Source organism: Crinia signifera, chromosome 9 (assembly GCF_055691185.1).
Source record: "Crinia signifera chromosome 9, ASM5569118v1, whole genome shotgun sequence".
Classification (NCBI taxonomy): Eukaryota; Metazoa; Chordata; class Amphibia; order Anura; family Myobatrachidae; genus Crinia; species Crinia signifera.
The window spans coordinates 13,645,998-13,770,114 of record NC_139225.1 but is presented as its reverse complement, the minus strand read 5'-3'; the positions used below and the strand labels follow the sequence as shown (position 1 = coordinate 13,770,114).

The window sequence follows — 124,117 nt, the reverse complement described above, 5'->3', positions numbered from 1 at the left end:
CCTGGACATTGCCTTGAGGACTACAGGTTTAATTGATAAAAGGTTCATCCTATAGCAGGATAATGACCGTAAACATACCTCTAGGCTTTGTCAGAACTTCCTCCAAGGAAAATAATACAGTAGGCTTCAAATCATGGAATGGGGGCTAGCACAGTCTGTGGAGCGGCATCACCTCCATCTAATTGTGAATAAACTGGACAGAAGGGTGAAAGATGAGCAACATACACATCATCCACAGTGTATGTGTATATAAACGTGCCGGCACTCAAAAAGAGTATAAACAACTAGCCTCCCACATATCATAACTAGGGCTCCCACATATCATAACTAGGGCTCCCACATATCATAACTATGGTCTTCAGGTCTTGCGGGATCCTCCACATCCTGCGCATGTGCAATAAGCGCAAAGGGATGCTGATATCACGGAAATCACCTGGAATTAATTATAGACCTACACCTATAAATAGGTGTATGGATGCATGGCCACCCAAATATTAATACCTGAAGAAGGAATCAGCAGTAGAAAGAAAGAAGTAATAATGCCACTGTATAGGTCATTGGTACGACCTCACCTAGAGTATTGTGTTCAGTTCTGGAGGCCATATCTCCAGAAGGATATAAATACATTAGAGACTGTACAAAGAAGGGCAACTAAAATGGTGCATGGCCTACATCACAAAACGTACCAGGAAAGACTAAAAGATCTTAATATGTATAGTTTAGAGCAGAGAAGGGAAAGGGGGGACATGATAGAAAGTTTCACATATAGCAAGGGTTTTAACAAGGTACAGGTGGGAGACATTCTTCACAGGAAGAGGAGCAACAGAACACGAGGACATGCACTAAAACTAGAGGGAGGAAGATTCAGGGGAAATGTGAGGAAGAATTACTTCACAGAAAGAGTAGTAGATAAGTGGAATAGCCTACCATCAGAGGTGGTAGACGCAAATACAGTAGAGAAATTTAAACACGCTTGGGATAGGCATATTAATATCCTTACAAAGAAATAAGGATCAAATATAGTTTGAAGTAACATGTTTAAAAAAGGGGCAGACTAGATGGGCCAAGTGGTTCTTATCTGCCGTCACATTCTATGTTTCTATGTATTAGTCCCAGAGACCACAATGAAACGCATTGGGCACCTAAAGATCCCCCTCTACAAACTGATGAGTCAGATAAGCTTTAATTGTCTTTTTTATTGTAAGAGTCCATTTTCTCTATTTTTATACTTTTTATGTGGTTTATTAAAACTATTTACAAAACAATATAACACTATCAGGTCTTCCCTATATATATATTTTTTTTTTGGGGGGGGGGGGCTGGTACTTTATCACCGGTCAATCAGCTCATAACTGTTAAGTTACAGGCTGGGTTTAAAAGTGTCAGTTAGGGGCTGATTGGCTGGTAATAGAGTACCAGGCACTTTATCACTTCTCCTCCCTTATCGCTGCTTCATACATCTAGGTGGTGGAGTGGACATCTGCTTTAAAAACGCTTTTAAACTTATTGTTGGAATGGAAACAACTTACTCATTTGAGTGCATTGCTGCCTAGAGTTCTACAGAATTAGGTTTCAGAGTGCTTCTCATATACCGCCCCCCCATGGAGATGGAAAGTTATTTCTACAAGAATTTGCAGATCTTGTTGCTGGACTAGTTCTGGAGCACCAAAGATGGCTGATCCTTAGTGATTTCAACGCATGGGTCGACAATGAGCTCTCATGTCTTGGTCAAGAACTCCTGTGTACAGTGAATCCTCTGGGCCTTACACAGGTCATTACTTTTGCTACTCATGAAAGTGGCCACACTCTTAATCTTCTCTTCCAAATTGGATTAGAAGTCTCTGACCTAAAAATAAACCCAGTCACATGGTCTGAATACCACTCAATTTGGTTCTCAGTTGCAACCCCTCAAAATAAAACCTTACCCATGGAGTTGACCGGATATTGCTGAAGGAGGAGTATGACTCCCCAGGCTCTTGCAGCAAACCTGAATCTCTGCAGAAATAGGGGCCTGTGAAGATCCTTGTTCCCTAGTCTGTTACTATAACAGGGATCTAACCGCTGCAATGGATATTATAGCCCCGTATACGACCCCGTACACCACACCCTTTGTTTGACAAACAGTGTTAGTGAACTCAAGAAAAGGGGTCGTAGACTTGAAAGACGGTGGAGGAAGTCGAACATGGTAGAGGACAAGTTAAAACTAATGCAACATACTGGAGACTATCAATCAACAATCATAAGAAAACCGAGTTCCTGTCAAATGAGCCCAGAGCAGCAAACAATAGGGCCAGTTTAGCTTTTCCGTACAGTGGAGATTTGCAAACTAGCATGCCTGCAGCCTGATGAAGTCCTCTCCCACTTAAGTTGCAAATTCGTTGCAGATAAAGTATCTTCCATCTGGGCTGGAATCCCACAGTGTCTTCAAACTACCAAGCCTGCGAATGTAATCCCACCTGACTTCTTGGAACAGCTTTGACCCAATGGATGTAAAAGACATTGCAAAAATTACCCGAAGGCTGCGTCCCAACACCTGTGACCTGGACCCTGCCTCAGCCAAGCTGCTAATAGGGTGTATGGACATAATTGGCCCTGTATTTGCAAAAATAGTTCAAAGCTATCTGCAAACAGGCATTTTTCCTGAGCCACTAAAGGTAATTGTTAGACCAGGAAAGGTTATTGAGAAAGTGGTAGCAACTGAGCTAGAAACCCGCCTGTCAGCCCATGATATTTATGATCCATTCCAGTCAGGATTCAGGAGAAGTCACAGCACTGAAAAAGCCCTGGTATTTTGCTTAATGATCTTTTGATGGCAAGAGACAGTGGTGACTGCTCAATCTTAATCCTTCTGGATCTCTCAGCAGCTTTTGATACCGTGGACCATGATATTCTAATTCAGTGCCTGAAAGACTTCTGTGGGTTGGATGGCGCAGTTCTTAGCTGGTTTAAATAATTTCCTACTGGTCGGTCGCAGAGAGTTTCATCTGGAGTGTATTCATCATCACCAGTGCCACTTCCATGTGGTGTCCCGTAGGGTTCCATATAATCTCCCATCCTTTTTGCCGTTTACATGCTACCACTGGGTGCAATAATCAGATCTCATGGCCCAGTCTACCACTGCTATGCAGATGATACACAACTATACCTGTCCTTTGCTCCAGGCACTGATAACACAATAATAACCCTAAATGGCAACTAGCTGAGCTCTAGGAGTGGATGAGTGCCAGTTGGCTGCGACTGAACCCTGATAAAACAGAGGTGCTTATGGTAGGTCACAGGGCAAGACTGCAGAAGAGCCAACCAACAGAATTTACGCTTGGGGGTGCAGAACTTCAAAATACAGAACATGTGCAGAATCTTGGTGTTGTCCTGGATAGTGGCCTGACACTTAATCATCAGGTATCAGCCACAATTAAATCCTCATTCTATCATCTAAGGAATATAGCCAGAATCAAGCACTTAATTCCCTCAGAAGACCTGCCTAAAGTCATACATGCATTTGTATCATTGCGCCTTGACTACTGCAATGCTCTCTATCTTGGGCTCCCAGCAAAATAATTGCACCACTTGCAGATGGTACAAAATACAGCTGCCAGGCTATTAACCAACCAGACCCATTCCAGCCACATAACACCCATTCTGTACTCCCTTCACTGGCTGCCTATAATTTTCAAGATTGGCTTACTGACTTTCAAAGCTCTACATGACCAGGGCCCAAGGTACCTGAAGCAGCGCCTGATCCCTTATTGACCCACTCGATTAGTGCGATCGGTTGATGGACTACAAACAGTACCCAGAATTTCCCTGAAATTCATCTGGGGGTTGAGCTTTTAGAGCTGTGGCTCCAACTTTACCGCTCAGCTTGAGAAGCTTCCACTCTGGAAACATTCAAAAATAGACTCAAGACTTTCCTGTTCACCCAAGCATTTCACTAATATCTCTTGTTAACTTTGTTTTGTATTTTGTGCAGTAAAAGGCTAATGCAAGGATTCTGAGTCAAATTAGGCGAAAAGTGCTATATAAATAACGTTACTATTATAATCTACCCATCTGTGTTTTAACTCACTCAGCATTTCTAGATAATTTAACCACATGGTGGCAGCAGTGCACCCTTTTGTACACCACAAGGCACTACAAGCACTTTAATTATATATATATATATATATATATATATATATATATATATATATATATATATATATATATATATATATATATATATATATATATGAAGAATGCTGGCACTCGATCGCTCTGTAATCCAGTAAGTGCACCTGGTGCCTTCCCAATCTGACACCTATTCAGGGGCAGCAATGTACAAGTGAGTGGAAGGGAAGCACTCAGACGTCTGGAAATAATTGTAGACCACAACGGTGTCACATCAACTTTTCGAGATTTATTCTCATCATCATCCTGATGAGGAGTATAAATCTCGAAACATTGATGTGACACCGTTGTGGTCTACAATTTTTTCCAGACGTCTGAACGCCGCTCTTCCACTCACTTATATGTGTATATGTTTTGTACTTAAACCCTTTTCTCCGAGTTCACAGTGGGGAATAGAAAGCGACCACAACGAGCATGGGCACTTTAAAAAATTAACAGTGTGGCTAGCTCTTCTCAACCCTCCACCCTAGGGAGCTGGAAGAAAACATACTTCCTAGAGGAGGTTAACATCACACAACAACAACAGAAAAGTAGTGAAAATAGTGGGAACAAATAAGTAATGAAACCACACAAACAAGGGAGTTCCAAACACACAGTAGGAATCATCCCTGGCAGGAAACTTCCAATAACTGAAGGTTACCAAGGACAATTTGAAGAACAGATACGGGAGCATGTCCAGTGCCACCTGTGGATTTGGAGAAAAAGATTTAACGTAAGTACAAAATCTTGTTTTCTCCACTAGGTGGCACTGGAGTGCTGGGATCCCCGTAATACCGAGCGACCAAACTGGGAAGTAGAGGCTGCAAAGGTGTCAAAGTGAACAAAAATCTTCTGACTTGACCAAGTAGCACAGCAAAGCTGCTGAATGGACACCCCACGAGCAGCCGCCTAAAAAGGGTCCCAGAGAGCAAATGAAATGTGTGGAAATGGAGAAGATGAGGCAGGGAGGCCACCACATAAGCCTGGTGTATGGTCTGGCGAATCCACAGAGCCAAAGTCTGCTTGGAAGCCAGCCAAACAGACTTAGCAGCATCATAAAGGATAAACAAAACATCTGACTTGCAGACAGCCGCCATTCTGCCCACATAAATGCGGAGTGCCCACACCACATCCAGCAGCTTGGAGTAAGGGTCTTCCTCGTGAAAAGCCAAAACCACAATCGGTTGATTTGATATGTAAAGCTGTCACAACATTAGGGAGGAAAGACAGACTGGTCCGAAGCTCTGCTCAGTCCTCATGAAATACCAACTAAGAAAGACTACAAGATAAGGCACTGAGGTCCGACACTCGTTAGGCGGACGCGAATGCGACCGGTAACACTTCCATGTGAGATATTTTATGTCCACAGATTCTAGAGGTTCAAACAGACCAGATTGGAGGAAATTGAGAACAAGATCCAAATCCCACTGAGCCGTAAGAGCATGGAAGGGTGATTGAATCCTCAACACCTCCTGGAAGAAGGTTTGTACCTGGAATAACAATGCCAGTCTCTGTTGGAAGAAACCTAAATGGGCAGATTCCTGCACTTTCAGAGACCCAAGGTGTAAACCCGTGGAGAGACCCTTCTGCAAGAAAAGGAGATGAGCTACCTTAAGTAGATGGAGAGACCTGATGACTCACACCAGGAAACATACACCCTCCATATACGATGGTAATGGGCGGAAGTAACTGGTTTCCTGGTGCTCATCATGGTAGGTATCACCACAGAAAGCTGGAATCCCAGCTTTCCTTAAGATGGACCTCTCAACAACTACGCCATCAAATGAAGATGCCCTACGTCCGTATAAACAAAGGGGCATTGAGACAGCGGGTTGTCCTGCATCGGTAGAGGTCATGGCTTGTCTATCAGAAGAGACATAAGGTTGGTGTATGGCCAATCTGGCGCTATGAGCAGAACTGTCACCCTCTCCTTGCGTATGCGCTGGAGAATCCAAGGCAACAGCTCGAATGGAGGGAAGAGATAGATGAATTGGTAACACCAAGGGGCTAATAGGGTGCTGAGCTGAAAGGTCAATTCCATACCCACCAACATTGCTCTGCTCCTGGTCTTCCCTCTTACAGACCCTCCATCATGACCCCTTCCATCAATGCTCCACTCCTGGTCTCCCCACCTACATACCCTCCATCATAACCCCTTCCATCAATGCTCCACTTTATCTGTTGTGCGAGCACAGTAAAGAGGTAGTTGATGATTGTGTCAAGATGCCATCATGTTGATCTGAGGACACCCCCAACGCCTCACCAGCCTCTGAAACGGCTAAAGATGAAGACCCTACTCTTCCTGGTGGACGTCCTGCCGACTGAGGTAGTCGGCCTCCCAGTTCTCTACGCCTGGTATGAAGACCTCTGAAAACACCTCGGCGTGGGTTTGTACCCAGATTAGAATCCGACTTGCCTCTTTCATGGGCGCGTGTGCCTCCTTGCTTGGCCACTGCTGTGGCATTGTCGGACTGCACTCTGATAGCTTATACCAGTGCATAGAACACCGCTCTAAGCTTGAGTACATTGATGGAGAGAAGAGCCTCTTGAGTTGTCCACCAACCTTGAAAATGACAGTCCAACGTAACCATTGCCCAACCACGGAGACCGGGGTAAGAAGGGTCAAGTCCCAGATGCCGAAGCGCTTCCCCTGGAGGAAATTCGCTGATGTGAGCCACCAAATCAGAGATAGTTGAGCCTTTGGAGACAGACCCAGTTGGAAAGGGCGGGAGCGAAACCGAATTGCCTTTAACGCAGCCACCATCTTGCCTAGAAGGCGGGTGCAAAGATGGACTGAAACCCATTTGTGCTGTAGAAAGTTAAAAGTAATTTATAAAATTCTTGATTAGAAATTGGGTACTTATGTATTATCTGGGCTCCCATGTTAAATGCACCCCGTTTTTTCATACCCCTACTATCCAACTACGCATGGAGTTGATTTTATATAGTGTGGCGAACGCAGCGAGCCACCGTGCCCGAAGCGTGGCGAGGGCAGCGGTCTCATAAGAAACACGGGAGCCCAGATATTACACAAGTACCAGAAATTGTTGTTAATGTATAATGTTATATGTGACCCATGATTACATCCTTATCACCAACTCATATTGAATGATACAATAAATACCGATCGGGATTAAGGAAATATGATGGTCATTTTTATTACCACAACCTGATAGGCATACATTTTCTAACCATACATTTGCAGGCTATTTAAGGCATACATATATATTTTTCTTTAGGAGTATCTTACTTGCACATGATAATAACTTTTTAATAAAATATTTGAACTATATTTTCCCCTCACTACCTAGTGCGAATCCCCACTGCATACCTTCCAACTTTGGCCAGGCCTGAAGCGGCATGCCTGAAATTGTGGGGGCGTGGCCTATTCCTGCAAGGCCACGTCCCGTTTTTTTGCCACTGTGGGGGAATGGTTATCGCCTATCTGAGCTGCTGGCTATGCCCCCAGCCCCTCAGGCTGCACAATAGATGCTGTGCGCATCAGCGGCGTAACTATAGCACCGCAGCCCCCGCCACCACGGGGGGGCGCAGTGCATGTGGGGGCGCCGGGGGCTGTGGTGCTATAGTTAAACCCCCCCTCAATCCCCCGCAGACTTACCTATCGCGCTGGTCCCGGCGGCTCCGTTCTTCTGCTGAGGACCACCACAAAATGGCCGCCCCCATATAGCACACTGTTCTCTGAAACTGTCTGCTGTATGGGGGCGGCCATTTTCTGGTGGTCCTCAGCAGAAGAACGGAGCCGCCGGGACCAGCGCGATAGGTAAGGCTGTGGGGGATTGAGGGGGGGTTTGCATGCGGCGGCAGGGTAGGGGTGCTTGGCGGGGCGGCGACGGGGGGGCGCTCCCCCCCCTAACGGCGGGGGGGCACCCAAAACGTAGCTACGCCACTGGTGCGCATATGCACAGCGTCTTTTCACGGATGACAGGGGACTCCCAACTGCCCCCCCCCTACCACGGGACAACGCCGGCCCCGGGCAGGATGCGGGATCATCCCCAAAAAACGGGACAGGTGGGAGGTATAGCGCTGTAATTGAGGGGATTATTCAGACCTGATCGCTGCTATGCAATTTTGCAGCGATCAGAGCGCTGTGATCAGAGAGCCAGAGTGAAAACCCACCCTGGGCAATGGCTTGTGAAATACGTGATGGATTCTGCTGTGCTTTTATTGGTTATCGCTGTCTCGCAGAGCCAATCAGAGCAAGCAACCTGGAAGAGAGAAGGCACCAGAGAAGTTACATCTATGAGGCTCCCCTGATGCAGAGAACAGCAGCCAACAAGAAGCCAGGGGTGGCGCAGCTCCCTGTCTATAAAAGTAAGGAAACCAACGCAACGCCATTGATTTATTACCATTTGATAGCAGCAAACATAAGAATGCTGCCATCGAATGATAAAAACAACATTGAAAGAAAACATTGATTGTTGAATACCATCAAAATTCAGTGTGCATGCCCCAATAGATGACTGAAAGGTGATGACCGGCGTAATGCCTAAAATATATGCGTCGCTAAAGATCATCTCCAAGTGCTACCTGAATTCTGACAGCCCCGGATCACTGGAAGATCCAGGTCTGGTTTACAGCGTAATAACCTGGGTCATCACCCATGTATACCGCCCAACTGTCACCATGTTCGTGGGACAGTAACCAATTTTTTGTGAATGTCCAACCGGCGGGCCACCTGCTGTCTGACCTGCGGGCAGATTTGTCTCGCAATGGTGCGGGGGGGCACTTGTCACTTTTTGTTCCGCTTAGCATGCGCACAGAATCTATTCGCGGAGAGACAGGGAGCATGGCCAGCAGCTGAGCGCTGGTCATGCCCCCATAATGATGTCAGTGGGAGGCGTGGCTCATGGGAGGGTCATCAACGCAAAGCGAGGTATTGTGCTTGAAGCAATGACGAGCTCAGCGGTGCACTTTAACCTGTCCATGTCGACATTTGGGTAAAAAAAAAACAGTGAAAAACCTTTTGACTGTCGACCTTGCCCATGTCGACCTAATGCTTGTGTTGACCTAATGACATGTTGACCTAGACGCATGTCGACCTTGACCCATGTCGACATAGTTGCTGTAGACAATATGATCCACACCCCTTCTGGCTATGTCATGCCCCCTTTCCAGGAGTGCGCCACTACCCATCTCAATAAAGTTGGGAGATATGCCCATGTGTGAAAGGGGTAGCTGCAGCTTCAACCAGTGCTTCTGTGTCCCAGGTCCTACCCATGTTGAACCCATGCTTTTAGGTCTGAAATGGTATAAATCAGTAGCGCAATTTAAACTTGCTTGGGATGTGAATATATTGAATATACTTATGAAGAACTAAGGGTTAAATAGGGTTCGAGGTTCACCGTTACCCAGAGGTTAAAAAAGGACAGTCTAGATGGGCCAAGTGGGTAACTGCCCTTAAACGAAATGTTTCTATGTTATTATACGCACAAAAAGTGTATAATATATGAAACCCATCACCGTAGAAGCCCTGCGTTTGCCCCTGATACTCCCGAATTGCCAACACCATATGCGTAAATGCCAGCAGTCATCATGGCCGACACTGCATCACAGGGTAAGTATACAACTTCCGCATCTATTTATACAGGAAAAGGGGCATGCACAGATGAGCTTTCCATTGGCTGACCGCAAACGGGGCGGGGCGAAGGAGATTCTCTATTCTAACGTTAGGCCTGTGCTCCCTTGTTCCAGTCAGTGACGCATCTTTTCACGCAGGAGGGAAGATGCCGAACATTAAGATTTTCAGCGGGAGCTCACACCAGGACCTATCCCAAAAAATCGCGGACCGGTTGGGGCTCGAACTGGGTCGCGTTGTCACCAAGAAGTTTAGCAACCAAGAGACATGGTGAGAGAATGTAGATGCTGTATTGTGAGGTACCGCCGTGTACTGATCCACTATGTAACGCCTCACGTCATGATAAACACACCGAGAGCTGTACTACGCAGCTTCAACGTGTTCATCCGCAAGAGAAAGCCGGGCGCATGAGCTGCCGGGAACTGTAGTCACACAGCTCTTCCAAGCAGACGTAATGAATGACAAAGAGACTACAAGTCCCGGCATGCCTTAGTAGTTCCGAGGCGAGGTACTAGTTGAAGCACGTGGGTAAAGTAAAGCCCTCCTAATATGTTAATAAAAGTGAATCCTATGCACCTAAACAGTCGTGAGTCGTCTGCTGCAATGAATTTGTGGAAATATATTAAGTTAGGCAAAATCTTGATTCAGACATACTTATGAAGGGAACTTTTTTATTTATTTTTTTATCTCTTGATTTAGGAAGTTTGTGTAACTAGTATGGTGTGTGCATTGTGTTTGTTTTCAGTAGCCCATAGGCTACAATGGGCAATCACCTCAGAATGTCGATGCGCTGCTGCGCGACGTTGATACATCGGGGATGTGGTCGCAGGGGGATCGGAGATTCCTGCTGTGGTCCCATTTGGTGCATTAAGGTGATACTTAGGCAGGTATTCAATGCCGGTGCGAGGGGGTTAAACTGCGAGGATCACAGAAAACCAGTGATCCTCGCAGTCACAGAACGGCGAGGATTCCCCTAAACTGCGAGAGCCGCGGCTAGTGCAGCAAACTCGCTGTAATTAGCCTCGATTCTCGCAGTTTTTGGAGGCACATTCGCAAATTCCCCCTCGCTCAAAAAACGGAGCGAGGGGGAATTTGCGTATGAGGGGGGTCAGTTGAATACTGACAGGGTGAGCGGTGACTGCGAGCAAAAAGTCCTGCTCGCAGTCACCGCTCGCCCACGGCATTGAATATATGCCTTAATATTTGCGGCTAACCCCCGAAAAAAAATTGAGCCGCAAATATTGTTTGATAAATGGAGCCCCCGGCTTTTCTGCGTTCGATCGTTTACCCCAAAGTGCCGTCTGCATTAAAACAATGGGGCCTATATTATGCATCACTAGTGTTACAGAAAGCAATGCGGAATCTCCTGCGCTCGGCATTTCTTATGTAGGCAGGTTACTTAAATCAGTTGGCAACTGACCTTATTTTTGCTTGGGATTTCCAAAGTTGGCCCCTTAGGGTGCTCATGCACTAATGCCAGAAGTCTCATGCAATCCCCTTAAACCGCCCACAGCTTCCCAGGTAGCAGGATCACACATACCTCCCAAATTCTGTCCGTATGAAATAGCGCCCGAAAAGGGGGCGGGGCGTATGCAAATGAGGGTGCGGCTTATGCTAATTAGCCGCGACCTCATTTTCATACGAGAATAGACGCTGTGCGCATGCGCACAGCGTCTATTCTACTAGATTGGGGGTCTCCCAACTGCCACCCACCGCAGCGGGACAATGCCTGCCGCGGGTGGGACAGCGGGACAGGACTCGAAAATCGGGACTGTCCCTCTAAAATCGTAACAGTTGGGAGGTATGATCACATGCAGTGTTTTTGCATACAATATGTCACATGCGATCCCAGCAAGGGCTGCAATACCGATAAATCTGTAGTCTGTCTCCGATCAGATGCACACGGACAGTGGATCGGTATCGGAGCTGAAATACATGCACTGGACACTTCATCTGTTTTCTCGGCCCAATATATCAGATTAATATACAAAGCGCCCAAATCGCACTAGTGTATGGGCACCTTAAGTCGGGTTACACTTAGAATTCTTCAATTTGAGTGAATTAAACAGGGAGTCTGGAAAATATTTTTTTTTAGTGGATGCTAACAGATTAAAATTCTGCATTGCTGTTTCATGTGCGTTACAGCATGCAGCAGATTTTAAACAGGAATCCCCACCGAAATTACACCCCGTCATTGGACAATGTGGTGCGATTGGGACATGCCCCAAAAGTGGATGGCATAGAAGCGGTGGTTTTGTAATCACGTCATTGTGGCCCCACCCCTATGCTGTGTATACCGGCATTGTATCGCAGGGACAAAGCCACAATGCGTTACCTCAGCATGAATAGAGTCTTGGGCTACCTACTTCTCGTAAGAAGTAGGTAGTTTCCAATAGACTTGACTATTCCGGGAGTGCCGCCTGCACATTTTGCAACAGTATGTAAGAATGTCTTTATATGGTACCACAAGTGGTTCACAGTGTCTTTATATATAGTACAGAGAGAAGCAGCGTTAGAAGCTTGAAGTACAAAGCATTGCAGAACATGAGACCGCAAAAGCAGCACTGGCAGGTGACAGGGAGAAGATGTTATAAGTGATGGCGGAAGAATGCAGCACTTGTGCTATCACTTAGACAAACAAACACTTTGATGGGAAGAAAACACCAGTACTGTAATAGGTACTTGTGTATTATCTGGGCGCCCGATGTTGAAATTGTATGTCACTACCGCTGCGCTCGCCACACTATATATAATCAACTCCACGCCGACGTGGATAGTAAGGGAATGAAAAGGTCGGAGGACGCGTACCACCGCCCCTCGCGGGCTGGCTGCGCTCGCCACGCTTCAGGTTGGCATTGATAGTGGGGTGGCGTTAACAATGGGGGGCATTTAGCCATCAGGGTGGGTTTACAATTAAAAATGGGGTCTGGGTGCCTGTACATATAAAAATCGCGTCAAATCGCATCGCATGCAATATGATTGTATGCGATGCAACGCGAATTTAAGGTGCGATGAAAAAAATCGGGTGCCCAGATAATACACAAGTACCCTGTAATATATAGGAGCAAATTCTGATCAATTATTTTCTCAAACACATAAAAACTGTTTTTAAATTCATTTCATTTAAATAAAATAAAGTTGTATCCGTTGTTCGTGTTCCAGCATTTGTGAACAAATCTTTTATTGCCATTTGCTTCCATATTTTTCCCACCAGACTGATTGGACAAAAATATTTATGTTCTACCCAGCTTAAAACACGTGTGTTACTTGAATACATTGTATGTGTAATCTTTAGAAGTAAAATTTCCGCAATGCGCTATGATACGATGAGTGTAGCGATTTAATTACAGTTTATTTAATTGGAAAACAAATTAAAAAGAATAAAATAAAAGTAAATACAATCAATATACTATAGAGGGCGTTCAATTAATTGTGGTGTTGTGTAACGCCAGAATGAGTGCCCAGGTTTATTCAGCTGTGCAAGCAGAAATCCTCTAGTTGTTGTGGGTTTACTGTGTTGCCAATACAGTGGCAGGTGGCTGGGGCGGTGCACCTGTCAAACCATAACGCAGATGTCCTAAGGAGGACTGGAACCTCCTGTGGAACAGAAGGGCATATAGTGGAGTACTACAATTGATGCCAGTGAGACAGCCATGGGTAGTAGCCTTAAATACCACAAACCAAATGGACTATATAAATAATATATAAATAGGCTGCAGATCTCATGACTATTTGAATTCCGGATACCTGTGGTAATTTTTAAAACAAAAATGAATAAAAAAAGTGGTTGCAGGGAAGAAAAAAATTGTCTATGGGTGAGATATAATAGGGTGCAATTATTATTATTTTTTTTAATTTACTGATTTATTTTGAAAGCTAAAAAAATCGCACACTATGGAGGATTTTCTGGTTGATATGCTCGCATGCAAATTCCCACGCAAAGCGGAATTTAGCTAATTAGCCATGCGCCACTGCCGCAGTGCGCATGTGAAGGTTTGATAGTCCGTGCACGCTCACACCCTTGCGCAAAGAAATACACTTGCAAACGAGCCCCACGAATAAAGGCGCAGTGTGGGTGTTCCTCTGGGCGTGGCCTCGCAAGAAAAAAGTGACTCAGGTCTCGCAGGGCTGCAGCTTAGCGGACCAACGTTCGCAGCACCAATCAGCACGCACTATAGCTAAAATCCATGCACCTGCACACAATACTCGCCCGTGCACCTGCACACAATACTCGCCCGTGCACCTGCACACAATACTCGCCCGTGCACCTGCACACAATACTCACCCGTGAACCTGCACACAATACTCACTCATGCACCATACAAGTTTTTCTTATTAAACAATGAACTAAACACATCTACCCAACACATGGCCACGGTAAGCACAGATTTGGAGCTTAAACATATATCCCTTTCATACTTCATATCGAGTTTATGAGTTTTTCACATTTGTGGGAGACATATATTTAAATGTAGTTGCGGAAGTAATACATAAAAAACACATTAATCATCCATGTAATAAATCTTCCTTGTTAATTATTAATGGCCTGTAAATTACTTGCAATAAACACAATGAAATGAGCCAAATCTTGTAATTTACTACAGTGCTCAGAATGGGCTGCGCGCCATACGTTAGAGTTGCGAATTAAATCAAAGACCGGATGTTCGCACGCACAGTGAATGATCTTGCACAGCTATTTGCATACGGTATGGGCATTGCTTGGCAAGTGTGCGTGTGACTACCGTTTGCACAAGTGCATGTGAACGAATCTACATGAGTCACGTGTAATAAGAGTGCAAATTTGAGACCAAGCCAGAAATCACTTGCCGTTTTTGGCAATGTTTTAAAAAAAAAATTATTATTGGGAATGTTGCGAAACTTGTATTTATTTCTGTTTTAGTAAAGATGTGAGATAGATATATATGCAATGTCAGCGGCACTCGCATCAAAAAATCATGACAGGGTCGCCATTTAATAGTCAGCGTTTCAAAGCTCGTTTATTATCAATGCTTCTTCATCAGGACAAACGGTTCTTATTCATCTGATTACAGTGCTGAGATTGGAGAGAGCGTTTTTATTCTCATTATATATAGATATGGGACCTTATTCTGGTCCATTTGCTCCCCTAAACCGTTATGCGCATGTAAAGCCGCGGGGGGCGCGCGTGGGATGGCGGTGAGCGGTTGCGCCCATGGGAATGCCCAGTGTTTCATGTGTGTTCCATGAAAACGCTAAGTGTTCCCATGGTGATTCCGAGATGGGGCGGGCAGCTGGCAGCTGACGTCAGTGGATGTCAGCTGCCCGCCCTCCTTCCCGACCATCGAATGATATCCATTCGCAGGTTGCGTGTGGGGAGGAAGTTTCCCGGAAAACATCCATTTGCATGCCTGCGGGGGGGGATCCGGTGTGTGTGGCGGACTCCCAAGGCTAACTCAATCTCGAGTTCCCGACGTATTCTTTACTCAGCTACATTATGACATCACAAACGCAGCACAGAACGGGGAGCTGGGTTTGAGTTAATTTATCCAGATAACATCTCCGTCAAGCATTTGTGCCACAGGCATCCAGACATCCCCCCCCATACACACACACATTCTTGGTCACTTCTCTGCCACAGTTTACAAAAAACATTTAGGGCTGTTTCACATGCTCTGGCTGACGCCGGGCGGCGAAACCCGTATGGCCAAGAAGCCGTGCTGTACACAGAAGTTTACAATGGTGGGGATGGGCACAGCCCGGCAGCCGTCCTTTCCAGTGGGGACATCCGGCTGCATCCCAGCGGCCAGGCCGCAACCGTCCCATGTGAATGGACACAATCCTGTCCATTGTTAACTACTGTGTATGGCGCGGCTTCTTGGCCATGTAGAGTTTAGTCAGCCGGAGCGTGTGAAAAGCCCAAAAGGTTCATTTCATTTAGATTCCATGGCATTGAGTTGCGACTGTAACAGCCTGGAAACGGTACTTATGGTAACACCTTTCCAGAGTCCCGTGTTGGACTCTACATCAGTGGCAAAAATTGCCAAAATGGCTGCCGTGCATGTGAACTAGTGAACTTAATCACAGAACATGATGGGCACTAGTGATGCCAATCCCGGGGTAATTTTTTCAATCCCGGGAATCGGGATTGAAAAATGCTCAATTCCGGGATTGGCATCTGTAAAAGAAAGACTCCACCACATTAACTTACTTGGGGGATCAGGGCAGCTGTGCGGCAGTAGTCGGATGTGGTGCTGGGCAGGTGAGCTGCTGAACTGGCGGCGGGAGCAGGCAGCGAGATTTCCGGGAGTGGGTAGCGCTGTGTGACCTATGACTTAGTCACGCTGCGCAAGGCCGCACGCCGGGGTTGGGAACAGCCAGGCACCAGCTGAGCATGTGCTCAAATGCTCCCCGGCATTAGACTGCGCATCTAATCCCAAAATCCTGGGATTAAAGACTCCAAACCCGGGATAGAAATCCCAGACATTTTGGGGCCAAATTCCAGGATCCCGGGATTGGCCACCCTATTGGGCACCATGTTTCTGGAGACTGTGCATGCGTAGTAGACTCTGGCACAATGCCCGAATCTACAGAATTGTGAAGAGGAGGATGCCACCTGGTGCTGCACACGGGCCACCTGATCTTTTAAAATGCCTTTTGTATCTGTGTGTTGGGAGGGCACTGCAAGTACAGCACTTAGTGGTCAATTAAATGAATTGCGAGTCTCCTGGTGTGACTTACACCCCTTTCACACCAGCCTAAATTCCCGTGTTGGGTCCGGGAACAACCCGGTACTACTGCTGGTGTGAAAGGTACCCGGGACAAATTACCGGGCTAATTTACCAGCAATTTAACCCTGCTAGGTACCAGGGTTGTTCCCGGGTTCAACCTGGGGACCTGGCTGGTGTGAATGGGGTAGGGTATACTTACCCGGGTTCCCGGTCCTCGGTGTCCTGTCCGGCTGGGAATCCACGAAGGCAGCGGGCGCAAATGACGGGACAGGCGGTGGATGATGATGATGACTCAGCTCTCCGGCGGCAGTGAGGGCATCGGAGAGCTGCATCATCTTCATCCGCCGCCTGTCCCGTCATTTGCGCCGCCGCCTGTGTGGATCCCCGGCCTGCGCGGAGGACCAGCAACCGGGGTGAGTATTCATCCCGCTGACTGCCCGACGCCATCCTGCCGACTGCCCACCTCCTGATGGCCTCCTTCACGCCGCCTCCACACACCAGAAAATCCAGGGACTTTTCTGGTGTGAAAGGGTCCCAACCCGGGAATGTCCCTGCTTGTCCTGGGAATGTAATTCCTGGGTTTGTCCCTGCATTTCTGGTGTGAAAGGGGTATAAGAAACTACACAGGTGCACAATATAACTTGTAAATATAAAAAATGTGAATATGCAGCAAAATATTACTGGTACTATAACACATGTATAATGCTTCTGTCAAATTCCATTGGTGGCCAAAGAGCAAAGATAATTACAGGAATCTGTTTGCCCCCAAAAATCTAATATGACTTTTATTTTCTAAACATAGCGTGTTCTTATTGGTCTGATTACAGCGTGGAGATCGGAGAGAGCGTTCGGGGAGAGGATGTGTACATTGTCCAGAGTGGCTGTGGGGAGATAAATGACAACTTAATGGAACTTCTTATCATGATAAACGCATGCAAGATTGCGTCTGCGTGTCGCGTCACGGCGGTTATACCCTGCTTTCCGTATGCACGCCAGGACAAGAAGGACAAAGTAAGGATTCCCAACTTCAGTTCTGTTAAAGATTGTTTCTTATGTTTCAATGGAAGTATAATCTTTATAGGGATTGTTGTTCTGTAATAATCCGCTGTGTTTTTTTTCCAGTCTCGAGCTCCAATTTCCGCTAAACTAGTCGCCAACATGTTATCTGTAGCTGGTGCTGATCATATAATCACTATGGACCTTCACGCCTCACAGATACAGGTAATTTACTTCCGTTGTAGACATTTATCCTTTTAGTTGTGAAGTTTGTAATGCTAGGGGCAGCGGGCCAACTTAATTATAGGCAAAAGTGCAGGCTCACATACATCATAGATAACAGCAAACAGCTTGCCACAGTGATATCCAACCCGGTGCACCAACGACTTGAATAGCCACGCCTAAACTGACAATGCTGTGCTTTTGGAGTTCCTGACCACAGAGGCCCTGGCGGCGGCGAAAAGGCTGGTCCCGGCTATTCAAGTCGTTGGTGCACCGTGTTGGATATCACTGTGGCAAGCTGTTTGCTGTTATCTATGATGTATGTGAGCCTGCACTTTTGCCTATAATTAAGTTGGTGCATATATATATAATGTTTCTTATATTCCGCAGCGCTGTGCAGAGGATATTTGAACATTCACATCCATCCCTGTCCCAGTGGAGCTTACAATCTATATTCCCTACCACATGTACACGCACACACAGATATTCTAGGGTTAATTTTTGTTGGGAGCCAATTAGCCAACCTGTATATTTTTGGATTGTGGGAGGAAACCGGAGTACCCGGAGGAAACCCATGCAAGCACGGGGAGAATATACAAACTCCGCACAGTTAGAGCCATGGTGGGGAATAGAACCCATGACCTCAGCGCTGTGATGCAGTAATGCTAACCATTACACCATCCGTACTGCCCCGTATATATAACACATGGTGGGGATACAACCCATGACCTCAGCGCTGTGAGGCAGTAATGCTATAACCATTACACCCTCCGTACTGCCCCGTATATATAACACATGGTGGGGATAGAACCCATGACCTCAGTGCTGTGAGGCAGTAATGCTATAACCATTACACCATCCGTACTGCCCTGTATATATAACACATGGTGGGGATAGAACCCATGACCTCAGCGCTGTGAGGCAGTAATGTAACCATTACACCATCCGTACTGCCCTGTATATATAACACATGGTGGGGATAGAACCCATGACCTCAGCGCTGTGAGGCAGTAATGCTAACCATTACACCACGCGTTCTGGGAGAAGGGTTAACAAAACTGAGAGTATCAAACTTGGAAGATAGAGCAAGGAGAAATAATTTGAGAATCTGGGGGGTCCCCAAGTTCGTAAAAGCTTCCTAGTTATATCAATATGGAAAATGGCTATTTCAAAAGCTATTGCCAGATCATACCCCAGAACAGCTGATAATTGATAGGCAAAATCCGGCTGGATAAGGGATTCTCAACCTGTACCAGCATCTAGAGTCCAACGTTCTATGTATAGAAAACTTGCAAGTTAGTTCTACCTCATACACTATTACATCAGGTATTTTTGTTCTGCACAGGTTACATCTGCCCCACCTGCAGTTCAAATGGTTTTGTCCATTTTGAGAGTAAATTTGCCCTGCGATCAAGTCTGAAGTAGGCCCAATGTTGTCAATGTGTTTTGCCATGCAACGGTTGTACCAAGAATTATTCATTTTAAAAGATGTTATATAGCGCAGCAAATTCCATTGGACACACAGATAAAACAAAACTGGGTGATAACATACATAGGTGAATATTCAACCCCAGGTCATGACTGTCGGGCCCTGTCCCATTCTCAGCCGGCTCGCCGAAGAATCGGCAGGAGGGATTCTATGTCCTGCCTGCCGAATGCTGAAAAGGGGGCGTGGTCACGAGATACGGCCGGGAGCTCAACAATTCACAGCTGATCTCAGCAGAACGAGCCCAACTGCTTCTAAAGTTGGGTCCGTTCTGCCGAGATCCCTGTTAAATACAGTCGGGAATAGCGGCGGGGGATTGAATACCCCCCATAGAGTTAGGAAGGCCCTGCTTACAATCATCTATAGGGAAATAGGCATTGATACATAAGGATGGGCACTATCTATTGCATAGTTGTCCACCGGAATGAAAAGGTTCAAGGTGGGCTGCTTGATATCACGTCACAGCAATGATGAAGCAAGGTCAGAAGGAAGAAAAGGTACAGCAAGACCAGATATGTGAAGTGATATGTGGTTCGTACAGTGGGAGATATACAGCAATTGGATAGGAAAGCTCATGATGGTTTAGTGAGAGGTTCTGGAATGTTATTGGCTAGCCTAAAGAGAAGCGCTTAGCTGAAGTCTCTTACAATACAGCTCTTGTCCCTTGAACACTTGTCCTTTTGAAGTTTGGCCTGTTCTGGGCAGAAGGTTCCTTGTACCAGTTTTAGGATTGGTACTTCTCAATGGGTTTGGCAAGTGTCTTGTCCTCACCACCCTGGAACTGTGTTTATTAAACGGTAAAATGTAAATACTTGCAAGGAGTAGTTGGTTTCCTGTTTTAGCTTGGCTGACTGTTTAACATGGGTGTTTACAGTTGCCAATAGAATATTACAAATATTAAAATGAATAATTTCATGATTTACCTTTGCAGGGTTTCTTCGATATTCCGGTGGATAATCTGTTTGCTGAACCGGCTGTCTTGAAGTGGATTCGCGAGAACATTACAGAATGGAAAACTTGTACCATAGTGTCGCCAGATGCAGGCGGAGCCAAAAGGTGAGATGTGTTGTAGAAACTTCCTGCCTGCAGGAATACTCCGCTTCCGTGACTTCCTGTCATTGTTTTATGATGTGTCCCGGTGTGCATAAGTACAGCACTCACACATTTGATATTTCCATTGGGGGGTATGGGTGCAGCCCTCAAACATTTGATAGTTCCATTGGGGGTATGGTTGCAGTGCTACAGCTGAGGTGGTTTTGAGTAAATAGATGAGGTCTGTGTATTCTATTTAGCCAAACTGTATATAATCCTGTATTGCTTTCTTCATTACCATGTCTTTACCGTTATTTTTTTTTTTTTGTACAGAGTAACATCAATTGCTGACAGACTGAATGTCGACTTTGCTTTAATCCACAAGGAAAGGAAAAAAGCGAATGAAGTTGACCGGATGGTTCTAGTGGGGGATGTAAAGGAAAAAGTGGCTATTCTAGTTGACGATATGGCAGATACTTGTGGAACCATCTGTCACGCTGCAGATAAGTGCGTATCAAATTTTGGATTTCCTTCTGGCGCACTAATGCAAAACCCCCCAATTTTATGCTTTTAACCCCTTCCTGACAGAGCCAGTTTTTGCGTTCCTGACAGAGCCCTTTTTTTCAAATCTGACATGTCTCACTTAAGTGGGGATAACTTTTTTTTGCTTTTACTTATCCCAGTGATTTTGAGATTGTTTTTTCGTGACACATTGTACTTCAAATTAGTGGTAAATTTGGGTCGATACAGTCTGTGTTTTTTTGTGAAAAATACCAAAATGTCGTAAAAAAATGGAAAATTTAGCAATTTGCAAAATGTTACATTTTCTGCTTGTGAGACAAATAATCATACCACTCAAAATAGTTAATAACTAACATAGACCATATGTCTACTTTATGTTGACATCATTATTTCAACTTCCTTTTAATTTTTTTGGACACTAGGAGGCTTACAATATGAATAGCAAATTCTCAAATTTTCAAGAAAATTTCAAACACTGATTTTTTTAGGGACCAGTTCAGTTCTGATGTGACTTTGAGGGACTTGTATGTGAGACACCCCCATAAATGATACCATTTCAAAAACTGCACCCCTCACAGTATTCAAAACAGCATTTTGGAAGTTTGTTAACCCTTTAGGTGTTTCACAGGAATTAAAACAAAGTGTAGGTGAAATTTCAAAATTTCATTTTTTTTGCAGATTTGCAATTTTAATACATTTTTCTAAGGAACACAGTACATTTTACTAGAGAAATGTGACTAAAAATTGATTCCCCCAATTCTTTTGTTTTCATAAATATCCTATATGTTGCCCTAGTGTGCACGTTGACCAAACCACAGGCTTCATAATAGAAGGAGCACCTACTTGATTTTGGAGCCTCCTTTTTATGAGATTATTTTTTAGGCACCATGTAGGTTTCTAGGCACCATAAGATGCTAAAAGTTAGGAACCCCCCCACAAGTGACCCCATTTTGCAAACTACACCCCTCAGGGAATTCATCTAGGGGTATAGTGTACATTTCAAACCCCCAGGGGTTTCACCAATTTTGATACAAGTGGGCAGTGAAAATGAAAAATTACATTTTTTTACACAAAAATGCAGTTCTGGCTCAAAATTTTTCATTTTCAGAAGGTATGAAGGAGAAAAAGCACCCCAAAATCTGTGCCCCAATTTCTCCCGAGTACGGCAATGCCTCACATGTGACCAAAAAATACCAGTTGGGTGCATGGCAGGACTCAGAAGGGAAGGAGTGATTTTTGGATTTTGCAGCACAGATTTTGGTGGAATGAATGGTGGGTGCTATGTTGCACCAATACAGTGGAACCCCCCCACAAGTCACCCCATTTTGCAAAGTACACCCCTCAGGGAATTCATCTAGGGGTATAGTGTACATTTCAAACCCCCAGGGGTTTCACCAATTTTGATACAAGTGGGCAGTGAAAATGAAAAATTACATTTTTTACACAAAAATGCAGTTCTGGCTCAAAATTTTTCATTTTCAGAAGGAATGAAGGAGACAAAGCACCCCAAAATATGTGCCCCAATTTCTCCCGAGTACGGCAATGCCTCATGTGTGACCAAAAAGTGGCAGGACTCAGAAGGGAAGGAGTGATATTTGGATTTTGCAGCACAAATTCTGGTGGAATGATGGTGGGTGCTATGTCGCATTAGCAAGACCCCCAAAGCACCAATACAGTGGAACCCCCCCACAAGTGACCCCATTTTGCAAACTACACCCCTCAGGGAATTCATCTAGGGGTATAGTGTACATTTCAAACCCCCAGGGGTTTCACCAATTTTGATACAAGTGGGCAGTGAAAATGAAAAATTACATTTTTTTACACAAAAATGCAGTTCTGGCTCAAAATTTTTCATTTTCAGAAGGTATGAAGGAGAAAAAGCACCCCAAAATCTGTGCCCCAATTTCTCCCGAGTACGGCAATGCCTCACATGTGACCAAAAAATACCAGTTGGGTGCATGGCAGGACTCAGAAGGGAAGGAGTGATTTTTGGATTTTGCGGCTCAGATTCTGGTGGAATGAATGGTGGGTGCTATGTGGCATTAGCAAGACCCCCGAAGCACGGTGAAATTATGAACCTAATAATCCATAGATGTGTGGTATATTTTAAAACACTCCTTTATACATAGGCCGGGTTTGTCGGGGCAAGTGTCACACTGGAAAATAGTTTGCTTTCTTATTCCCTTTTTTATAGCAAACTTTGCACCTTTTTTGTGTCCTGCCCTTTTTTCCAGTGGAGGGGATTTCATCAGGAAAATGCTGCCCTGGTACAATACGGGGGCCAGTACTAGAAGTACTGGGGCCCTCTGCCTGCTGGTTCCCAAATATTAGGCCCTTTATGACTTCCTCTTGAAAGTGCATAAATGTCCCCCTCTGGCCGGTAGAACGGAATAGCACGTAAGCGTTATACAGTGCCATCTGGATGATATACACGGCCAGCTTCTTGTACCAGATTTTTGTTTTCCGCAGGGCACTGTACGGCTTCAGTACCTGATCTGAAAGATCCACTCCGCCCATGTACCTATTGTAATCCAGGATACAATTAGGTTTTGAGGTGTGGGTACTGGTACCTCGTACAGGGACGGAGGTGGTACTGTCTCCATGAATTGTTGTCAGTATAAGGACATCCCTCTTGTCCTTATATTTGACCAACAACATATTTTCGGTGCATATTCCCCTGCTTTCACCCCTTCTCATTACTTGGGCAATGTGCGTTTTTGGGAGGCCTCTTTGGTTCTTGCGCACAGTACCGCAAGCTGCTGTACCTCTTGAACCAAGGGCCTTAAACAGGGGGATGCTGGTGTAAAAGTTATCCACATAGAGGTGATAACCTTTATCCAGGAAGGGGTGCACTAAATCCCAGACAATTTTTCCACTAACACCTACGAGGGAGGGGGGGCATTCTGGCGGTTCAATTCTTGAATCCTTCCCTTCATATACCCTAAACCTGTGAGTGTACCCTGAGGTGCTTTCACACAGCTTATACATTTTTATGCCATACCTTGCCCTCTTACTGGGAAGGTACTGGCGGAATTTAACCCTTCCTTTAAAATGTATAAGGGACTCGTCTATGCAAATGAATTTATCTGGGATGTACATGTCTTCAAATTTGGCACTGAAATGATCAATGACCGGCCTGACTTTGAATAGCCGGTCAAAGGTGGGATCATCTCTGGGTGGGCACTGTGCATTATCGTTGTAATGCAAAAATTTAAGGATCGTCTCAAATCGAGCCCGGGGCATGGCCATACGGTAAAATGGGGTGCTGTACAGAACATCTGTACTCCAATATTGCCTAATTTCTGGCTTTTTTACTATGCCCATATGAAACACCAGACCCCAAAATGTCATCATCTCTACTGCATCTACAGGGGTCCACCTAGCAAATGATGACGTGGGGTTTTGAGCAATAAACTGCTGGGCATATAAATTAGTTTGGTCCACCATTAAATTTATAAAATCATCAGAGAAAAATAATTTGAAAAAGTCAATTTCTCTGAGACCTGTGGAATCAAATTGGATTCCTGGCATGGCCAAAAACTCAGGAACCTGGGGCTCAAAATTGTCTGGTGGTGGGGTCCATACGAGATCAATTATTGGGGGGGGGGGTCTCAGCTGCTCTACGGGGGCGTCTTTGAGGGGGTCCCTCATCACCAGAGGAGGAAGAGGAGCTTAAGGCGAATCCTTCAAATTCCCCGCTTGCATCACTGGCTGTGTCAGAGTCAGAAGCAAGCATGGCATATGCCTCCTCCACTGAATACATTCTTCTGGATGACTGGGATGACATTTGGGATGCCATTTTTTTTTTTGTGTTACTGGTAGTGAAATGTTTCAACACGTGTATAGTGTAGGGGGGGGTACAAACTTTATTTCAACCAGTATACTTTATACAAAAAAAAAAATTGAAGGGGTTAAAAAAAAAAAACAAAAAAGGTCCTGCGCCAAAAATTGAGCACAGATGTTGGTCAGTAACGTCCGTCACTGAACAGCGCTCAAAGGCAACAGGAATTTGATCAAAAAAAAAAATAGATCAACCCTGTGCCGAAAAAGATGATCAGTGATGTACGTCACTGATCAGCGCACAGCGGCCACAGGACACCCACAAAATCAGTTTGTGTAAAAAAAAAAATTAAAAAAAGACCCCACAGCACACACAAAAAAAAAAAAGGTGATCAGTGATGCGACACTGATTACCAGTGAGGGGCAGCAGGTGCACAACCTTTGGTGCAACTGACAGTGCAACTGGCAGGTATATATATAAAAAAAAAAAACCTCTGCACCACCAAAAAGTTGCTGATCACCTCAGATATAGTGATCAGCACAAAAGGCGGGGGCAGCAGACACAAAATTTAGCACTCTCTATCACTCTCTGTCACTATCTCTCTCTATCTCTCTATCTCTCACTATCTAACACTCTATGACACTGCAGCAGCAGCAGTGACAGGTATATATATATATATATATATATATAAAAAAAACCTGCGCCCCCAAAAAGTTGCTGATCAGTTAATTTATACTGATCAGCACAAAAGGGGGGGCAGCAGTCAGTTATATAAAAAATATATAGCACAATCTGTCACTATCTCTATCTCTCTCTCTCTATCTCTCTCTATCTCTCTATCTATAACTATCACACTGCAGCAGCACAAAATATAGCACTCTCTGTCACTAGGCCTCTCTATCTCTCTCTATCTCTCTATCTCTCTCTATCTCTCTCTATAACTATATCACACTGCAGCAGCACAAAATATAGCACTCTCTGACACTATCTCTCTCTATCTCTCTCTATCTAACTAACGCTATTACACTGCAGCAGCACAAGTTCACAACACAGGAAGTCACAAGTAACAGGATCCAGGAAGCATCCAGCACACTACAAGCAGTGATGAAGCAGGCAAGATATTTGCAAGGATCAGGTAAGTATTTTGCAAGGTTCTGGTCAGTATATCGCGGCAGCTAGGCACGGTGACCGCACTGCACGCAATTCCAGACCGGAATGGCGTCTGCAGTGCAGTCACCGTTAGTTTAAACCCCCCTCCATGGCTGTGATTGGTCCGTCCGACGGACCAATCACGGCCTTTGGGGGCGGGCGGGGTGAGGTGGGGTGACACCAGTGTCACCCTTACACCCCGCGGTGATTGGTGCTGTACTTTACAGCACCAATCACCTCCGATCGCGTGTCACCGGCGAACGTTATTCGCCGGTGACACAGAAAACGCTGTAATTGGCTGTTCACACTGAACAGCCAATCACAGCGATCGCCGACGGGGGGGCGGCATCGCAGCCCCCCCTGGGCATGCACGGACATGTCTGCTGTCAGGGACAGCAGACATGTTGAAACTGTCACCGCGTCTATAGACGCGGTGACAGTTAAATGCCATGACGTACATTTACGCCATGTGTCGGGAAGTACTTCCCGACCATGACGTAAATGTATGTCAATTGTCGGGAAGGGGTTAAATTTTTGTTTTAGTTATTATGAAAATATAATTCACCTAATCCGTATGACAATGTACAAATATATTTGCTGCTTGTGTAATGTTGAACAGGAAATATTAATAATTTGTCTCTTACTCTTTGTAGGCTGCTGTCTGCTGGAGCCACGAAAGTATATGCAATCTTGACACACGGTATATTTTCCGGCCCAGCCATTTCCCGGATAAACAATGCGTGCTTTGAAGCTGTAGTGGTGACGAATACTATACCCCAAGAGGAAAAGATCAAACATTGCTCTAAAATTCAGGTTTGTACATGAAGTATAGCATTATTTTAGGACACTTTTACCCTCCCTGATCATTTTGAGCTGCAACTTAATTCTAGGATCTCCTTGAAATCACACTATTTATTTTACTTTTATTTTTAAAAACTATTCGGTCAATAGGCCTTAAAATAAATCCATTTTAAACTAAATCAATTGTCCGGCAAGCCATCAGACCATTACATCTATTAAGTACCTACCCAATGTGCAGTAGCATTTGGGCCCTTATTCGGCAAAGGCAAGTTCCTTCTCAAATGGACAAAACCATGTGCACTGCAGGTGGGGCAGATGTAACATGGGTGGGGTTTTACTTCAAAGTGAGATCTATATTGCAGTGTAAAAATAAAGCAGCCAGTATTTTCCCTGCACAGAAACAAAAGAACTCGCCCAAATCTAATTCTCTCTGCACATGTTACATCTGCCCCACCTGCAGTGCACATGGTTTTGTCCATTTAAGAAGAAAAGCAAGAATAGTGATTAAAAGGATGACCGATAACGGTGAGAATAAGTATATTGTCTTATCCTCGCCCTTATCTGCAATCCTTTTAATTACTATTCTTGTTTTTATCATGTATATTTTTAATATCTTTTTGATAAAATAAATGGATTGATTTAATGTATTTTTATATACATATATCTTTTAAACACGTGGAGTCGCTGAACCCTTTTCCATTTAAAAAAATGATATGTCTGAAGTAACAATACCACTGCTTTAGGGATATAGAGGTATTATCTAATGTCTATATCCACAGATGTAGTTTGACTCTCTGCCAACAGATGGCAGTGTTTCGGAGAGACACAAACAAACACTAGACATAAGGGGTGTACACACGGAGCAATTTTTGCTAGGGAGTGACTTTAACTAAGCGATTTGACTAGATACAACAGCGATTTTTGACGCCGCGATTTTGTCTATGGATGATTTTGACTATACTAGAATTAACATACTTGGTTGGTATTCATTGCAGATCGCCTAGTGAATATCTCCCTCAGCAGTGAATAGCGGCGATTTTGACTAGACAGCCAGCGATCTAGTCAAAATATTCTTGCCGGACAACTCTTTTTTTTTTTTTTTTTACTAAGCGATATTATAGGGCAATGTGTCACCTTGACAGAGATCTTTACTAACCTTCTAATACCCCTTTCACACCAGCCTAAATTCCCGGGTTGAGTTTGGGAAAAGCTGGTGTGAAAGGTACCCGGGACAAATTACCGGGCTAATTTGCCAGCAATCCAACCCTGCTAGGTAACTAGGGTTGTTCCCGGGTTCAACCCGGGGACCTGGCTGGTGTGAATGGGGTAGGGTATACTTACCCGGGTTGCCAGTCCTCTGTGTGCTGCCCGGCCGGGAATCCACGCTGGCGGCGGGCGCAAATGACGGGACAGGCGGTGGATGATGATGACGCAGCTCTCCGGCGCCGGAGAGCTGCGTCATCTTAATCCGCCACCTGTGTGGATCCCTGGCCTGCGCGGAGGACCAGCAACTGGGGTGAGTATTCTTACCACTTCCGCCTCCTTCCCGCCCCCTTCACACACCAGAAAATGCAGGGACTTTTCTGGTGTGAAAGGGTCCCAACCCGGGAATGTCCCTGCTTGTTCCCGGGTTTGTCCCTGCATTTCTGGTGTGAAAAGGGTATAAGCAATTTTGTCTATGCTTGCTCTAAGCCACAGGTCTTCAACCTGTGGCCCTCCAGATGTTGCGGAACTACATATACCAGCATGCCCTGCTCTTATTGGAAAAAATGTGGCAATGCATGTTGGAACATGTAGTTTCACAACATCTGGAGGGCCACAGGTTGAAGACCCATGGCCCTTGATGGCTAACCTTGACACTCCAGCTGTTGAACTACACATCCCAGCATGCTCTGCTTCAGTTTTGCTATTTGGCCATGCTAAATCTGATGCAGAGCATGCTGGGATGTGTAGTTCAACAACAGCTGGAGTGTCAAGGTTTTGCTATAAAGTTTTTTTTTTTCACTACTTATAATTTGTGGAGTGCCACCGTTTGTTCTATGCCGATACCGAATATACCTACAGTATATAAAATTAGTAATGGACATTACGGGCCAGATTCTCTAAGCTTCAAAACTGATAAAATGGAGAGTGACAGCCAGCCAATCAGCTCCTACCTGCCATGTCACAGACTGTTTGAAAAATGTCAGGCAGGAGCTGATTGGCTGGCTGTTTATCACTCTCCCTTTTATCACTTTTGAAGCTTCGAGAATCTGGCCCACTATCTGTGTTCAAATCTAAACCTTTTGTTTGTATCGCTTTCTCACCAGGTCATCGATATCTCCATGATCTTAGCTGAAGCCATCCGCAGAACACACAATGGGGAGTCTGTTTCCTATCTGTTCAGCCATGTTCCCTTATAGCACCGTATAACTGTAACCTGTTGCTGCGTATTGGGACATATACTGTCATATATTTGTAATGGGTGCAGTGTAGTCTGCTTTGATCCTTTCATCAGTTCTCTCTCCTCGGCTCAGATTTCCCACCTTTCATAAGAGAAAAAGAGTTGTACTCAGATGGCTGAAGGGGCCCCGTCTATTAACTGTGGTGCGTTCAGGAACTATGAATCCACTATTATCCTTAATTTTATTTTTTATTCATTTGATGGTTTCTGCTGTATTGTAAGTTGGATTTATGAAACAGTCGTTTGATATCTGTTTGAATTAAAAAAAAAAAATTTCCTTAAAATAAATCAGGCCACTTCTTAACGATGGATGACCTTACAATGTATCGCACTGCTTTTAGGTTTAAATGTAGTCCTATTGTAAAGCAAACGCTGTAATGGGGCCTACACATGGGGCAATTCGAGAGCATTTTTGAAGCAATCTCACAGGCACTAACCTTCAAAAAGTGATCAAATGGAGCGTGATAAACAACCAGCCAATCGGCTCCTACCTGACCATTTCCAAACACAGCCTGTGACATGGCAGGCAGGAGCTGATTGGCTGGTTGTTAATCACTCCCCGTTTTTATCAGAGGGCCAGTGTTCTCAGCGCTGACCCGTCTCTTTGTGCTGAGCGATCTCGCATCTCCCCGTATGTAGGCCTCAGAATTGAAGATGTAAAACCAAGGCTTTCTTAGAGCAAGATGTTGACCAATTGACTTCTTGGCTTCTCTCCCTTCGCCTTCCCCATACAGTATATTATATTCAAGGAGTATTCCTTGTATTTGTACGGACCATAAGACTATATTAAAGCTTTTAACTTCCATCGTAAAGTACTTGATTCATTCTCTTTTCACAATCATGGTATGGATTTTCTTTCCCATAAACTTTCATTATTGAATACGATGGATGTATTTTCATGAAAAAGGTTTTCCGCAAACGATCTTATCCAGAAATAGTTTTGCAGGTTCTTAACCCTTTGCGTGCTAAGTGATTTTACCAAAATAGGTGAGATAATTGCTAAGCAAACGTGGCTAAGGGCCTTATTCAAACCCGTTCGCTAGGTTATGTACACTCTGATCCTGGTGAACAGGTCAGCTCCCCCGTCACCCACATCCCCTCTGTAGTTTGGGAAGGGATGCGTATGAGAACACATAGCCTCGCATTTGGCCAGAGGGGAGAGAAGTCAATTCGATGGTCGCCGACTATTGATCGATTTCTCTCCCCTTCGTAAATAAGTCAGTGTAAACCGACTTTTATTTCCACCACTGATTGTTGAAGATGGAGCGGACGCTGACATCATTCATGGGGACGTACATAAAACGCTGGGTGTTCCCCCTAAGGCCGCCCCCTACCTGTGCTAACTCTTTGGTAAGTGTGATCTTCGCAGAAGGTGTGCGCACAGGTGGCCCGCACATATCCGGCCGTAAGTATCTCACAGCAGTTGGTGGTGTTCCCAGAATGATTAACTATTGCAATTTACAAGGCAAGAGACTAAAGGCTTTTTGGGGTGAAAACTTGACAAAATAATTACAATAATATATTAAAACATAACTTTTACATTAGAAAAAAGAGAAAAACATGATGTGAAGAAATTGTTTACAAAATATAGTAAACCATATTAAAAAAAAATATAAAGCCGCATTTCTTTGTAAATCTGCACAGACTGTTTTACGGGGGGATGAAAATTTTGCATCACCAAGGAAACAGGGATTTTGTACTTACCGTAAATCCTTTTCTCCGAGTCCACAGGTGTCACTGGAGTTACACTGGGGGAATAGAAGGCGACCACAGGGAGCATGGGCACTTTAAAAAAAATAATCAGTGTGACCAACTCCTCCCCTTCTACTTCCCCTCCCAGGCAGTCATAAAGATCGTGCCCGAAAGGGAGCAGAAAGATATAACACACATCCGAGAGGAGGTTCATCACAACATAACATCATTCAACACTTATAGTAGAAAAAGATATAAATGAAAAACAACCGCACACACAGAGTCAAACCAGACGAGACAGGTGTGTAATAACCATTTTTATATAACCCTGACAAGGGAAAACTCCAGAGGTTACCCAATAGGAACCTAACACTGAACGTAACAGGTGGAGAACAGCGCTGAGGTGGGCGTCCAGTGACACCTGTGGACTCGGAGAAAAGGATTTACGGTAAGTACAAAATCCCTGTTTCTCCTTCATCCACTAGGTGTCACTGGAGTTACACTGGGGACGTCCCAGAGCTTTCAACCCGGGTGGGTGAGCGCTGAGATCCCCTTAAAACAGATCCCCTTAAAACAGAGCGGCCAAACTGAGAAGCTGGTGCCGCAAAGGTATCAAACCTATAAAATCGCACAAAGGTGTGCCGACCTGACCATGTCGCAGCTCGACAGAGCTGTTGCAGGGATACCCCACGGGCAGCCGCCCATGAAGGACCCACCGATCTGGTGGAGTGCGCCCCTATGTTAGCAGGAGGCGTCTGAGCCTCAGCAAGGTATGCCTGACGAATTGTCAGACGGATCCATCTGGCCAGCGTTTGCTTCGAAGCTGGCCATCCACGACGCACCGGGTCGTAGGTAACAAACAAGACATCCATCTTGCGAAAAGAAGCCGTGCGAGAGACATAAATACGCAGGGCCCTCACCACATCCAAAGACCTATCCTCAGGTGAAGCCTCTGTGAATGCTGGAACCACGATGGGTTGGTTCACGTGGAACGCTGAGACCACCTTTGGAAGAAAAGAAAGACTGGTACGGAGCTCCGCTCTGTCCGGATGAAACTGGAGGAACGGTGAGCGACAAGAAAGCGCACCCAATTCCGAAACACGTCTGGCCGAGGCCAGAGCCAAGAGAAGAACTACCTTCCAAGTGAGATATCGAAGATCCACCTCTTCTAACGGCTCAAATATCGATGATCTTAAATATCTGAGAACCAACTCCAGGTCCCAGGGAGCCGTAGGTGGACGAATGGGGGGCTGAAGCCTCAGCACCCCCTGGAAAAAAGTGAACTTCAGGAATGAGGGCTAGACGTTGCTGGAAAAAAACTGAAAGGGCTGACACCTGCACCTTCAGGGTATTCAGCCTAAGTCCAGAGTTCAAACCCTCCTGTAAAAACAGGAGAAGTCGAGCCTTCTTGAACAGAGTAGAGGACACTCTGCGTCCCCTAGTCGCACCAAGCCACATAGGATCTCCAAATCCGATGATAGTGTCTGGAGGTGACTTCCTTCCTGGCCCTCATCATTGTAGGTATTACCGCCCTAGGGATACCTGCATGTCTCAAGATGGACCTCTCAGCAGCCACACCGTCAAATGCAGACGTCCTAAATCTGGGTAGATGAAAGGACCCTGACTGAGGAGGTCCTCTTGAGGCGGTAGCAGCTATGGCTCGTCGATCAGGTTGGTGTACCACGCTCGCCGGGGCCAATCCGGCGCTATCAGAAGCGCTGTTACCCCCTCCCTGCGAATGCGTTGCAATACCCGAGGTATCAGCGGAAAGGGAGGGAAGAGGTAAACAAACTGAAACGGCCAAGGAGCGACCAGAGCGTCCACCCCTGCGGCCTGAGGATCTCGAGTCCGCGCGAAGTATATTGGGAGCTGGAAGTTGTGGCGGGACGCCATCAGGTCCGCCTGAGGACAACTCCAATGATGTATTAAGGTCTGAAATACCTGTGGGTTGAGGCACCACTCCCTCTGGTGGGCATGCTGCCGACTTAGAAAGTCGGCCTCCCAATTGTCTACTCCGGGAATGAACACTGCTGACAAAGCCTGAGCATGGTCCTGAGCCCAGATGATGATCCTGCTTACTTCCTTCATCACCGCCTTGATCCGAGTGCCGCCCTGTTTGTTTATGTAGGCGACGGCTGTGGCGTTGTCGGACTGGACTCTGATTGCTCTGCCCCGCAGCAGGTGTCCCGCCTGTAGAAAAGCATAGTAGACTGTTCTGAGTTCCAGCACATTGATGGAGAGTAAGCTCTCCTGCCTCGTCCATAAACCCTGGAACTGGTGTTCCAGCGTTCCCGCTCCCCAGCCTCGAAGGCTGGCGTCTGTGGTGAGGAGAATCCACTCCCATATGCCGAACCTCCTGCCCCTTTGCAGGTTTGCTGAGTTGAGCCACCACAGCAGGGACAGACGGGCTCGAGGAGACAGGGTCACCCGCTGCTGAAGATGCAGGTGAGACCCTGACCACTGGTGAAGGAGAGACAACTGGAATTGGCGCGAGTGGAAGCGGCCGTACTGTACCGCCTCGAAGGAGGACACCATCTTCCCCAAGCATAGGCGAATCTAGAATTATGGTAATGGGTGGTCCCAGATCCAGACACAATAGAAGGCGGACCTTTGCGCGGCGTAGCCGCGCGGCAAAAAGGGGGCGTGGCCTCATGGGAAGGCGGCGTGGTATCACAAAAAGGGGTGTGGTATTACACGTTAGACCATACACAGTAATGCCCATTACACATTTTTACAAACTCCGTAATACCCATTACACATAAAGCCACACGCCGTAATGCCAATTACACATTGTGCCACACATCATGATGCCCATTACATACTATATAACAAACCGTAATGCCCATTACGTATTTGCCACATAAGTGCTGCTTATCTACATGCTCATTGCTAGGGGGTGCTTGCTTGATGGCACCATAGTACCCATTACATATGATGCCGCACACCATAGTACCCATTACACAATGCCACACACCATAGTACCCATTACACATGATGCCGCGCACACCATAGTACCCATTACACATGATGCTGCACACATAATGTCCCTTACACATGATGCTGCACACATAATGCTGCTTACACATGATGCTGCACACCGTAATGCCCCTTACACATTAAGCCACACATTATGCATAATGCCCCCACATACCGCCACTTGTAGTGTCCCTTAAGCAATGCCCCCAAATGTGCCACTTACTGTAAATTTTTATATGAGCATTCGCTGCTGCTGCAGGGAGAGATGGAGAGCGGTGCGTGCTGTTGTTGTGCATGACGTCGGGGGAGCACGCCGGGCGCCGGCACCACATGATTAAGGGGGGGGGGGGGCGGGCTGAGGTGAAAGCGGGGAGAAGAATTGGAGCGGAAGCTGCAGGGGTGACAGTCATTGACAGCTGGGCAGAGAGCAGGGGGCTGCCAGGCTGTATTCAGAGCACTGCAGGTCACGGCTGTTTGAAATAATACCCCTTTCACAGAAAATGCAGGGATTTTCCATCGGGAATATGGTCCCAGGATCATGCAGGGACATTCCCAGGCTGACCCTGTATACACCAGCCTAGTCCCTGCATTTTCTGGTGTGAGGAGGAGAGACAACCACTCCCCTCTCCCTACCCCCCTTTAACCAACCAGCTATATCTTCGGAACCAACTGACACATTTACACGAGACCAGTATCATATTGAAGAACTTTTGAGTTGGCTTCGAATGCTTTTGGTCCCGTGAAACTGGCCTGTTTGGTTCCAGAGAAATCTGCCCTCAAAGAACATAAACAGTCATGAAATTACATTTAAGAAATGAAAAAAAAAAACGTTTTAACCTCAATATCCCTGAAACCAATTAACCTATATGGATCCAGCCTGGTATCAGATTGAAGGTCCAGCGATTTGGGTTCGACTGAGATCAACCTCCAGCTTCAGTGATGCCGAAGGGGGAAATGGCAGCCGTTGAACTGGGTGGGGGTCGGAATTAGCGGGTCCCATGTTATCCTATAGGGAAAAACGTTCCAGCTTTGCCTGGCCGTATCTCCGGTTTCCAGGGGGCTAGAGACATGGGGCTGGGCTTGTTGGAAAGCCCTGGTCCTCAGCTACAAAATGGGCTAATGGGTGGTCCTGTGCACCCCCGGACCACCCCCTAGATTCGCCTATGTCCCCAAGAGTCTGGTGCAGAGATACCTGTGGATGTCGCAAGACCGACCGGACCAGGACCTGCAGGGACTGAATTTTGTCGGGCGGCAGGAAAACCTTCATCTGCTGGGTGTCCAGAATCATCCCCAAAAAGAGAAGACGTTGAGACGGCTGTAGCTGAGACTTTGCAATGTTCAGAATCCACCCATGACTGATGAGAGTCTCCTGGGTGAGCCGTATGTTGGACAACAGAGCCTCCCTTGAACGATTCTTCAGAAGAAGATCGTCCAAGTAGGGGATGATGGTAACCCCCTGAGCCCTGAGGACCTCCATCATCACCGCCATCACCTTGGTGAAGACCCTGGGGGCCGATGAGAGACCCGAACGGCAGGGCCTGGAACTGCCAGTGTTGGTCCTGTATAGAGAACCGGAGGAAGGCCTGGTGAGGAGGCCAGATAGGGATGTGCAGGTACGCGTCCCTGATATCCAAGGATACCAGGAACTCTCCCTGTATCACCGACTGCAGGGACTCGATTTTGAATTTGACCGCTTGTAGGAACGGATTCAAATCCTTGAGATTTAGAATGGGCCTCACCGAGCCGTCCGGCTTCGGTACAAGGAACAGACTGGAGTAGTATCCCTGAGTACGCTGATCTTCGGGAACTGGTATCACAACTCCTGTTGTCCGCAGCTTGTTGATTGCTGACAACAAAAGTTGCGCCTTGTCTCTTGAGACTGGGAGACCGGTCTTGAAAAACCTGTTTGGAGGGGGCAACCGGAAATGGATCTTGTAACCCTGGGTTACCAGATCCCTTACCCATGAGTCCTGACAAGACTGCAGCCAGATGTGACAGAAGGACAGCAGTCGGGCCCCGACCCTGGGATCCCCCAGATGAGACCGTGGACAGTCATGCGGCTGGCTTGGTGGACTTGGGCTCCTGGACAGCTGCAGAGGCACCTCTGCCTCGTCCTCTGGAACCTCTAGATGGAGCTCCGCCTCTGGAACGACCTCTGAATCTGTCCGTAGGCAGAAAGGAGGGCCTTTGAGGGGTCCTGCGTGAAGTCGGTGGAGCTGCTGAGGGAAGGAAGTGGGACTTACCTCCCGTTGCTTGGGAGATCCACTTGTCGAGCTCCGGCCCGAAAAGAACCTCCCCATTGAACGCCAGGGCCTCCACCGCATGCTTGGACTCTGCGTCAGCCTGCCATTGGCGTAACCAGAGAGCTCTGCGAGCTGAGATGGATAATGCCGAAACCTTGGCTGCAACCATGCAGACGTCAGAAGAGGCTTCTATTAAATACATGGATGCCTCTTGGATCTGTTCAGCAAGCTGAACAATGGAGGCAGGGTCAGAGCCCTCACGAACCTCTGTTAGGATCTGAGAGGCCCATACCCCCATGGCCTTATTTACCCAGCATCCGACCTGGGCCGGACGCTGAATAATTCCAGCTGCAGAAAAAATGTCCAACTTACGGTCCGAAGTATCCTTAAGGGCTATTTCACACTGTCCGGCTCCTGCCGGACGGCGAAATCCCGCTCGGCTTAAAAGCCGTGCCGTCCCTGCAGTGTGTAATGGATAGCTATGTGTCCATTCACACAGGACGGCCACGGCACGGCCGCCGGGTAGCAGCCGGATCTTTCCACTGCAGTGTCCGGCTGCCGTGCCGTGGCCGTCCCGTCCTCACAGGTCAGTGTGTGCTGAGGGCGATGGGGGCCTTTCACACACACCGGTCATTTGGTGTCCGGTTTTAGCTCTCCACCGCCCCCAAACTGACGTCACTTCAGTTTTTACCCTCAAATTTACATAGCACTGGCTCACGGAGCCGGTGCATGTGAAAGAGACAACTGTCAGGCAAAAAGCCGGACAAAGTGTGTCTTGCTTTTTGCCGTCCGGTCAAAACCGGAGTGTGTGAAACTAGCCTAAGAGTGGTTGCACCCGGCACCGGGAGAACAGTCTTTTTAGACAGTCGTGAGACTGATGAGTCCACTACTGGTGGTATCTCAATCCTCTTTCTACCCTCTGGTGGCAGAGGATAGGCAGCCAGAAACCGCTGAGGTACCTGGAATTTTTTGTCAGGGTGATTCCAAGCCCGCAAAATATGTTCATCCAACCTCCTCCGCTGGAGGAAAGGTGGGTGCCTGCCTCTGTCTCTTCCCAAAGAAAGAGGGACGGGCAGGAATGTCTGCGTCATCTGACACCTTGCAGGCAATCTTAACCATGTGTATAAGGTCCTCCAAGCCCTGAGTGGCTGGGGCCGGTTCTTGCATACACAACGCCTGAGCCTCAGGTTCCACGTCGTCGTCATCATCATCATAATTATCTGGAAGGGCAAATTCGCCCTCCTCCAGATCAGGCATATCCTCATACTCCCCAGAATCCCCAGAGGGCTGTATTACCCTTTTTCTGAGTAAGGGAGGGGGATTTTGCCTAGAAGATGAAGCAATGGCGCCCTCTGCTGGGGTCAAGGCTTTAGTTAAACTCTGCACAGCAGGAGCCAAGGAAGCCTGTTTAGTTCTGGAAGTCTCTCTGTCCTTTTGAGCTGCCGAGAGCTTGCAAGCTAAATGAGACATTACATCAGCTAACTGTGATGCCCAAACAGGGGTATGCACGGGGGACTCTGGAGCTGGGGGTAAAGCAGCGCATTTATCACATACAGAGTCTCCCTCCTTAGAAGGTGTAAATTTTACAGCACACTTCTTGCAAGTAACCCTCTTGGAGCTACCCCCTGCCATGGTAAACAGAACACCCAGTAATCACCACACACTACCACACTGAACACAGAGAGTAGGTATAGGATAGGCCACAATATATACTGGAAGGGAGAGACAGTAAAAGTAAAAGAGCTGTCACAGAGCTTTGTACAGCGCTATGGCATATACCTAGGAGCGCTATAGCTCTATTTGAGACACAGCCCAAACTGTCTCCACCTAGCTCTAATCCCCACTGTAACTCACAGACCGGATAGAGCGTTCAGCAGGACGGTCACCAGGGGACAGGGATCACCCAACTGCAGTCTCAGGATAGATCTGCAGCGCAACAGTGGAGCCTCCAGCAGCGTGTTCAGCCGTGCCAAATGTCCAAGATGGCCGCCGTGACTTGCAGGACCGCTGGGGTATGCCAAGGCCTGCTGGGAAGTACCGCGCGGTGACTCCGCCCCCCGCCCGGCAGCTCCGTCACCCATAATGGCGCCTGGTTTTAAAAAAACCTCTGCTGCACTGCCGTTTGTGTCCCTGACCTTCCTCTAACAGGAAGGCAGGGTAATACTCACAGTGCTGCGGCCATGCCGTCGGCGGTGGGGCTGGGGGAGGATCGGGTGCACGCTTCGTGTGAGCGGCGCCCGTTACAGCTCCAGAGACTGTGGTCTCTGTCAGCCAGGGAGCCGGGCGCAAACCCTATAAGCAGCAGCCTCCGGCAGGCTCCCACGTCGCAGGCAGATAGTAGCAGCAACTATCTGCCTGTCCTCAAAGGCAAAACTTGCTGCTTTATACCCTAATTACAAAAAGCCCAGGAGATGAGCCAAATGTGACCTGCTCCCTTTTGGGCACGATCTAATACTGCCTGGGAGGGGAAGTAGAAGGGGAGGAGTTGGTCACACTGATTAATTTTTTAAAGTGCCCATGCTCCCTGTGGTCGCCTTCTATTCCCCCAGTGTAACTCCAGTGACACCTAGTGGATGAAGGAGAAATAACAATATCGTAATCGTGGATTATCTACAAATACAAGGTTTGGGTCAGCAACTTTATTTTTTTTTTTTAAGTAATTTTTTTTGTTTTGCCTCAAAATAATCTTGTACATTATACAACTGTGTACAAATTAAGTACGTTCATAATATCCTATACAAACCATTTCACGCATCAAACGTTCAATTGATACAAAAGAAAATGAGGAACTTACTTCACCTATGTCAACAATGTTAATGCCAATAAAAGTACAACTATCCATAAGAACAAGTCGACATGCGTCAACACTCCCTCCTCAAACAAATCTGTGCTCTCATGGCTGTTATGGGAAGAATAAAACATTTCAATATTTTTTTTATTTCATAACAAAAAGAGTCAAATTCTTTCCATTCTTTTTTGCTCAACCTAAAGATGAGGAAGAGAAGTTGCATACGCTGGACTGGTAGTATCGTTTTCCGAAACGGTACTCTATATAGACAAATGATCGGTTGCCTGCAGGTGCAAGGAAAGGTCGTATGCCCACAAAACTATAGCAAAGGGGGATCAAGGAATGGGATTGCTTATGTGCATGAGAAGGATAGATTGAAACATACTCAACCAGGACATTTTTGACTTCCTAGGCTAAGGGGGTTATTCCATGTGGGGGTCATGGCGGTCGAGCAAGCTTGACTGCCGTGACCCCCACATGGAATACCCCCCTTCCCGTTCTCGGTCAGCTGGACCGAGAACATGCAGGCAGGGTTCAATCTCCCGCCTGCCGGGGAGTGGCCGCGAGTTGCGGCCGGGAAGTGATGAGTTGCTGTCTGGGAAGACAGCATTGAATAGGGCCCGACGGGAGATACTCGCCGGTGATTGAATATCCCAAGACTCAAGCATCAGTAAACATTATTTGTTAAGGGGCTACATAGTCGATATGTTCTTGACTCCTTATTCTTTAGATATTTCAAATGCCCACTTTGGAAGATCTATTCTGAGCGGGGCAATGTCTGAAGCTATGTACCTTAAGTGGGCACACCCCAGGGGAAGGAAACAAAAACTGCCTGTCTACTCTGGGGATTAGATCCCATTGATTCCCCTAGTTATAATAGCTGAGAGCACTTAAAAGAAAAAATGATCGTTAAGCACAATTTCTTTGTACATAAAGGAGACTGCAATGTTGGGAAACCTTGCTACATCAATATTGTGTCAAACATAATACATTTAATTGTGAATTTCTAATTAAAATTGTTAGATTGAGATAGGGGGTTGGTTGGCACAGGCTTAAAGACAATTATTTATTTGTAAATTCAATGGTACTGGTTAATTAATATAGACCAACATAAGTGAAGGCTGTTCAGGGAAACCCCTGATTAGCGATTGCTGGTTGGTGGTGCTCCCAAAGAAAGTTCAGCATATATACTGAAAGGGGTAGTCTGTAAGAAAAGACTGAAGGGGAACCAATAGGTTTTTGGGGCACACTTTATGTAATAATATTGTTAATTAGTAAATGTACAGATGATGTTAAATAAAACGTAACTTTTAATATTGTGCTTTAATCTAAAATAAATTGCTTCAATATGCTTATGTCTGCACCCCTTATGTATAACTTATGGAGTCTAAAAATAATAATGGAAGACTCCTGCCGAGAATTCGGTCCAATTCACTAAAGTGATACAAGATGCGAAAATGTTTTAAAATATAGTTTGCCAAATAACAATTTTATATATAATACAGTAATGGCAAACAAATGTGACACTGGACACGGCCCACCACCACTGGATTTTCCACTGCAGTGTCGGCACCGTTGGATAACCACTGCTAAATGCAGAGAGGGGAGAGGGAGGAAAGTTGTTGTGGCTACACCTCAACGGTACGGACGGACGTACTGTTCCAGTAGTTAAATACAGCACTGGATATTCCCTGTCAGTCTCCCATACAGGTACTAATCCAGCCTATCACTGGGACACTTGCCCCAATGGGCCTCAATGAGGACATTAACTTCAGCGCCTTCCTATGAGGACTTTACATCACCTTCCACAATATTCTATTTGACCATAGGAATTTGATAACCCAAACTCCCCTCCACACCAACCAAGTGGATACTTTCCCTTGTAATATTGATGCCGTACTTAAAAGCATATATATATATCGCTTATCTACGTAGACAATCATCAGTTTATGTATCCTCCTGACATGTACCAATCTGCAGTTATCACAAGGTGTATTACAATCGTACATAAATGTTCATACCGGTTTTGAACATGTACCTTAAAACCCTCCCCGCCTGCAATTATATAGGTATTAGACCCTATCCTAACGCTCATTTTCGCGTGTCATATCTTACATGTATACCATCAACTATATCACCAGCCTGTACTGTCACCATTGCGTTACTATACCCACATTTTGACAACCTCTTTCATCAACATTATACCCCCAACTACAGGATCCCCCAAATATAATAATAACATTTTTTGTTACTATCAATCTATACTGGGGACACTGTTACTATTATACCCCATCCCATATATACCATCGATCAACCTGTACATTAATACACATACCATTGTGCTTTATCCTATGCTATATTATTAATTAGCACCATTACTAACCTACATGTAACCTTTTACCTTTATATACCTTCCATGGTACTCTCTCCATATGCCATACTAGTCTCACGTTATAGAGATAAATATATACACTCTCTGTTCTTTCTATTTCATGTCTCATTGTCCCTTACTTCTCATCATCAACCCCGCAGCCATCGTTTAAAGCTTTATTTTGTCCCGCGGCCACGATCACCAGATACGTAATTATATGACAACAGCTAGAAGCCGCCCGCCTCTGCTATCCGACCTTCCCATTGGCTCACTCCCACTATATGTAATTCCCCGTTGCCCAAGCCACCCACATACCCCTGTGACCAAGCTCATACGCCCCCACCAGTGTCGGCGGAGAGGAGAGATTCGGACGGAGTCACTCTCTATCCGTCCTCACAACCCGGCGCTGCAGCACCAACGAACAATCACCAGCGGGGACTCCCGCTTCTCATCCCCCGGAACGGATACCTGTGACACCATCGCCGGCCGCAACCGGCTTAGGTAACGGGGTAATTCCCCATACCCTGGTCTCCTACGTGACCGGTATATTACACACTGTGCCTAATCTCTCTGATACCTAACGGGGCTCAGAGAGCGTTTGCTGCCAGCCTTAACAATAGATTGTATGTGCTCTGGGCATCCCCTGTTTAATATTACCTGCTTATATACTCTCCTACTAAACCGCAGATCACCAATCGGCTTCTTTTGTCTGCACACCTAGCGGGTGTTTGAGTCAATTACCACTACTTGACCTAGTTAACCCCCAGTTAACTCCATAACAGGTGTTCAACTATCTATCTTTGCAAGGCATTATCACTATACAATTGTGTCATATCTCTCTGCCTAAACCATACCTGCATAGAAGTGCTTTCACCTTGAACTCACCATACCTGAACGGACATATGTACGCTCGTTATATATTCAGAATATCTAAATGCTTAAACCTGTACTCCCGGTTTGAAGCATATGTGTCATCAAAGGTTAACAACCAACTTATTGGTCCTGTGTGTATGCAAACTCTCTGCGCGTTAAAATACCAAATTTTTTTCAACATTTTTTACTATCTGAATATCCAGTGACCTTCATTTAGAACTGTATTAGTTAAGACATTCCAACATCAGTTAATACTATTTTGTGCTAATACCTATGTAGGGCTTCATTGTCCTAGCACACAAGGGTCCATATTCTGTGGTCATCTGGGAGATTTTTTTGTGAGCACTGTATACTATTATAACAGGGACTGTACCATTAGCAATCATCAGGTACCACAAAAATTATCATCCAGCACCCAGACTACTCAGTGAGGTTAGTTGGGTGACTTACATGAGTGCCACCAGTCTGTGCTCTGTTTAATATATGCCATACATAACGCTATAAAGGACCGTACCACTAATGTTCAGAGTCCTACTATCTCACTCAGCATTTTGACTCCCCGGTGTGCTTTTGGTGTTCAGAGTAATCATACACGGACACCAGGAACATTAACCCCTTTTTTTCCCCAATTTCTGGGACCGTGGGTACATTTATTCACTTTTTCTATTAATTAATTTTAGAAAAAGATTTTTTTCCATTCTTTCAATATCTCCTATATATTTGGCTACATCTGTCACTCAAAGTGGGTGTCTGTGTCTATAACGCTCTGTTCCTGGACTTTCCTCTTAATGTGTGATTGCCTTCATCTGTGCTGAACACCTTTCTGAGAAATTAACCTGTTTAAAACAGGTGATGGCAATCATACATTAAGGGGAAGTCTAGAAACAGAGCATTGTGTCCCTCCTGGAGAGGGTCATGTTGGGAGGTATGTGACAGAGAACCAGCCCAGTGAGCCCACAGACAGTGCCAGACACCCACTGCCTTCCCATGTTGCCCAGCACTGCTACTCCACAGCCACCAGGTGAGCGCCCCCCTCCCGCGATTTGCGGCAAAACCTCCCCCCCCCGCGCCCCCCCCTCCCACTATTCGCGGCAGAAACACCCGCTCCCCCGCGACCCCCCCTACCGCGATTCACAGCAAAAACACCCCCGCGACCCCCCTCCCGCGATTCGCTACAAAAAGAACCCCCCCACGACCCCTCCCGCAATTCGCGGCATAACCACCACCCCGCGACCCCCCCCTCCCGCGAATCGCGGCAAACCCTCCCCCGTGACACCCCCCCCCCCCGATTCGCGGGAAAAAAAAAACCCTCCCCGCGACCTCCCTCCCGCGATTCGCGGCAAAAAGAACCCCCCTGCGACCCCCCCTTGCACGATTGGCGGCACCCCCCCTGCGACCCCCCTCCCGCGATTCGCGGCTCCCCCCTCCCCCCCCGCAATTCGCAGCAGCCCCAGGATTAAATGGCACATGCAAAACACTGACATGGCTATGGTCGACAATGAAAAAGGTTGACATGAGTTTTTGAAGATTTATTTTTAATTTTTTTAATTTTTTCATATTCATTGTCATGTGTTGACATGGACACCAATGAAGTGGCACACTTATGTCAACATTTACATGTATTGACCTTTCTGTGTTGATTTTTTCTTGTGGCGATTCGCGTCACACACCCCCGCAACCCCCCCTCCCACGATTCGCGGCACCCCCCGTGACCCCCCACCTCCCGCAATTCGCGGCAACCCCCCACCGGAACCCCTGTGAACCCCGCCCTCCCGCGATTCGTGGCACCCACCCCCGCGACCCCCCCTCCCGCAATTCGCGGCACCGCCCCGTGATTCGCGGCAGCTCCAGAATTAAATTGCACATGGAAAACACTGACATGGCTATGGTCGACAATGAAAAAGGTTGACATGAGTTTTTGAAGTTTTTTTGTCATTTTTTGAATATTTTCATATTCATTCTCATGTGTCGACATGGACACCAATGAAGTGCCACACTTATGTCAACATTTACATGTGTTGACCTTTCTGTGTTGATTTTTTTCTTGTGGCGATTCGCGTCACACCCCCCGCAACCCCCCCTCCGGCGATTCGCGGCACCCCCCCCGCGACCCCCCCCCTCCCGCAATTCGCGGCAACCCCCCACCGGAACCCCCATGAACCCCGCTCTCCCGCGATTCGCGGCACCCACCCCCCGCAACCCCCCCCCCCTCCCGCAAATCGCGGCACCCCCCGCGATTCGCGGCAGCCCCAGGATTAAATGGCACATGCAAAACACTGGCACGGCTATGGTCGACAATGAAAAAGGTTGACATGAGTTTTTGAAGTTTTTTTTTTCATTTTTTGAATGTTTTCATATTCATTCTCATGTGTCGACATGGACACCAATGAAGTGCCACACTTATGTCAACATTTACATGTGTTGACCTTTCTGTGTTGATTTTTTCTTTTGGCGATTCGCGTCACACCCCCCCCCACCCCCCCGCAACCCCCACTCCCGCGATTCACGGCACACACACACACACACCCGCGATTCTCTGCACCCCACCCCGTGACCCCCCCTCCCGTGATTCACGGCACACCCCCCGCGACCCCCCCTACCATGATTCGCCGCAACCCCCGCCCCCGTAATCCCCCTCCCGCGATTTGCGGCAACCCACCCCGCGACCCCCCTCCCGCGATTCTCTGCAATCCCTCCCCTCCCGCGATTCGCAGCATCCACCCCCCCACAACCCCCCCTCCTGCAATTCGCGGCATCCCCGCGACCCCCCCTCCTGCAATTCGCGGCACCCTCCGCGACCCCCCCTCCCGCGATTCGCGGACACCTAAGTTGCAATACAGGCATCTTTCATACAATTCTAACCATATTTCTCATATACAAACGTTCACAAATTAAGGGGGCGCAGCCCCTTACGACGGTGTGAAGAGCGCCCGTAGGGCGCGATGAATCTCCTAGTATATATATATTTCTATATCCCCTCTATCTCTGTGTCCTTTTCACCTTAGAGGAGCTATCGCATGACCCTCTGACTCTCATCAAGCCATCCAATGCGAGCATGATGGTTGACAGCAGAGATGGGGATGATGTTTGTTAGCACCTCCTTCAACTACGAATACTATTTACCTCGTGGCTCTCTCATTCATCCAGTCTGTGCGACCATCCCTGCAATGCTCAATGGTAACAGGGTTGCTCTGCTCTGATCTGTCTGAACAGCAGAAGCTCACCTTGACTCATCCACCTTATTGACATCGGAAATAACCAGGCAGGGTATACAGCCATACCTCACTGGATCGCCTGTAACCCATCCGAACACAGCAGCTAAGCAGTGATAGGCTGGATTAGTACCTGTATGGGAGACCGACAGGGAATATCCAGTGCTGTATTTAACTACTGGTACAGTACGTCCATCCGTACCGTTGAGGTGTAGCCACAACAACTTTGATCCCTTTCCTCCCTCTCCCCTCTCTGCATTTAGCAGTGGTTATCCAACGGTGCCGACACTGCAGTGGAAAATCCAGTGGTGGTGGGCCGTGTCCAGTGTCACATTTGTTTGCCATTACTGTATTATATATAATATTGTTATTTGTATTTTAAAACATTTTCGCATCTTGTATCACTTTAGTGAATTGGACCGAATTCTCGGCAGGAGTCTTCCATTACTATTTTTAGACTCCATAAGTTATACATAAGGGGTGCAGACATAAGCATATTGAAGCAATTTATTTTAGACTAAAGCACAATATTAAAAGTTACGTTTTATTTACCATCATCTGTACATTTACTAATTAACAATATTATTACATAAAGTGTGCCCCAAAAACCTATTGGTTCTCCTTCAGTCTTTTCTTACAGACTACACCTTTCAGTTTAATTAAAATTGTTCCCATTATTTGGTTCTATTAAAGAAAAAAAATACTCAACAAAAACACAAAACTATTGGTTTGATGAACCAATTGAAAAGCATTTATTATTTATAAGAAAAAAAAAAAAAAAAAAATTTTACTTATATTTCTAAATATCAGATGTAATCAGTCAGGAGAAATAGCGCCTTCCGCAGTTTCCAACAGCATTGATGGCGGATTTCGACAAAACAGAACGGACTTTAAAACAAGTTAGATCTGTTTTGTCGGAATCGGCTGTGGATCGTCTAATTCAGTTGTATAATGTACATACACATTTATGATGCCTACAGTGTTTCCTCGGCGAAGGCTTGCAATCTTCTGCATATTGCTTCTGCCAAAAATTAACTCTGCAGTATGATACAGGCTTGCAATAATTTAGGAGGATCTCCAATATTGTCTAGATTTTGAGCTAGCCTATTCAAAGCGGCTGCTTTTTATTGCACCAATGCAAGTTCAACTTTGTTAAAAGTACAATCTGCATCAGGAGACAACAGTCAAAATCAGATGCATTTTCAACCAAAACATGTGGGGCCAAATGTAATAGGGTGAGAGTTGCAGAAAGTGAGTGATTTTGGGAGAGTTTTCCTTTTTTTTTTTTAAAGCAGCAATCAATTATATGGCAAAATCAACCTGGTTTTGCAATATAATTGATTGCTGCTTTAAAAAAAAAAAAAAAAAGGGAAAACGCACCCAAAATCTCTCACCCTATTACATTTGGCCCAGTTTGTGTGTGTGTGATATATGTTTTCCAACCATGACGATGTTTCCGACAGTCGAATGTAAAGTGCAGATTTCCCGACTGTCGGAAAAAATCATCACGGATCGAATACTCCATTAAAATATATAATAAAAAATAAAAAAAATCTTAAAAGTAACAAAGTTTACAGAATATGTACAATTTGTTTGTAGACTGAAATTCAGTATATGCATCACAAGTCAGTGTGTAGTCCGGACCGGTAGTTTTCTGCAGACTCATTGTAAGTGTGAAGACTGTGACACCGGCTCATCGTCCAGACTCTTCTTGGAGCTCACTCGATTCACACTACTTTCTATGAAAAGTTTAAGATCACAAATTCCATTTCTGTGGAGAAAATCTATGTATTCGTCCCAGTACTGACCCTGTAATAAGAAATGGATTAGTGCACTATGCAAAATGTTTCTTCAGTGCTCTCCACGTGTTTTATTTTTTGTGCGATCTACCTAAAATGACTTCCACTGCTGCTCTGCACATTTATCCGGCCAAAAGCACCGCTGCATTCGGCCTCTGCTGCTACTAATACCCCTTTAACACTGCCGCAAACACCCGGGTCAGCAGCTGTGTAAATGGGTCAAGCCGTAGCGGAGGAGGAGGTTGTTATTGGATGCATGACGATATTTCTTTAATTAGTGTTGTCATTTATTTATTATGTGGCATCTCAAACGTTAGTTTTAGACGGGTGCCGGACGGGACCCCGACAGTCATTTACCTGACGTCGGGATCCCGACTGTCAAAACACAGACAGCCAGGTGCCCGACGGCCACCGGCTATTCTCCCTCATGGGGGTCCACGACCCCCATAGAGGGAGAATAGAATAGGCGGAGAGCGTAGAGAGCCTGCAAGGGGCTTATTTGCGCTGGCCACGCTGTCTGAGTCCGGCCAGTCGGGATCCCGACGTCAGGCTAATGACTGCCCGACTATCGGACCCCTATACCACACCCGTTTTAGAGTACTTCAGAAGGTGACATATCTTATAATTAACTGGTTGAATTTATGGTGGAGATTGATTCATTGTTCGTCTCAGGAGGGGATTTAGGGCAGGTGGTGGTATATTCCCATATACACAGAGACTTCTGTTCTCTTTTCTCTGTAAACTGGTTTTTACTTATACTAGAAAGACCCTAAATTGCTGATTCTCAAACAATTTTCAATCACTGCTCCTTCGATTATTACAATTTATTTCAACAGACCCCTAGGCTAAAGGTTTCTTGTTTACAAATTCAGAAAAAAACCATTGCATTAAGTATAATAGCAGAAGATGTATTCAGCTTGGTGAAGAGATAAAGTGTAAGGTACCAACCAGCCAATTAGCTATGTTTAAAAAGAGGCAGTTAGGAGTTGGTTGGCTGGTGAATTATCTCCTCCCACTTTATCACTTCACCAAGCTAAACACATCTGCCCCATTGGGGTGTATTCAATGCTTTTTGCTCACTGTCACAGCTCGCACGATCAGTATTTTCACGTTGCTGGGTTTTCGTGGCGATAGGGAAATGGCGTGTGCGGCCACTAAAACAGCGAGGCTCGCGGCTAAATGCAGCGGGCTCCCTCCACTAGCCGCGAGACTTGGTGTTTGGGGGAATCCTTGCCGTCATCTGACAGCGAGGATTCCCCTGGAGCGTTGAATGTGGTGAGCGTCCAGAATGATATATGCCAGTATAATACATCTCACTGCCAGTTTGGGGCAAACTGCCTTAAATGATTAGTGCTTGCTCACATGGATCAGTTTTACACAGGTGGCTGGACATTTGAACTGCATTTCCAACATTAGACAGTAACACATTACAATTAGGAAACTGGGGCACATAATGCTGTTGGAATAGTGAGGGGTTACCTGGATTATATTAAGCTGAAATAGGTTTTCTTTTGGAAACCTCTGCAATGAAAAGGGGAAACAAAAGAAAAGTTAGCTTCTGAAAAGAGCACAGAAATGTTATGTGTCTATATACATGTCTGTGTCACCGAAACACTGCCATCTGTTGGCAGCAAGTGAGACCAGGAAACCGCTTTCCTGCTGCTCACTACCCTCCTGATCTAGTTCCCCCTCACAGGAGCCCGATCCCTGCCACCGTTGTTACTCGTCTTTCCTTTCTTCTGTCCTCTCCTTTTATATAAATTGGTTTGTTCTTGATCATGTGAATTATCCACGCCTTTGTCCATCCGCCAACATTCTTCTCTACTGAGACTGTGAAACCGCAGACGAGAGACTGGCTTCACTGGCTACTGATGGCAACGGTCCGGGAAAGGTGGCTCAGGAGAGATCACAGCAGCTGCGGCTTCCTCTACCCCATATATTGAAGCAGCTGGAGCAGACTGTTGATAAAGGGTGACCCCTTCTGACACATGAGGGCAATTGAGACATCTAAGCCCCTGTTAAAGCATACAAGCGCGGTATATTAACACAGCGGTAATTACTCCCCCTCCGCCTAGGAGAGGGATGGGGAACCTTCGGCCCTCCAGCTGTTGTTGAATGACACATCCCAGCATGCCTTGCAACAGTTTTAGCATGGCCAAATAGCAAAACTGCCGCAGGGCGTATGGGATGTGTAGTTAAACAACAGCTGGGGGCGGCAAAGGTTCCCCATTCCCTGATCTAGGAGATCCAATAGAGTAATATAGTTTCAATAACAGTCAAGATTAGTATTATTGAGTTCCAAAAAGGATAAAAGTCTTATTTGGGTGTAAGGGAGTGAACTTCTTCCCAGAGTCTCCTACTATGGAAACATTCGCTCAGTGTGTATGAACCGAGCGATTCTCCGGCCGGCGATGTGCACCTCACCGCTGGCCGTGCACGTTGAGCAAAAACGTGTCTATGGAACTTGAGTAACAAACCGGTCTATTACATTCGCTTACCTCCTGTACGAAAGCGGCAGCGAAACTCATTAATGCCGGGTGGAACACGATATTGAAACGCTTCTTATTGAGAGGGACACCGGCTTTTTCAAACACTTCTGGCGCAATCTTGATTCCTTCAGGATGAGTGTCATATTGCAAAGCTTGTGACGTCCACAGGCAACCCACCATGGTACTCAGGTACTGGTTATACTCCACAAATGTCTGGCTGCTGACAGCAAACGGGACGCCGCCCTAAGTACAGACAGGAAGAAATAGGTCAATGGGATGGCAGCTTAACGTAAGAGACGCCCAACCCTTACATTTACCCCATTATCTTGTCCCTTACAACATTCTGTCTCTCATTTCTTTTTGCCGTCAAGAGGTTCTCCCTGTACCTGTAATATATTGAAAAGAAAAAGGCTCACATCAGTTATACCTCACGTTAAATGGCCGGATTCAATGCTGCCGGCAAGGGGGTTAAATGGCGGGGATCCTCGAAAACAAGCGATGCTCGCTGTTTAACCCCCACGCCGGCAGCTCAAACTATTCAATGTTCCGGGGGAACCCTCGCTGTCAAAACAGCGAGGCTCACGGCTAATACAGGAACTGTTAAATAAATAAATAATGTAGGGAGCCCGCTACATTTAGCCAGTTTTAGAGGCCGCACACGCCGTTTCTCCATCTCTACAAAAACCTAACGAGGGGGAAACATTGCGTGCAGGGGGCCAGTTGAATACTGACCCTGCGAGCTGTGACAGAGAGCAAGCAGTTAGCATTGCTCGCTGTCACAGCTCGCAAAAACCATTGAATACACCGCACAGTGTGAGATCTAATTCCGACCACCATACCTGTACATAATGTAACAGAGCTGGTTGAGGTTCACAGCATCTGTACAGAGGAGAGCAGCGTAGAACAATCGCGCAGGAGGAAGGACAATCATGGCCAGAGAAAAACGCACATACATATCACAGACCTGTAGAGAATGGAAAGGGGTTGTGTCACTCAGAGAGAAGATGAAGTATTTATAAAGGAGTCACACAGCCTAGTATTTATTACTATAATGCGATCCTAGTCACAAATGGAGCGCTGCAAGATATCAGCAGATATGAGCAATCGTTAGAACACTTGCATGGGGGTTGGAAGCAGACAGATTAAACACTGCTGTCCGGTCCGGTACATTTCCAATTATTTTTCAAAGACAAGAATTTCGCTATAAATATAATTTATAACATAGGACAGGGTACTGTGATTGTGTCAGCAATACATGTATCCTAAACCCAAATCATAATTACGATCTTTATTTTCCATAAAACAACCCAGAACATTACTATAAATGACTATTTAGGAAAGCACCAAAAGGACTTAAAGAACTTTATAAAATCTAATTTGCTGGGTACACAGGATTCCCGTGTGTACCCAGGGGATAATGGCTGTGGTCCGTTCTCACGCGCCACCGCTGGTACAGTTAACATCATTAACGATATTGAACTTACACACCGGACGATATGCAAACAATATAGTTCACGACATTGGCCATATCGTTAGAGATTTATCGCCCAGTATGTCCCCAGCTTAAGACCGCTCATTGATGCTGAAATGGCTGCTTATCAGATCAAACAAGAGCCCTGCGTTCCCTACCAAGGGTTTTGACAGTTTTGGAACAATGATATCAGACTTCATTCTTCAGACAAATTCCTCCTGTATCCAGGATCTTGAGGATTTAAATATACCGACACTCCCGTGCTGTGGTCCAGCGTACCGAATGAAGGGGGTTACTATACATACTGTTATACTATAGCATGCAGTAAAAATGTATTATTGATAAATTTGGAAAAAAACAATCTTAAATGAAGTGAATTGTGCCTATTGGTCATCCTTCGGGTCAATTAAGTGGTGGTTACAGAGGTACTTTGGATCGGCCACATTTTAGGATTGGCAGCCACTAGCACTGGTTTTGCCTATGACTGACCATAATTTGATCTGGTCTTGGACCACCAACCTGAGGCACCCCAGGGCTGTAATGTGTTCATAGCCCTGCTCCAGTGTGGACATTACTAATGTGTGCAGCATGGGCTCAAACAATTATAGGGTTACTGTATACAGTGTCAGCAGCGTTGATGTAAAAGCACGCTAATATAGAATTACTATAGCTTAACCCTATGGATAAATTCAAATGAGCTTAAAGCTGAATTTCTCCGGTTTCAGTGGTCCAATCGGCTCAGAACTGGGGGGCAGATTTATTAAGCTTGGAGAAGAGATAAACTGGAGATAAGGCAAAAGGAGATAAAGCACCAGCCAATGAACTGTGTTTGAAAATGACAGTTGGGAGTTGATTGGCTGGTGCGTTATCTCCTTTTAACTTATCTCCAGTTTATCTCTTCTCCAAGCTTAATAAATCTGCCCCTGGGTTCCTATGGAAGGGGAGACATTTATCTACCAGAGAATATGAACCCAAAGGTTTTAAGACCCCAAAAGGATAACTGCAAGTGTCAGGGTCTGAATGAACAGATCCTAGTCTATGGGGAAAAATGTGTCCACTTTGCACCTTGGCCGACCAATAATTTGTATGACATCAGGAAGGGAAGCGGCAAGCAACAATTGTCCTCCTAACCTGCAGGGGTTTCTGGCTTCCTCTGCAGCCAGCGAGCCATCGCTGCAATGCTGGCCAGTGGATAACTGCGCCGCTCTACTCGCTGGAAACCCGAGTTCGATTATGGACATTTTTTTTTTCTTTAAAAATTGAAACATTTATGAAAGTTATATTTAATAAAACTAGGCACACACAGAAAAATGTTTCCACAAGAGCCTTTTCCTGCGACTCCGTACGCAAGAAGCACAGCTTTCTTTCAGGAAGCGGATACTGTATATAATGTTCTTCTAGAGCAGGGTTCCCCAACACCAGTCTCAGTGAACTCTAAAACTTTTGGTTGAACGACGTGCTGCATGGGTCAACGATGCTGATGGACGGAATGAGACGTATTTCCATCATTCATAACATCAGACAGTGTGCGCCAGCAATCTGGCATGGTCTGGGACAATGTGAAATCACCCTGACCATCGGCACATGATTGCCAGCATTTAGAGATGTTCCTCAAGTCATGGGACAGTTGTCAACAGCCCACTGTGCCACTGGCTCACCCTACAAAGCGGAGGGGATTAATCAGTGCCCTAGGCATGACAGACTGCTCTGTGTCCTATTAACAACAATTATGTATCGCTGTCATGTAAGGGAGCTTAGAAGTTTTAATGAATGCAAAGTTATCAGCCTTTAAAATCTGATCAGGAAAAGCCAAACATTTGTTTATTTAGTTTTTACTCACCACAACATCAAAGTAGCATACGATTCAGAATGAGCAAGGAAGTGGTATAGTAATAACTAGTCTTACCAGTGCATAGAAGTCCAGGATGAAGTGGAGGATTAGGGGACTGTCATGCAACTCGAGGCCCAGAATACCCAGCCGGCCTGTGAACTGGATGATCTTGTCCACAGCGGCCATCAAGGTTGAGGTGTCACTGCTGAATAACAAAGATACATTCACACTAGATTGCTTGACCAAGAAGCTGGTTACCGATAGATAGACACATATTTAAACTATAACAAAATAGCAAAGACTAAAGGCAAATGTTTATACAGTTCCACCCTTTATTTTCAAACTCCCTCGCTCTGAACCAGAGAAACATAACATTAAATAAGCAGCCTGGAAGCCATTTGTGCTAAGTGCAATATCCATCCCCAAACCTTAAAAAGGAATCGGGAAACCACTTTGATTAGCATATTATGGCCTGTATTCAATGCGTCCGAGAGGGGGTTAAACGGTGGGGATCGACGAAAACAAACGACCCTCGCTGTTTAACCCCTGCGCCGGCCTCTCACCCGATTTCAAGGTTCCAGGTGAACCCTGCATCGGCCGCGAGCCACCCTGTTTTAGCCGCCGCACATGCCGTTTCCCCACCACTACAAAAGTGTGAATTTGTATCTGCACATGCGAAAACTCGCCTCTTGCGTAGGGGAACAGAGACCCATGTGGGGGGGGGGGGGGGGGGGGGGGGGGGGTGGTGGTTGGAGGAGCCTGACTGGGAGCATTGCAGATGTGTGTCTGGCAGGAGGCTGGAGCAAATCTCTGTGTTTTGGGGGCCAAATCCCGGGATCGGGGGGATCCCGGGATTTCAATCTCAGGATTGTAGTCTCCAATCCTGGTTTTTCGGGATTAGACTGCCGGGCAGCGTCTGAACACTCGCTCAGATGCTGCCCGGCACCCTACATCATTGTGCTTTATTTGTGACTTTATGCAAATTCATTGTCAACAAAAATAAATAATACTAAGTACCGAGTGCACTGAATGCACCGGGAGAAAATGCAATACAGGTGAATTAAGGCAGGAATCTCTCACCATGTAGGTGTATGAGGACACATCTGTATGTAACTTAGTTTACATAAGGAAAGATAAGACAGGACAGAAGAGTACGTCTTACTTGTTGGCACTGCCAAATTCCACGCTGACCGAATGTCTGATCAACCAGTTTCGCAGAAGTTTTTTCAACATCTTCAACGCATCGAGCTGCAAAGACGATAACATTTAGCTTTCATATAAAGTAATTAGCGGCATACTGTATACATCCAACGTGTGTAAATACTTCTTCCCCGTCATCACCAAACTTAACAGATATGGCGGATTAGTAACAGATGGAGATGAGAACGTCAAAACGGTCATAATGTCACCCTTATCATAGTTATTGATATCTTGTCGTGACCTCTCCGGGACGCCCACTCTGTATATGCAGTGTTGTCTATATAATTGTTGTTAACAATAAATCGGTATCGTTAACAATATTGCCCAATGTGTACCCATCATATGTCTTTATGTAGGCGGTAGCGCAGTTCTATGAGAAATGACAGTATGATTAAGAAATACAAAAACTCACTTTGAAATATAGCGATGAGGAGACAAAGAGCTGCGCCAGGGTTTCCATAAATACATTTTCAAATTCTGAAATGGGGAAAAAAAACAACAACTTAGAATGACATTTTGCACAAGAATAAGCGATTACAGATTAAACACCATTGATCTCAGACATATAATCAGAAAAAACTAAATAAATAAATAGGAAGGGGATACAGTGCCAAACTCAAACTATTATATACCACATGATACAGCCTGCCCTATAAAAATATACAAGGTAAATAAAACTATCTACTTTGAGTATTCTATTGAATTGGACATTAATATCAGTATAACAATAGATTAAATCCTCTTTTGCCCACCTGCAGAAGAGAAAGGCGAAATCCAGCTGAGGAGGCCCAATATTTGGGAGCGGTGATTCCCGTTCCAGTGCGGAAGACACTTATAAAGGAATTCCTCACTGCCTGAAAGGCCTTCCTGGGTAGAGACAACAATTATAGCAAGAGTCACATACAAATTAAAACCCCTTTTACATTGCAATCCCAGGTCACTGAACACTGGATTTAAGCAGTGTCCCCTCTGTCAGTGCTTAATTAATTAAACCTAAGGATGACATTTAAAACACAATTTACTGAACTTAATATTTTTTTAATGAGAAACTTTTAGCCTAGGTCAGGCATGTCCAATCTACGGACCTCCAGCTGTTGTAAAACTACCAGTCCCATCATGCCTTGCCACAGTTTTGCTATTGGGGGATGCTAAAACTATGGCAAGGCATGCTGGGATGTGTAGTTTCACAACAGCTGGGGGCCACAGTTTGAACATGCCTGGCCTAGGGGGTGCCATGAAAAGATTTTATACATTTTTTTACTGCCTTACTCTATCTTGCATTACTTTCTGCAAGGATGAAAAAACAAGTCCGGGTATAATTCCATCTGGTGGTTTTATTATACAACTTGCACCAACACTATCACCAAGTCCTCCCTAGCCTCCGTTCAGACTGGATAAAAACTACTGCACACTTTTCATACATATTACATATATGCAACTAGGTGTAGATGCTCATATGAAGATGCCAGTAGCATTTCCCTGTGGGATCATAAAAGCAGAAATATAGTTATAATCTGCAAACACACCTACATGTAATATACATCTGTTTAAACGGTTACCTGTTCCATAAAGCCCTTGTTTGTAATAAGAGAAGTTATGGCAAAGCTACCTTTGGTTAACTCGCTTTCTTCCAGGTTCCTGGGACCACAGGGTTGACATTGAGGGTTGTAGGCAGATCCAGAGGACCGGGCACCAATCCCTAAAGCTTTAAGACTTCCCATCATCCCTGGCTCCTCTCCCCTATAACCCCGCCTCCTTGTACAGGACCTACCATAGTGGGAGACCTGAGATGTTGAGGCCGACCATACCACTTTTGCAGTTCACCTTTGCAGGGGGCGCAAAATGGAATTGAGCCCACGCGACCATGTTGAATGTCAAGAGCATGAGGCCCAGAATCCGCATGGCATGATGAAACATGACTCTGGGTGGTTCAAGGAACCGGCGAATTTTGCCCTGTAGCAGGCGACACTTGTCCAGTGGCAGAAAAAAAAAAAGACATTGGACCCTGGAGTCCAGCAGGGCTCCCAAGTGTAACATCCGTGTGGACGGAATCAGAGCGGACTTCTTCCAGGTTATCAACAACCAGTGTCTCTGCAAGAAGACCACGATGGCTTGGATATGTTGGAGATGAACGAGAAGACCCTCCTGAGAACTGGCTAGTAGCAGGAGATTATCCATGTAGATGATCACTCGTATGCCCTGACAGTGCAAGGAAGATGGAAGCACCTCCAGGGCGCGTTTGGATTCAACTTCCACTTTCTATGAATGTAGCCAAAGCATGTAGCTGCTAGAATAGAAACTACAGAGGCTTGGGCAGGCAGCAGCCTCGCATCCATTACAGCCTCACTTATGTAGGCCACAGCCTGCTTAATGTAGTGTTCACGCTAGGTGGGACAATTTTTAAAGGGCAAATCGTGCCCTGCCCTTTAGCAGTGCCCTGCTAAAACAACCGGTCCGGCACGTACGTCCCCTCTGCTACGAGCAAGGGGGAGCTTGGGGAAGGAAGCCCAGTACCTCTGTAGGTGCTGGCCATGCCCCTAACAATGACGGCAGAGGCCAGGCCTGCCCCGGACATCAGCGAGCCCGCTCACATTAATAATGTGCGCTTCCCAGCCACCTCCTATATAGGGACGGTGGTGGCCTGGGGTCCACCCTCCGTCTGAGTGGGAGGAACCATTGACCGTGTGCAGAGGGAATACAGTAGCTACAGTGGAACACCTGTGGGAGCCGGGGTAGTGGGGGTGTTCCGGGAGACGGTCTGTTACCAACATGTGCGCATGGACTCCTGCTGCTGAGCTGGAGGCTGCCTCTCCTTATCCCACCGGGGCCGCTAAGGTAAAAAAACAAACATGACTTACTTGTAGGAAATCCTGTGTGCTGACAACAGAGCTCAGCAGAGACTCCACATCTTCCTTAGTGTTTCTCTTCCCTGCGTACCAGGCACACTCTGTAACAAAGACGTGCAACCATTAATTAGGAACAACTTGGTGCCACTTACAGATGGGGCCAGACTCTGCCAGTCCGCTGTATCGCAGTTCCTGGCGGGGGCGCGCTGGCATCTCACAAGCTTGCACGTCCCATTGCCGAGAATGGGGTGTGCGCACACGCCCTATTCTTAGCGGACCTGGCACATGGCGATAGTCGCCCGAGGTCCCCGTGGAATGAGTGTCCCCACAGATGTAATTGTTACAGTTATTTAATGTAGACATAAAACAGCTGCTAATAACTGGCGGCTGACCATCATAAAATATGTGCACAGAAGTAATTATGTCCCTCACCACATATCTGACCCGAAGGATGACCTATAACCACAATCTACTTTACTTAATATTTTTTCTACTTTTTTTGAGCCTAAGGGGCCAAAATTCTGATACTCTACGGCAGCCATTCCCAACCACGGTCCACAAGGCACACCAACAGTGCAGGTTTTATCCAGGCTTCAGCACAGATGGTTAAATCAAAATAACTGAGGTACTAATTAAGTCACCTGTGCTCAAGCATGGATATCTACAAAACCTGCACTGTTGGTGTACCTTGAGGACCCTGGTTGGGAATGCCTGGTCTACGGTACAGTGATTCAAAAATGTTTGGGAAACCATGCGATTATCGGAAGACTGCGCCTGGATCATAGCGTACATGCGCAAGGCCATTCAGCAACAATATCCAGCGTCTTTTCTGGCTGCTAGCCATACGCAAGAAGCCGTCCTGTGGGTGTCACCTGGCTGTGTTCTGGGAGTGTCAGGGAAAACGTAGATGTGCCCAGGCATTTTCAGGGAGGGTGTGTGACGTCAGCTCTGGCCTCAGCCTGTTTCTACCGCACAGGAAGAGTAGGGGTTTTGGATTAAACACAGACTTGGAAAATCATTCAATGCCGAGTAAGTTGCGAATGGATAATGGAAGCCATTAAACAGCCTTGGACAGTGTGGATTCTCCATCTGGCAGCGTGGTGACTATCTGATCAAAGGGCTCTGCAATTTCGCAGTGCAGCGTTCAGGTCTGAATAACCCCCATAATTTCATCCCGTCTGCTACTGAAACATTACCCCCATCAAGAAAAATTTGCAGAGACTCAGTAAGATTGCTTTATCCTTGCCAGCCAAAACTCAGCATGTTGCATCTTTACATCCCATTGACTGTTGCTTCTTTATTCTAGAAGACGTCCCAAATATTTTACCGGAACATCAACCCTGTATATTGTCTACACTTTATAAACTATACAATGCTGTATAACACTTACTCAGCACCGCAGGCAACAAAGGACTTGATGGAGCAAATTCAGAAAGATAAACGAATGATCAATTGACGACACTTATCAGTCATCCTTTTGCTGGTAATTGGATGGACCCCTGCCATTCCAGCGGCATGTAAATGCCAACAATGGCACCTGTAATCGCACCTTCACGGCCGCTTCTAGAGCCCAAACTGCATATTTTAGCAAAACGGCAGAACCATAAGTGTGGTGATATTTAATCGCACCTGCAAAAACACTAATATACTATAGATAACTATTATCTTTGCTTCTGGTTATTAGTGTACAGATTAATGAAGCAGATGCGACTTTTACTCAGAGCAGTTCCCAAGTACATGCCATTAAATGAAGTTATTTCAGGTTTGGGTTAAAGACTGAACCCTAAAGTAACGGATATGGACAAGGATCCACTGGAAACTAGAGGAAGATAAAGCGGAGAAACTGGTTTCGGTAACCCGTACTGCCATGGCTACGACGCGGAGTGTTTAAATAAATGAAGACTTCAGTATTTTTACTGTACCTCCAATATCCATACTCTAAATGTTGTGGATTACGAGGACCGCCACTGCTGTGTTGTTTTGAGAAAATGCTTTGATGCTTCTTTCGCAAAATGTTCTGAAAACTGTTAAACGGTTTCCATCCAGTCTTCTTATTATTATTGAATGGCTAAACCAGCGGGACTGGATCATAACATACCCTTTTGGTATTATTGTGCACTCGCACAGGATGAGACTTTATAGTGGCTTGATTCAGGATAAAGTATGGCGTACATATGGTGCGGGGTTAACAAATGATAAACTATCAGGTCATCTATGAGCATATTACACAGTCCAGTTATTTCATAGAAACATAGAATTTGACAGCAGATAAGAACCACTTGGCCCATCTAGTCTGCCCCGTTACCTGGACCATATTTTATCCTTATTTCTATGTAAGGATATCAATATGCTTATCCCAAGCATGGTTAAATTGTACTACTGTATTTGCCTCTACCACCTCTGATGGTAGGCTATTCCACTTATCTACTACTCTTTCTGTGAAGTAATTCTTCCTCACATTTCCCCTGAATCTTCCTCCGTCTAGTGTCAGTGCATGTCCTCATGTTCCATTGCTCCTCTTCCTGGGAAGAATGTCTCCCACCTGTACCTTCCTCCCTCTAGTGTCAGTGCATGTCCTCGTGTTCTGTTGCTCCTCTTCCTGTGAAGAATGTCTCCCACCTGTACCTTGTTAAAGCCCTTGATATATGTGAAAGTTTCTATCATGTCCCCCCTTTCCCTTCTCTGCTCTAAAGTATACATATTAAGATCTTTTAGTCTTTCCTGGTACGTTGTGTGATGTAGGCCATGCACCATTTTAGTTGCCAATACATTTCATATTACTTTGAGAACCTAAAACATTTGAATTTACTGAAAACAACATTGATGCGAATCAGTTTTGTACCTTCATGCAGGATAAATGCCAGCCAGTAGTTTAGCCTGAGGAAGGCATCTTCTTCTCTAGCACAGCTGACATAATGCAGCAGCACTGGATTATTAAGGATGCAGCCCATCTGCGCTGGGAGCTGGAGAAAACAAAGAAGAACACTGTCATTTTTATTTATTTTCTAAATTTGATCCAATGAATAATAAAATATTCATTACACTGATAAATGGAAAAAATTACTTTAAATAAAAATTTGTATTTATTAAAACTCCTTAGTCAGCTGAGCAGGGGCCGAAAAACAAAACATCCCTGAAGGTATACAATATCCCCATACACACTAGATGACATATCGATATGAACGATAACTATATATAGTTTATATAGTCTAGCGCAGGGGTGGCCAAACCGGTCCTCGAGATCTACCAACAGTCCACATTTTCCACATCACCTAGCTGGTGCACAGCTGTAGTCATTACTAACTGTCACATTTTTAAACCAGCTGCATTCATTCCTACTATAGATCCACAGGTTGCCTGGAAAACATGCACCATTGGTAGATCTTGAGGACAGGTTTGGCCACCCCTGGTCTAGCGTGTACGCTCAATATTGATAACGGTGCATCGTTAACGACCCTTCCAGTCGTCTGTGCTGCATGCAATCATACACGGTGCACTACAGCAGTAAGGGTGCGTGATGTAACTGAATGATATCGGTCGGTGTGTATGCACTATATTGTTTGCCAGGAGCTCGAACAATATCATTAATAGTATTGTTCACGGAGCTTATAGGCTAGAGCAGGGGAGGGCAATAAGCGACCCCCTCCAGCGGTTGATGAACTACACATCCCAGCATGCCTTGCCTTAGTTTTGTTATTTTGCCATCCTGAAACTGATGCAAGGCATGCTGGGATGTGTAATTCTTCAACAGCTGGAGGGCCACCTTATGACTGTGCTAGTGTGTATGGGGCTTTACACTCCTGTTTCTGACAAAACCCCAAACAGGAATATTCCCACCAGTGTGGTCTGTTTAATCGGTCATGGAAAGGAAAGAACACCCATGGTACGGTCTTACTTTTCCTTTTCACCCCCTTGGCAGCCAAAACACATGAGATGTATCGGAGAATCTAAGAGAAGGATTCTTCACTTATAAGAACCGCGAAAGCAAAGACATTGCAACAAACTAATTTTAATAGAATCATTTTGTGGAGTATTTTTTATTACAGATAAAAGTCTGAAAAAAGAACTCCCAAGCTGCTCTGCAAAAATCCTCCATAAAACCCTGCTTGCCCAGGGCATTACCACCACCCCCCATGTAGAATGTACCCATATCGAGATGCGTTGGATATTTGAACAACAAAAAAAAAAATCTCGACGTTGAACTAAAATGGTTTCTTAAATACCTTTTATGCACAATATTCCCTTTTATTCCCTTCTTGGAATCCTGATTGCTGGTGCTCTGACAGGGGGGATCCTGACTGACAGGGGCTATTCTGCCTTGTAGGGGACCACGACCCCCATATAAGGAGAATGGAACGTGTGGTGAGCGCATCGCGCCCGCAAGGGGCTTTTTTGGGCTTGCCTCCCTGTCGGAGCACCAACAGTCGGGATTCCGACGTCGGGATCCCCCTGTTGGGCCGCCAAACCACACCCGTTAGTGCACAGGGGCTCACATTGTTAATGACATTGAGCGTACACACTAGAAGATAAAGTAGAAGTTATCTTTCGGAACGGGCTTTCTGAAAGATACTGTATCTTTCAAAATGTATCTTCTAGTGTGTATGGGGCTTTAGTCATTAGATCTTACACTATCACACTGTATCTAATAGCTACAAAAAAATTTATTTAAACAAAACCGGCAATCATTAACAAGGCATGGGTTTTTCCTTGTAAATGATTTCCACTCCTGAGGAAGCCGCTGAGAGGTGTTTTGAGGCGGAGAAACGCGTTAAGAGGACAGAGGGGACGCTCATGGCTAAAACTAGACACCACCAACGGTTGATCTCGGATATGACCGTGTAATAGGACTGCACCAACGGTCGGAAAAACATTACGGTATCTATAAGCCATAATACCCCATCGCTGCTCCAAAGCTGGAAATCTTATAAAGTATATTACTAACCTTGCATGGGCACATCAAGTGAGGACTGTGTTATTTAAAATTTATCCTATTAACTGGCTACAAAGTAACGATTATCCCAGCATGCATGCAATTAATTACTAACCAGTTCTAAGAGATGGGAATGGACTAACAGTTTAATATATGTTGTAAGTCTTGTTTGTCTATTGTAAACCACACAGCGGGTTTGGCCGGCACCATGCACCTCCGGCGAACACATGCCCCACTTTGCGCCCCACAGTTGTCACCTGAAATGTCATGATGTTGTCCAGTAGTTGTGAAAGGGTCTGAATTTTCTCCACTGGGAAATTCGGACTTTTGAACACTGAGACTCTATTAGAGCCGGCAGACTGATCACCCCAACTAAAACTGCTGCAGGTGGGTACATGGATACTACTGTTCCACTTCTGTAGGATAGCAAGAAAAAAAATATATATTCAAAAGCCGCATAAGTAGTAACATCCTTCAGGTATAAACAAAATGTAGACATACTATTGGGTTGAAGGACAGGAAACCCCACTATTAATTCATTCCCAAAAACAGGAGGCACGGCGCTGAGCGAACAGTATCTTCCCATAAGATTAGGAGGGATTGTACAGGGTCATCGGTGACTGTTGCCCAAAGCTAGGCCACTATGGCAATGTGTGGGAGATTAATTACAATATGAATCAAACTAATGCACTGCTTCTCTGCACACCATTATCACCTTTTTGTATAAAAGAAACTGTAAATAAATGTAAAAACAAGTCTACAACTCACACACAGTAGCAGCTGAGATTAGACACAGATCACAGGGGTCAGGCCAGATGTATTCTCTACTGTCAGGGGGTCCCTTAAGGATTTGCTTAGAGTTAACAGCAGAGGCAATGAGCATGTACAGAAGTCACACTACTGACTACAGCAAATCACTGCTACTGAACAGAAATTCCAAGTTTCAGCCCAGAAACTGCCTCTGCCGGGTAAAGGCCGTGTGGTGTAAAATGTAAAAAACGCCGGGAAGCTGGTTCCAAAAAACCTAGCGTTTTGGTGTAAAAGGCTTATCAGCGACTATGGAGTAAAGTTTGAATCTCAAAATATAAAGTGCATGTAGCAATGGCAAGTCTGTGTATTCTATGAGTTGGTCAGTAAATTCAAGGCCACTAATAGCATCCTGTAACTAGATTACATACAGCGAATTACATTGGGGGGGGAAAGGGGGCAATTCATACTCACCCTTTTACGAGATGGTTTGCTCATACTCAAACTATGATCGCCAGCAGGATCACCTGCATTCCTCTTGATAATGGCTTTCAGCTCGGAGGTAAAGAGCAAGCTAGAAGTTTTAAAGTACACCTACAAAAAAGAAAGAATGATAAATTCCCTCCTCCAAAAACAGGCCAGTATTTTCTTTTTTTTTTTTTTAAACGAACCAATCATATATATATTTTTTTTTACTTGCCTTCATTTTTCCAGGTAACGTAAGAGAGACCAGCTCAGGACTGAAAACCTTATACAAGGAAAGTAGGCCTAGGATGTGAGGTTGTAATCCCTAGGAAAGACATAAAAAATACTCAGCTTGCATCATACAGTAAACACACTACAATAGAAAAAAATATATAGTCATTGTTTCAAATGAATGGCCAACACAAAGCGGGACCAGAGAAATAATGAGCTCGTCATGATTATATAAATTGCCGTATAGAACAAAATATATGAGATCCTGTAAAAAAAAAAAAAAAAAAATAATGATTCAGAGAAATATTGTAAAACGCATTGCTTATATACGCTCAGAATATGAACACAAACTACTGCAAGCAATGCCGGATTTACTGTAATTCCAAGAGGTGAACAGCCATGCACTGCACAAGGTTCCATTAGAACAGGGCTGGGCAACACCGGCCCTCCAGATGTTGATGAACTACACATCCCAGGATGCTTTGCATTAGTTTTGCTATGTGGCCATGCTGAAACTGATGCAAGGCATGTTGGGATGTGTAGTTCATCAACATCTGGAGGGCCGGTGCTGCCCAGCCCTGCATTAGTATTCCCTTATCCGAAATGCTTGGGACCACAAGCATTTTGGATAAGGCATTTTTTTCGGATTTTGGAATATTTATTTCCCCCCATACTTACCTGGTCCCCTAGTGGTGCCCCGATGGTCCTCTAATGTTTACTGTGTCCCCCGGTGGCCTTCAAGATCCTCTTCAGTGGCATCTCCGGTCCCAGAGGTGCATTACGCAAATGAGCCGGTGACGTCACTGGTGTGACCACGCATTCGCGCAATGCACACTTGGGACCGGAGATGCCGCTGAAGAGGATCACGGAGGCCGCCGTGGACATCGGGGGACGAGGTAAGTATGAAAAAAAAAGGGGCTGGGGTGGAAAACAAACAAACAAAAAAAACGAAATATTTTAAATAACCATGGTTTTTGGAATACACGGATAAGGGAGAACTGACATATAAATTCAATGCGGCCGGCGGGGGATTTCCATAGACGAGACAAAAAAAAAAAATTCACATGTTCCATTAAGGCTTCTTAGACATAGACTTAGAAATTTCACAAAACTATTGAATTTCTACCGGTCAAACTAAAAAACAGCTGATCCTTATTGACTTATTGATCTAGCAGTCCGAATGCAGTCTAGGAAATAGTCGAAAATCCATGTCGGATTTGCAAATGGATATGGGGTATAGAAACTGAGGATCCAGAGAGTTGTTTTAGAATTGCACTATTTTGGGTTTAGAACGGGATCCCAGGTCCTTCATATTGCTCCATGCCTTAAAAGAGAGGGAAGCGATCTGATGAATCACGTAGGGGGTAATCATGTTCCTGTATAACTCCCTCACTTCATGGTATATGTGATCATATGCCTATACAAGATTTGGGAGATAATACAACAGATGTCCAGTACTATTTATATATGTATGTATTGCAATGTGGATGTTCTGAAGATCAGCTGTATTAGTTCACCCATACAATGGATTATCGCTCTGTGCACTTTACCATCGTAGTCTTGCTATATTCATTCCCACGGCGGCTCACAAGGCCTATTCCGGAATCCCACGGCGGCTCACCAGGCCTACTCCGGAATCACACGGCGGCTCACCAGGCCTACTCCGGAATCCCACGGCGGCTCACCAGGTCTACTCCGGAATCCCACGGCGGCTCACCAGGCCTACTCCGGAATCCCACGGCGGCTCACCAGGCCTACTCCGGAATCCCACGGCGGCTCACCAGGCCTACTCCGGAATCCCACGGCGGCTCACCAGGCCTACTCCGGAATCCCACGGCGGCTCACAAGGCCTACTCCGGAATCCCACGGCGGCTCACAAGGCCTACTCCGGAATCCCACGGCGGCTCACCAGGTCTACTCCGGAATCCCACGGCGGCTCACCAGGTCTACTCCGGAATCCCACGGCGGCTCACCAGGCCTACTCCGGAATCCCATGGCGGCTCACCAGGCCTACTCCGGAATCCCACGGCGGCTCACCAGGCCTACTCCGGAATCCCACGGCGGCTCACAAGGCCTACTCCGGAATCCCACGGCGGCTCACAAGGCCTACTCCGGAATCCCACGGCGGCTCACAAGGCCTACTCCGGAATCCCACGGCGGCTCACCAGGCCTACTCCGGAATCCCACGGCGGCTCACCAGGCCTACTCCGGAATCCCACGGCGGCTCACCAGGCCTACTCCGGAATCCCACGGCGGCTCACAAGGCCTACTCCGGAATCCCACGGCGGCTCACAAGGCCTACTCCGGAATCCCACGGCGGCTCACAAGGCCTACTCCGGAATCCCACGGCGGCTCACAAGGCCTACTCCGGAATCCCACGGCGGCTCACAAGGCCTACTCCGGAATCCCACGGCGGCTCACAAGGCCTACTCCGGAATCCCAAATACAAGTATGCCGGGGCTACAGCATACATCTCGTCTCTGATCTCCCGGCTCAACTTCTCCAAATCCTGTCTCATTCCCACTAAATTACTGGCTTCTAATTATGGTTACAGAACTTGGTTAGGGCTGCACCCTCCCAAACACAATAAGATAATTGCATCCCCTCTACACATTAGCATCTGCTAATATGTATCTCTGACTTACACTAGGAGGAGGACCATGTGTATATAGAGTAGCTTACGTTCATACCTTTCTGATTTGAAGTTCGAGAAGAGTTCGTACTCTGTAGGCCCGCACTGTTAAAACAACAAAATACACTTTCAATTTTAGAACAGAGAATTACAAGGTGATGAAGTTGGCATCTCGACAGCAGAATCCCTACATATTCTGTTGGCAAGTAATAGGGTTAAGCCAAAAGTGGAGGGGAGGATAGGGTTAGGCAGCGGGGAAATGGGGAAGAGGTTAAGGGTAGGATAAGGGTTACAGTACAGATTTCGTACCCCTAATAGCACCTAGTGGGGCAGATGTATTAAGCCTGGAGAAGAGATAAACTGGATATAAAGTGAAAGGAGATAACGCACCAGCCAACCAGTTCCCAACTGTCATTTTTCAAACAGTTCATTGGCTGGTGCGTTATCTCCTTTTTACTTTATCTCTCCTCCAGGCTCAATACATCTGCCCCAATAGTAACAGGTGCATAATCTTGAGTGAACCGAGGGAAAAAAATTGTTAATTTTTAGGGTATATAATCTCCTCCCCCCAGTATTTCGTGAAGTACTGAAGGAGTATGTCAGCACAAGTTAGCTTAGCGCCAAGACAAGAGGAGCAGGGATAGCTGAGATAATTAGTAAAATATGGCATATTCACTCTATGGCGTATATAAGTACCATTTTAAATGGTTCCTCTGCTAAATTCATAAGAGTCTGGAGCCCATGGTCTTCATATTTCAATATTCCTCTAGCTTTCCATTCATTATTTAATTAATTTAATTATTTATTCTATTGGAGTTTTTTTTTTTTATATATATTCTTTTAATCAACAGCCGGGTTGGTTCCCTTTCTATTCCTTTCCTCCCCCATCCCTTCCCTCTCCTTTTCTTCTTAGACTATTTTTAATTAATTTCAATCAGTTGTCTAACTGAAATATCTGAAAACAGTATGTATTTAAAGTATAAGTTTTTAAACTTTCAAAATGCTTTATAAATATCTTGATGTAATATTTTTCAAATTGTTGGGGGGGAGAGCTTGGAATAAAGTCACATGTCTCCCCTCTTATGTAGTGTATACATGGACTAAATAGTCAAAATTGAATAGAAATGTAATCTAAATTTAACGGTTTTCAACCACTTTCAACGCGCTTTTCAATCCCGATGCTGGCTCCCGTTCAGCGCAAATCGAACATAAAAATAGACTGTGCAGGCAAGACGCTATAGTACAGATCTGTAGTCAAAGTTTTATGTGTTGCTTGCTGCGCGATGATCCCAATGTCTATACACACATGTTCAGGCGTACATTTACTAAGATATCGTTCCATTCAAGATGGAATGTTGCCTATAAAATGAGATGCAATCTAGTTAAAAAAGTACGTGCCGCACATATTTGTTGTACTTTGCGCACATCGCATCCCAAGGCCAAAACGCACTGTGCATGGGAACCATAAGAAGTTCGAAAACCATTGAAGAAAGCACAATTTCCCATTCAGGCATTGCTACAGCAAGTCGCACGTCTACAGTACATCAGGGAAGGACAAGGTTCCTGATAATAAATAGTTCTGTGCAGGTAATTTCCTAAAGCAAAGTGTTTATTGTTTAACCGGATCTACCGTCTTTATTCTAGGAATAGAGAATGGGAAATAGACTGACCCCCCCCCCAGTCCATTCCTCCAGAGAAATGGTCCAGTAGCTTTAGCAGGGATAGACTTACTGGCATCCACCAATGACCATGCTTTCTTGTTTTAAGAAAACTACAGGGGATGGTCGTCCAGTAATTTGGTGGCACCAGATATCCCAAAGAGGGTTTGGTACTCAGCGGTACTAAACATGGAAGTTGGTCCAGTATATATTTATCAGTTTGATATATGACGTTTCTAGATACCGCAGTGTAAGCAGGATTACAACAAACTAATTAGATCAGATTCTGGTAGCATTATATTTTAAAATAAAAAATAAAATTATTTTTCTAGGCGTTCCATATTTTTGTCTAAACCCGTGTGTGTGTTTGTATATAAATGTAGCCACGCCCATCGTGGCTTGGTTTTGTTGCGGGTGCAGCATGCGTGGCGTAATGTGTGCGCACCATTGAAAACGTATTAGCTGGCAGCCCGGTGCAGCCCAGCGGCCTGAGTCATGGGGGTGGGTAGGTGTGCAAAACGGGCACCAGCGGCTGCAATGTAGCCATGATGAATGTGGCTATACCAGGTGCCAAATATGCGTCTCCAAACATACTTCCATCCAGCTCACCCTATCCCTCATACAGTATGAATGATAAAAACGTCACAGAATTTGCCAATTTTAGAAATCTTTGGTTAACTTATCCAGGAGCAAAATTGCTCTAGGGTTCAAATAGGTCACATTGAACCGCATGGTAAACCCAACCGGTCCATAGAGTTCCCTTGTAAGGGACTATTAAGCAGGGTATAAAAGGTCTAACAGCAATAGAAGGCAGGAGCAACAGTTAAAACCAGGATCTATAACAACAACAACGGGTCCTGATGAAGCTCCCATCAGCGAAGCATACGCTGACCCGTCAGATAACTGTTGTGACTCCCTACTCCCTTTCCCCACATATTGATGTTTAATAATTGTGATCTGTAACCAGCCGAGCCTTTGCCTCACGAGCGTGTGCCAGTCGCCACTGGGCACGCCAGGTCAGAGACGCAGTGTCTGACATCAGCACTGTCTCTCTCTGTCTTTTTTTCATATACGTGGAGACAGACATCAAATCAATAATTCTGTCAATGGGGATACAGTATTGTAGTCACATCAAATAGGATATATTATCCTTTTTAAATCACTTTCATGTTCTGTAATGTCTGTGTCCATACTTCGCTACCATTTTAAAGATTTGTAATAAAAGTTACATTTTAGATTAATCATTTTTCTCTGTGCACCACACACCGACATTCTTTCATTTCCCTGTTGTTATATAAATCTGTGTCCAGTGGTAGCACACCCTCCACTTGTTTCAAATATATTAAAGAAAATAATATATGAGGGTAAATTAAATAATTTTCGATAGATTTGAATCCTGTGCGACTGTTCTGATCCCTTTCCCCCAATCTCCCCCTAACCTGTCTAAAACCAGGATCTATATACAACCCAACTTCAGAGGGGAGGGGCAGGCAACCCAGGGCAAGCAGTCAGCAAGGCTGCAAGCAAGCTCCAGGGGTGGAGGAGGAGCTACAGGCAAGTCTCCCTCCCCCTCAGGCGCCAAAGCCATCAGGGAACTGCCTGTAAAATGTGCGCGGTGGTCTAGCGGATAAGTGCAGCAGCGCCAGACCCCCAACCGCACCTGTCCCCCCCACCGTCTCACACAAGCGGGAGGTGGTCGCCACCGGCGGTGGGTGTTGTAGCAGGGGAACATGTGACCTGTCCGGACTGCTGCTCAGATCAGTGAAAACAAAAAAATATATATAAAAAAACAGGAGCATTTCAGCAAACCCCTACAAACATACCCACTCCTGCTGGAGCAGGCACGGAAGGTTACAAATTTGTACCCACATGGGAAATTAAGTTAAAAAATTATAGTTAACAAAAAAAATACAGCGCTTTCCAACAGACATTAGGATTAAATGGCAGGTTGGTGAGTGAGCAAGTGTTCCAGCTCCAAGACCAGACACTACACCCTAGTGCAGGGATTGTCAACTCACTGCACAAACAAGATTTCAAAATTGCCAAGGACACAGCAGACCCAATGCGAATGCAAATTGTTTTCAGTTACCCAGTGGGTAGAGTTATAGAATGCCCTTATGTGACAACCATACGAGTCACTGCCTAGCTGCCATCATGCTCTCATAGGGAACTTGTGGGGACAGTAGAACAGCAGGACACCCAAGCAGCTTCTCCCCTAGTTGCCTGTAACTCATCCCCTTTAAATCCGATTCATGTCCCATCCAGTCTCTAGGAAGCTTCTTAAGCATTGAGCCCTTGAACCAGGACCTACATCATTGACATAACAGAGAAGACCGAGGGATCATCAGCCGACACCAACCAGTGATGATGAGCAGATGACAAGAGGAGAAGGGGCCATCAGTCAGATCTGGACGCACTAATGGCAGAAAGGGGTGGTCCCAGGATACAGAGGCAGGACTGGAGCAGGAAGAGACCAGTGAATAACAGTTGAACTGGTGGTGATGGCTGTAAACTGGTGGACACCTACAGCTCTGGGGGCACACTTGAGATCAGCTGAAGGCACACTAGTGTGCCACGGCATGGTGGTTGAAAAACACTGCCCTAGTGTATCCTATGTATGAAAGTAAAAGGTTATTGGGTGTGAAAGGTTATTTGGGTGTGGTGAGCACACTGCACCTCGACCTGGGTCGACCTGTCACCAACCCGGGTCCGACCTTGGTTATTTGTGCAATGTGAAAGGGGTATAAAAGAGACTACCTGATCCTGTTAACTAGTCTGTGTCAGACAGCTTCATGGGTGAATAAAATTTAGCATGTATATAATGTAATGGGGGAGATCATCATTTTGTAACAACTGAGGTGTACTTTTACTTACCATGCTCCTTCCTGGTCAGCAGATACAGCAAGTGACATAATGACGGACACTGTTTAAGAAATATAATGGGTCCAGTAAGTTACATTAAAAAAACAAACAATCTTTTTCATTGTGCATTCAATTCCAGTAAGATAGAAAAAAAAGGTAAAAAATATAAAGTATACATAATCTATGAAGTAGTAATTGGCAAAACTCTGCCTCTCTCCATGTAGCAAAAAGAGGGATCTAAAACTTTTAATTTTATTGAGGATTGCACTCAACTATTTCCGCAATGCTTAGTTTAAACTTTTCTCCAGTTACATATAACTTCTATTCTGCCCCCAGACAGGACGTCAATATCCTCGGACCCCCTGGATCCACCTACAACTCCGATGTCCCCTGTGGGACCCATGGACCCTGACAAGGAAATATCCCTTTTAGAAGACTCGATGAGATGACAAATTTCAATACAAAAATCTGCAAACTTTTACTTCCAAACCTTCATGGAATATAGAATTTAGGGGGATTTTTTTTTTACAGAATTCATACCAATTTGTCATCCTGGATCAAACAGAAGAAGAAATTGTAGAATGAAGAGAGCACGTCTTTACATGGAATGAAATCGAGCACCGAGGTCAGCCAGCGAATAAAAAAAATCTGGAGGAAGAAAAATATATACACATGATTAACCACGAATCTACAGGTAACCTATACAGTAATACAGTGGTGGGCGATTATTTTGGTTGGTGGGGCCACTTAACAATTCCAGTAAATATTCGCAGGCCGCACACAAAATTCATATTACACCACACGGGATGAGCTCAAATTCTATGGGTGCTGGATGGATTCCCACCGACGTCGGAATCCCGACTGTTAAAACCCGATGGCCACCAGCTATTCTCCATCGTGAGGGACCACGACCCCCATAGAGGGAGAATAGAATAGGTGGCAAGAGTAGCGAGCTACTGTGCCCGCAGCTTGGCGAGCGCAGTGAGCCCACAAGGGGCTTTGTTGCACTGCCCCCCTCTGTCTAAGTCCGGGCAGTCAGGATCCAGACGTCGGGCTAATGACTGTCGGGATCCTGAATGTCGGTGTGCTATACCACACTCAAATTCTATCTATATATATTTAAGAAGCCTCCATCCACATGTCACATGCTGCCCGGGATCCCGCCTCCTGCAGCCCTGCACAGCCAATCAATGAGCCTCCAGCATCTACCTAACACACTACAGGACAGCTGAGCTGTCGCACCGCTGCCCTGCACTACTGTGTGGTGCCAACAGCTCAGCTGTCACTCAACTGAGTCAGGGCAGCGGGGAGCCGGGCTATGCGGTGCTGCTGAGGAAATCCCAGCTGCCCACGCGTGGAGTGCAAAATATGTCCTCAGTGGCACTGCGGTCCAGTCAAGATCTGGTCGCGGGCCGTAGTTTGCCCACCCCTGCAGTAATACATATTAGCCAAAGATGGACAGGAAGAGGGTCCAAATTTTTTTCCGAGCACCCGATGTGTAGTAGTAAACTAGATCTGCCTCTGAGACGCATAATTGCAGTCTTACAAAAGGACTACTGAACTAGAGGCAGCACTGTACAGAAACGCAATTTGCGAATGTTGAAACAATGTCTGATGAGCGTCACACATCCTCCCCCTTCTCTAGCCAAAGCTAGCTGGGCAGAGAGATCTTCAAAAGTAATAGTGAGAGAAATACCTGAGTACCGGAGGAACTTTTCCCAGTGCAAAACAAAGACACAGCAGCAATGACGCTCTCTCGCAGAACTTCTTTAGCAGGAACCAGACACTTTAAAATACGGATGTTCACTTTTTCCACTGGCGAAAAAATAAAATAAAAATTAAATATATACTATATAGTCATATAATCACTGTAAGTGACAATACATGCCCTGTGATAGATAGAACCACTACAACATTCGTAATGGTCCCTTCACCACACCAGCAGAGTGAAGAGCCACATTCACTAGTGCGAGGTATCGCATGCGATAACCCCGCCCACTCACCCACCGGCGGCTGGACCGCATATAATACATTGTGCTGTTCCTTTGCATTTGATGTATCGAATGCGATCCCAGTCATGGCTGCATGATACGATAAATATTCATGGCACCATTGAGAATCTGCGGAAATCGACATTCGATGTGACACTTCATTCGTTCCCTTATTCCGATAGCTCTGAATCGGATGACAAGCGGCCATATCCATCTCAGTCTGGAACTCCAGCAAAAGGAATTGTGGAAATTACAAACTTAAGCTAAGAACTCCAACTTGAACATATCTATTAACACCTGAACAATAGGGATTTCAGACACAGAACAGGTTGAAGCATTAGGTTTTTGGAGCAGCGCGAGATTTAAAAAAAAAAAAAAAAAAATTCCTTTCTACTGTTCAGGGACTGAAACGACGACTTCTGTCGAAGTAAGATTCTGAACGGGTTCCTTTACAGCCTTAATCATACAGGGCTGAACTCAGCTGCACACAAGTCCACTTTGTAAACGCTCTTGAGATTTTTAGCACTGCTGAACATTTGTACACATTTAACAGCGAATCTGAAATAGATGTATTCCACTCACAGCAATACTTGCAGCTAAATGGGTGCAATTTGGTGGTAACAGGGGCGCACGCATGTGGGTTAATCTGAGTGAGGTCAATGCAAGGTATAGTGTTCATTCTAGCACCCGCCATATTTGAAAACCCATGCAGTTCCTCTTCCCTGCCTGGGGTGTCGCTGTCTGCTGTGGCATTTCTAGCACATGTTTGGTTTGCATATCAGTGCTGATATACTGACCACACTGTGCTAGAAGCACTACAGCAGACAGCGACACTCCAGGCAGGGAGGAGGAACTGCATGGGTTTTCAAATATGGCGGGTGCTAGAATGAACACTAAAGGTAGGTAGACTTGCAGGTTATGGCGAGAGGTGTATACCATTCACAGAAATCGAATCGTTTTAGACAGATCTTTTGCACCAGGGGTGGACACGGCTGTTTTAAAGGCTTTTTAGACTGATCTAACTTACAAACAGGTTTGTGTTTCTCCTCTGTTAGTCCTTACACTGGCTGACTCCATTAATATAAAATAATTTCACACATTAGGTTATGAACAGAACAAACGCCAACATACATCCCCCGAATGAACACCTCCGCTCTGTGCAAGATCTGCATCGCTCAGCAGCGCAAAAAAAAAAAAGTGAAGCAAACTAATCAAATTCCTGAACCACCAACATAATCCACATACCATGTGCTACTGTACCCAGTTACCTCCAGTCCATAAACAGCTTTACACAACTTCTCTTTCTACACTCACAGAAGCCACTCACCCTATGCCAATATACAATAGGATCATACAGCCCGCCAAGACCCGCTGAAACCTTTCTGATCTGCAATAAGTAATGTAGTGTTCCCGCTAGGCTGTTTTAGCGGGGCGCTGCACCCTGACGAATTTTAAAGGGCAAAATGCGCCCTGCCCCTCTCGCAGTGCCCCACTAAAACAGCCTCACGGGGAAGCCCAGCGTCGCCGTAGACGGCGATGCCCGGCGCTTCCCCAGCATCATAGGGACTTCGGAGGGGCCCTTTCGTGACTGCGGCGGCCCGGGCACACCCCCTTTCGTGATGGCCCCCCAGCCCGCTGTAAAACCTAGAGTGAACACTATAATGCTTATACTTATGTATAAATTTCTACTTTCCTCTTTCTTTGTTATTACCCAGCCTCATTTCAGGACTGCTAAAAATGCGCTAGTATTGTGTCAATACATTTTAACAAACAAAAAGTTGACAACTTGAATGAACAAATGGCCAAGAGGTACAGTTGTATAGATGTGTTCATCTGCGAATATCTGAAGTCAGGAGAACATTTCTGAATGCTCTTTATTGGGGAGAAGCGGTATAAACCCTGTTCCCAGCGCTCATACCGCTTCTTCCCCATGTATGAGTGAGACATGTGTAAAGGCTATGGGTCCTTGTCATTTTCGGCGCCGCTACCTTTAATACAGCACACCGATATCTGGGGGCAATGAATGGTTAGTAGCAATGACCATTCACACATTAGCAGCTATTGTTTGCAACAGCTGCAATGTCGTTGCGCAATTGACAGACCCCGTAACAGCTGCTGCAGCTCCCAGCTGTGCATGGGAGATCTTGCAATAGTAGCAAGACGTATGTGCACTGCAGCCGTAGGCTGATAACCTGGGAGAGCTGCCGGTCATTGCCAGAGGGCAGACAAGACGTTAATACATCTGGCCTCAGTAAAGAGGTGAAGCAGGAGAAGGTACGGCAGCAAGATCCGTGCCACTATAGCACATGTACCCCTTCATTCTCTGAGAGTGCGACTGACCTGTGAGCACCATGAAATCCTCCCCACATGGAGGTATATGTGAAACATTAATTAACAAGGAAAACTATATAAAGTGTTCTTATTGCAAGCTGTAACTAAGCTAAATGCCATGTCACCACCTCAATGGACTAATTTCAATAGTTTCAGAGCAGTGGTTCCCAAACTGTGTGTGCCTAGGCACCCTGGGCTGCCTCAGGACACTTGCAGGGCTGCCTTGGGTTGGTGGACCAGGACAAATACATATTAATTATGGGAAATGTAAAGGCCCCCATACATTAGGCCGACTTGTCCTTAGGACAAGTCGGACCCAATTCTCCTGTGAGCCGCCCGGCAGCTCCCCGGGAGGCTCACATACAATTTGGCACTTGATGAGCCAGTTTTTACATGTGATAAATCGCTTGCGATTTATCACATGTAAAACAAATGGGGAGCTGCAGGGCGGTGAGGAGCAGTGGGGCGGGCAGCGGCAGTAGTTGAGGCGGGCGGCGGCAGTAGTGGGGGCGAGCGTCGGCAGTAGTGGGGGCGGGCGGCGGCAGTAGTGGGGGCGGGCGGCGGCAGTAGTGGGGGCGGGCGGCGGCGAGTGATGCTGACCTGGCCGGGCAGCTGTGATCACAAATAGCAGCGCTGCCGCTGCGGGACGGGACGCGCAGTGGCGCTATTAGATTTTCAAAATACCTGTCAAATGACCGGCCGTTCTGTGATTGGCTGAGAGAGCTCTCAGCCAATCACAGAACGGCCGGTCATTTGAAAGGGATTTTAAAAATCTAATAGCGCCACTGCGCGTCCTGTCCAGTCCAGCAGCGGCAGCGCTGCTATTTGTGATCACAGCTGCCCGGCCAGGTCAGTGTGTCTGCCCGCCGTGCTCCCCCGCCCCCCGGTGTCTGCATGCATATGCCTGACAGGTGGGCAGGCATATGCATAGCATACAGGGAGGTCGGATGATCTTATGTGCTGACCGTCCGACCTCCCTGATCCGGTCCGATGCGCACGGGACCGCGCATCGGATCGGATCATACATCACACACCTGCGATTTTGGGGCGATTTCATCCGGTTATCGGCCCAAAGTGCCGAAATCGGATGAAATCGTCCCAAAATCGTATAGTGTATGGGGGCCTTAACAGGCAAAATCCGTGCTAGTGGCTGCCAATCATAATATATGTGGACAAACAGAAGCAAAGCCTGTCCCTCACCACAGAACTGTGATACATTAAGTACTATGGGGCAGATGTATTAAGCTTTAACAAGAGATAAATCTAAGTGTGATATGGAGAGATAAACGTCCAGCCAATCACCTGCTAACTGCCATGTTACAGCCTGTGTTTGAAAAAAGTCAGTAAGGAGCTGATTGGCTGCACGTTTATCTCTATCTATCACCCTTGAATTTATCTCTTGTTAAGGCTTAATACATCTGCCCCAATGTGTTTATAGAATATTTGTTTCTGAATTTCTCAGTAAAAAACATTTGGCCTAGGGGCGCCTTGAAAACTTGAATGCTCTAGGGTGCAGCGATTCAAAAAAGTTTGGGAATCGCTGGTTTAGAGTAGCCGTTAAAAAAAAACATTCTAATATGTAAAAAAAATTAAATTGATTTACAGCGTGCATTTATTTGGGCAGGTGAAACTTGGAATGGCAACAATTTCTTTTTTTCTGATCTCATACAAATGAAGGCAAACGTCAATTGTTCAATACACTCATTTATACTAGGACAACGAAAATGAGAAGACTTAAACTATTACTTATAGATGTACAAAACTTACCTAGGTTGCCACTGAGAGCTTGTCTGAGCAGAACGTCAATACCATCGGCAGGGATTCCATGTTCCAGTCCGAAAGACTCTACAACTGCGAGATGCTGGAGCAGATTAAAGTTTCCTTTGAACAACACTTTTGAGTTAACTGCAAAAACACAACAAGAAGGCGTTTGCGATTTGTTCCTCATAGAGCGCATCAGGAAAAAGAAGGTGAAACGGCATAAACTTACTGCGCTGGAAAAACTGAAGCGCTTCATTCAAGCGTCGGACACGGAGGTCATGTGCACTTAAGGTTTGCCGAGGCCTCAACGTCGGAGTCGCCATTTCTGTATCTTTCCCCGCCGTCTGTTGGATTTCGTCCAAAGTAAATAATAAGTAAATTCCAAAATAGGGTCTAATTCAATTACCGGAAAATAATTTACTGCCTTCTTTTAGAGGGTATGCACACTGATCACCTAATTTAATCATTTGAGTGCCAACATCTGTGAGAAATGTTCAAAATACCCGCATCGCTCACATTTGCTATTTGAATTCAAAATATTAAATTTTTGGGTAAATATTATATTACCTATGTAAAAAGGGAAACATTACTGGTCATTATGATGAATTTAAAAAAAAAAGTTAGCTTTGCAATTTTCACACCTATTTTGACAAACTTTCTTGGCACTCAAAGGGTTAATTACAAAATCACTCAAATGGAATTATAGCGAAAATATGTAGGAGCGCTTTCTGCTCCCCAAATTTAGCTTGCAATAGCTTATCACACAGTATAAACCACAGTGGTCTTGTTCATTATCTGAAGCAGCAAATACAACGTGATGTACAAAAGTAAATAATCATGGTGAGTAAACCAAGATGTTGCGGTTAGGTACACATCGCCTTGTGTGTAGCCAGCATAAGGGCCAGATTTAATAATCCACCACAATTAACAGTGAGCTACTTTGTCTGGCAGGGCTAACCTCAGCATAGGAGAAGCGTGAAGGTGGGCTCCCAGTATCCACCATGGCTGATGATAAAAGATGAGGACAAAAGAACCCATTTTTGGAACAGCCTATGGTAGGAACGCTCCCGAGCTGCATTTAGGACCCCCTCCAGCAAAAGCCGCATCAGCTGAGGTGAAGGTGTCAAAATGATAGAATTTGATAAAGGTATGGGCAGATGACCATGTAGATGCCCTAAAAAGGCGCTCTGCAGAGACACCCAGAAAGGCCGTCCACAAAAGGACCCAACCAACCTGGTAGAATGATCCCGCACATAGACCGGAACAGGCTTCCCAGCCAAGGGATAGGCCTGGCGAATAGCCACACCACTCAGCAGCCACCCCATCACGAAGCAGGCGCGGGATGAGGACAACCGGAGGAAACACGTAAACCCTCTGAAGGGGCCAAGGAGCCAACAGGGCATCCACGAGGCACGCCTCTAGATCCCGAGCCCTGGGCCCGTAAAATTAAAGCTTTTGATTGAGGTGAGACACCATCAAATCGACCTGAGGGTGGAGGGACCATTCTCCAGGTAGAATTTCTTGGCAACGAAGTTGGCTTCCCAGTTCAAGATGCCTGGGATGTAGACCGCTGATATGGATGGGAGAAACCACTCAGCACATTTGAAAATCTAGGTGACCTCCTGCATTGCCGCTTGACTTCTGGTGCTACTCTGATCTTTGATGTGTGCAACCACAGTTGCATTGTCTGGTTGAGTCTTCACTGGTCTGCTGTGAAGAGTCCTTGTCTGGGATATTGTCTGATAAATGGCTCAGAGCTGCAAGATGTTTATTGGAAGTTGGCTTTCCGCATCCAACCAATGCCCTTGGAAGGAGCAATCCTCCAATTCAGCACCCCAGCCACGGAAACTGGCATCCGTGGCAAGTATAAACACAATCGTGGCTTACAAAAGGCACAGTCGAGCATCTGATGGGATGATTGGAGCCACCAGATGATGGAGAGACATAGTTTCGGCAAGAGTCATGGTTTGTGACTTCAGGTGAAGGAAACACAGATTCCAGCAGTGAAGGAGCGCTAACTGCAACAGCCGGGAGAGGAACGGATTGGAAGCATGAAACTAGTTTGCACAAGACCTTCATGAAAAAGTGTACTGGCACCTTGCCGTGCCGAAGAAAGGTCTGGATAAAGGTCTGTAGATCCTTCTGTTTGTCCACAGGTAGAAATATCTCTGAGCCAGTGTGTCCAACAGCGCCCCCAGTTGTAACATGGAGATTGACAAGATCAGGCTGTTTTTTTCCAGTTGCTAAGCCAACCATGGTATTGTATAATTTTGATGGTCATTTGAAGTTGAGACTGAAGGACTTCGGGGAGAAGATGAACCCCCTGTGAGGTGGAGCTGAGCAGCCATCACCATCATCACTATTGTGAAAACTCGTGGGGCAGAAGACATGTCGAATGGAAGGGCCTGACACTAGAAGTAGCAAATCTGCACAGTGAAACAAAGAAACTTCTGATGATATTTCCGGACTGGATTGTGCAGATACGAGTCTTGAATGTCTAAAGAGGCGATAAAGTCTGCGAGCTCCAAGAAATGAAGGATCGATCGAAGGGACTCCAGCTTGAACTTTGGCACTCATCAGAGAAGGTTCTCTTACAGCCTCTTTAGGTTCAGGATGGGTTGGAAAGAACCATCTGACTTTCCTAACAAAAAGAGGTTGAAATAAATCCCCTGTCCTCTCTGAGGAGGGATGACCTGAGATAATATATCAAAATTGGAGGTGTAGAGGGTGGAAGCTTTGGTCCAGTACTTGACCGGAGGTCTATAACAAACAGAAAGGGAGTAGCCTTGTGATTGTGCTTAGAGGTTCCCGAAGGAAGAGAGGCCGTTTTTGAAGCTGCTATCGTGGCAACAATTTTATCGAGCTCCGGGCCAAAGAGCTCGAACCAGAACCAGAAAAAAGGCAGATCTTCTAATGCCTTTTCCACTCAGAGTCCCCTTTCCATGATTTCAACCAGATGGGAAGCTATAGAAATAGCTGAAACCTTTGAAGCTCAAGTAAGCGCCGGCCTCTCTTATGTTGTCCACCAGGTTAGTCCGCCTTGTAACCGACTGCCTGCCCTCTGCCAGAGATTCCACCCTTCTGCCAATAGCCATAGCTGACCAAGCAGCGGCATAAGCCAGACGAATGGCAGAACCAGCGTTCTTTTAAATAGACTTTAAAAACTGTTCCATGTAGGGTCATGTAGGAACGTCACATCCAGAATTGATAAGGTAGTTGACTTACTACTTTACAGCAGGGTGTTTTTTCTTACACTTCAAGAGAGGGACCTCTGAGGCTGGCCGTGTCTCAGTGTCTTTCATTTGTAAAACCAGTTTGATTGATTTAATGAGACAGTCTACTCTGGCCTATGTCATGTTTTCTTCCTGTGGGGAAGCACTGTGCTCCTCATGGGTCTCCTTTTCATACCCCCACTATCCACGTCGGTGTGGAGTTGATTGTAGATAGTGTGGCAAGCGCAGCGTGCCCGAAGCGTGGAAACTCCTCAACATAAGAGGAGACGGATGTTTCACATCTAAAATGTGTACGTGAGAAGGAAGGACCTAAATCAGGGCTGGGCAACACCGGCCCTCCAGATGTTAATGAACTACACATCCCAGCATGCCTTGCATCAGTTTCAGCATGGCCACATAGCAAAACTAATGCAAAGCATCCTGAGATGTGTAGTTCATTAACATCTGGAGGGCCGGTGTTGCCCAGCCCTGATCTAGAGCTTGTTGCGAGGAATTAGACACTTGGACCAAACCCTGGACAGAAACTCTGGACCCAGGAAGGTTGTACCCCAGAAGGTGGGACCTGAGGGGCCATTACCACCATATGGTGGGGCCTGTGTGAACGGGCAGAGCTACAGGGCCAGCTCTGTCCCTTCCTGGAACTGCAAAAGAGCACTGTGTATCTGGGCCCTGTGTCACAGCTATATTCCCTGGTGGTCAAGCAGTCGCTGAGAGGACTGAGCACCACTGCCAGGCCCGCCAGCAGTGTGAGCTGCTACTTGGTAACACCACATACCGAATCACTCCAGGGTATGGAGGAGGAGCCACAGGCTGTACTGCTTTAAAGAAGTTATCTCCTTGGTGCCTGGGTCCCTCCAATAACCAAAATCCCAGTATCCACCTAAACCGAAAAATAGAAAATTCAACTGGTAATGCCTTGGAAACACAAACCTGCTGCTTTTGAGTTCTGTTGTATCCTAGTTACCTACCTGACCCTTTCCTTCAGGGAGAAAATTATCTGTTCCTGGACTTCCCTGGTAATGTAGGATTACCATCACCTGTGCGGAACTAGTTAATTGATAAGAAAGGTGTCACCACAGGTGATGGCAATCATACATTACTAGGGAAGTCCAGGAACAGAGCATTTTCTTCGGTACGTGTGTATTATCACGGCGCCCACGATGTTGATCGTACGGCATCTCATCGCATAGCATGCAATGCGATTTTTAATTGTCACCTTTTAATTGACAATGTTAAATGCACCCCCATTGTCAAATCCAACCCGAAGCATGGCGAGCGGTAGCGATAGGCGTCCTCCGACCTTTTCATACCCCCACTATCCACGTCGGCGTGGAGTTGATTGTAGGTAGTGTGGCAAGCGCAGCGCGCCCGAAGCGTGGCGAGCCTCGTGAGGGGACGCAGATTACTTTACATGTATTCCGCGTCCCCTTGCCACGCTTCGGGCTCGGTGGCTCGCTGCGCTCGCCACACTATCTTAAATCAACTCCATGACGACGTGGATAGCGGGGGTATGAAAAGGTCGGAGGACGCGTACCGCCGCCGCTCTTCGGGTTGGCATTGATAGTGGGGGTTGCGTTGACAATGGGAGGGCATTTAACATTCTATGCACCCATCAGGGTGCTTGTACAATTAAAAATCGCATGGCATGATAATACACAAATACCTTTTCTTCCTCATGGGGTGGGTCAGGTAGGCAACCATGTGTTGCATACACTTAAGCCCAACATATTGCTACCACTCTAGTAGGCTAAGATCATAGTACCACGGAGGCCTCACGGCCGCTGACACCAGCCACCTCACCATAGTACTCCTGCTGCCACTTTCCCATTCCGGTATGGAATAAACATACGTACTATATGTACAGACCATACACACTACCAACTCTGGGAGATACATTTTCGCCAATAAAGGTTCTCATGGTAGGATAAAAGTGCCCTGGGCAGCCAGTCTGCTCTCCTTTTTACCGATATATTCATATATTTATTCATAGAGCCGAGAACTCACCTTCTTAGTGACCTTTAATTAATATTATTATTATTATTATTATTATTGTGGGGGGGGGGGGGGTGCAGCAGCATGAAATATGTTGTGATCATACTTTTATTAACTCAAAGTGCCGAGCTATGAGCTGTGTCAGTATCACTCAGGATATAATCATGGATGACAATAACCAGTTATCACGGTGGGTAATGAAGTGACGCAATATAACAGGGGAGGAGGGGGGGGGGGTTGCGTCCCTCCCGCAGTGCGCCTGATCCTGCTGCTGTACCTTGCTGGGACACTGGGAGAGTCCTGTCCCGCGGCGAACTTCCGTCCCTCGTCGCCGCTGAATTTGAATCTTCTGCCGGAGCCTGAGTGCGCCGCATTCCCGCCAGCTGCATCGTACAGCGAGAGCGCGACTTCCGGGTCTGTGCCATCGCGAGACTTCACTGCCCAGTGCCCAGTGCCCGGGCCGGAGTCGGGTTCCTTCTCGCTGTCAGTGAAGCTCTACCCTCCACTCGCTGCGGACAGAGGAGACTCTATCAATAAAAGGGGGGTGTGACGGGTGATATGTGGGATATTGTCAGCTTATATTCCGGGGTTACCTACCTGACCTTCAGGGATGCAATGCTCTGTCCCTGGACTTCTCTGGTCATGTAGGATTGCCAGCACCTGTGCGGAGCTAGGTCATTGATAACAAAGGTGTTTCACCTAGGGATGAATCATCGATGGTTCATGGCCGATGTTGAATAGGGTACTTGTTTCCTAGCACGGTGCCCAAGATTTCCATCTTATGGCATCTTATGCCATATAGCCGCATACGATGCATGCGATGCGATACGATTTTTAATTGTATAAGCACCCTAATGGGTGCTTACAATGTTTAATTCACCCTCAATATGTTTTTTTATTGTAAAAGCCCCCTAATGGGTGCTTACAATGTTAAATGCACCCCCCACTCCACCCCCTCTTTCAACACGAACCCGAAGCGTGGCGAGCGGCGGTGGTATGTGTCCTCCGACCTTTTCATACCCCCACTATCCACATCGGCGTGGAGTTGATTTTAGATAGTGTGGCGAGCGGAAGCGTATTACTTTACATGTATTCCGCTGCGCTCGCCATGCTTCAGGTTCGCCACGCTATCTAAAATCAACTCCACGCCGACAACGATAGTGGGGGTATGAAAAGGTTGGAGGACGTGTACCACCGCCGCTCGCCACGCTTCGGGTTGGCCTTGATAGTGGGGGGGGGGGAAGGCATTTAACATTGTAAGGACCCATCAGGGTGGTTGTACAATAAAAAATTGTGCCATACAATTTTTTATTGTACAGCATCGCATACCATATTTAGTCTTATGGGTATACCATGCGATGGGCGCAGTGCTAGGAAACAAGTACCTTGAATAGTTTTGCCATCGATGTCAAGCTTAAACGAATAGTTTCATTTTTGCTTTTTCCCTAAAGTGCCGGGACACGGAGCATGGCTCCACCCCTAAAACCTGCGAAGCCCCAACCCTGTATTTTGATTTGCACACAGGCCACTCAATCAGAAAATGAATGACCATCGATATGTAAAAACATTGATGGTTGTCCATTGAATAGTTATACACTATCGATGGCCAGTTGCACTTTTGCCATAGATGGCAAAGGCAACAATGGTCATCCCTAGTTTCACCACAGGTGATGGTAATCATACATTACCAGGGAAGACCAGGAACAGAGCATTTTCTCCCTCATGGAGAGGGTCCGGTCAGGTAGGCCACCCTGTAATACAGGCATGTCCAAACTGTGGCCCTCCGGCTGTTGTGAAACTACACATCCCAACATGCCTTGCCATAGTTTTAGCATTCCCTAATAGCAAAACTGTGGCATGGCATGATGGGACTTGTAGTTTCACAACAGCTGGAGGGCCATAGTTTGGATATACTTGCTGTAATATATTCTGATAAAGGCTGAAGCGCATTGGTAGAAGACTTTCATCACTTGACAATATCCCACATATCATTCAAATTGGTGGAAACTTAACAATTTTTTAAGAGGGAGAAGGAGACTCCATTACTACAAAACCAGGGGACTAAGTAAACGGGGGTGTCTTGTCCAGGGGCTGTCTTTTCCGGGAGGATGCGTGCAATAGCTTTCACCAGGGACATGGGGAATGGGAGATTACAGCCACCCCGTGTGGTCCAGTTTTGTTTTTTGCTACATGGCCAGACCATACAGGGAGGCTTTATTCTCCCCCCTCCTCCTGTCCCTGATGACAGCTGTGACAGGCAGTCCCCCCAGACCGGACACTATAAGCTCTAGTCTGGCATTCTGGAGTCTTGTCCGGGTCCGGTTTTTACCCATACCCCAAAACCAGACTAATAAAGTCTGGAATAGGTGCACAACAAGCGACGATAGAAGAATGATGAGACTGTGTATGGGTGACAGAAGAAAATCATCTGGGTGTATACAAGGTGAAATGGCACAAGCCAATGTGAAGTTGAATGCAAGGACTGTTCGGCGTAGACTGCAGGGATTCGGTCTAAATGCAAGGATTCACAAAATAAAATAATAAATACATTTTTATCTGTCAGGTTGAAAAGATTAAACTGGGCCAAGACCCATGTTAATTGGGCAGACCTTATCCCAATTGAAAATCTATGGAGCTGACTAAAAAAACTATTAAAACAGAAGCAACCCAGCAATAAACCCCAATTAATAGAAGCAATAATCCAATCTTGGTATCGCATTATAAACAGCTGCAGAACTGGAAGACTTGGTTCACTCCATGGGAATGTGTAATTAGGAGCATAGGTTACCCATCTAGGTAATTACTGTATTGCATTACTGTACATTCTTGATTAAATTAACTTTCTGTTTGTGCCGTTCACATGCAGTGGAAATTTGGGGGCGGGAATTACAGTGATGTCAGATTGGGGCCGGGGAGAGCTAAAACCACACACCAAACGACCGGTTTGTGTGAAAGACCCCCATCTCCCTCTGCACACACTGACCTGTTAGGCTGGGATGTCCATGGACTGGCCTGTATGAAAATACACAGCAGCTGTCTGGGGCGGTTTTTGCCCCGCCGGCGTTTTGCCGAACGGGGGAAACCGCAGCGTGTGATATTGCACTGAGTTACAACAATGGACAGCTAATGAGTCCTTTCACATGGGCCATTCACAGCTGGCCACCGGGTTGCAGCTGGATCTAACTACTGGACAGGACAGCTGCCACCCCCAAATTTAAACAGCACCGGCTCACGGAGACGGTGCATGTGAAAAGCACAACTGTCGGCTATTTGTCCGGATTTGTCAACTGAAATGGGGCACAGACCACATTAGACAGCTGTTCCAGGTGCCAGAATGGGCGCACACCACTTCAGATAACTGGTCCGGGTGCCGGAATCAGGCGCAGAGCACCCAGACCACCAATCATAGCTATTCAGGGTGCCGGAAAGGTGTGCACACCACCTCAGATAGCTGGTCCGGGTGCCGGAACAGGGCTCACACCACCTCAGATAGCTGGTCCGGGTGCCGGAACAGGGCTCACACCACCGCAGATAGCTGGCCCGGGTGCTGGAATGGGGCGCAACTCACCCAGACCACATATCATAGCTGTCCTGGGTGCCAGACTGGGGCACATACCACCTCAGATAGTTAGACCAGATGCCGGAATGGGGTGCAGAGAACCCAGGCCACCTATCTTAGCCATTCTTGGTGCCAGAGCAGGGCACACACAACCTCAGATAGCTGGAACTGGGTGCGGAGCACCCAGACCACCTATCATAGGTATTCTGGGTGCCGGAAAGGTGCGAACACCACCTCAGATAGCTGGTCCAGGTGCCGGAACAGGGCGCACACCACCGCAGATAGCTGGCCCAGGTGCCGGAACAGGGCGCACACCACAAATAGCTGGTCCGGGTGCCGGAACAGGGCGTACACCACCTCAGATAGCTGGTCCGGGTGCCGGAACAGGGCACACACCACCTTAGATAGCTGGTCCGGGTGCCGGAACAGGGCGTACACCACCTCAGATAGCTGGTCCGGGTGCCGGAACAGGGCGTACACCACCTTAGATAGCTGGTCCGGGTGCCGGAACAGGGCGCACACCACCTCAGATAGCTGGTCCGGGTGCCGGAACAGGGCGCACACCACCGCAGATAGCTGGCCCAGGTGCTGGAATGGGGCGCAGCTCACCCAGACCACTATCATAGCCGTTCCGGGTTCTCGGACCGGGGCACTGCATGTGGAGGAACTACAAAGTATTGACGTTCATAAGATCTCATTCATCTATTTTCTGTGTCCTACATAGAGTATGTATCTGCAGAAATCTAGAGGCCCATACACACTGAGAGATTCCAGGGCTATTTCTAAGGGATCTGAATAGATCGCTTAGAAATTAACCATGGATTGCTCCGTGTGTATACCCCCCCCCCCCAGCGACAGTGAAGCGTGATCCCACGCGTCACCAACGCCTGACTAGACTGCAGTCAATATCTAGTCAGATCACCAGTGTTCTTACCAGAGAACACCGGTCCGCACAGATCACTCAACACACATCGCTGGTGCATCGCATGCTAAAGCACATCGCTCACCACTGGGCACCCTTCAACCCGTGTGTACGGGGCTTAAGAGGGCTTTCCTGGTATCATGGGCAGCAAACCTTCAACATTAGAACAATAACAAGCAGCAACACAGAAACACGCACAGTTGGGTCTTCCAAAATGTTGTTTATTTGGGTGTTTGCTCCCATCTGTCTGCTGCATATTATGGCAAAAATAGTATGACTTTCTTATGTTCGGATGCTGAATTTGCCGTGTGCAATTGATATGACTACATTGCAATATGCTCATAGTGTTCCCTAAGACTTCTTCTTGTTACAACACAACCTTCTGTCCAGAGGTATCTTCAAAGTCATTTTTTCATCAGAGTTTTGAGCTAGTTTATGGTGCAGAGTTCTAGACCTACTCTTACTACTTTATTTGACACAAGTTACGTCAATATCAAGCAAAAGTACCTCCATACCCAGTAATGATGCCATTATCTTAACTTCTTATAGTGGATAAAATAGTCGTTATTATTGTGATTATCGTAGGTGAGCAGGGCATCAGTGCCGAGGGCAAATGTGAAATTGGGAATGAACGTTGAGGAATCCTTAAAAACCGCCATAAAGAAACATATAGTTCCATGGTCTAAGACACTTTCATTTTTCTTGGGTCTCGCTGTAGAACACCGTTTTCATCGCCTGTTGACTTTTTGTCTTGTGGCTCCTCCTCGGGCTGACGGGAAATAAGCAAGCGACAGGTAAGGAGAATGCCAAAAACGAGTGCATGGGCGTATCGTTTCAAGGGATCGCCTACAAGTTGGTGGAAGAATAGGACAACAAGTACTAGAAGGAGAAGGAGAAAGTTGGCTACGTCTCTAGGACGTCCCGGAACCAGTGTGAGGACAATTCCACAAGCCAGCTCTAGAGATCCAATAGTCTTCCGCAAAAACACAGAGGAAATGCCTAGCTTCTTGAGTCCTGGGAGAGCCTTCAGATAACTTTTATATGCACGTTTCTAGAGAAAACACATAGGAGATTATAACCAGCAATCAGCATAGAAAACAAAAAGCTATATGTACACTGTATGTTGCTATTGTGATGTCTCTTATCAAAAATAGAAATGTGAAAATGTCAGTACAGGCCGGGTCTCCCTTATCCGTGTATTCCAAAAACCAAAATATTCCAAAAACCGTGCATTTTCAGAATTTTTTTTCCCCCCCACCGCTTTTTTTCATACTTACCTCTTCCCCCGATGTCCATGGCGGCTTCTAGAATCCTCTTCAGCAGTGTCTCCAGTCCATGGGGTGCATTGCGCGAGTGCGTGGTTGCGCCGCTGGCATCACCGGCACGACCTCGCACTCACACAATGCACCCCTGGGACCGGAGACGCCTCTAAAGAGGATCCTGGAGGCCGCTGTGGATGTTGGGGGACAATTGGGGCAATACCAGGGGGCCAGGTATGTTTATCCTTGTTTATATATATTTTTTTTTTATGCTTGTATGTGAAGCTACTCGTAGTAATTTTCTCACATGTGTGTCTGTAAGAACAGATCAATGGGCCTTATTTTGGTTCATTCTTTCTGATAAAATCCTTCTTAGATGGGCAAAACCATGTGCACTGCAGGTGGGGCAGGTGTTACTTGTGCAGAGAGAATTAGATTTGGGTGGGGTTTTACTTCAAAGTGAGATCTATATTGCAGTGTAAAAATAAAGCAGTCAGTATTTTCCCTGCACAGAAACAAAATTACTCACCCAAATCTAATTCTCTCTGCACATGTTACATCTGCCCCCCCTGCAATGCACATGGTTTTGTCCATCTAAGAAGGATTTTGTCAGAAAGAATAAACCGAAATAAGGCCCAATGTTTTGGTTTCACTTATTTCAGTGATTAAAAGGTAAGTAGACAGCCCCCACGCCCGCTCTGTTAAGCAGCCACAGACCTGCTTTGACATCCAGCCATCGCACCCACTCTGCTGCCCAGTCGCCGCACCCAGCCTAGTACCCCCTTGCGGTCTCTGTTCCCGGTCTCTGTTCCAGTACAGTGTGCTCTTTCTGAGACGTGACATCATCACAATACATAGAGCAAAGTAGCACAGTCAGAGGAGGCAGTGCTGTGGGTGCAGGAGCCGGCACAAAGCATTGCCGAGTACAGTCAGAGTTAAGCCGCAGTGCCGCGGGTGCGGGAGCCGCGTCTCATTAAGAAAAGAGCCACAGATTTGGTCACCTCGGCTCTAGGGCGCTGTAAGTTAGGAAAGTTTGGTAACCACTGGCCTACTGTAGCTGAATATTACATGGACTCAACATTATTATTTACCAAAAATATATATATTTATTATGCAAATTTACAAAGGGAGGGTTTGATTCAGAGGTAGAAGCAAAGCAAAAAAGAAGCGAGTAGCTTTTCTCTTGGACGAACCGTGTTGTCTGTGCGATCTCGGTGTAGTGGCTCGTGTGTACTGCTGATATGTCTATAAATGGCATCACTGACTCAGTAAGCTGCGAAGCTCCGAGCTTACCGAGTCCCAGTGGGCCGCCCCCCCCCCCCCCACCGTATCCCCTCACAACCATGCGAGGGGATGTGTCACAGACGCATGCCCGCAGCAGAATAAATCATTCGATGGTCAGAGACCATCAAATGATTTCTCCAGGGCAAATATAACTATGTGGAGACTGACTTATATTTGCGGGCTTCCGTCCGAAGACAGGGAGGGCGGCTGATGTCATGTGACGTCAGCCACCTTGTCCCGGCACACCTCCCATCGCAATCTCATGGGAATGCCCGGTGTTTTCATGGGGTCATCCATGAAACGCTGGGTGTTTCCATAGGCGACACCTGTCCCGCCCACCGCACATCCCTGGAGATAATAGTCTCTGTACAGCGCTGCGGAATATGTGTGCACTATATAATAACTGGTAGTAATAATCTCTGTACAGCGCTGCAGAATATGTGTGCGCTATATAATAACTGGTAATAATATTCTCTGAACAGCGCTGCGGAATATGTGTGCGCTATATAAATTACTGGTGGTAATATTCTCTGCACAGTGCTGCGGAATATGTGTGCGCTATATAATAACTGGTAATAATAGTCTCTGTACAGCGCTGCAGAATATGTGTGCGCTATATAAATACCTGGTAATAATAGTCTCTGTACAGCGCTGCGGAATATGTGTGCGCTATATAATAACTGGTAATAATAGTCTCTGTACAGCGCTGCAGAATATGTGTGCGCTATATAAATAACTGGTAATCATATTCCCTATACAGCGCTGTGGAATATGTGTGCGCTATATAATAACTGGTAATAATATTCTCTGTACAGCGCTGCGGAATATGTGTGCGCTATATAAATAACTGGTAATAATATTCTCTGTACAGCGCTGCGGAATATGTGTGCGCTATATAATAACTGGTAATAATAGTCTCTGTACAGCGCTGCGGAATATGTGTGCGCTATATAATAACTGGTAATATTCTCTGTACAGCGCTGCGGGATATGTGTGCGCTATATAAATAACTGGTAATAATATTCTCTGTACAGCGCTGCAGAATATGTGTGCGCTATGTAATATAACTGGTAATATTCTCTTTACAGCGCTGTGGAATATGTGTGCGCTATATAATAGCTGGTAATAATAGTCTCTGTACAGCGCTGCGGAATATGTGTGCACTATATAAACGTACCATCGGCAATCTTTATGCCATAACACTTTAATAACTTATCTAAACTTATCTAACTTAACACTACAAATAAAGAGACAGACACAAGTGCTGGCGTTTCAAAATAATGAATGTCAAATTTATTAATTGACAACTATATATATATTAATCTATAGAAGAGGGTGGCGGCCCTAAAGAACGGTCATAGAGAAAAGAGGGGTAAGATGACATCACACCATTCATACGTCATTGGTGTTCAACTCTCCCACGCTACCCACTCGGGCAAGTGGTGTATCCCACCCCTGTCCAAGGGGCATGGGCTACAAGCGTATCATTGACGGGAGAGCGCACCCCACTATCCTCATAACACTTCATTTGAACAAGGACCGTTCTTTACCGCCGCCAAGAAAGGATAGAAAAATAGGGAGGGAGGGTGGGGAAAACCGGACCAGAGTGCAGATCACCTGACCTCTGGCTATTCCTACAACAGGAAACTCCTCCCTACTCCCTAATTGGCTATAGCTGCAGCATCATAGCCTAAACATAAACCACAACCAAAGTGCAGGCATCTCAGACTCCTTCGGTAGTTTATGTTACCTCCAGCTTATTCAGCCATCGGTTTTCTTAAACGTACCATCGGCAATCTTTATGCCATAACACTTTAATAACTTATCTAAACTTATCTAACTTAACACTACAAATAAAGAGACAGACACAAGTGCTGGCGTTTCAAAATAATGAATGTCAAATTTATTAATTGACAACTATATATATATTAATCTATAGAAGAGGGTGGCGGCCCTAAAGAACGGTCATAGAGAAAAGAGGGGTAAGATGACATCACACCATTCATACGTCATTGGTGTTCAACTCTCCCACGCTACCCACTCGGGCAAGTGGTGTATCCCACCCCTGTCCAAGGGGCATGGGCTACAAGCGTATCATTGACGGGAGAGCGCACCCCACTATCCTCATAACACTTCATTTGAACAAGGACCGTTCTTTACCGCCACAAGCCAAGCCTTAGGCTGCAGCACCGCCACCCTAAACGCTCAGCACTTACTAAACAACAACACATCCACTAAAAACCTCTAAACAAATCGTCCAGGAATATGGCCATTCCTTCAGGACTCAAATGGACACCGTCCGGCCTATACAGGGAAACCAGCTTATAGGTGATGGAGTCATGCCTGATGACCCCTCCCCCATTAGCCAACAGGTATCGCTGCACCGCAGCATTGACCTTTCTCCGTGCGCTATCCAAGCGGGGACCTGACCTAGCATTCCTCCAGACTCGCCTAGGAATCATTGAGGACCAAATCAGTTTGCAGCAAGGGAGCGCCTGAGCCACAATATGCAGGTCTCTGATGATAATCGACCGCAGTTCTAAGGCAGTGCATTGGCCTAGATCGTTTCCGCCCAGGTGCAAAATTAGCACCTCAGGGACTCCAAAGTCCCGCACCGACCTCAGCAAAAGGCCCTGTAGCGCTCCCCAACGCATGCCTCGCACACCCAACCAACGCACATTCTGAGCTTTCACTCGCATACTTTCATTCAAGCTGCCACACGCCATTGATGCCCAGTGGACAAAAGAGTGTCCCATCACCCACACCGTCTTGGAGTCCCTGCGACCTGAAAGATGTAAACAGGTTAGGACACATGCCATCAAAAGCACACCTCACTTAACAGACCAAACACACCGGAGAAGGCAAAGATAAAGAAACCGTAACCGACCAGACCTTGAGGCACACTGCACAGAAAACCCCCGGAGTAAACTAACCAGGACGCCATGTCAGATTGGAATTAAGCCGAATTGTGCCCCCGGGGGAAAGTGGACCACCTCAAGACTCCCGCTAAAGTGAGACGAGTACTTATGCGTCCAGTCGGTTACAGTCTTGCAGATGGAGAGACAGGCCAGGCCGAATGTATCTGCGGAACGCTGCCGAGCGCCATCGACCCAGAGACTGTATCTCTGCGTCGGATTGACCCCAGCAGCAGCAGATGTGGCCGCCCCGATCCGAAAGGAGTGTGTCCCAAACTCCCGCGGATCCAGGCCAAGAGATCCCAGGGCACGTCGCAAAACATGGCAGAACTGGTATTTTGTCAATGAAGAGCCGTCTTCATGCATTAACCATGCCCCAGGGCGGTCAGGACGCAGCAGGGCGTAGGCGCTTGCCATCACCACTGGGCAAATCCCTTCCACCGGGCACGGTTGCAGTGACAGCCATTGGCCTCTCCCAGTCTGATCCGTCTTGGAACGTCTTACCCGGCACCAAACCAAATCGCCCTGTATCAATACATCCTCTAACAACAGAGGAGAAGGTCGATGCCTCGATGGGGCTACCAGCTCGCCGACCCTGAAAGCTCCATGGAATGCCATGGCATGCCAAGCGAAACAGTCGGACCTCATACTCAGAGTGACATACATCCCAAACCGCCCCCAATAAGGGAGGCAGCAGGGACACGTCAATGGGCCTTCTGCTATCTGGAGCCACAGGGGAAGCGCGCCGCCAGCCCCTCAGGGCCCGAGACACAAGAAAAGACCGACCGGGGTCCGATCTCCCATACAGCGATGAGAAGAACGACACGCCGGCCAACAGCCGTCTCACGGCTGACACAGTCCGCCCTCCGGAGTACAAACTCCACACAAACGCCAGCATGGCGTCGCCCGGGGCCTTACCTTGCTGTGACGCGGACATTCTGAATTGTTCCCATTCCAGCCAGCCAGCTTGGTAACAACGCAGCGTCCTTGGAGCAATAGCCCGCATGGCTAGTTCCTCCATGCCGGCCTGATGACCTGCCAAACATAAGGAGGACACGGCTCACCAACCAAATCCGCTCCCGGAGCTAGGGACCGGAACCTAGCCCAGTCACGCCTGGACAGGGCGTCGGCCACCGAGTTGTCCACCCCGGGAACGTGCCTGGCCACAAAATGCAGGTTAAGCCGCAGACATACCAATACAAGGCGAGAGAGCAAGCGCACAACAGGCAGAGAAGAAGAGCTCTGTCTGTTGATGGCCTGCACCACCCCCAGGTTATCACACCAGAAGGTGATGCAGGCATCACGTAGGCGGTTGCCCCACAGTTCCAGGGCCACCACAATAGGGAACAGCTCCAGCAGAAGCATGTTCCTGGTGAGGCCTTCTAGTGCCCATTCCTCCGGCCAGGTCTCAGCGCACCAAGAGCCGTGCAGGAAGGCTCCAAAGCCGATTCCCCCGGCCGCATCGGTGTATAGCTGTAATTCCCCGCTGTACCGCGGGGGGCTAGGCCACAGCAACACACCGTTGAAGTCGCGGAGGAAAACATCCCAGACTCTGAGATCCCTTTTGAGCTCCGCATTCAGGCGGACAAAGAATTGGGGCCTATTTGGACCTGCCATGGCCAGTTCCAGTTTCCGACAGAACACCCTCCCCATGGGGATAACCCTGCAGGAGAAGTGAAACAGGCCCAGTAGGGACTGTAGCTGGCGTACCCGGAGTTTGCCGGAGGCCAGGGACTGGGAGATCGCCCCTTGCAGCCGTGCAAGCTTATCAAGGGGCAACCTGCAGCACCCGGCCCGCGTGTCAATCTCAATGCCCAAGAATGAAAGGCACTCAGTCGGCCCCTCTGTCTTGCCCTCCGCGACTGGGACTCCGAAATGTAAGAACAGCTGCTGCATTGCGTTCAGGAGAGCCCGCAACGCGGGGAATCAGCCGGGCCTACGCACAGGAAGTCGTCCAAATAATGGGCGACCCCCGGCTCGCCCGTATACTCCGTGACGCACCAATGCAGGAAGCTGCTAAAACACTCGAAGTAGGCGCAGGACACCGAGCAGCCCATAGGCAGGCAACGGTCTACATAATAACCTGAAGGCAGCCTAAATCCCATGAACCGAAAGGAGTCCGGGTGCAGGGGCAGCAGTCGGAATGCCGACTCGATGTCCACCTTGCCTAGCAGGGCCCGCCCCCCGAAGCCGCGCACAATAGCTAAAGCCTCCTCGAAGGATTGGTACCGCACGTGACACAATTCCATAGGAATTGCATCATTTACAGACAATCCAGGTGGGTGGGACAGATGCTGTATCAGGCGAAACTTGCCTGTCTCTTTCTTGGGGACTACTCCAATAGGTGACAGTACCAAACCCTGAACCGGAGGTTCAGGAAATGGACCCACCATCCTGCCCAATTTTACCTCCTTCTCGACCTTCTCCAGGACGACTTGAGGCATGTCGATTGCTGACTTCAGGTTTCTCGGGGACCCGGACGCCACCTCCCCCTGAATGGGGAGGAGGAATCCTTCCGAGAAACCCGCGGCCAGAAACTGCGCTTCATCCCGTAGGGGGTAACGCCCCAGCCAGCTGGCTAGGCGGTCGCCCCTCACGGGAGACGGGGCCTTACTGAGGGGGAGCAGGGGCTGGGTTGGCCCCGGCATTTTGCCTGGGTGCCCCCCCAGCCTGCTTGCCACGCGTGCACTCCTTAACCGGGTGTCCTCCCCAGCACTTTGAGCATTGGTGACGAAACTTACAGCGGGAACCCGCTGCACATCCTGCCCCGTTGTAAGCAAAGCATCTGCCCGCCGACTGCCCCCCTCCAGAGCCCCCGCGAAAGGACGAGGGGGCCCTGCGTGGGGCTGACGCAGGTGTTGACACCACCGGAGCCGGGGCGGCGGAGGTCGAAACCGACGGTTTCTTACCCATCCATACCTCGACATCCTTAGCGCCAAGGGCCATGATCTCACAACCCGACTGCTTCCGTCGGAATTGCTCGTCATAAGCCCGCCAGACGTTCTCGCCGTCGTCCATATACATGGCGTGCATCATATGGATGTATCTAATGACATTCATATGCTCCTGGGGTCTGGTCTCCAAGTAGCATGCGGCAAACATAAACAGTCCCACTTGCCATCTCTGATACGTGCAGTAGGCCGCCTCGCCAATCCCCCCTTTACGCTTTGCCTCGCGATAATCCTTTTCATCCTGCGCAGTCATTGTAAAGAAGCTGACATATCTGCCCTCCCTTATCCTATCCCTTACGCTGCGCCTGAGGCCTCTTAGTACTGCCGTATTCTCGCAGTGGACCACCTGCCCCCTAGGAAACAACGGGGAGCCCGAGTCGCCACTGGAGGACTGCGAGCGCCTCCGGTGTCTCCTAGAGCGTCTGCGCCTGTGCCTGGATCTGCGTCCCCCCTCCTCGCCGGAGGTCACGGACTCTGACCCCGAGGAGGAGGATGTACGGGAATACCTGCGCCTGCGCTTCTTGCGTGCTCTGGCTGACCCACCTGACACAGCTCCCGCTGCAGCCGCACCTGCTGTTCCGGAGGGACCAGCCACCTCTGATGGCCCGGCAATGGCCCCTTCTGCCTGGTGTTGCGTTGGTGTCGGCACGACTGCGTCCCTCGGCGGTGTGGAAGCCATACTCGCAAAAGGCGTGCCCAGAGCTGCCAGCACGTGTGCCGCAGGGTCCCGGTTAGAAGGAACAGAAGGGAGGACAGTAGTAGCTAGATTCCCAGGCCCTGACTGTACAGGTTGCTGACCCGCCCCCGGCGTCAGCATCGCTACCAGCTGCCGCACCACTGCCATATCTACCTCTGTGGAGGGTGCTTGCGCAACTCCAGGGGACACTGTCTCTGCAGCCGTGGCTGAAATAGCCTGCGCTGCCTGTGATAGCCTGACGCGCTGGGATAGCAAACGCGCCCTAGAGAGCCACCCACTCCTTGCCCTCCTCAAGGGAGTCATGGGGGACCCCGTGGAGGGGTGGCCCTGTGTGGGCAACGTAGGCCGGGCTGGCTGAGCAGGAGAACCCCTGTGCTGTGTCCCAGGACCCGCAGCTCGCGTCCGGCGGCCATCTTGGATAGGCGCGGATGCACCTGTGCCTGCTGCTGCGGGACCCTGAGACCGCGTGCGCCTGCCCCGCTGACTACCTCCGCCTGGGGTGCCTCCGCTACCCCGGGCGGGAGCGCTACTCGCTCTATCGGCTTGCGGGAGGGAGGGTGGATGTTTCTCCGCGGGCGCGGCATGCTAGGCCTGGCAGCAGCAGCGCTACACTATCTGGCACAAAAATCCCCCAAGGAGCAGCCTGACAGGAGAGAAAGAGATATGTGGATAAGGCAGAGGGAGAGAAGTATCTTTGACAGTAGGAAGGAATAAATGAGGATGACAGAGGAATAAGTACAGGAGAGAGTCTGAAACAAACCTGCTCCTTGGAAAACCGGACCAGAGTGCAGATCACCTGACCTCTGGCTATTCCTACAACAGGAAACTCCTCCCTACTCCCTAATTGGCTATAGCTGCAGCATCATAGCCTAAACATAAACCACAACCAAAGTGCAGGCATCTCAGACTCCTTCGGTAGTTTATGTTACCTCCAGCTTATTCAGCCATCGGTTTTCTTAATAACTGGTGATAATATTCTCTGTACAGCGCTGCGGAATATGTGTGCACTATATAATAACTGGTAATAATAGTCTCTGTACAGCGCTGTGGAATATGTGTGCGCTATATAATAACTGGTAATAATATTCTCTGTACAGCGCTGCGGAATATGTGTGCACTATATAATAACTGGTAATAATAGTCTCTGTACAGCGCTGTGGAATATGTGTGCGCTATATAAATAACTGGTAATAATATTCTCTGTACAGCGCTGTGGAATATGTGTGCGCTATATAAATAACTGGTAATAATATTCTCTGTACAGCGCTGCGGAATATGTGCGCTATATAAATAACTGGAGATATTAGTCTCTGTACAGCGCTGCGGAATATGTGTGCACTATATAAATAACTGGAGATAATATTCTCTGTACAGCGCTGCGGAATATGTGTGCTATATAAATAACTGGAGATATTAGTCTCTGTACAGCGCTGCGGAATATGTGTGCGCTATATAAATAACTGGCAGCAATAATAACATACGGAATTGGGCCGTTTCCTTTACATGTAAATGTTTTCTTCCAATGGAGATTCTAGTAAAACCAAAATGAAAAGTCAGATTCTCCTCGGGTCTCTGAACACTTCTGCCGAGGTTAATGGCCCATTAGAACAAAGCACCTCATGTACAGTATGTAGCAAGAGAATGAAGGGGGGAGGGGAGGACAATGACATTTAAATCTGTGACTGCTCTCCATGGTGCTGCCTAAAGGAAGGATTCCCTTTTTTACTGGTGACCTTATTTGTGACAATGCAGGAATAAACATACTGCATCTTGCTCTCCTTAACAGTGTGTTAAAGGAACGAAATACAGGCCTGGCGGTAAATTGTATATTTAGCGGAATAATAGAGTAAACAGTACATGCAATTAGTACAAGGTTTGCAGACCTGGAACCTTCAGTGTATTCAGACTGCTGTAACCCAGCATTATTCTCCAATAGCCCAATGACAATCCTGCCTGGACATCAGGTTACATCAGGATAACGCGACATGGAAATCAGATATTACATAATGTAGATGTGCTACAATCAATTATGATAGAAACAGCAATGAAAATAGGAATAATAATAATAATATAATCATGCAGATAATGCAATATATTTTGTATGTCAAACACAATTTAAAGACACAATCAATTTCTAACCAATATCGTCCTCACCCCCCCCTCCTATTTACCAGTGCCCCCACCGCACCTTCCCTACCTCTGTCATCTTTCCTTACCATCTCGCTGTATGCGTCCTTGCTGAGCCTGGGGGTCAGTTTAATTGTTCCCATGAAAACAAAGAAAAGGCCAAGAGCCATTGAGAGGGCCACTATTGTCACTGTACGTGGAGAGGCCATGGGGAAGGCTTACCTACTCTCACAGCCAGTGCCCACTGCTGGAAGACTGTGCTAGTATAATAATGGAAGGCGCCTGCGTCTTTCATCTGGAGGCTGCGGATTCCACATGGTCCTAAAGCCTGCTTCCCTGTTCTTCCTGCCTACAAACAGCTGCCAGCTTTTACCGAAACCTCTCTGTCTGGGCCACTGGGGATCATGTAACAGGGAAACGTCTGTGGCAATAGCAGAGGACTATTTGGGATGTGTGTCACAAAGAGTAACAGAAAATAACAGAAAAAGCATTGACAAGGAGAATAAAAAGCAAATGTTGGCTGTGTGACATTGATCTGCAATGAGAATTCTGTATGCATACTGTAGTCTGTAGACTCTAGGTCGACAGTCAAAAGGACGATAGGGTCCAAAGGTCGACAATGAAAAGGTCGACAGGGTCCAAATGTTGACAGTCAAAAGGCTAACAGTCAAAAGGTCGACATGGTCAAAAGGGCGAAATGAAAAAGGTTGACATGCATTGTTTAACAAAATTTTGAGCCGACATGTGCCGACAAGCGATGTTTCATACCCTACGGCGTGGAGGGAGATTATCCCGAAGCGAGTGTAGCGAGCCATGCGAGTGGACACGGAACACTTACACCCCTTTTACACCAAAAACGCCGGGTCGCACCTGGGTTTTGATCCCTGCTTCAAGCCGGGTGCGACCAGGCGTTTGCTCCATTTACACCGCCCGCAGCCCCCCGCCGCCGCTTGGAGATGACATCATCTCCAAGCACCGATCGCCGCCACCGGGACCCGGACCGCTGTGCTGGGGGCAAGCGCAGCAATAACGTAATCTGCTGGGCTGCCCCCAGTCCCCGTGCACCCCCCAGCCCTTGTCCAGGAGGTGAATGGATGCCACACACAGGCGTCCATTCACCTCCTCCGCTGCCGCCGCTGCTGTCTGCAGGGTATAGCAGACAGCAGCGCAGGCTGTCTGTGCCCCCCCCCATCCAACCTGCGGGTGCTGCGGTCCGCATTGTTGTAAATGGGAGCCGGGTCGGATGACCCGGCGTACCCATTTACACCACCCTCTACCCAGGTCCTAGCCTTGTTCTACCCAGGTCAGGACCTGGGTAGAAGTCCCGTGTAAAGGGACACGGCGTGTCCCATTTACACCGCTACTGACCCGAGTTCTGACCCACCAAAGACCCAGAGATTTGCGGCGGTGTAAAAGGGGTATTAGACAGTGTCCATGTCGACCTATATCGACAGACACCAAAGAACATGAAAAACTCAAGTTGACCTTTTGGATTGTTCAGTGGATGATCCGCATCCATTGTGTGTAATATCATGATTTTCTTCCAGCTTTCGACTGCTTGGACCACCAGTGGAGATTCTCCTTTGGACACCTGTCCCTTCACTGGTCTACTTCACTCTGCATGACTAACTCTTGTACCACCGCATTACCTGCTGTATGGCCTCATCCATCCAGCCGCCAGTAATTCTAGTTGACTGGACAGATAGTACAATCTCAGGTTGGGCAATTACATTCCCCCATCCCCCACTTTTCTCATCAAAACCTGAAGCTGAATTTTCGGACGTGCCTTATTCCACACAAAGGAGGAAAACATACTATTGATTTTGCTGAAGAAAGCATCTGAGATATAGCAGGGTGACTGTTAGTGGTCATTTCTGCCAATTTTTTTAATTTTTAATTTTGGAGCTTAGACATCCCAACAGTGGTTCCTTATTAAATAGTCGCTAGGGTCCAGAGATCCAGATTCCTAATATTTGAATACTTCATCCCATTTAAGTGGTGTGTCTACGAGTTCCTAGGCCTAACTGGAAAAATATTTGACTTATTCCAACTGATCCTAAAACCCGAGTGATCACCAAACCGCTTGATCTCTTGAATAGGAGCGTATATTTAACACCATCCGCCAAAATATCAGATCGTCGCCATATAGTGCCACAACATCCGAGCCACTCGTTGAATCCAATGATGTCTGAATGGTCTCGAAGGATGCAAACCAGTGGCTCTATGGCCAGTGCAAATAGGCTAGGGGACAGCCCTGTCTTGTTCCTCTATAGAGGAAGAAGGGTTGAGAAACACGGCCATTTATTCCCATTCTAGCACTAGGAGCTGCATATAATAGTTGGACAAATACAATAGATCTGGGTCCTATCCCAAATAGTTTCATCACTTCCCTGAGATAATGCCACTCGACAACGTCAAGCACTTTTACCGAGCCGAGTGTCCTTATGACCGGGTATGGGTCCTCACTGTGATGGATCTGTAGATGTGTATACAATATGTGCAGCTGTATTGAGGTGCATCCCTGGTATAAAGCCCGTCTGGTCCATATGTATTACTTTCCCAATATGCCTATTCAATATTAATGCCAATATTTTGGCTTCGGAGGAGATTAATGAAATGGGTCTATAAGAATCTAATAATGTGGGGTTCTTTTCTGGCTTTAAAAGAGCCACTATTTTGGCCTCCAACATAGAACGGGAATTTGATTTTCCTCGACGCTAGCAATAAATGTCTCTAATAACATCGGGGCCAAAACTTATATCTTTTATAAAACTCACTTGGGATTCCATCTAGTCCTGGAGCTTTGCCACATGGAAAAGATTTTATAGCCTCCTTTAGGTCTTCCAATTTAAACGGTGACTCCAGATTCTCATTACTTTCTGTAGGCAAGGATGGTAGGTGTACTCCCCTCAAGAAATCCTCTATTTCTGGCTGGCTATCTAATGGTCTGGATTGGTCATCTTAATAAAAATAATCCCTAAATGCATTTTTGATTTCAGAATTTGTAATTACTACTCCCTGTTGTATCTATTATTTTTGTGTAATAGTAGGTGAACGATCGGATTGTGCTAAAAAGCTTCCCGATATATCTGAGCTCGCATATCTGGTATAAGAATTGATACAGTCATTCTAGAGTTTTCTTCACTTATATCATTTACCGATGCCTTCTCTGCCGATAGCCATTCCCTTTTTGTGCCCTCGATTTTATTTTTTTAGGTACTGCTTTTCCAGTGTAGCATGCTTATTACTCTAATCCTACTTGCTTTTTCATATATAGCTAATCCTTTTTTCAAGACGCCCCTCATGAACACTTTAAATCCTCTGATTTCAGAAGGATTTGGATTGGCTGCTGAGCCTTTTAAATATAGGACTGTGTTTGTCCCCCAAGATCATCTTCTGAGGAAACCGCTGCACACTATAGTGGAGAAACACATCAAGTCTTGGGGTCTGTAATTATCATCACCCCCATCTAAGCCTATATTGATTCTATAGCGCTCTCCTCCAACGAACGGCTGCTACGGAGCCACCTATACCAGTGTGAAATGACGCAGCTGCTCCAGCGATCTTTGGTCATTCACCTGCTCCCAGTGTGAGGTCTCGTCATAGCGGTGGCGGACCCAGATCCCGGTGCACGCAAATTAGAGCTGGTGAGGCTCCCCTCCGGGCCGGAGGTTCAAAAAGAACGTGGCTTCACTGTGTTGCCGGGTCGGGACCTGCAGAGAAATCTGGGAACTACATCCAAAGCACGTTTGGATGTAGTCCGGAAGTTCGGATCGCGTACTTCCGGTATTGGTACGGGACTCCCAGCGCACACCACCAACGCGTTTCGAGTAGCAACTCTTTGTCAAGGATGGTGGAGTGGTGTTGATTCCTTGACAAAGTGTTGCTACTCTAAACGCGTTGGAGGTGTGCGCCGGGAGTCCCGTACCGATACCGGAAGTACGCGATCCGAACTTTTGGCCTCACTACAGCGGAGCATCGCGGCAACAGGGAGACAGAAGACGCAGAAGTAACATCAGACGGACGCTGCACTGACCCAAGAGAAGATTCTAAGGTATTGTAGGGAAAGTGTAGCTAGACGCTGCAACTGCGTGTCCCCGGAACCGCCTGCCCGCATCCTCTCAAAAAAAGCCACGAAAGGGCTGTAAACAAACAATAGGCTTTTTAAAGCCCAAGTATTTTATACACCTACCCTATCCTTCCCTCCCTGTCCCCCCCTTTTTTCCACAGGCAAGCATATCATTGTTTTATTGTTTTTATAGTACAAGCGCTCCCTTCTTTTTCATATAAATTCCACAACTATAAAGGAGCAGCTGAAACCAAAAGCGCAGTGATACATTTTTTTCCTTACCAACAACTCTGCCTAGTGTGACAGTTGAAAAAAAATAATAATAAAAAAAATAATAATTCAGTACTAAATTGTTGCAAGAATGCAAAAAACTAAAACAAATCCTGTAACATGGAAAATAAAATTAAACACTATACACTAGACTTACATTTCCCAGGTATTTCATTTTGGTTTAACCTCCAGCTTGCAAGAGATTTACCCAAAACTTAAATTTTTGAAGAATCCAGTTTAGGTTTTAGTACAAGTTCAATGGGAAAAAGGAAAAGTTAGAGATATTATGGGTGCACACTGGGAATTATTGTGTGATCCGTTCAATTTAGTAAATTCATTTCTAAAATAGAGTAAATTCATTTCTAAAATATAACATTTATTTATGTTTTTCACTAAAAAGAGGGGGGAGGTGTATTACATCTCCTCTCAAGGACAGAATTTAGAGAAGTGCAATTAAGATAAGAAATAGTGATTTAAAAACATGATTTTGAAGTTCGGATATACATGTGCTAGTTTTTCACATATTTTTTGTCATGTTATGTACCCCTTGTGATTTTCCTATGCGGTTTTCTTAGATAAAGATTTATTTGAATTTTCCTTAGATATTTATTCTCGTTTATATTGTTGTCCCTGGAGAGATAAGCAGAATTCTCTAAGGATGTATCTCCTTCAGTTTGTTATTTTGTATGACACCTCTTTATTATTATCCTTTTGGTTCTATCCAAATTAGTGTGGTCTTTGATCGGGTTGGGATCATTTGGTCTACAGTGTGATGATCGAGTCATTACATGGGACATGGGAAAAGGTCGACATGGTTCTAGGTCGAAAGGTCATTAGTTCGACAGTGTCTAGGTCGACATTCAAACGGTTGACATGGGGTTTTTCAGTTTTTTTTAGCCAAATGTCAACACAGTTGATATGGATACAGTTTAAAGTGCGCTGCATCCGCTCGCATCGCTTCGGGCACACTATTTAATGGAGTACTTGTGTCGTTTCACGGCGGCAGCTTACGCTACGTTTGAAGCTACATTATTAGCGTAGCCCAACAGAGGCCTTACTTGTGTAGTTTCACGGCGGCAGCCTAAGCTACGTTATCAGTGTAGCCCAACAGCTGCCTAGCATAGTCAGCGTAGTTCCCCGGTGAGGCAGCTACTCACTGTACTGTTGCTGGGAACTGCATCTCTGTTCCGGCCGTCCCTGGCAAGCCTAGTGAGCGCCTCTCACACAGCGCCAGCATGATCCCCTCTCCAACAGAATACTGCGATTTACATACTGGCAAATGCCTCCATTTGAAACCCACACTATCCACGCCCCGCGAGGGGACACGGAATACACGTAAAGTAATCCGCGTCCCCTCGCGATGCCCGGCCCCCCCACCCCCAATAGGGTTAAACAAGCAGATTTGAAAAAAACTCTTAGAAAATACACTTTGGGGGGTATTCAATGCATGGTCACGACTTTCGGGCTGGCTGGACAGCCGTGACCCTGTCCATTCTCGGCCGGCTTGACACTGATTTGGCCTGTCAATCGCCGAGAAGGGGGCGTGGCCACGAATAGCGTCAGAAAATCATCAAGCTGTGGCTGGGAGCTTGAAAATTTCCGGACGTTCTCCGCAGAACATGGCCGACTGGTTGTTAAGTCTGGTACGTTCTGCCGAGATCCCTGTTCAATGCTGTCGGGGAAGACAGCATTGAATAGGGCCCTGACGCTATTTCCCCCGTCGGGAATAGTGGTGGGAGATTGAATACCCCCCTTTATTGGAGTATTTCCCTCTCCCTGACAAAAAGCAACAAATTATATATCACAAATTACTAGAGACAGGGGTAGACGTATGAAGCAGTGATAAGGGAGGAGAAGTGATAGTCCCTGGTACTTATTACCGGCCAATCAGCTCCTGAATGTTAATATACAGGCTGGGTTTAAAAAGGGACAGTCAGGAGCTGATTGGTCGGTGATAAAGTACCAGGCACATCCACCCCTCAAATAATTACAATCCAGTAACTGATTCCTATACAGTCTGTACAATACATGAACATATTTTTACCACCACCATTGTATTGTTAAGATCTCACAGTAATGTCTATAGTATTTTCGGAGAGTCTGAAAAAGAACGAGAAAGCCAAGTCCATATTAAGCCCACGGTCTGCCAACGTACCTCTGTGTAGTTCATAGGCAGTGAGAGGATTTAATATTACAGCATTGTGCTTGTACAGGTTTATCTTTTTATTTTTAGCATGAATCAAAAAATGGTCATTATACAAGTAATATAAGCAAATGTGTCACCATGTGTGGCACGTAAGATGCCAGCATGCTCTGTGGACAATACAGACAGGGGTTATATCGGGAAGTCATACAAGGCACGTGTACTTACATCAGGAAAATGACCTGGGCACCTCTATCCAAACATCACTATAGTAACAAATATTATGTGGTGTCATATGTACACTTCATAAACAGCAGGAGGGCAGTGGCGTAACTACTGTGAGGCAGTCTCAGCTGCCGCTTGGGGGAGCAAGCAGCAGTGGGGACTGTGTCAAACATTTTGGCAGGGGGGGAAGCAAAATGTATAGTTACGCCACTGCAGGAGGGTAAAACATTTAAAGCATTAACTTAGTGTAGCTGAAAACAGGACAATAATATATTAAATGCACAATAAGTTAACTGGAAATTTCCTCTATACATGAAAGTGTTTAATGCTCAATACCACAGAAAAGAAATTGTCAGCAGTTAAGAAATCACTTGGCCCGTCTAGTCTTTGACCACCCTACTGTACACACATTCTTTAAATGAACTTATGGATCATTGTAATAATGAAATCCAGCTGTCAGTGTTAGGTTGTTGTCCCAAACAAAACTTTGATCATTTGGAAAAGGTCATCAGTGCTCTGAATGGAACCGCTATGCTTACAGGGTAATATTTGAGGTATCCAACTATGTATTAGCAGAAAAGGGGAGCAGTGAGCCACAGATACTCCCGGGTATGGGAGGTGCCTGGGAGGGGGGCTGCATACCCTAATTTTAAACAATGAAATCTGCTACCATGCTGAGTTGTGTGCCACACAGAAGAAAGAGAAAATGTATTGTTAAAAAGTAGCTGGATAAAGCAAAATTTTAGGATCAATGCTCACCGATCAGAGTGGTGTCGGGGAAATCACGCGGCTGAGGCATGGCCCCACATACTATGGGAAGTATTCAATCCCCACCGATATTTCCGACGGGGGGGGGGGGGAGAATTAGCGGCGGGCGCCTATTCAATGTTATATTGCCCGTTTTGCCGATGACGGCCGTGAATTGTCACAATCGTGGACAAAGCCCGACAATCCATGGCCGTTTATTTGGACACGCCCCCTTTTCAACAATCAGCAGGCGGGATATTGAGTACCGCCTGGCGATATGCTGTCGAGCAAAACAGGCCAGGTCATGGCTGTCGTGACGGATTGACAGCCGTGACCGGGGATTGAATACCCCCCAATCTGTCCTTTAATTTCTTGTTTTGTTCATATGGTTTGTTTATGTGGTCTGTAAATCACTGTGGACCCATTGTGGAAACATAATTAATGGACAATAATAATAATGTCCCCACCTATACTATGCTGATCAGTGAAATAAAGAAGTTATCTTACACTCTGTCAAGATAAAGTGAAGATAGATATACAAAGAGCAATTCTGAATGAGTTTTGTGAACAAAACTTTCTGTACAATGTTAATTTTGGAAGGGGGATTCGATTTATAGGATTAATACAGTTGATAGACCACCCGCCAAATATGTGCACTTTAGAATGTAAGCTCTCACAAGCAGTGCCCTCTTCCATTCGCTCTTACTTAAACCCTCTTTGATGGCACCAAATCCTGCTGTTTTCTGAAGGATACTTATAACAGTGTCCTCTGCTGATGCAGTTAGGATTATGTGCCCTGTACTTGTGCTCTATTGTATTCAGCTGTAAGTCCCTGTCTCCTGGGTTATATACTCTGTAATAGGGCACTGCGGATCCCTTGTTCTCTGCCCCCTGATACTTGTGTCAGTGCCGCCTGCTGATGCAGCTATGGTTATGTGCCCTGTACTTGTCCTCTATTGTATTCAGCTGTAAGTCACGGTCTCCTGGGTTATATACACTGTAATAGGGATCTGCGGATCCCTTGTTCTCTGCCCCCTGATACTTATGTCAGTGTCGTCTGCTGATGCAGCTATGGTTATGTGCCCTGTACTTGTCCTCTTGTATTTAGCTGTAAGTCACTGTCTCCTGGGTTATATAATATGTAATAGGGTGCTGCAGATCCCTTGTTCTCTGCCCCTGATACTTATGTCAGTGTCCTCTGCTGATGCAGCTATGGTTATGTGCCCTGTACTTGTCCTCTATTGTATACAGCTGTAAGTCACTGTCTCCTGGGTTATATACTCTGTAATAGGGCACTGCAGATCCCTTGTTCTCTGCCCCCATATACTTATGTCAGTGCCGCCTGCTGATGCAGCTATGGTTATGTGCCCTGTACCTGTCCTCTATTGTATTCAGCTGTAAGTCACTGTCTCCTGGGTTATATACCCTGTAATAGGGCGCTGCGGAGCCCTTGTTCTCTGTCCCCCTGATACTTATGTCAGTGTCCTCTGCTGATGCAGCTATGGTTATGTGCCCTGTACTTGTCCTCTATAGTATTCAACTGTAAGTCACTGTTTTGCTTGTTCGTTTATGTGCTCTGTAATGGGGTTCAGCGGATACCAAACATATTTGATAAATATTTTTCAATTTAAAAGACAAAATAACGATTAAAACAATTTACCATAAAGGTCAAAGTTTTAGTACACCCCCATTTTTCCAAATTTTATTGAAATAGAAGCAATTTCAGTTCAGTGAACAACCTTAAATAGAAAAAAGCTTAAGTGTTACATTTTCGAGGTTAATAAAGGCTTTGGTTAGCAAAAACTAAGATGTGAAAACAGTGACCGATTCAGGGCTGCTCACTATGCTGCGTATATTTTCTGCCTAGCGAGCCAGTTATCGCCACCCCGATCCTGTGCTTACCCATTTGATGGTTACTAAACATAGAATGGTTTTTCCTCTGTTCGCTATAAAAAAAATAAGCCAGGACTTACTTTTTATTTGAACGGCGAATTGAAGGCGGGCACGGACGTCATGTGACATCCTCCATCCACCGCAAGCAGAGAGGGGCATGCCAGCGGTTGCAGGGATGCGCCTAGTGTTTCTATAGACACGCCCATAAAGGCGTGGGCACGTCCATAAAGCGATGGGTGTCAATCAGCGGATAGTTATGCAATATCCTCTGGTGTTTGCCTAATTGGGCAAGGGTTCACCATTAAGCTAAAAAACATACATACACACCTGTACAGATCTAATTAATGGGAAAGAAGAATGTAGGCTCCAAATTGGGGAGCATAACCCCCATGGGGAGGGTTCGGGAGAAACTAGACAGACACATACCTACGACACTTTTTTGGGGGGACCTTCTGCAGGGTGGTTTTATCTGCAAAAGGTGACTACCGTGTACATCACAATTTGTTCAATAAAATTAATCCATGAACTTTTTTCTGTTTCCAATAACTTATTTATGCTCTGCTTTAATGTTACAATGAACAGAAACATTAAAATGCATAACAAAAAAAAAAAAAACAATAAAAACTGAAAAAATGGGGATGATCTGAAATATTGGACCTTTAGTGAAAGGTTCGTCAAGATTATAGCCTAATACAACATTGAATTTAATGTTAAACATCCAACATGGCTTTGTTTAAGAGGGTACAAGGACATTACTGTACGGAGCTGCTGATGATGGTGAATTAAATATTTGTCTTCCCTCGAAGCTTCTTTTGCCTTTTTTGTATGTGGTACTGTGCACCCTTACACTGCCCCACCCGCACGGACATGCCGCTGCGAACTTTTGGTGTGCAATGGGTATTACGGCATATGCCATCATGTGTCATTGGCATTACAGTGTGTGGCATAATGTGTAATTGTCATTACGACAGAATATGTAATGGGCATAGCAGAGTATGACCATGTTTAATGTGCGTAATTCGAATGCACTGTGCAATTTTTTATATATATGTTTTTGGTTCTAATGTAAAATGTCTAATATAAAATGTGCCCTCCCGGTTGGATAAAAGTGCCCTGCCCGGTGGTCATATATATTGTGCCATTAAATAATAAAAGGTCTGAAATCCCCATGTAATATGTGTAGCTTCTACAGTGCACCTTAATCATAATCTATGGTTATTTTAGTGATAGAGTCCAAATTTGGCTTATCTCCCCCGCCCCTCCCGTGGACTGAATTCAGGTGTTTTTTCAGGGCGGACTTGTGCTTAAAATCCATGTCACAGCAATGACATTTATACGGGCGGTCCCCACTGTGGATATTATGATGGTCTTGAAGGGTACTTTTTGCAGTAAATGTTTTCAAACACACAGAACACTGGAACGGCCGGATCCCCATGTGCCCACGGATGTGTCTGTTCAAGTTCTTCTTCTGCGTAAAGGTTTTTCCACACTGCAAGCACAAGAACAGTTTGTGCATCTTCAAGTGACGCAAGTAGTTCTCCAGGTGGACAAATCCTCGAGGGCACTTAGGGCACTGGTGTCTCCACGAGCAGGTCCCCTCTGCAGGACTTGGAAGACCGTGCATCATCGCAGGAGGTGGAGTGCCGCCATCCTGAAAAGTCGGATACTGACCGCCGGGCAGATCGTTCATGCGGTTTTCAACAGTAGAGTTAATCATGGAGTGCTGAGTGTCCGAAAAATACATGTTTGATTTAGAAGATGTGCAAGGCTGGGAGAACTGTTCGCTCTCCACCTGGTTTACATCCTCAGACCCAGAGCCCATCCTGAAAATGCATATATCATTGTCTTTGTAATCCATGTCCACCGCAGAAAGATCGTTCTTTTCCGAAACCGGGCTCTGGGCATCACTATGATCATTGTCCTCCTTCTTAATCTGGTAGTTCAAGTTCAGCTGGATGTCATCGGACAGTTCGATGATGTCACAATCTTTATCCTGGTTGATGGCGGATCCTATTTCGGCATTGCAAGGAGGATCTTTGGCTGGCTGCAATGCGTCATTGTCGTCAGCAGTCTCGCTTTGTAAGTACCGTGAAAGCGCTTCTGTGCATTTCTCAACAATGTGAACCATTTGAAGGTAACTGGCTGCAGTCAGATACTTCAGAAGCTCCTTTTTCCTAACCTCCAGAACCCCGGTGTAACAGGAAAGAAGCAGTTTCTGTCCCACTTCCGCATTCTGCAGTATGGTGATACGGACCTGTCTTGACTGATTCAGCAAAAACTGGTCCCTCATGAATGTGGAGCAGGCAGCGAAGACAACTTTATGTCCATGGAACTCTGTATCGTTGATGTATATGGAAACGTCGCAAAACAGATTTTGCTCTCTGAGAATATTCATCTTGTGCAAGACGCCGTCTCCTTGCTGCTCGAAGCGAAAGTGGAGGATGTCGGAGTCAGACATGGCGACAGGCCTGAATAAAAAATGCTATATGAATACAGATGAATGCACAATGACACTAAACGGTACTCTTTACCTAGAAGGGCGCCCACGATTTTGATCTTGGGCATCGCAAGGTAAAAAATCCCGCCGGTCGCATCGCATGCGACCAAAAAAAAATCGCATGCGATGCGACCGACGCGATTTCCCATAGGGAACAATGTTAAATGGCCCACAGAGGCCAAATAGGCACCCTGAAGTGTGAAATGGCCCCCCCAAGATCAACGTGAACCCGAAGTGTGGCGAGCTCAGCGAGCCCGCGAGGGGCGGCGGTACGCGTCCTACGACCTTTTCATACCCCCACTATCCACGTCGGCGTGGAGTTGAGAATAGAAAGTGTGGCGAGCGCAGCGAGCCACCGAGCCCGAAGCGTGGTGAGCGCAGCGTGCCCCGCGAGGGGACGCGGACACCTGTGAAGCCCGCGAGGGGACGCGGATACCTGTGAAGGTATCCGCGTCGGCTCGCCACGCTTCGGGCACGGTGGCTCGCTGCGCTCGCCACACTTTCTATTCTCAACTCCACTCCGACGTGGATAGTGCCTATTTGGCCTCTGTGGGACATTTAACATTGTTCCCTATGGGAAATCGCGGTAATCGCGTTGATCGCATCGCATGCGATTTAACATGTATTTCTATGTAAAATCGCGGGCATCGCATCGGTCGCATCGCATGCCATTATAATGGCATGCGATGTACATGCGATGCCCGCGATGGGCGCCCTTCTAGGTAAAGAGTACCCATTAAACCGTTCTGTGTCATTCTCTAGGGGTTCAGTTCTTAACTATGGCAATTTCTGACACATTCCCTTCAAGAACCACTAGAACTCACTTTAACTACTCTCCTCTTTGGGTGCATAAATAATTTATTGGGTTAGGGGTCTTTGCCCAGGATCCATCAATATTTAGGATCTTATTTTAACAGAGAAAAATATTTGCTTCACCCACAACAAGATTACCAATAGTGATAGCTCAAAGTAGGAGACGACTTAGCAAACGCTTATACTAATATTATAGTTGTCCTGTTATCAGATTCTCAGTATTTCTAAAACACAACAAAATCATTAAGAATAAAGGATGTTTGTAATGCATAAATCAAAACTGAAAACATCTCTTTATTACTTATTATTTAACTAGTAAGCCCGCTTGAAGCAAAAGCTTCGAAAGCTATTCTGCCCCCATCTGTATTTGTGCATGCGTGAGAAAGAGATGTAGTTTCACTACCTGACAGCAGATGGCAGCATTTCGGAGACTCACAGACACAATATATCTTTTTCTTGCTTTGTCCTTATATTGAGCAAGGTGCATCCTTCAAAATATTTCCACATGTGCAGTTATCCCCACTGCCTGCCACTAAAAGCACTGTGGTGCCTTACAAATACATTGAAGCTGTATTTCTTTTTAAGTTGATACTTCAAAAGGCCACCCGGCAATTACCCGGCATTTTTAAGTGCCGGGTCATTTTGCCGAGTGCATTCTAACCCCAATTCACACCACCAGCGAATTACCAGGGTAAACCTTTTCAAACCAGGAATTTGTGGAAAAACCCGGGTTTTTCTGTGGTGTGAAAGGGTCAACACGGGTCTTAAATCCCGTCACTCTGACCCTGGTCAAGAGCAGCGCTGGAGTGCCGGGATTTAAGACCCGTGTTGACCCTTTCACTCCACAGAAAAACCTGGGTTTTTCATCAAATTCCCGGGTTGAAAATCTGTAACCTGGGAATTTGCTTCTGGTGTGAAAGGGGTAGAAGTAAAACTGAAATGACAGTTTTATCGCTGTAATGAAAGAAAAAAAAAATCTGATATTTTGACAAATATGTCCCAAGATTTAAATTCAGGACATGGGACCACCTGAGGTTAGCATAATAATAATATGAATTCAGCCCCATTTTCGATGGTGGGAGACTCCAGCGCATGTGCGCACCCCGGAGCGAACGCCTTCATCCAATTTTATATTAGCTGGGGCATTTGCTAAATGATGGGCGGGTGGCGTCATCTGGAGGCTTGGCCGGGGCAGCGCTGGGAGGTGTCAGCACCTCCCAGTGGCGCATTTTCACTGCAGTGAACGGGACCTGGGTCACGCTGATCCGGAATACCCGTTCACACTGACCGCATGCCGTGTCGATTCCGGGTTCTACGCAGGTCAGGACCTGGGTAGAAATCCCGGAATGCTGAACACGGGATATTTGTCCAAGACCCTTTCACACGGAGCTAAATCCTGGGTTGATGCGCGTTCATGTGCAAAAACCCAGGATATTTTTCAAGTGTGAAAGGGGTAGAAGTCATGACACTGAACTCCATGATTATTCAGTGTTGACCGGATTGGATCTAGATCAGACACTGTCTATCCGACACATGGGAGCATCCCCTCCCCCAATCCTCCTTATCGGTTCTCTTTATCCATTCGGAACCTCTGGCTGCCCTTGGACCGGATGCTGGTGACTGCTGTAACCTGGAACTCACCTGCAGCAGCTTTTCCCATGCAGCCGGGACTCTACGTCCTCCACCCCCGACCTGCCTGGCATTCACTGAGCACATAATGACGTCCGAGGTCAGCTTATAAACACTAGGGGGAAAAAGAGATAGCGTTTCGGCCATTTTTTAAAAGACCGATGAGTAATAGGCACACTGCTGACTCCAACAAAATGGCTCCTGCGGTGAGGACAAATATTTTACACGCGCGCATTCACCTTAGTGACCAAAAGCACAAAGCAAAACACGGACCGACGCCGGTCACTGACGTCAATTGCAGGTTGTGCGGTAGCGCATAGTGATAATAGGGGTGGCCATCGGTGGTAGTATCTAATACAATAGTTACCATCGATTATTATCAACCATGTAATAGGTACCTCTGATCAACCCTTGGGGGCGGGGCTTCACGAGTGTCAGGGGCGGGGCTAAGCTCCTTTTCATGACAATAGTAAAAAAAAATTGTTCCTCAGTTCTTGGGGCAGATGTATTCAGTCAGTGGCGGTTTTTACCCCCCCCCCCCCTATTGGAAGTCCGACCTGCCAGTCACAAAAAGGCAGTCCCATTGGGAGTTGTTCACTCCCTCCCTGACTTCTTGTTGTTGGCTGCCGGGCAAAAATGGCAAATGTGCATGCGCAGTACCTCAGGGTTGCCGACCCTCCCCGAATTTCCGGGAGTCTCCCGAAAATCGGGTACCCCCTCCCGGCCCCCCGGAAGGGTGGGCAACCCTCCCGGATTCAGGGGGGACCCCCGCTGACCCCCAGATCGCAGCATTAAAATGCCACAATCCTCGGGTCTCAGAGGAGGGGGCGGAGCTAAAACGGCACAATCGCGTCATTTTAGCCCCGCCCCCTCCACGGAGATATGTGAATTCGATGCTTTAACAGTGATGTCACTCGTAAGCCCCGCCCCCTGAGCGGCTGCTGAAACTCTCCTCTCCGGGCTTCTCCCGGAGAGGAGAATCTTAAAGTCGGCAACCCTGCAGTACCTATATCGGTACTGTGCGCACGCTAGTCCCGGTGCCTGTAACTTATATTGTACAGGCACCGGGACCATGATTACTTCGGCAGCAGCCCATAGACATTGGCCATATGCGCAGTACATATTTTTGTACTGTGCATGCACCAGTCATGGCGCCTGTCGTCATAGAGACGGCGGCAGTGACAGGGGGAGGGGATGCCTGTGGCCAGAGGCAGCCCCCCTCCCTGAAAGAGGTAGGAGCAGCCACTTAGTATTAAGCAGCGTTAAGTGCCTATGCTGCACTTAATGCTGGTTAACTGGGCGGGACAACGTTTTGTTTAATATACTATTAGCGCACCTAATGTGCTGATGGGGCCGCCGATAAGGAGAGCTGCGGAGACTGGGCATAATGGCTCTAGTTATCGGTGGGGGGTTAATACATTTGGCTTTTATGGGTGCCCACTTCTCCTCGTTATGCAGGAGAAGCGGGCCCGTTATTTTCAAAATGTTAAGGCAGCATTTACCACTTAAATGGTATTACCGGAAACTTTCCGGGCTCAGCTGTGCTGCCGCAGCTGGCTGTCCCGGAGAATTTCCAAGCATACCACCAATATCAAGGTGTGCGCCAGTGGTGCCTGCAGCTGTGCACCACTGGCGCATCACCTGTCTGGGCACCCCTAACGTCGCTTCCCCTCACCTCTCTGGCGATCATACGCCGGAGTTCCCCTGCCGGTGGCTCCGCTGCCATTAGAAGCAGGCAGCAGGCGACAGGCTCTGGGATGTTCGGCGCAGCTCAGGGGGGGGGGGGGGGGGGACACGACGACTCAGGAGTTCAGGTGCCCCCTGGAGCAATATGCTTCGGTATTCCGAACAATTTGGCGTAAGCGATTTTGACTAGATACACAAGAGATCTTGACTAAGTGATTTTGTCTAACTAATGATTTTCTATGATCTAGTCAAAATTGCCTTACCTGGCGATACTGACTAAATGTCCATACACACTGGGTGATTTTGCCCAGTGTGTCTGGACAAGGATGATGGGGAAAATGCTGGGCTGAAAATCGCTCAGTGCATACCCAATGAGCGATTTTCTGCAGATGAGCGGCAGTGCCATCGATGATGTGGGAGTTGGCCTCAGCGCTTACCACTCATAGCTGCCCCGTACACACTGTGTGGCTTTCAGCTAAAATGACAAAACTAAGCTGCTTTCAGTTTTAAGACCCCCAGTGTGTATAGGCCCTTATACCCCTTTCACATTGCAAACCCAAACCGGACCCGGTCCGCACTTTTAGATTAAACCCGGGTCAACCATTATAAAGAGGGAAATACAGGTTTAAACCTTCTGATAACCCAGGTCAAATGAATCCTTCTTATAACCTGGGTCCAATAACTCGGGTTGGTTTATAAGGTTTGGAGCCTTCACACCACACCTCGACCTGGGTCACGATGTCAGCAACCCAGCAATAAACTGGGTCGAAACTTTGGTGTGGAAGGGGCTTTAGCATCGGTTCTAAGCAGGAGAAAAACTGGGAGATTTTGGCTAACCTTCTAGGAGATTTTGACTATCTAGTCAAAATCTCCTGCCAAAATCTCACCATGTGTACACCCTTTTAGGTATGTTGTGCCAAATGTAATAGTGGGCCCCTAATGTTTTAAAAATAACGGGTCCCGCTTCTCCTGCATAACGTGGAGAAGGGGACACCCATTATGGGCAAATGTATTAACCCCCCCCAGCCGATAAAGAGAGCCGTTATGCCCAGCGTTAACGGCGCTCCTTATCGTTAGCCCCGGTGCCCCTGCGCATTGCCCTGGCCAGCTCTAATGGGCATGTGTGAGATCTTGCTTTTATTGCGAGATCTCCAGCGCAGCCTGGAGCCAGCAGCAGGGCTAGCGTTGTCCCAGCAGTGGGGGATAGAACAACACTAGCCCTGAGCTGGCGAAAGCACTGGGGGGGGGGGGGGGGGGGATTGCAGGGGACAGCCCTGCCGAGCATAACTCAGCAGGCTGTCACTAGTGCTCGTTAGGTGCACTAGTAATACATTAGGGAAAATGTAATCCCCCCCAGTTAACTAGCGTTAAGTGCATGTCTGCACTTAACGCTGGTTAGTACATCTGCCCCATTGAGGCAGATGTATTAAGCTTTAACAAGAGATAAATCCAAGGGTGATAAGGAGAGATAAACGTCCAGCCAATCACCTGCCAACTGACATGTTACAGGCTGTGTTTGAAAAAAGTCAGTAAGGAGCTGATTGGCTGGATGTTTATCTCTCCTTATGACCCTTGCATTTATCTCTTGTTAAGGCTTAATACATCTGCCCCAATGTGTGAAAATCAGAAAGTGAGAGATTTTGGGAGAGTTTTCCTTTTTTTTTTTTTAAAGCGGCAATCATTTATACTGGGATAACAAACAGGTTAATTTTGGCATGTAATTGACTTCCGCTTTAAAAAAAAAAAAAAGAAGGGAAACCTCTAAAATCTCTCACTTTCTGATTCTCACACTTATTACTTTTGGCCCGTAGAGTGTCAGCCCTTGGAAAGAGATAAGTAGATGGAGATAAAATACCAATCAACCAGCATATTACAGGCTGTGATTAAAAAATGACAGTTAGAACCTTTATCTCTGTCCACAAGGACTTGTACCAAGACCCTTATTTTTGTTAAATATAACATCGCAATACAAAACTGCTGCTCCGATATATCCTGGTTTACAGCTGTATTAGATAGGGCTGTACTTAAATCTGCATTAAATATGAATAAACTGATATTTTTCACGTTGTAAGGACAGAATTAGTTTGATACACAGAACCTCAAAACTGTTTGGTTTTAAATGTATTTTTTTTTTTGTATTGCCAGCAGAGTGCGCCAGAGCACCTATCTATCGCCCTCTCTCACTATCACTGATCATGTTGTAGAAATTTAATTTTGACAGAAGAGAATAAATGGCCCCAGAGCCGGATTAATGGGGGCTCAGTCATAAATTAGGGGGGAAGTCCATAAAAAGAGCAGTGTGTCCCTCCTGGAGAGGGTCATGTTGGGAGGTATGCATTTGAACTTGCCACCTAGTTTAATTGAAGTAGTCAGTGACATTGAGTCCTGTTGGAGAAAGTGCGCTATATAAAGTCCTTTTCCTGACATTTCTCCAACCCGCACCCCCAGATTGCACTTTATTCCAGACCAGTATATTTTTTTATATATATATATATATATATATATATATATATATATATATATATATATATATATATTTGTGCAGCGTTGCAGGTTGGAGAAATGTCAGGAAAAAATTTTTTTTTTTCATTTTTCTCATGAGAATTCTCATTTACTTATGATCGTATATGATTATCAAGCGCTGTATATACCTCTTTTCACTCTTTACTTACATAGTTTTGGAGACTTACAAACTCCCTATACAGCACAGGACAAGAAAATCCACTCCGCAACTATACAAACAAATGTTGTTCTGACCAATTTAGCTATAGTGATAACAACGGAAGAGGCACATATAAACTAGACTAGGTGATTCATCGCGCCCTACGGGCGCTTTTCACACCGTCGTAAGGGGCTGCGCCCCCTTAATTTGTGAACATTTGTATATGAGAAAGATGGTTAGAATTGTATGAAAGATGCCTGTATTGCAACTTGAGTTATAGGTGAAATGTGTTAAATAGAGAGCATATGATGTGGAAGGGGGTGTGTATTGTTTTGTTTAATTAAAAAGCGGTTACAGAGTAAGATGTACATTGATAGTGTGGATGGTACAGTGACATTTGTGGGTGTGGGGGGGGGCTGTGTGTGCATGTTGTTTAGGTGTGTGTGTGCAATAGTATAGTAGGGTGTTTCTGAGTCAGCACCGGAAAACTGGAGGCTGGGTAGTGATAGGGGTGTGTGGGCATAAGGGGGACTAAAGAGGAGGGTGGGAGATACTGTGCAGCTTCTGCCAGTGGGTGAGGGTCCAGCGTGGCAGTATAGGAGTACAGGATGGTGGCCCTTAGTCAGTGTCTCCTCCTATTGCATACCTCCCAACTTCTGTGTTGGGGAAATAGGGACACTCGCACGGGGTCCGCAAAGCGTGGGAGGGGGCGTGAATTGCGGGAGGGGGGGGGGGCACGGGGCGCGATGAATCACCTAGTTGGTTATATATTCTTGTAGAAGGATGGTAGGATGTTGCTGTCATTCAGAATGCATTTACATAAACAGTAATAGTAGCAGTAAAAGGTCTGACTTAAAACACCTACAGTAAAACAGAACAGGTGTTATATATTATACAAAGAATTGGTTGATGATGTGTAGGTTGACGTGCACATAGTTCATAGTTGTCACTGGAAAAAAATTGCTACAAGAAAAAATCAACACAGAAAGTTTAACACATGTAAATGTTGACATAAGTGTGGCACTTCATCGGTGTCCATGTCGACACATGAGAATGAATATGAAAACATTCAAAAAAAGAAAAATAAATCTTCAAAAACTCATGTCAACCTTTTTCATTGTCGACCATAGCCGTGCCAGTGTTTTGCATGTGCCATTTAATCCTGGGGTTGCCGTGAATCACGCGTGGGGGGGGGGGGGGGGGGGGGAGGGAGGAGGTGAGGGGTGTTCAACACAGAAAGGTCAACACATGTAAATGTTGACATAAGTGTGGCACTTCATTGGTGTCCATGTCGATACATGAGAATGAATATGAAAACATTGAAAAAGTGAAAAATAAATCTTGTCAACCTTTTTCATTGTCGACCATAGCCATGTCAGTGTTTTGCATGTGCCATTTATTCGTGGGGATGCCGTGAATGGGGGGGGGGGGGGGGGGGAGGTGCATACCTCCCAACATGACCCTTTCCAGGAGGGACACATTGCTCTGTTTCTGGACTTTCTTCTTAATTTATGGATTACCATTACCTGTGATTAAACACCTTTCTTATCAATTACCCTGTTTAAAACAGGTGATGACAATCATAAATTAGGATGGAAGTCCACAAACAGAGCATTCTGTCCCTCCTGGAGAGGGTCATGTTGGGAGGTATGGAGGTGTGGGGCGCTCACCTGGTGTGTCTGGTGAGTAGCTGTGTCTTTGCTGTGTTACATGGAGAGGCAGAGGGTGTCTGGCACTGTCTGTGGGCTCACTGGGCTGGTTCTCTGTCATGTGAGTCAGTCAGTCAGAGGCTCCACCCAGCATTATAGCTCCAGACACACTTTGAGTGACAGATGTAGCCAAATATATAAGAGATTAGTAGGCACCGTGTCTAAGGGCCTTATTCTGATCCCTTCGCAACCCCCCCCTCCCCCCCATACATGGGGGAGCGATGTTTGGCATCGGGGGCTGACAGTTGACATCACATGCAGGGTGCACGCAAAGCACCTGAGAGTGCCTTGGTTTTGAGTGTATGCACCAAATCATTCGAGGGTCAGCAACAAACGTGCAAAACATCCATTAGCAGCTGTGCAGGGGATTGCGGCGTGCAAGGGGAGAGGACGGCATTGAGGGTGGTGTTGCATCCACACGCAACGCTGCAAAATTTACAGCATTGCAAGTGTACCAGAATAAGGTCCTCAATGTTTAAAGCGTCAGCATTTCTCCCACCCTTCCTAATGATAAGATCCTAAGCACGGTGTTGTCGAGAACTAGCCTTTATGGATATGGGTGTCCTTATGTTGGTTTCTGGAGTGAATTTCTAGTGCACAACATTCACCATGGAGTTGAGGATAACTGGTAACATTGACAATATGTGGCAGTTTAGGGTTGGGTACAGATACACTGAATTCTCAAATTTTTAGTTATTTATATAAGTTCCCTTATCAGCGCGTGCCAGATCTTCTGTTACCCATCTACTTATGCTACATCCGTTACCACCCTGTAATGTAAACATTTGCATATAGGTGTGTCGGTGCACCTATGAATTATTGCACATCTGTATACCTGGCACCTGCCTTCACTTTCCATGTTACAGTTTAACCTGATCACTGGAAAATTGAATGTATGTGTAATTTTAGTGCGGAGAATCATATGTCCATTGTTGTACAGAGCCTGAATTAGAGGCGGGTGAAGATGCTGAGTTTGTGGAGTGTGCGTGCATCGGTCGCGCAGCACACGCAGCGTTTGATTACAGATCGCGGTTGCCTGTGAGGATTTGAACGCAGAGTAATTCACAGTCAGTGTTCGTTCACGGGAGATAGCGGGGGAGGGTGGTTGTGTCAAACAGGAATGTTGAAAGTGTTTTCTTGGTAGGGATGGACATATAGAATGCAGGACAAGTTTGCAGCCCAATTTATTAGCACAGCCATGACATCTGAAAACAGGTAATTTATAAACAAAGAAAAAAAAAAAATCAGTGCCCTGGGCGCTAAGGTTGGAGAAGCGTAAGAAGGTAGCACTTACACTGATTTAGAAATGAACCATAAAGAGATCAGAGAACCAGATACCCGGTGTCCCAATAATTCATAGTCCAAACAATTTCCTTTTTCTTAAGTGATTTCTAGAAAATAAATGAGAATAGTGCAACACCTTTTGCAGACAGGGGGGAACAATTTATTCAACCATTAAACTCACAAAGGTGGGATAAAACAAGCATGCGATCACCAGCCGGTGATAAAATTGGAGGATCTCACCAACCACTCCTGTGGTTCCGATTATAGGTGCCAATTTAGAACCTCTTAGCCGGAATTCAGTGTGGAATCAGCGGTGCAGATGGTCCTCCCAATAACAAAGATACTGCCCTCCAGCCACGGGTACAGTCGCTCAATGCATTTCAGACCATTGGGTCCTTCATCAGGACCTCCACACAGCTGCAGTATACATGGGGAAGAAGTGGTATCAGTGCACATAGCATGCATTGATATCGCTTCTTCCCTCATAATTGGGCAACATACATGGACACCCCACCGCCCCCAGTTCTAGACACCGTTTAGTGGCTAGTGCTGTATCTATTTTCACTACAGAGAATCATGATTCCATTACAAATGACCCATAAGGCAGGCCAGCAAGCACTGCCAGCTTCCAGTGCAGAGGGGGAAGAAGTAAAACAGACGGGGAACACAGACTGCACATTCATTATGATTATGGGATTTTGATCCAACCTGAAAATGAATTAATATTAGTTAATTAACACACCAATCAATGTTTTGTTTTTACCAAGACTTTTAATTTAGAATTACTGCAACTATACACTAAAACAGATCATATCGAAAGTATCAGCGTTCATCGCAGATAATGACACTACAAACAAAGTGAGAACTAACATCCTTCAATGCTAAACTGCCCTGCATTGTGTATGATGGGCACCGATACAGAAAGTGTTCTGCAGGTATGTTATTCAGATCAGTCAGAGCCCCCCTAATAGAATGAGAACGCTGGGCTTGATGTGATATACGCTGCACGATGGTGTTTATAGGAGTATAGGGCTGATTAAAGTTAAGAGGTCAGGGAACAGGGGTAAAAAATGAAATTCCTGGGGGTAACGGATGGTCGCGCTGGTGAGACACAGCCGGGCATGCATATGAATCTATATGCTGAGCTGTGTCTCGGCAGCGCAACCATCCATTACCCAAATTTAATTTCATTGCATATAGAACCTATAGAACAGTCAGGCCCTTGTGTAGAACACGCTTTCCTGTGTGATGCTCCGGGTCCCGCCTCCAAGTCCGCCCACTTCTTCAGAAGACTCAACTAGTTGCTGCGCCATCTCGGCATCGCACAGTCTGTACTGCCGCTGCGGCGCTGAGTGTCTCTGCCTGGTTATAGGCTCCTGTCAGGGTACACCCATCTCTAGTCTAGGGGAAACATTGCACAGACGGCCACTATATCATCTTGTAATACTGACACTGATAGCTGCCTGGACATCTCATTATTAATGGCTATACCACACCCAGCCTGGCAGCCATTGATGCTGATTGATTCCAAATTTTGTACCACATACAGCCATACCTGGTAATCATCATCATCATCATCATCAATGGCTGCCAGCCTGTGTTACGGTACTAGCAGGATATATCATTAATTTCTGGGTGTAAAAGCGTGTATTACAATTATAGGATTTCCTTGCTTTCAAATCAAGGGGGTAACGTTGGCGTATCTAAATATATTTTGGGGGAAAAGGTAAAAAAGTTCCAGGACCCCTGTATTAGCTGGAGTCCACAACACTGGAAATAATGTCTAGATGGCGAGTGAGGTTATAGGTCACAATTTTGGCGCTTACAGATCACAGGGTGGCACACAAAACTGTGTTACATAGCAAGACCGTGCCATTGCGGGCATTGCAAAAATGCACGGACAGTGTAATGGTTAGCATTACTGCCTCACAGCGCTGAGGTCGTCGGTTCTATTCCCACCATGGTCACTGTTGGCATCAGCAAGTGTGTACGCAGTTTGTTACTTTTGTCACAACTGCACATGTTCAACACATTCTTATTGATCCTATGCTATCTGGGACTTATTTTGCACTTATGGTGGGGAAACAAGGGTTGCATATGGCATTAAATCATAGCTAAAGGAAAGGGGCATATTTGAGCCGCATACTATGCAGACCACATAGACCACATGCATTTGGAAGGAGCTGAATCACTCGCAGGCAATCGATGAGTGCAAAAAGCAATCGGAGATCAGCATTTGTGGCATCCCATTTATTCCATTACTTTTGGAATGTTACCGCTGCAATCTAGTCACATTAATACGTATACATTTGCAGTGGATCTGCAGAAATTAAATCAAATCCAATTTGATCTTTTAGAGAAAGTTTTCCCAAACTCTATTACAATCTAGGTTTTAAGTATATTCACGCACAGGTGACAATACCCAAGCCAATTTAATGTAATAAAATGTGACTGCACATAAACACCTGGCCATCTAGTGTGTCCTATACCATACTTGCTTACCTGCCCTTCTCCATGAGGGAGAAAATGCTCTGTTCCTGGACTTCCCTGGTAATGTATGATTGCCATCACCTGTGGTGACACCTTTCTTATCAGTTACCCAGCTCCCCACAGGTGATGGCAATCCTACATTACCAGGGAAGTCCAGGAGCAGAGCCTTTTCTCCCGCATTGAGAGGGTCAGGTAAGCAACCATGCCCGAAACACGTGTAGCGTATGCACTCAGATACACACTAGGGATATATTTTTTTAGAGAGACAATTAAGCAAGCAGTATATTTTTGGATTGTGAGATGAAACGGTAGTATCCAGGGGAAAACCCATGCAGAATGAATATATAATCTCCAGTGCTGTGCGGGAATAATGGTAACCATTACACCATCCATACCCTAGTCATCTGGACTCGAGCATGGATACTTCTATTGTTGATAAAACTCTCATTGACATGCTAGATGTAACTTTATTAACATTAGTTATTAATAAAACTGTCTAGACTTAGACTATGGTAGTGTTCATTCTAGCACTGGCCATGTTTGAAAACCCATGCAGTTCCTCTTCCCTGCCTGGGGTGTCTCTGTCTGCAGTAGTGCTTCTAGCAATGTGGTCTGTCTATCAGCACTGATAAGAAAACCAGACCTGTTCTAGAAACACCACAGCAGACAGCGACACCCCAGGCAGGGAAGAAGAACTGCATGGGTTTTCAAATATGGCGGGTGCTAGAATGAACACTACTATGGTATATTTCAATGATGTCATTTATTACACCCACTGAAGCAGCATCTCTAAGCGATAACTACTGTTCACAGCGAGAGTAAAGCAGGCTCATGGTCAACCATTGCAGAGCAGAACTCCTCTGGTCATAGCTTGCGGAGCGGAATGCATCTTGTAGAGTCCATCTATGTGATCCCGCTTATACAGGAGGAACAACTGACCCTTAATATATAGATGGACAATTATCTGTTCTGTTATTCTCTAGCCATTTAAAAAAATTCAGAGCATATTACTAAAATATACTACAATTACTTTTAAAAATAGCCCCTAGATTTCATTGCAATGCCCTTGGCATCAAATCAAGGGGTTAACGTACAAAAGCTTCTAAAAATGAAATGAGCTGATATTGCCCATAGCAACCAATCAAAATCTGTCTATAATTTTCTAGGATATAATACAGAAATGATAGATCTAGGGGGATATGCAGTCCGGGATTGCGACTGTCGGAACGGCCGCAGACTGGCAAAAAGGGTACTTATGTAATATCTGGGCTCCCATTTTTCTTATGAGACCGCATCCGCTCGCCACGCTTCGGGCACGGTGGCTCGCTGCGCTCGCCACACTATATAAAATCAACTCCATGCGTATTTGGATAGTAGGGGTATGAAAAAATGGGGTGCATTTAACATGGGAGCCCAGATAATACATAAGTACCGCAAAAAGAAAGGCCAAGGGGGGTATGCAATGCTCCGCCTCTATTCCCGACGTGGAAATAGAGGCGGGTCCCTATACAATGCTGTCTTTACCGACGTCATTGAAGAGTATCACAGCAGAACGAGCCCGACTTTAGAATCTGTCGGGCCTGTTCTGCCGATAACGGCCGTGGATTGTCACAATCCCGGCCGCAGGTAAACAATCCACAGCCGTTTACGTGGACGCGCCCACTTTTTGCCAATCGACAGGTGGGGACATTGAATCCCGCCTGCCGATTTGCTGCCAGGCAAAACGTAAACGTGCCGGAATCGCGGCTGTCAGGAGGGATCAACAGCGGTGATGCGGCATTGCCCCCCCCCCCTCTGAATTCGCCAGAACGTGGCCGTATCCGGCAAAACAGATCCAACTTGTTTTTAAGTTGGATCTGTTTTGTTGAAAAAATGACTTCAATGCTGTCGGGAACGGCAGCACTGAATAGGCGACGGCAGGCAGAAACAGCAGCCGGGACGGAATACCGACAATAATTTGATTGGTTGCTATGAGTAACCACCTTTTCCATTTGTAGAAGCTTTAGTAAATTGAAGTTTAAGAATCATGTTTGTTAGTGGGAACATTTATACTTAGAGTGAAGGAGTAGATGAACACCCACAGTTCTGGGGAAACAAAATACAGACGCATTTGTTGATGTACAAGGGGAAGGTGCAACTAAAGAAGATAGAATTAAGTTGCTGTAGGCAACAGATAAGAACATGTACAGCACAACACAAGCAGGTTACAGAGTGCTCCTCTGCAAACTGAACATCTATTAGCTTTTTTTTTTATACCTATGCCAAAATTTACAACGTGAACCAATAAGACCTTTTTTTTTTATTTTTCGCATCAATGTTAGTAAAATCTTCTGCACCGTAAAATGCAGATAGGAACGCTCCTTTACTTGTGTAGACTCGGATTAATTTCCATCATGGGCAAAAGTATCGAAGTCCATACTGACATCTTGAGTGTTCCTCTCGTGGGCATTGTCGAAGCTGTTTTTGCCATGAAGCTGTTTAAGGTGTTTCCTCAACACTGGTTTGTGCGCAAAGACCATATCACAGTAGTTGCATCTGTGAGGTTTGTCACCGCTGTGCAGGTTCAGGTGGTCCTGTAGAGAACATTTTTGGGAAAAAGTCTTGCCGCAAATCTTGCACTGAAAGGGTTTGATGCCAGCATGTACCCTCATGTGCCTGTGTAGGTTGCCTTTTTGCGTGAATGTTTTTCCACATAATAAGCACATAAACAGCTTGTGCATTTTTAAGTGGTTGGCGTAATTTTCTAAATGGCGAAACACTCTAGTGCACTTGGGACACTGG

General features: G+C 46.3%; 5 protein-coding genes and 1 pseudogene across 5 annotated transcripts in view; 2 read left to right on the top strand and 4 right to left on the bottom strand.

Annotated features, from left to right (window-relative positions):
• Positions 1-9,784: 9,784 nt before the first annotated feature.
• LOC146037125 (ribose-phosphate pyrophosphokinase 1) lies at positions 9,785-29,693 on the top strand. The gene is made up of 7 exons (XM_083161064.1): positions 9,785-10,012; positions 17,277-17,460; positions 17,572-17,670; positions 20,085-20,209; positions 20,519-20,692; positions 26,291-26,450; positions 28,748-29,693. The coding sequence occupies exons 1-7, from the start codon at positions 9,891-9,893 to the stop codon at positions 28,838-28,840; spliced, it is 957 nt and encodes a 318-aa protein (XP_083017190.1). The 5' UTR covers positions 9,785-9,890; the 3' UTR covers positions 28,841-29,693.
• Positions 29,694-45,091: 15,398 nt separating this feature from the next.
• Positions 45,092-45,210, top strand: LOC146039880 (5S ribosomal RNA; annotated as a pseudogene).
• A 349-nt stretch (positions 45,211-45,559) lies between these two features.
• Positions 45,560-81,922, bottom strand: CENPI (centromere protein I). Its single transcript, XM_083161063.1, has 21 exons — positions 81,783-81,922; positions 76,510-76,624; positions 76,287-76,424; positions 71,894-72,012; positions 70,738-70,845; positions 70,210-70,258; positions 65,736-65,782; positions 63,050-63,139; positions 62,824-62,943; positions 61,860-62,018; positions 59,515-59,635; positions 56,685-56,773; positions 54,579-54,693; positions 54,239-54,303; positions 53,789-53,874; positions 52,702-52,831; positions 50,164-50,288; positions 49,662-49,710; positions 49,334-49,567; positions 48,315-48,356; positions 45,560-46,845 (listed from the first exon to the last, which is right to left on the bottom strand). Exons 2-21 carry the CDS (start codon positions 76,601-76,603, stop codon positions 46,699-46,701), a joined length of 2,127 nt encoding a protein of 708 aa, XP_083017189.1. The 5' UTR covers positions 76,604-76,624; positions 81,783-81,922; the 3' UTR covers positions 45,560-46,698.
• A 4,269-nt stretch (positions 81,923-86,191) lies between these two features.
• On the bottom strand, positions 86,192-97,518 carry TMEM35A (transmembrane protein 35A). The gene is made up of 2 exons (XM_083161062.1): positions 97,309-97,518; positions 86,192-87,037 (listed from the first exon to the last, which is right to left on the bottom strand). The coding sequence occupies exons 1-2, from the start codon at positions 97,426-97,428 to the stop codon at positions 86,669-86,671; spliced, it is 489 nt and encodes a 162-aa protein (XP_083017188.1). The 5' UTR covers positions 97,429-97,518; the 3' UTR covers positions 86,192-86,668.
• An 8,843-nt stretch (positions 97,519-106,361) lies between these two features.
• On the bottom strand, positions 106,362-111,636 carry ZBTB6 (zinc finger and BTB domain containing 6). Its single transcript, XM_083161061.1, has 2 exons — positions 111,518-111,636; positions 106,362-109,034 (listed from the first exon to the last, which is right to left on the bottom strand). The coding sequence occupies exons 1-2, from the start codon at positions 111,577-111,579 to the stop codon at positions 107,765-107,767; spliced, it is 1,332 nt and encodes a 443-aa protein (XP_083017187.1). The 5' UTR covers positions 111,580-111,636; the 3' UTR covers positions 106,362-107,764.
• Positions 111,637-119,377: 7,741 nt separating this feature from the next.
• ZBTB26 (zinc finger and BTB domain containing 26) overlaps positions 119,378-124,117 on the bottom strand; it is a 7,535-nt gene continuing 2,795 nt past the window's right edge. The window contains exon 2 of the mRNA XM_083161060.1: positions 119,378-124,117. This exon is cut by the window's right edge and continues 877 nt beyond it. Within this exon, the coding sequence (XP_083017186.1) occupies positions 123,718-124,117 (400 nt within the window). The 3' untranslated portion in view covers positions 119,378-123,717.

Excerpts from the sequence above, each read along its gene's own strand:
- LOC146037125 (XM_083161064.1), top strand. The coding sequence starts at position 9,891 with ATGCCGAACATTAAGATTTTCAGCGGGAGCTCACACCAGGACCTATCC. Across the intron at positions 10,013-17,276 it reads TTTAGCAACCAAGAGACATG|CGTGGAGATCGGAGAGAGCG; the intron begins GTGAGAGAATGT and ends GTCTGATTACAG. Across the intron at positions 17,461-17,571 it reads GCCAGGACAAGAAGGACAAA|TCTCGAGCTCCAATTTCCGC; the intron begins GTAAGGATTCCC and ends TTTTTTTTCCAG.
- CENPI (XM_083161063.1), bottom strand. The coding sequence starts at position 76,603 with ATGGCGACTCCGACGTTGAGGCCTCGGCAAACCTTAAGTGCACATGAC. Across the intron at positions 72,013-76,286 it reads AGCTCTCAGTGGCAACCTAG|TGGAAAAAGTGAACATCCGT; the intron begins GTAAGTTTTGTA and ends TTTTTTCGCCAG. Across the intron at positions 65,783-70,209 it reads GCTGACCAGGAAGGAGCATG|TGCGGGCCTACAGAGTACGA; the intron begins GTAAGTAAAAGT and ends TTGTTTTAACAG.
- TMEM35A (XM_083161062.1), bottom strand. The coding sequence starts at position 97,428 with ATGGCCTCTCCACGTACAGTGACAATAGTGGCCCTCTCAATGGCTCTT. Across the intron at positions 87,038-97,308 it reads AGGACGCATACAGCGAGATG|AAACGTGCATATAAAAGTTA; the intron begins GTAAGGAAAGAT and ends TGTTTTCTCTAG.
- ZBTB6 (XM_083161061.1), bottom strand. The coding sequence starts at position 111,579 with ATGCCAGGCAGGTCGGGGGTGGAGGACGTAGAGTCCCGGCTGCATGGG. Across the intron at positions 109,035-111,517 it reads CATGGGAAAAGCTGCTGCAG|GCCTGTCGCCATGTCTGACT; the intron begins GTGAGTTCCAGG and ends TTTTTTATTCAG.